The sequence below is a fragment of the Diceros bicornis genome, chromosome 25 (assembly GCF_020826845.1).
Source record: "Diceros bicornis minor isolate mBicDic1 chromosome 25, mDicBic1.mat.cur, whole genome shotgun sequence".
In the NCBI taxonomy this organism is placed as follows: Eukaryota; Metazoa; Chordata; class Mammalia; order Perissodactyla; family Rhinocerotidae; genus Diceros; species Diceros bicornis.
Window position 1 is genome coordinate 649,914 of NC_080764.1, and position 144,179 is coordinate 794,092.

Sequence of the window (144,179 nt, forward strand, 5' to 3'; positions counted from 1 at the left end):
AAGGCCCGTTGGGGCCTGTCTCGGCACCAGAAGGGCGAGATGGGGCTCCTCAGGTTGGGGCCCTGGGGCCAGACCTCAGACTCCTGTCAACAGCCCAAGGGGAGGGCCACCATCTGCGTGAGCTTTGAAGGCCTCCAGGCTGGGCTGCAGCCGCCACCTCTCTGGGCTCTGGACCACATCCCTCCCCCACTGTCTGGCGGAACGTGTGGGGTCCTAGGACCACCCTTTTCTCTGTTCTCTGCTCTAGCCACCCAACGGGTCTGTGCAGTCCTGGCCTCTGCTTTGCCCCTCCACCGCTGCCCCCAGGAACGCCCTGCCTTGTGTGGTCTACCCCAGGGGCTACCCACCACCTCCCTGGCAGTGCCTGGCCTTCTCAGCCCAGGAGCAACACAGAAAAGCGGAAACGACGTAACCTGCTACTTTCCCAGGAGGTCTGGACGTGGGTGCTGGTGTCTACGGCTACTGCAGGTTTGCCCGGTGGGCACCAGTACACACCGGGCCTCCCAGATACTGTCCCCAGGCACCCGGACGCACTACGCCTTCCACCCAGCTCACCGGCTCTCTTTTGATGCTCCTGTGAGGCAAGAGCAGGAGCCGCCGCCGCTCACCAGGTGAGGAGAGGGCGGCGTGGACACCTGACCTGGGCCGTGATCCCAGCGGCTCTTTGGGCAGGAACGGGTTCCAGGGTCCCAGGACACGGGCCCTCTCCCTTATCATCCCCCTGGCAGCTGCCTCCCCATGGTGGGGTGGGGAGGGGGACTTCTCTTCCAGTCCCACTCTTTCCAGGAAGCGGGTCACGGAGACAGGACCACAGTGGAAGCCCACACTGGGTGTCTCTAGAGAAGCTTCTGGAAACCTGCCAAGGCCTGGAGGCTGCCCCAGGACACTCACCAACCCCTCTCCACTGTGTGTGGGGCCCTCAGTGCCTCCAGCTGACACCCAGGTGGAGCCTGTGCCCGAGGCGGGGTCCTGCTCACTCCCTCTGGGGCTTGGACGCCAAAAGCACCGTGGAACTGGCGCCCTTATCCTTTGCCCCGTCTCCCGCCCCACAGTCCAGCCTGGGTGTAAAAGCTCCACCTGGCAGGTCCTGCCTGTTGGAACCTCTCTGGTGCCTTGTTGAGTGTGTCCAGGACCTGATTCCACCGCTGGACAGCTCCTCGCCGTGCAGCTGTGGCCCCAGCCCTGGGCCTGGCTGAGCCAATGGAGGCCGAGCAGCTGCAGATAGGCACGCAGCCCCTTCTCCATCTTGGACGGCTCTGGAGCGGGGTCCACCCCAGCCCCACTCCCTCCCTTCACTCAAACAGGCCAACGTCCTACGCCTTGCTGCTTCTGTGACATGCTCCCCGACTCGCCTTCTACTGGCTTCCTCTGAGACTTTGCCAGGTGGGGCGATCCGGCAACAGGTACCTACTGGGATAGTCCAAGCACAAGGCCAAGAATGAGCAATTCTCGAAGCACCAAGACCAGAATCCTTGCACATCCTGACAAACTACCAGCTCTGTTTCTGAGTCCAGGCCTTCCATCACCAGCTGACCCACAATAGCTATTTCTGGGGTGTCTGCAATCAGGAGAGCCCAAATTCTCAGGCATAGGGGCCAGCGTGAGGGCCAGGTTGGGTCATTGGGCTCTGCTTACCCAGCTCTAAACCAGGAAGATGGTATTTCCAGCGTTCACAGCAGCTGACTGAGGGAGAGAACCCTGATTCCTGGGTGGGCCTCCCATCAGTGCCCCAGGGAGCAGGGATGCCCATGGCAGCCAGTCACCGGGTGCACTGGGGTCGTGGGGCGGCCTCGGGGCCCCCGGTGCGGACACCCCCTGCCTCATGCCTCCCTGCCACACCCTGGCCCTCAGTGAGACCCACAGGCAGGTCTGCACAGCTGTCTGCAGCCTCTGCACTTCCCTGCGAGCCTGAGTTGAATGACGACCACAGGTGAAGGGTCACTCTCTGGTGTGAATTCAGCCAGGCTGTTGGTTTTAGGTTTGTGGCTGGACTTGCAGAGGGGCCTGGACAGAAGCCCAGCAGCAGGAAGGCGCTCAGGCTCCACATGCTCCTGGTTCCCTCTCCCTACTGCTGCGTGCGCAGCTCCTCCATCCTGCCTGCCACCACGCTCCTCCTCTTCCTCTGCTGCACCCACAGCACTGGCCTGGGGGTGGACCGGCCTTTGCATGAGCCTAGGGGCGGAGGGCAGCAGCCACACAGAGGAGCTCCAGGCCGGCGCAGCGCCCAGAGGCCCCAGCTTGGTTTGATGCCGTTGTTACTGTCCAGAAGTTCTCGATATTCTCACCTTAAGCATGTTTTGTGCCTAAAGTCTGCTGCCCCATGATGCCGCAAGCACACAATCCCCATGGGCCCATGGAGGGTCCTGACAAGCCACTTGGTTGGACCCTGGCTGCTCCTGCAGGGCAGTCATCCCTGAGGCTCATGGAAGGGGAGAAGGGTCTGGCATCCACCATCCATCCTCTTGCTGCTTGAATAGTGTGAGGAGTGTGGGACACGAGACCCTGCACCCACATCCCCTTCCTGTGGTGTCTGCACCTGGGCCAAATTGCGTGGCCAGAGTGGCCACATGCGGGCTTCCACTGCGACAACCCTGGGACCGGCCCCTTCACAAGAGGCAGGTCAGCGTGTGAGGCTGCCTCATGCAGAGGGGCCTGCGTAGGGCAGGCATGGTCGCAGCCAGGCCGTGAGGCACAAAGCCCCCGTGTTCCCCGAGGCCCAGTCCCTGGGTCCCCTCCCCATGAGGACACGCTCTGAGACCAGACGGTGTTAGGCTGTCTTGATGGCTCTGGTCAGTCACACCAGCTTCCCAGTGTCTCCTACACCGAGCCCCCTGGGTGGCCGTCGGGAATTCCAGCGTGCAGGGCATTTTCCTGTCAGGTCACACCCAGTCCCAAACTGCTGCCTTTGCCTGGCTTATTCACAAGCACCAAGGACTCTAAAACCACCGTGGGGTGCAGCTCACAGGACACTGCCCCATCAAAGCCGGAAGCCAAAGCGGGAAAAAGACTCGAATATCCTGCCTGAGTGCTCCACCAGGGCCAGGCAGGCCCGGGAGACAGCAGGGCCAGTCCCCATGGACCCTGGGAGGGAGCATAGGGTCTTCTGGGACCTTTAAGTATGTGAATACCCCAGAATACCCTCTTTGTGCCTGCACACGTGGGGGGTGTGCCTGGGACCTGGGGCTCCAGAGGGAGGGGCGCTGCAGGATCCATCGCAGGGCAAGCGCAGGTCTCCACCTGCCCACAAACAGCTGGCTCTACAACGGTGCATGCGCCTTCCTGAACCGTGAAGAGGGGCAACTTTTCAAGTGCTGCCATCCCGATAGCAGTGTCCCCTAAAGTGGACGTAAGTGCCCACGAGAGCCCCGTGCTTGGGGGGTGAGGAGGCCCGGCCCTGGAGCCTGCGCCAGCCTCTGGCTGCACATTTCCAGGTCCTGCTGCTGCACAGGAGGGCTGAGCAAGGCCCTTATCGCCCTGGCCACCAGCCCCCTGCCACGTGTGACTCCTCAGGCTTCCTCCTGGAGCGCCTGCCCTCAGCGCCTGGGGGCTCTGCTTGGGCCTCTATGCACAGCCCCCTCAGCCCTCCATCCCAGCTGCCTTCCTGGAGGAAGCAGTCAGGGGCTCTAAACACAAGTGCCGGCAGGGACCTCAGCAAAGAGCAGTGCAGCCTGTGGCACTTGAAATGCTTCAGTCTCAACAGTGCTTCCAAAAGCTGTGTCTTCTTGCTGGGCACCCTGCCTGTGTGCAGGTGGGTTGGGCTGGGGGTCTCGAGCCTCAGTGTCCCAGGTCTGTCCCTTGTTGCATGGACAGTAAGCGCATCCGTGTGGTTGTCTCCCAGCCTGGGGCTTGGACCTGCCTCCTGCACAGACTGCTGCCGTCTCCCCCAGGCTCTGCCTTCCATGCTGCAGACAGCGCAGGACTCACGGGAGCCTGCAGCTGCTGCCTTGCTGCCATGCCTGAACTCCAGCCCCTCTGTGGCAACTCCCTGCCTCAATGAGACCCACGGCCAGCGATTCACAGACGTGCGTCTAAGGCAGCCTTACTGGACACCTGGGGGTGGGTCCCAAGCCTGGTGCTGTTCACAGAGGAACACTTTCAGCCTTCCCTAGAAACAGCTCCCTGAGGATCTGCATGGACAGGTCAGCTCTTGGCCAGAGGGGACAGGTGGGGGGTGGGACACAGGCGGACCCCACCTCTGCCTGGCTGGCACGTCCCCAGGCAGAGCCCCCAGGCTTTGCACAGCTGGCACATGAAGTGAACACTGGCTCAAGGACCTGGAGAGGAGAGCCCAGCACAGCAGGGGTCAGAGGCCACGCAAAAGCATAACTGTCCCCCAACATGAGGCGCAAGTTGAGATGGAAAGAAACGTGGGGTGTCCCACTACAGCGTTTATTTTGGTGACGGGTTATAGTAACTACCCAGTGGCAGGAAGGGGCTGGCATGCAGAGCTGATGGCAGCATGAGCGGGCTCCGTCAGACCCAGTGGCCCCCACACTCATGGCCTAGGCTGTGAGACAAGGCAGGCCACGGGCCACAGTGCAGGGACAGCAGCTCCTCAGGGTGTGGTGCCTGGCTTCAATGGCCATCCCTTATCAACAGGGGGCTCCGGATGCAGTCCCCTCTGGTCCCTTGGGTCCTGGCTCTGCTGGGCAGGGAAGGGCAGGCTGTGCCTAGCCACAGCTGCAGATGAGGAAACGTGAGGGGCCGGTGAGTCGGGCTCCCCACAGTGGCTCAGGATTGCGCTTGGAGACCACCAGAGGGGGCTGGGAGCTGTGCCCTCTCCCCAGTGTGGTTTTTACAAGGGGCACTTATGTTTACCTATGTAAAACTGTGCAAGGGAAGGGTGATGCCAACCCTAAACAACACCCCAGGACCGGGCACTGCAGCCCACGAGGCAGGCAGCCGGGAGGGGAACTGGGTGAGGCGGGGCGGGAGGGAGGGGCAGGGCGGGGGCCCATCCTTCAGGGACACAAAAGAAGACCTTACTTTTCCAGGGACTGCAGCTCAGGAGGTAGGTTGCATCCTGTGTAAACACCGTTTGTGATGCTGTATTCCAGCAAAGCCCCAAAACAGGGATCCTGTTGAAACACAAAGGAGCCTGGCCTTAAACTCAGAAGAGGGCTGGGCTGCCTCCTGCTCCACAGCGTCCAGTGGGACCCTCCCCGCCACCCCCTCCTCAGGTGACACAGCCCGCAAGGTGGCAGCTCACTCTGACAAGAATGTAAGGATTTCCCAGTACAATCAGCAAGGCTTTGGGTCTGGTGATGGCAACATTAAATCTTTTTGAGTTGGACAAGAAGCCCAAAAAATATCTATCATCTTCAAAACTATCTTCATTTGACCGTACCTAAAAAATGCAAAGACGAATAAAAATTGTATCTTAAATTTCTTTGGCATGGAAAAAAACTCTTGACATATAAAAGCTTTTAGAAACATTAAACATCAGTGTGACCCCATTTTTGGTTCAAAAAAAATAAAAGCAGCTGGGAAGCGGCGGGGGTGGGGGGAGCGGCAGAGAGCAGACCTTGCTGCCTCTCTGTCCACACACAGGAGACCCTCCAAACACTAAGCCACTCTCTCTGGGTGTAGGGTTTTGGTGCGTGTCTGGTGGGGCGGGCACCCTCCTCTGAGGCCCTCCCCCCCACTTCCTTCTTTGCTCCCACACTCTGTCCCTCCTTCTCTGACACAATGGCCACTTCTTCCTGGATCCCTTCTCTTTACTTTTCTGTCTGCCGATCTCAGGGTTTTTTGAAAAAGAACTCCCTACAATTACTGCTTGAGACGACGCCTGGGGCATGGAGAGTCTCCATCCTGCACTCGCTTCTCTCGGCGTTATTGACCAGCCTCTGTCTCTTCCTGTCCGAATGTGCCCAGAACCCAACCACCACCAGTGACCTCAGAAGCACTGTCGCCCACTGGACCCAGGAATACCTACAGTGGAGATGATGATAACCAAACATTCCTGCCCTTGAAACTCCTCTACCGAGCCAACCTTTACATCCGTCAGATCAACATTTCTCAAAAGAATTTTGATTTTCTCCACCTTTGAAGCAGATAAAAAGGAAGATTAAAGATAAAATTTCACAAATTTGACCATTTCTTTACATATTACAGCATAAGCGAATATTAGCTAATGTGCAATATTGTTTTCCAATTCTAAATCATATTTCATCAAATCTAAGTTGGTAAGAGCCCAAATCCTGATTCCAGATCGAGTCCACTAGGGCAAGGGGTGGGTCCTCAGGAGTGCTGCCTCCCGTGGAGATCTCCCCTCTCCCCACCCGTGCACAGCAAGGATAGGGAAATGATGTGCAAAGAAGTGAGAAGACACGCACTGCTTTGAGTGAGAAGGACGTCTCCGTGGGGACAGCGCTGGGACTCCCAGTGGGGCGGGCTCCAGAGTGCCTCATGGGGCCCAGGGAACAGAGAGCCCCTCTGGGGATCCCACACCCCAGGAGCCTGAGCCGTTGCGACAAAAGCAGCCTGGCAATGGGCTGTGCGTAGCATGTGGCGACAGTAACAGGAAGCTAGGGGGAAGATGAACTTTGTGAAAAGTGACAACAAGCCAACAGGAGGACGGCCAGCTCCTGAGGGAATGGGGATGAGATCCTCTACACAGGACTCCAGGTGAAGTGTGCCCAAGGTCTCTGGAGACAAGGCAAGAACAGGTCATGGTGCTACAAACAAAAACCAACTTGAAATCTTGGAAAAAAGAAAACTCAGTAGTGGGGAACGGCTCAGCTCCTCCCAGGAGGCGGCCTGGGAGTGGGAGGCCTGCACCCAGGGAAGGTTCCCAGAGGATGCCGGACAGATGGGTCAGACAGACAGAGGGAGGGGCTCAGAGACCGAGGGCAGACTGAGAGGCTGGACACGTCCACCAGCAGTTCCAGAGCAGGCAGGGGACACCCGTCCACACCAGTCACGAGGCCTCAGCAGGGGAGAGAAATCACACCCAGACATTTTGTGGCAAAACTATACAACACCAAGAATAAAGGGAAAATATTAAAACTATGAAAAAAAGGACATTACTTAAAAACAAAGCCAGGCAGAGAGTAGATTTCTCAGCACAGTACATACTACAACAAAATGGGGGTAAAGTTTCCAAAGAACTGGGGCAAACAGCTGAACCAAAATTCATAAGTGAGGTGGTTAAATAAATATTTGCTACTCATAGGCCTTTGCTGAAGTAACTACTAAAAGACAAACCTCAGAAGAAACACAAACCCAGAACAACTAAGTAGGATGTCAGAAACAAAACCAAAACCCAAAACAGTTAAGACACGTTGATAAACTGCTACTAAGAAAAATATGTTTTGAAAAAAGGTGGAATTCCTAAAATTCACAGGAAAGAGCACAAAGCTAAGACTCAGGAGGGCGGGTAGGAAGATGTGCTTCGTAGGACTCACTCCCAGATGCCAACTCGCCACCAAGCTCCTGTGACTACTCTGTGTGGTCCTGGGACAGAGGCGGCCCCCGAAGATGCGCACGAGAAGCTGGTGTGTGGCAGGCAAGGCAACACATGCCACTCAGATACCATTCACTAAACTGATTATGCACAATGGAAAATAAACTCAGATCCCTTACCCCAATCCACACTCAGAAACAAATCCAGGTGGGTCGAAGATGTAACAGTGAGAAGCAGACACTTAAAAGTCTCAGAAGAAAAGTGGGAAACACTTCATGACAACAGGACATGGAAGGACTTCTCAGACACAAAGAGCACGAACCATAAGGAAGTTACTGAGACACGCTCTGTGTATCTGACGACATTGAAAGTAGAAACATACAGAGCCAGCCCTGATGGCCTAATGGGTGAAGTCTGGCATGCTCCGCTTCCGCAGCCCAGGTTTGGTTCCTGGGCACTGAACCACACTCCTCGTCTATCAGTAGCCATGCTGTGGCAGTGACCCACATAGAAGAACCAGAAGAATTTGCAACTGTACACGGCTGTGTGCTGGGGCCTTGAGGGGGAAAAAAGAAACAAGGAGGAAGATTGGCAACAGATGTTAGCTCGGGGCAAATCTTCTCCTGCAAAAAAATAAATAAACAAAAAATAGAAACATATACATAAGGGAAACAATCAACAAAGACAAATGCCCAGCAGAGATGCTGTACACAAGACACACAACTACCAAGGACCTGTGATCTAGAATGTATACTGAAAACTACAAACCGTTGAGAACAAAACACGCCTGAGGTCAATTTACAGTGGGCTCTAGATTTGAACAGGCAATTTAAGGAAGACATGAAGAAATGGCCAATGAACAGGAAGATTCTCAAGACCCTGACAACTCAGGGTAATCCCACAACACCCTCACTCCCCGTTTTAGGGGACCCCAGCTGCAGGGTATAGACTGTGAGCAGCCTAGCTGCGCCCTGCCCGCAGGCATGAGGAGGTGTTCATGGCAACGAGACATGGGAGAGCCCTGCAAGCCCACCACAGGGGAGCAGATGGACACTGTGCGACGATGGGGAGGCCAAGGAGCTCGCAGCAAGAATGTGTGGCCCCACCGGACTTGCTGCCCTCACAACCCAGGGGAGAGGACATTCTCACGCCCAGTGACAGATGAGCAAAGAGAGGCGGGCTCACTCAACATGCCCAGGCCGTGGGTCACTTGCCGGAGAGAGCACGTGCTCTCCCCAGGCTCACGGGACACCAGTGCAAGAGCAGTGAGCTGTGGAGATGACTCCAGAGGGACTTGGGGCCACTTGACAAGCTTGTTTCCACCTTCCTCTGTGGCCTCCTCAAACAAAAAAGCATGAAACAAGCTCGTTCGAGCAGGTCCACACCTGTTTCCGGTAGGGCGTGATCACACCGATGTCACCGGCAGACACCTGGCTCGAGGCGCTCCTGGCCAGCAGGCAGCAGTAGCGCATGACCTGGACAGCTTCAGCCGGGTTGAACCACGAGGGGCTTCTCCCTTCCCGAGCTTCGCTGCCCTGAGTTAGGAGACAGAGAAGGGCACGTCCATCACAAAACGTCATGTACTCAAAAAACGCTCGCTCAGGGCCTACGAACAAGGAGCAGACGGAGGCGCTGGGGAACAGAGCATGAACAAGACAGAAGCAAGCCCTGCTCTCGTGCAGAACTCACATTCCAGCAGGGCAGACTAACGTTAAGTAATCAGGACAATCATCCCAGCTGCAGCAAGCGCAGGAAGGAGAAGGACTGGCTAGGCGAGGCTGTGATCTGAGGGACTGTCCACACGGGAGTCGCAGGTCAGCAAGGCTCACACCAACTGACACGTGTGCAGGAGCTACTGGGCAAAGGCAGCTGCATGTGAGGGAGGGCACGTGGGGCCCCACTGCAGAAGCACCCGAGTGTGCTAAAAAAAGTAAAGAAGGCCAATGTGGCCAAAGCAGACTGCACGGCCAGCTGTGGTCAGTCCAGGAGGCCACAGCAGGGCCCTGCCATAGGCCAGGGAGTCTGACTCAGGCTCCATTCCCTCCCCACTCGCTCTCTCAGCCAGTCAGCAAAGAGGACATGCAGATGGCCCACAAGCGCACGAAAAGGCCCGCAACGTCACCCGCCATGAGGGAAACGCCAATCAACCCACAAGATTCCACCTCACACCCACCAGGACGGCTATTATCAAAAAAACAGAAAGTAACGAGCGTTGGCGAGGGTATGGAGAAAGTGCACTCTTGTGCACTGCTGGTGGGATTGTAAAATGGTAGAACTGCCGTGGAAAACAGTATGTCGGTTCCTCAAAATATTAAACATAAAATTATCATACGGTCCAGCAATTCCACTTGAGTCTATACCCAAAAGAAGTGAATGCAGGGACCCAGATAAATATTCATACACTCACGTTCACAGCAGTATTATTTGCAATAACCAAAAGGTGACAACAACCCAAGTGTCCATCAACAAATGAATGGATAAACAAAATGTGGTATTATCCATACAGTGGAATATTATTCAGCCTTCAAAAGGAAGGAAATTCTGGGGCTGGCCTGGTGGCATACTGATTAAGTTCGTGTGCTCTGCTTTGGCGGCCCAGGGTTCACGGGTTCGGATCCTGGGCATGGACCTACTCACCACTTATCAAGCCATGCTGTGGCAGGTGTCCCACATATAAAGTAGAGGAAGATGGGCACAGGCCAATCTTCCTCAGAAAAAAGAGGAGGACTAGCAATAGATGTTAGCTCAGGGCTAATCTTCCTCACTGAAAAAAAAAAAAGGAAATTCTGACATGCCACAACATGGATGAACCTTGAAAATATTATGCTGAGTGAAATAAGCCAGTCACAAAAGGGCAAATACTGATTATTCCACTTCTATGACGTCCTAGAGTTGTTAAATCCATAGAGACAGAAGGTAGATGGTGGGTGCCAGGGTGTGGGGGAGGGGGATGGGGAGTTAGAGTGTAATGGAGATAGAGTTTCAGTTTGGGAAGATGAAAATGTTCTAAAGATGGGTTACAAAACAATCTGAATATATTTAACACTACTGAACTGTACACTTAAAATGGCTAACACAGCATATTTAATGTTAATGTGTATTTTACCACAATCAAAAAAGAGTGAACACCAGATAAAGCAATAAGGTATTAATTTTCAGAATGTGTTTTACGCTGTTGTTAAGCCACATGAAATTTATCCCTTAGATTTATAATAAATGATTAAGATAACTAAAAAAAGATTAATGGGATGGAAGCTCATAGTAGAACTTCTAAACTGAAGAGAAAAAACATTCAATGAATATCAACTGAACAGCTACAAAAGATAAGGAAAAGGAGGAAACAACAACAAGTAACAAAGGTCAAGATGAAGGAACAGTTAAATAACTACAGGTTGGGCTGATTTATCTCATCAAAAGCACAGACCCAGGGCCGGCCCCATGGCTTAGCGGTTAAGTGCGCGCGCTCCGCTACTGGCGGCCCGGGATCGGATCCTGGGCGTGCACCAACGCACCCCTTCTCCGGCCATGCTGAGGCAGCGTCCCACATACAGCAAGTAGAAGGATGTGCCACTATGACGTACACCCATCTACTGGGGCTTTGGGGAGAAAAAGGGTTAAAAAAAGGAAGAAGATTGGCAATAGATGTTAGCTCAGGGCCACTTTTCCTCAGCAAAAAAGAGGAGGATAGGCATGGATATCAGCTCAGGGCTGATCTTCCTCACAAAAAAAAAAAAAAGCACAGACCCTCAAATTGGATTAAATATAAAAACTAGCTGCTTCTAAGAAATACACCTAAAGTAAAATGATAAAGAAAGAATGAAAAGAGATACTAGATAATAAGAAAAAAGGAGTGGCAATATTAATATTATTGTAAGGTGGAATTTAAAGCTAAAAACTCGATATTACATAGTGAGGAAGATAAAACAATCATAAACTTCTACACACAAAACAACACAGCAGTTAAATACATAAGGCAAGAACTATTAGAAATTCAAAGAGAATTTGATAAAAAAATATTATTATGTGAGACTTCACTCTTCTCCCACTAGTGGGACTACCTAGTAGACAAAATCCAAGTGAAGACACAGAAGAGCTAAATAACAAACTCCATCAACTTATTCAAAAAATGCATTTGGAACTTACATCCCCCAAATACAGCATATAAGTTTTTTTGGTATGTCTTTAGAACATTTACCAAAACTGATACCTATTTGGCCACAAAATCTTAAAAGCGGAGAGTTTATAGGCCACAGTTCTTGATCAGAACCTAATAAAATTAGAAATAAAAAAGAGGTGACCAAAACTTTCTTAGCCATTTGGAAACTAAGAAAAGTACTTTTCTATCACCCTTGGACCAAAAAAGAAACTAGAGAAAGTCACAAGTATCTAGAAAGCCATGGAGAAGGGGACCCTTGGAAGACACACATGGAGAAGCACGGCAGCACCTGAGGGATGCCGCTGTCACCAGTGCCTCCCTGCTAAGAGGACAAAGAGGACAGGAACCAAGTGCTCATCTTGTGGGAATTAAATGAAACAAATAAAGATAAATAAGTTAGTAAGAAAGAATGATTCAAGATAAAGCTGAAATTAATGAAGCAGAAAACTAACAGGCTAAGTACAAAGCCGGCTTTTCAATCAGACCAGAGGTTGGTACCTCTTGCCTGTAAAGGGCCAGACAGTCAATATCTTAGGTTTGAACTCTGCTATCGTCCTAGCAAAAAGAAGCCAGAGACAAGCCACCTGCCACTGCAGCACAGGCTCCCAACTCTGCTTCTTTAGGAGGACAAGACTACAGCTACCTCCTGGGGCTCATCCCCCCCCCACAGTGTCCCTGCAGCTTGTTCTACTGAGCTCTCTCTGCTGGGACGCGCTGGGCACGGGGACAGAGCAGTGAGTCAGACAGAGGGCCTCCTGGAGTTTCCTCCGGGGAACGGCCGCCCGCCAAGAATCGAGAGTCAAGGGAAAGCTGTGTCGAAAGGGTATGCGCTGGGGAGGGTGTCTGAAACTGCATCCCAGGGACTGGAGTGCGCCTGTGGGAGCCAAGGGCGAGTAACGGCCAGGCCCGGCCAGCAATCCTGCGGCCAGTTAACTACTGGTGATAAAACCCTTTTTTCTCAAATGGTGGGAGGGGACCATGTTCTCTGCAACCCAGCCTGAGAGGTCTCACCTACATTTAACCCTCAGGGCCCTCCAAAAGCGCTCACGAAATCCATTGATGTTTCCGGACTCTGTTCTTTTCACACTGTGCACTTGTATTTACTACAGCTCTTATAGTATGTTATCCAGTGGGCTTTGCATCTCATTTTTCTTCTACAAAACTTTTTTACATATTTACAACTTCACTCCGTACTCAGTTTCTCATGAAAGAGCCCAATGTGACTTTTACGTAGACTGCATTAAATACATGGATTAATTTATGCAGAACTGATCCCTTTACAACACCGGTCTCTGTTTGTAGACGTTGGGGGCCTGTCTTAGTTCACGTGCTTAGGCTAAACCTTCTGACTCTTTCGGCAGCGATCATGCTTCCTTCTCTGTAGGTCCCCACTCTACATGGGTCAGAGGGATCTTTGAACCCGAGATACACTTTCTAACTTGTTTTTTCTGACACACAGGGAAGCCTGTGAGGACAGGCAGAGCTGGGGAAAACTGCTCCCAGGAGGGCAACAGCGCACAAGACTGGGAGAACGCACCAGCCAGCAGGGGACTCATGCTGAGTGGACCACATTGTGAGTCCACCCTCTCCTGGAACTCGCTCCCATCCACGGTGGGCACCCCACAGCCACAGCTGTACACACAACTCCACTTTCTTCCAGCCTCTTCTGACAGAGCAGGCCAATCTGGAGGCCTCAGGCAGCAGGTGCTGTCATGGGAAGGCAGGCGGGCTCCAGAGAGGAGAGGGGCGGGCACCCTGGCACCAGCTTGCCCCATCCTGGAGTCTGCACAGCCCCGAATCTGGATGAGAACTTGGGGGAGTTAATGTAAAACCTGACTTCTGGTTCTAACAACCAAATTCCCAGCATAAACACTCGCATTTTAGTGAACACTTGTCACTTTCTGGCTACTGAGCGTCTAACTCCCCCTGCGGGAGGTAGGGGGAGTTAACTAACACCCCGTAGCCAGTGAGGCCGCGGTGAGAGGGAAGGCTCTGGCCCCAGGTCGGTTCTCTCACTTGGCAATGATGCACAGGATGGCGGTTACCCTTCGTGGGGCGGCAGGAGCTTCCTGTTGCCCAGCTTCCCGCGATTCAGCTTGCTCGTTTCCCCAGCCTTCCCATCAATCCTGTGAGCTCGTCAATACGCCTCCTACAAACTCCTTTAGGATGCTCCCCCTTCCATCCCACTCTGGGCCGGCATCCTCCCGAGCCCTTTCTGTGTGTCATCACCTGAGCGGCTGGATGGGCAGAAGCCCCTCCCACTGCTTTTACTCTGCGGGACCAGCACGCGTCTGCCCCACCACAGGCACTTGGCAAATGCTTTGTCAGTGGCTGAATTAATCAAAGCACATGCACTGAGCACGCGTACACACCACGATGAGCACTGGGGATCACTCAGCTACTCAAAGACTGAGCCACTTGTCCTGTGCCATGTTGAGGTCAGTGACGGGTACACGACTCACCCTCACACCGTGAAAGATGAGGGGGAAGCCTTTCTTTGGTAACTTCTCCCAGCCCAGCAAGGAGGTCACCACCTTGGGATCTGCACAGACTTCAAGCTCCTTGTGGTAGAACAGTCTGGATGGCAGCGCCAGCAGAGCTGAGTGAGATCTGTAGTTCTTCACGAGCTTCGTAACCTGCCAGGAGAGAGCAGGCAGCAAGCCCAAGGCCAAAGTCAGCGAGAGACGCTTCTGTCAGAGGGAAAGACAGCCCAGACTCACCCCAAGTCACACGGCGGGGCAGCCCTCCCTGCCTCTGCCTGCACCTCCTGGCCTGTCACCTGCACCTGAGTAGGAAGTGCTCTGGCACCTCAGACAATTCTCTTACTAGACAAGGGGAACGTCAGGAAAAGAAAAGAGAACAAGGCCTCTGGGACCATCACCTGGGTCTGGACAGCTGAGGAGTCTGCTGCAGGCTAGTCACACGTCTGCCTGCAGCCCTGTAATCTGGATGCACTGTCCTGCAACCCTGGCCTTTAGACAAAGCAGGAGGCCTGTCTCAGCTCAGCTGCAGGCAGCTACGGGCTCCTGGGCCCCAAGGCCAGGGTGGCTAAGGGCACAGCTGGTGCACTGGACTGCATATCCCCCCGAGCCACAGGCAGCCCCTCAAGGGCCAGGCTGGGACCTTTGAGAGCTGCTGGAGGTGAAGTCGCCAGCATATGGAACAGGAACAACTTTACTTTCTGCCTCCAACTGACCTGGGAAGCTCATTCCCTGAGCGTAGTCTTCCCTTGTTCCCGGGTGACAATGCCCGTAGGCCTCAGGAGTTTCCTGCTGACTCAAGGTAACAAACTTCAGCTCAGTAATTACAACGTGTACAGCTTCCAAGACGCTAATCAAAACCCCAGACTCTATCTAGCATCACAGCCTCTCCCTTCACCCAAGCCAGGCCCGTGTTAGCCTGGACATCTGCGTGCGAACAGGGGGAGAGGTGTGCTCGGCTCCCAGGGGCTTGCTGTGGTTCCAGGCCTGGGGAGAAGGAAGGAGGGTGCAGCGCACTCAGGCTGACAGGCTCTGCTGCCCTCTGCTGGGCACCTAGGCCGCAGGCTGAGGCACCTGGCTGACAGAGGCTGGCGGGCAGCACTGTCTGTCCGACAGCTGCCACATTACTCCACCCTTGTCTCATGGCCCCCTCCCCAAAGCCACTGGCAGGCTCCAGGGAGATGGACACTTGGTGGGCAGACATGCATCTCCCACAGGCAGGAGAGCCCTTCATTTCCCTGTCTGGGCCTAGCACAAGTCCACAGCTGGCTCTGGCTCGTCATCAGAGCCTCCTAATGACCCCTCACTGTAGCTCCTCCGACCGCGGGCACCTCTCTTGCAGGTAGCCCCTAGTGAGGCAGTCCTCAGCCTGAAGACCACACTGTCCCCAGCCCCACTCTCTTCCCACATGCCCTCTCTGCTCCACTCTCTTGTGCTCTCTATTCTCCAGGGGGGAAGGGGCCCAGGGGCTGACTACCTGGCTTAGGTTTCAGGCTATTTCCCTGAAAACCTGCCCATGATCCACATCTCATTTTCTGTTTAATGTTCACATTCAGACGGGAATCTCTCCTTGTTTCTGTACTGTAGGAGCTCAGAGAATGATGCTACTTGGCTGACCTTAATGAGGGACCCCAGAGACCCAAGGTTCCCCAGCTCCAGTGTGCTGGGAGCCCCTCTGAAGTGATCTGAGGTCGCCTGAGAACCCAGAATCTGCACCTTAACCAGGACCTCAGGAGACCACAGGAGACACTGCCTTTCTTCCAAGTAAAGTTACAAAGTTCCTTTCTGTTTTCCCACACTAACATGGATTTAGACTCTCTTGCTATGCTTGGCCCCACAGAACCTCGGCCAAAAGCCTTACACCGCCTGGGATCTCTGATCCTCAGGAGATGCTATGAAGCAAATTTCTGAGTTTCTGGGACAGAGAAGCTCGTCCAGGTGCCTTAAGTCCACTCTGGGGGGTAGGAGAGGAGCGTGCGAGCTGTTCGGGCCTCCTCTCCAGGTGCGGCTTGGGGACACAGGGAGGTGAGCTGAGAGTAGCACAGAGGCTGTGGGGACTCTGGCGGGCACTTACCTGCTCCTCTGTGAGGCACCCTCTGCTTGACTCCAACTCTGCTGTCACCTTATGGGGGAAACGTAACACCACGTGGAGTCTGGGCTTACCAGCAAGGGGTTGTAGGCGCCACAGGCCCCAAAAGCGTTTTCATCTCTCCTATACACTGGTCGGGACATCAGTCTTTCCAACATAGAAACGTTCAGCCCATAGGCCATGGCAAGTCTGGACTTGATGACCGGTCCGAGCTGCATGGGGTCTCCAGCAAGGACAATCTGTAGCACACAACAGGCACCCACTGGCACCCACACCAGTGCAGGGGGAGAGGTGACGACAGTCACACGTAGACTCACAGCCCCAAATGGGTGAGTGTCGGGGATCGTGAGAGAGCCACAGGCCAGCCTCCGGCCCTTTGACTGGCTGAACAAGGGTCCGTGAGTGCAGCCACATGGCTGGAACTGTCCCCCCACCCCAGCACGCAAAACGACGATGGCTTGGACAAGGACAGTGGAAATGGAAAAACCAAACAGGCTGGAGACACAAGCTCCCTCACGGGGCAGTCCTTCCACCGGCTCCTTGACCTGGCAGCCTTGTCCCTGTCTTCTGGAAGTCTCTGCTGTTCCATCTTTCTCCCTAATGCTGCCTCTTGTCCCTCCCGCCCTGGTGGCTCCCTAGACCTGGACTCAGCTGCCTGGCAAGGCAGCCTGCCAGGGGCCACGTCCTAGCTGGGCTAAGCCTGCTCCTCCGTCTCTGTGATTGAGATAGGAGGAGGTGGCCCTCCTTGAGTGAGTGTGTAGAATGGAGGCGGAGGCAGGGGGGAGTTCAACACGACCCCACGTCACTACTACGGATGAGTAGTGGAGGAAGCAGCGGGTGTGACGAGGAAAACGGCCAAGACTCAGCCTAGGACAACTGGGGTTAGAGGGGCCAAGGCAGTCAGCAGAAGGGAGCAGAATGGTCAGATCCAGGCTGGTAAGCCAGGGCAATGCCTTGATCTCCTTACCCAGCAATACAGTCACGGAGAGCAGGGGCCAGAGGTGCTGACCTCACCCTGTGCTCTGCACCCACAACAGTTCTTAGCATCTGTTTAATAAGTGAATGAATGAAATCAAAGCAGCCCTCTCCCCTAGTCCAAAAGGAATGAAGTGTATGACAACACAGCCCGTGTCTTCACGGTGCCCGAGTCCTCAGGGCTCCCCCGAGCCCATCACCCTGCCACTGTCCTGTGCAGACAGAGCGCCTCCCACTGCAGGAAGACAGGACGACAACAACACACACAGCAAACAGGCCTCACCTGGCCACTGACGTCTGAAATCAGCCCCAGAGGAATAATGCATTCTGGCTCACTCGCCTGTCCTGCTTCGTCCACAAATACGTGTGTAAAGTGTCCGACTCTAGAGCCAAAGATGTCCTAAATGGTCATTTCTATCAGTGTCCTAGCAACCAACACCACACAGCCGCACAGCCATGTCTGCACTGCGGGCGCCACCTGGTCAGGAATAACCAGGGGCCACAGGCCTATCAGGAGACCTAAATGAGCTCCTGTCAGCCCTGGGACTCTGTACACAATGTATGTGTTTGTTTAAAAAGAGTCAGAGGGAAAACAAGCGAGAGGCAGGAATGAACAAAGTATTGAGAGCTTACCACGGCAGATCAGCCACACGAAGTCCACGTCAGAGCACGTGCTCCTTACGCCTGTGTCTGCCGTTGGCAACTGACAACACACCCCGGCGTGAGAAGGCATGGGCTGGAGTCCTGGCTCTACCACTTACCAGCTGTGACCCTGGGCACTCATGTCCCTTCTCTGTGCCTCAGTTTCCCTGATGTGGCTGATGTGAGGTCAGGGTGAGCTGTTCAAGGTGGGGTGCTGGGGCTATGCTCCCACACGGCAACTGCTGCCCTCACCTCCTTCTGCCTCGTGATGCACCCTTACCAGCCTGCTCTCAGCCAGGGCACCACTCTGACCCTCCACGCCAACGGGAGCCCAGGGGACAGTACTGCGTGTGTGCTCTGGGCCCCGGGCAGCCTTCACCTCGGCCGGCTGAAGGGCAGCCACCGCCCCACAGTAATGCCTGAGGGACTCCGTGCCTAAAGCTGCAGAGCCACTGCTGACAAGACAAACCCTGGGCCGAGCCTGAGCCGGGACCCCGGCATTAGAGACCCACTGGGCCCTGCTCCTACTGTGGTCCAGTGAAGCGGTGCTGGCCCCTCACCTTTCTCCTTCCACTGGTAGTCAGTTTACATCTTTAAACACGGGCCTGAGTTCGTAAATCTCAAGCTGTCAGTTCCACAAATGACACCCACTGATACCTCTCTACGAAAGAGGAGGAAATCAGCACACTTTCATTTTTCTATCTCATGTCCCAATTTCTGCCGAAAAAATTTAACATTATGTATCTTTTTTAGAATACAAGCACGTAAGTATTCAATTCTGTATTAACTATAGTTATTTAGTTATTTCTAACAGACTGCATCGTTCCTTGTTCACACCTTCTAAGCTTCCTAAAGCCCTGGCACTGGCACCCCCACCCACACGCGTGGTGGTCCTGCCACCTCTGTTTGCTGACCTGTTCCTGTCACTGTCGCCTTGGCACCTCCCGTTCCTCCAGCAAATCAAGCTCCTTCCTGCTTTGGGCTGGTCCTGGGCTTCTCCCCAGCCGGGCACGCTACCTCCTTCTTCATCCTCTGCCCCCTCGGGAAAGCTTTGGGTCCCACTCATCTTTGGGGTCTCAGTGCAAACATCACCTCCCTGGAAAAGCCCTCCCTGGCCGTCCACGCCCCACCCCCAGCCCAGTTTCTGGCACTCTGTGCTGATGGCCTCCCTTTAAGCATCAGCTCCAAGAGGATGCAGACTTTTATACACGTGGGTCTCTACGCCCTAAACTATGTCCAGTGCTTACCTCACTCCTATTTGGTAAAAGAGCCCTGCGCTGCTGCATGTCGTAATTATTATCCGGAAGCGTGAGGCTTTCCAGATGTCTTCTCCATCTTTGCAATATGGTTTGATGGCATCAATGATTGTCTGAAGGGAGGGAGTGGAGCCAGTTTATTTTCCAAATTATTAAGCTTTTTTTTTTTTTGCTGAGGAAGATTAGCCCTGAGCTAACGTCTGTGACAATCTTCTTCTATTTTGTATGTGGGTCGCCACCACAGCATGGCTGCTGACGAGTGGTGTAGGTCTGTGGCCAGGATCCAAACCCGCGATCCCGGGTGGCCGAAGTGGAGTGCACCAAACTTAACCACCATACCATGGGGCCAGCACCTAAGCATTTCTTTAAATTGAACATAATCACAAAGATGAAAGGAATTCCAAAGGATAACCCTGTCCTGTTGCCACTTCTCAGTTATGACTCAGGAATGGTTTAACATGTTTTTTTTTTTTTTTTTGTGAGGAAGATCAGCCCTGAGCTAACATCCATGCTAATCCTCCTCTTTTTTTTTTTTTTTGCTGAGGAAGACCAGCTCTGAGCTAACATCTATTGCCAATCCTCCTCCTTTTTTTCCCCAAAGCCCCAGTAGATAGTTGTATGTCATAGTTGCACATCCTTCTAGTTGCTGTATGTGGGACACGGCCTCAGCATGGCCGGAGAAGCGGTGCGTCGGTGCACACCAGGGATCCGAACCCAGGCCACCAGCAGCGGAGCGCGAGCACTTAACCTGCTAAGCCACGGGGCCGGCCCTAACATGTTTTCTTAAATCAAAATATTTTATATCCATATCAATTTAGTCCGTGTTTTATGGACTCTAGAGCCAGGAACATAACATATAATCCTGCAGAGCCTTTTTTATGTATTTTGTAGGTTCAATTTCTTTTGTTTAGCAATACTTCATTCTGTAAGCAAACCAGGAACTTTTAATTTTCCTAAAGGGTTACTTAAAGCCAAACCAATAAAACAGAACCAAAAAGAAACAATACATTTGGGGATCAAATAAAAGAGCAGCATCAGCATTTAATAAAGCTGAGCATGGGGGCTGGCCTGGTGGCGGAGAGGTTAAGTTTGCGTGCTATGCTTCAGTGGCCCAGGGTTCGCAGGTTTGAATCCTGGGCGGGCACCAACGCACTGCTTGTCAAGCCATGCCGTGGTGACGTCCCACCCAAAGTACAGGAAGATGGGCATGGATGTCAGCCCAGGGCCAACCTTCCTCAGCAAAAAGAGGAGGATTGGCAGATGTTAGTTCAGGGCCAATCTTCCTCACCAAAAAAAAAAACCCAAAAAAACCCAAACCAAAAATGCTGAGCAGGCCCAATTCATAAAGGAAGCATGAGAATGTAATTAAATATTCAAGAATAAAACTCATTTAATCACTCATTTAATCATTTAATCACAGTGACGGCCCAAGTGAGACCCATTTCTCAGTCCTGGCTCTCCGACAGCTCACCTCCTCGAACCTGCAGGTGGCGTTCACGCGGACCATGGCACCAGGCCGCAGCATCTGGCTCTCGTGCAGCCGCAAACACACGAGGTCGGCGGCGCTGTTGGAGGGCGCACAGACCAAAATCCGACTGTCTGGCAAAGTGTAGTACATCTTCATCCAGGACACAAAAGAGACAAAGGATGATGAACGTCAACCCGTCAAGTGCAAACGTGGAGTGGTGAGTCTGACACGCAAGTGCTCACCATGCAGACTCAGCCACACGGGCTCACATCAATCCCTCATGTGCCTGAGACACGGCCCAATGACACACGGTGACGGTTCTGCCCATTGCACAACGTGCCCACAAGACTGGAGAGCAGGTGCGGGTTCTCTGAGCTCTCCGAGATCCCATCCTTCCAGAGCAGAAGCCCAGTCAGATTAATTCCCACATGCCTGGCTCGTAGTACAGTGCTGGCTGGGCACTTGGACACGTTTGCTAATCTGAATCCTGAATGATGCAGAAATACTAAACACATACTATCTCCACAAACTCAATTTTAGATACAAATGGAGACACTAGAAACTTCTGCAGAATGGTGGCTTTAGCTACTGAAAAGGAAACTAATTTTCTGCAGCAAAATTTCCTGATGTGATTGAATGGTTTACTATTCCCAAAATGAAAGAGATTCCTTTCTAAACTTGTAAGTAATAAGCTTTTAAAATCCTACATACTCACATAAATAATATAAAACAAACATAGTTAAATATGAAATAACTGGAATTTTTCAAGCTCTTTCCAACCTTCTGCTTCTACAATTTACACTAAGGCTTCCTGACAACATGGACACAGCACAGAGCTATGTTCACTGTTGACTGTGCCGTGGTCTGTCGTTACCTGTAAAACAGCCTCTATTATCGTCACTGTCTTCCCAGTTCCAGGAGGTCCGAAAAGAATATATGGGAGTGGGCGGCAGTCGCCACTCAGAATTCTTCTAACTGCTAACTTCTGGTTTTCATTGAGCACTGGATTGAAAAATTCGTTCTCTCCCACTTCAGGGATCTGAATTTCATTTACTGTATTCAAAGTGGAAAAACAGTGTTAGGCAGAGGTCTAATAACTTTGACAGCTGGAGAACACATCAGCACCGGCCGCCATGGAGGCTACAATACAATCCAAGTCAGGTAGGGAAGCCCTTCTGCACAACCACCAGTGAGACAGTCCCTCTAATAACCTGTCTGAGCTTCATTAGGCAGTCAGGAAAACGAACTTAGCATTCTGAGAGCAGAAACACAGGCCATTCAATTCACTCTTCCACTTTACATATGGACTATCACCCAAGATGTCAGAGACACCATCTTAAAAAGGTCGACAAGAGTAGTCCATAATCAGGAAAGTCTTAAAGTATCGAACCTAAAACATCAAGTCTCTGCTTGGTTTTCAGTCAAGACAAAGAGCGTTCATCTCTCTAGTTACACAACTGTCAGAGACCACACGCTTCTCCTTCACAGGAGAGCGAACTCCTCAAGGGGCCTATCTTCCAGGCACCAGTCACCATGCTGCCCTCACAATACGCACCCAGACTGCTTGTCTCTGCGGCCAGAGCCGCTGGCCCTGGGATGTCCTGGGCACCAACCCGCCTCTCCTTTGTTGCATGTTTAGTTTGGTCCTTCACGTCTTTCCTAGTCTAGAAATAATCATACAGAAAAACAGCTTAAAAATAAAGCTTTGTGTTTACATGGGCTTAAAGAGTAAACATATACATCTATCAACGTTCCACTTGTTTTATCTATTTAATAGCTCTTGGCAAGGATCATAGATTATATCCTTTAAAACAATGAAAATACAGAATATCTGATAAAAATCTGCTAAAAAGGTTTATGTTTCTTTTTTTTTTCCCCTTTTTCTCCCCAAAGCCCCAGTGGATAGTTGTATGTCACAGTTGCACATCTTCTAGTTGCTATATGTGGGATGCCGCCTCAGCACGGCCGGACAAATGGTGCGTCGGTGCGCGCCCGGGATCCGAACCCGGGCCCCCAGTAGTGGAGCATGTGCACTTAACCGCTAAGCCACGGGATCAGCCCCTATGTTTCTTTCTTGAGTTCCCTTTTAAAAATAAACTAAATTTTGGGCCCGCCCCATGTCTTAGTGGTTAAGTGCACGCGCTCCACTACTGGGGGCCCGGGTTCGGATCCCGGGCGCGCACCGACGCACCGCTTGTCCGGCCGTGCTGAGGCGGCATCCCACATACAGCAACTAGAAGGATGTGCAACTGTGACATACAACTATCCACTGGGGCTTTGGGGAAAAAAAAAAAGGAGGAAGATTGGCAATAGATGTTAGCTCAGAGCCGGTCTTCCTCAGCAAAAAGAGGAGGATTAGCATGGACGCTAACTCAGGGCTGATCTTCCTCACAAAAAAATAAAATAAAAATAAAAATAAAAATAAAAATAAAATAAATAAAATAAAATAAAATAAAATAAAATAAAAATAAACTAAATTTTGTGATGATGACACCAAAACAAAGATTACATTTCATCTGACTAAAGTGTGTATTTTCTTCCTGCGTCCTTCCTGCTAACCTTGCTCACCTACAAGGGAGAACCCGCAGTGGCTGAAGGCAAGTCCAGGACCCTCGCTCCCCCAAGAACCAACTCCAGGCAGGACCCTCCCCCAGTGATGTGAAGAAGCCTTCCCTGTGAGAGCCCAGTGAGAACTCTGCTCTAAGAAGAATCTCACATACCTTTCAGGTAATGCAGAACGATGGCATTGCTTCTTTGTCAACGGCACAAGAATTGCTTTTGTATGTTTCTTTAAACATAAAGTGAATCTGTCCTGGACCAATAGAGCTGTTTTTCCAAATTTCTCCTGTTACAAACAGCTCTGCACATATATCCTTGTGCAATCACGTGATTACTTTCATAGCATAAATTCTAGAAGGGAAATTGCTACACTAAAAGTTTCACATTAAAAATTTTATATATACCGCCAAATTTTAGTCCCGAAGGTCATAGCAATTTACCCTCCTCCTGCTGTATGAGTTTTGCAGAGTACACTGAGGTATGCACATTCACAGTGTATAATTTGACAAGTCTGGGCATATGTATACACAAGTGACACCATTACCACAATCAAAGAGGTAAACACGTCTATTAAGCCCAGAAGTTCCCGCACGCCCCTTTGCAGTCGCTCCCTCCTGCTATCACACAGACTGGCTTACATTTTCTGGAATGTTACATAAATGGAATCTTGCAGTATTCTCTTTTTTGGTCTGACACCTTTCACAAGTGTAACGAACTGTTTTGAGGTCCATCTATGTTGTTGTGTATATCAACAGTTTACTCCTTTTCACTGCTGAGTAGTATTCCATTTTAAGAACAGACTACAATGTGTTAATCTATTCAACTGCGGGTGGACACTGGGCTGTTTCCAGTTTTTCACTATTACAAATAAAACCGCTATGAACATTCACGCCTGAGTCTTTGTGTGGACATACGTTTTCCTCTCTCTGGGGTAAACAGCTAGCAGTGAAAGGGCTGGGTCAGATGGCAGGCATATGCTCAGCTTTCTGAAGGAGCTCTTTTCCAAAGCAGCTGCACCATTTTGCATTCCCACCAGCCTGCATGAGGTTCCAGCCGCTCCACAGGCTCATAACCCTTGGAGTGGTCAGTCTTTTCAATTCTGGCCATTCTAATAAGTCTGCAGTGGTATCTCACTGTAGTTTTGATTTGTGTTTCCCTAACAACTAATGTTGCTGAGCATCTTTTCATGTATTTATTGACCATCTGTATATATTCTTTGGTAAAGTATCTGTCCAAGTCTCCTTCATTTTTAAAATTGAGGGTTTATTATTGAATTTGTAGAGTTCTTTAATATATATTCTCAATACCAGTCCTTTACCAGATATGTGATTTGCAATCATTTTCAGTCTGTCATTTGTCTTTTCATTGTCTTAACAAGGTCTTCTGAACAGGAAAATATTTAATTTGAGTTCAAAGTTATCAATTTTTTCTTTACAGGTCACACTCCTAGCATCACATCTAAAACGCCTTTGCCTAGCCTAAGGATATGAAGATTTTCTCCTACATTGTTTTCTAGAAGTTTTATAGTGTTAGGCTTTATATTTAGGACTACGAACATTTTGAGTTAACTTTTGTAAATGCTGCGAGGTATGGATCCAGGTACACATTTTTGCATATGATATTCAACTGTCCCAGCACCATTTGTTAAAAAGACTATTTTTTCTCCACTCTACCTGCCACTGTACCTTTGCAGAAAATCAGTTGTCCAAATACGTGTGGGTCTATTTCTAGGCTTTCTATTTTGTTCCACTGATACATCTGTTTATCCTGATGACATAAGCACACTGTCTGGATTACTATAACTTTGTAATACAACTCAAGATCAGGCAATGTGAGTTCTTTGAGTTTGTTGTTCTTTCTCGGTTGTTTTCACAACTCTAAGTCCTTTTCATGTCCATATGAATTTCAGAATCAGCTTGTTAATTTCTACAAAAAGTCTGTTGAGATTTTGACTCAAACAGCACTGAATTTATAGATAATTTGGGGAGAACAGGCATCTTAACAATGCTAAGTCTTCTGACCCATGAACGCTGTGTATCTTTCCATTTTTTAGGTCTTCTGTTAATTTGTCTCATCAATATTTTATGGTTTTCAGTGTACAATCTTGGGCATCTTTTGTCAGATTTATCCCTAATATTTAAAACATTTGGATACTATTTTAAATGGCATTAAAAAATTCAGTTGAGTATTTATTGCTAGTAGTATATATACAAACAATTTACTTTTGTATAGAGACCTTCCTATCCTGCAAGTGTGGTAACCCCTTATTAGTTCTAACAGCTGCACCTAAGAGTCCATCCGATTTTCTATGTGATATGGACGCCTTTCATTCTTCTTGCCAGGAACCTGCAACAATGCCCTGTTGAACACAAGCGGCAGGAGCAGACATGCCCCGATCCTGATCTTGGGGAAAGAGCCCTAGTCACTCACCAAGTAGGTATTGTGTAGGGAAAGGAAGTTCCCTGCGATCTCTATAGTTTGCTGAGCGAGTTTTGATCAGGAATAGATGTTGGATTTTGTCAGATGTCTTTTCTGTATCTACAGAGATGGTGATAAATATGATGAACTCCCTTGATTGACTGTGGCATGCTAAACCAGCTTCTTATTCCTAGGATGAACCTTCATGGTCTCTCTCATACATATAAATATACACACATAAGTGAGTTCTCCAGAGAAGCAGAACCAATAGGATATGTGTAAATCTGTATAAAGACATCGATTATAAGAAAGTGGCTCATGTGACTACTGAGGCTGAAAAGCCCAAGACCTGCTGTGGGCGCTGAAGACCCAGGACGGCCGACGTCTCAAGTCCAAAGGCAGGAGAAGACCGATGTCCCAACTCGAGGGAGTCAGGTAGGAGGAGTTCCCTCTTACTCAGCCTGTTCTTTTCAGGCCTCCAGTGGACTGGACAAGGCCCACCCACACTGGGAGGGCAATCTGCTTTACTCGGTCCACCAATCCAAATGCTCACTTCATTTAGAATCAGCCTCACAGACACACCCAGATATAATGTTTAATCAAATGTCTGGGCACCTCATGGCCCAGTCAAGTTGACACACAAAACTGACCACCACAGTAAGATTCCTATAACTTTTAAAAAATATCTGTAGATTCTATAATGATGTCACCTCTCTCCTTCCTGATACTGGTAATTTGTCTTTCCTCTTTTTCCCTGATCAGTCTTGGCTTGAGGTCTAGCAATTTTATTGATCTTCTCAAAGAATCAGCTTTTGGGTTCACTGATTTCTCTATTGTTTCTGTTTCCTATTTCATTGATTTCTACTCTAATATTAGTTTATTATTTTCTTTCTTTAGTTTGGGTTCCATTTATTCTTCTTTTTCTACTTTTCTAAGGAGGAAGCTGAGGTCATCCATTTGAAACTTTTATTCTTTTTTAATTCAGGCATTTAGTGCTATAAGATATGTGGGGATTTTCCAGAGATCTTTATGTTACTGATTTCTAATTTAATTCCATTATGGTTAGAGAAGATATTCTGTATGACTTTAATCCTCTTAAATTTGAGACTTGTTTTACGGCCCCAGATAAGGTTTCCCTTGGTGAATGTTCCGTGTCCACTTCTAAACAAAGTGGAGGTACTCAGCTCCTGTTGGGTGAAGTCCTAAAAAAGTCCTCCAGGCCACGCTGGTCGACTTGGGTGCTGGTGCCCACCACGCCTGCACACATCTCTGCCTTCTTTTTCTATCACTGAGAGAGGAGCACTGACATCTCTGACTGTCCTGAGCAATCTATTTCTCTTTGTAGTTACATCAGTTTCTGTTTCCTGTATTTTGAAGCTGTTATTAGGTACATAAGCATGTAGGGTTGTTACACATTCCTCAAGTCCCTTCTTTATTATTATGACAGAATCTTCTTCACCCTGGTTAGCTTTGCTCCTAAACCTACTTTGTCTGACATGAATATAGCCATTCCATCTTTCTTTTGATGGTATCTTTTTCCATCCTTTACTTTTAACTTGTGTCTTTATATTTAAAATGAGTTTCTTACAGGCAGCATATAGTCGGGTCTTTCTTTTTTATCCAACCTGACAGTCTCTATCTCTTAACTGCAGTGTTTAGAACACGTACATTTAATGGGATTATTGATATGGTTGGATTTAAATATATCACCTTGGTATTTGTTTTCTATGTGTCTCAGCTGTTCTAAGTCCACAGAGATCTCGATACCCCTCTCTCAGTAAGTGACCGGACAAGTGGGCCAACGATCAGGAAGGTGATAGTGGACTTGAACATGTGTCCCTCTTTTTCTGCCTACTTTCAGTTATTTTATTTTTTTACTGATGTCATAATAGTTTATAACATTGTGAAATTTCAGGTGTACACCATTATTTGTCATTTACCATATATATGTGCCCCATTACACCTTATGCCCACCCCCCAACCCCCTTCCCCTCTGGTAACCACTAATCTATTCTCTTTGCCCATGTATTTGTTTATTTTTCACATATGAGTGAAATCATATGTCTCTTTGAAATGTTGATTTCAAGTTCTTTGGATAAATACCCAGTAGTGGAATAGCTGGGTCATACGGTATTTTGATTTTTAGTTTTTTGACAAAACTTCATACTGTTTTCCATAGAGGCTGCACCAGTTTGCATTCCCACCAGCAGTGTATGAGGGTTCCCCTTTCCCCACATCCTCTGCAACATTTGTTGTTTTTTGCCTTGGTAATTATAACCATTCTAACCAGTGTAAGGTGATATCTTAGTGTAGTATTGACTTGCATTTCCCTGATGATTAGTGATGCTGAACATCTTTTCATGTGCCTGTTGGCCATCTGTATATCTTCTTTGGAAAACTGCCTGTTCATATCCTCTGCCCATTTTTTGATCACGTTGTTTTTTTTGTTGTTGAGTTGTAGGAGTTCTTTATATATTTTGGAGATTAGCTCCTTGTTGGATATATGATTTGCAAATATTTTCTCCCAGTTGGTGGGTTGTCTTTTTGTTTTGTTCATGGTTTCCTTTACCTTGCAGAAGCTCTTTAGTCTGATGAAGTCCCATTTGTTATTTTTTCTTTTGTTTCCCTTGCCTGAGTAGACACGGTATCTGAAAAGATCCTTCTAAGACCAATGTCAAAGAGTGTACTGCCTTTATTTTCTTCTGGGAGTTTTACGGTTTCACGTCTTACCTTGAAGTCTTTGATCCATCCTGAATTAACTTTTGTGTGTGGTGGAAGATGGTGGTCTACCTTCATTCTTTTGCATGTGGCTGTCTAGTTTTCCCAACACCATTTATTAAAGAGACTTTCCTTTCTCCATTGCATGTTCTAAGCTCCTCTGCCAAAGATTAGCTGTCCGTATATGTGTGGTTTTATTTCAAGGCTTTCAATTCTGTTTCATTGATCTGTGTGTCTGTTTTTGTACCAGTACCATGCTGTTTTTTTTCCTGTGTGTGAGGAGATCAGCCCCAAGCTAACATCTGCCAATCCTCCTCTTTTTTTGCTGAGGAAAACTGGCCCTGGGCTAATATTTGTGCCCATCTTCCTCCACTTTACACGGGACACCGCCACAGCATGGCTTGCCAAGCGGTGCGTCGGTGCGCGCCTGGGATCCGAACCAGGGAACCCTGGGCTGCCGCAGTGGAGTGCGCACACTTAACCGCTTGCGCCACCGGGCCGGCCCTGTTTGTTTTCCCCCCCAGGAAGATTGGCCCTGTGCTAACATCTGTTGCCAATCTTCCTTTTTGTTTTTTCTTTTTCTCCCCAAAGCCCCAGTACATAGTTGTATATCATAGTTGTAGAGTTGTAGCTCTTCTATGTGGAATGCCACCTCAGCATGGCTTGATGAGCAGTGAGTAGGTCCATGCCCAGGATCCAAACTGGCAAACTCTGGGCCACCGAAGCAGAATGTGCAAACTTAACCGCTACGCCAGCGGGCCTGCCCCTACCATGCGGTTTTGATTACTTTATCTTTGTAGAATATTTTGAAGTCAGGGATTGTGATGTCTCCAGCTTTGTTCTTTTTTCTCAGGACTGCTTTAGCTATTTGGGGTCTTCTGCTGCCCCATATGAATTTTAGGATTCTTTGTTCTATTTCTGTGAAGAATGTCATTGGGATTCTGATCAGGATTGCATTGAATCTGTAGATTGCTTTAAGTAGTATGGACAATTTAACGATATTTATTCTTCCAATCCATGTGCATGGAATATCATTCCATTTCTTTATGTCACCATCAATTTCTTTCAATAATGTCTTATAGTTTTCATTGTATCGGTCTTTCACCACCTTGGTTAAATTTATTCCTAGGTATTTTACTCTTTTTGTTGCGACTGTAAATGGGAATGTATTCTTGAGTTCTCTTTCTGTTAGTTCATTATTAGAGTACAGAAATGCAACTGATTTTTCTAAGTTGATTTTGTACTCTGCAACTCTGCTGTAGTTGTTGATTATTTCTAATAGTTTTCCAAGGGATTCTTTAAGATTTTCTATATATAAAATCATATAGACTGTAAACAGTGAGAGTTTCACTTCCTCTGTGCCAATCTGGATACCTTTTATTTCTTTTTTTTTGTGAGGACGAGCAGCCCTGAGCTAACACCCGATGCCAATCCTCCTCTTTTTGCTGAGGAAGATTGGCCCTGGGCTAACATACGTGCCCATCATCCTCTACTTTATATGCCACAGCATGGCTTGACAAGTGGTGCGTCGGTGCACGCCCAGGAACCAAACCAGCGAACCCTCAGGCCACTGAAGCGGAGCGTGAGCACTTAACCGCTGTGCCACCGGGCCAGCCACCCTTTCTATTTATTTTTCTTGTCTAATTGCTCTGGCCAAAACTTCCAGTACTATGTTGAATAAATGGCGAGAGTGGGCACCCTTGTCTTATTCCTGGTCTCAGAAGAATGGTTTCCAGTTTTTCCCCATTGAGTATGACGTTGGCTGTGGGTTAGGCATATACGGCCTTTTATTATGTTGAGGTATTTTCCTTCTATACCCATTTTGTTGAGTTTTTATCATAAATGGATGTTGGATCTTGCCAAATGCTTTCTCAGCGTCTACTGAGATGATCATGTGGTTTTTACTCCTCATTGTGTTGATGTGATGTATCACACTGATTGATTTGCGGATGTTGAACCATCCCTGTGTCCCTGGTATAAATCCCACTTGATCATAGTGTATGATCCTTTTGATGTATTGCTGTATTTGGTTTGCCAATATTTTGTTGAGGATTTTTGCATCTATGTCCATCAGCAATATTGGCCTGTAGTTTTCCTTCTTCGTGTTGTCCTCGTTGGGCTTTGGGATCAGGGTGATGCAGGCCTTGTAGAATGTGTTAGGAAGTGTTCCATCTTCTTCAATTTTCTGGAATAGTTTGAGGAGGACAGGTATTAAATCTTCTTTGAATGTTTGGTAGAATTCTCCAGAGAAGCCATCTGGTCCTGGACTTTTACTTTTTGGGATTTTTTTTTTTTTTTTTTTTTTTTTGTGAGGAGATCAGCCCTGTGCTAACATCTGCCAATCCTCCTCTTTTTTTTGCTGAGGAAGACGGCCCTGGGCTAACATCTGTGCCCATCTTCCTCCACTTTATATGGGACGCCGCCACAGCATGGCTTGCCAAGCAGTGCGTTGGTGCGCGCCCGGGATCCGAACCAGCGAACCCCGGGCCGCCGCAGCAGAGCGCGCGCACCTAACCGCTTGCGCCACGGGGCCAGCCCCTATGGGAGGTTTTTGATTACTGTTTCAACCTCTTTACTTGTGACTGGTCTATTCAGATTCTCTATTTCTTCTTGATTCAGTTTTGGGGGGCTGTATGAATCTAAGAATTTATCCATTTCTTCTAGATTGCCCAATTTGTTGGCATATAGTTTTTCATAGTATTCTCTTATAATCCTTTGTATTTCTCTGTTATCTGTTGTAATTTCTCCTCTTTCATTTCTAACTTTATTTGAGCCATCTCTCTTTTCTTCTTAGTGAGTCGGGCTAAGAGTCTGACAATTTTATCTTCTCAAAGAACCAGCTCTTAGTTTCACTGATCCTTTCTACGTTTTTTTTGTTGTTGTTGTTTCAATTTCATTTATTTCTGCTCTAATTTTTATTATTTCTCTCCTTCTGCTGACTCTGGGCTTTATTTGTTCTTCTTTTTCTAGTTCTGTTAGGTATAGCGTAAGATAGCTTATTTCAGATTTTTCTTGTTTGATAAGGTGGGCCTGTATTGCTATGAACTTCCCTCTTAGGACTGCTTTTGCTGCATCCCATAAGAGTTGGTATGTTGTATTTTCATTTGTCTCTAGATATTCTTCGATTTCTCCTTTAATTTCTTCAATGATCCATTGGTTGTTCAGTAGCATGTCGTTTAGTCTCCACTTCTTTGTCGCTTTCCCAGTTTTTTTCTCATAGCTGATTTCCAGTTTCATGGCATTATGGTCTGAAAAGATGCTTGTTACAATTTCAATCTTCTTAAATTTATTGAGGCTTGCTTCGTTTCCCAACATATAGTCTATGCTTGAGAATGTTCCATGCGCGCTTGAGAAGAATGTGTAGTCAGCTGTTTTTGGATGAAGTGCTCTGTATATGTCTACTAGGTCCATCTTGTCCAGTTTTTCATTTAACTTCACTGTTTCCTTATTGACTTTTTCTCTGGATGATCTAGCCATTGGTGTAAGTGAGGTATTAAGATTCCCTACTATTACTGTGTTGTTGTTAGTATCTCCTTTAAGGTTTGTCAATAGTTGCTTTACATACTTTGGTGCTCCTATGTTGGGTGTGTACATACTTATAATTGATATATCTTCTTGGTGGAGTGTCCCTTTTATCATTATATATTGCCCTTCTTGAAGTCTACTTTGCCTGATATGAGTATGGCAACACCTGCTTTCTTTTGTTTGCCATTAGCTTGGAGTATTGTCTTCCATCCTTTCACTGAGCCTGTGCTTGTCTTTAGAGTTGAGATGTTTTTCCTGGAGGCAGCATATTTTTGGGTCTTGATTTTTAATCCATCCTGCCACTCTGTATCTTTTGATTGGAGAGTTCAATCCATTTACATTTAGGGTAATTACTGATATATGAGGGCTTAATGTTGCTGTTTTGTCACTTATTTTCAGGTTCTTTTGCATTTCCTTTGTTTCTTGTCCCATTTGTTTCGGACTGCCAATTCAGTTTGGTTGTTCTGTCTTATGACTCTTCTAGTTTTCTCTTTATCATATGTGATTTCGTTTTGATTATTTGTTTAGTGGTTACCTTGAGGTTTGCATAAAAAATCTTGTGTATGAGATATTCCATTATCTGATGGCCTCCTATTTCCTTATACTAAGTCAATTCAATCTCTTTCCTCTTCCCCTTCTAAGTCATTCTTGTTACAACTTATTCTATCTTGTGTTGTGGGTGTGTGTTTACAGTGATGAGGTTATATTTATTTTTGGTGATTTCCTTCCTTTGATCTTTGATTTTGGTATTTAAATGGTTGCTAACCTATTCCGGTAAAGATCTACTATTTTTCTGATCTTGCCTACCTATTTTTCTCCTTGTTCCAAGCTTTGTATTCCCTTTCTCTTCTTTTTTTCAGGCCTGAGGGCCTCCTTGAGTATTTCTTGTAGTGGGGGTCTCATGGCCATGAACTCCCTTAGCTTTTGTTTATCTGGGAAAGTTACTATTTCTCCATCATATTTGAAGGATATTTTTGCTGGATAGAGTATTCTTGGCTGAAACTTTTTGTCTTCCAAAATTTTGAATATATCATTCCAGTCTCTTCTAGCCTGTAAAGTTTCTGTTGAGAAATCCGCTGAGAGCCTGATGGGAGTTCCTTTGTACGTTATTTTTTGTTTTTGTCTAGCTGCCCTTAATATTGTTTCTTTGTCATTGACTCTGGTTAGCCTTACCACTATATGCCGTGGAGTGGGCCTTTGCCTGTTGATGTATTTAGGCGACCTATTGACTTCACTTACTGGTATTTCCTGCTCCTTCCCTAGATTCGGGAAGTTCTCAGCTATTATTTCCTTGAATAGGCTCTCTGTTCCTTTTTCCCTCTCTTCTCCCTCAGGAATACCTATAATTCTTATGTTACATTTCCTAATAGAGTCGGATATTTCTCGGAGACTTTCTTCACTTCTTTTTAGTCTTAGTTCTCTCTCCTTCTCCATCTGGAGCATATCTGTATTCCTATCCTCTATAATGCTAATTCTTTCCTCCATATTGTCAGCTCTGTTCTTTAAAGATTCCAGATTGTCCTTTATCTCCTCCATTGTGTTCTTCATCTCCATCAGCACTGATTGGTTTTTCTTTATGATTTCAATCTCTTCTGTGAAGAAACTCCTTATCTCGTTGAATTGTTTGTTGGTGTTACCTTGTATTTCGTTGAGTTTTTTTAATGATAGCCATTTTGAAATCTCTGTCATTCAGGTTATGGATTTCTGTGCCTTCAGGGTTGGTTTCTGGATGGTTGTCATTTTCCTTCTGGTCTGGGGATTTCATGTACCTTTGCGTTGTGGTTCCTGTATTCACTTTGTTTTTCCTCACCCTGGAAGTATGTGGTTGCAGTTTTCACCAGCCGCCACTGTGTGGTGGTTCAAGGCTGTGTAATCTGAGCCCCCTGTGCTCTGCCCCAGCTGCTCGCTGGGATCAGTCGGGCCACTGTCTGGTCTGGTCGGCTGAGCTGCAGTGTTGGGCATGTGAGGAGGTGTGGGGGGCTCTGTCTCTTGCCCGCTGGGTCCCTGGTATGAGAGGCTTCTGGCTCACCCCTCGTTATCCGCTCTCCTGGAGTGCTCAGATGTTGATGGCACCCCTGCAGCAGTTCTGAGTCCTCTGTGTGGGAGTTTCCTACTGTCTGAGAGAGCTCGAAGAGCTATGGTTTCCCTGCAGAGAGCTGCCCCTCCCCCCTCTCTGGGAGCTGCATGGACCCGGGTCGCTGATCTGATGGGAAGGGAGAGGATTTCTCTTTACCTCTCCCCACTTCCTCTGGGGGCCCCAGCACGTCTACTCTCAGATGTGCAGCAGGGTGGATCTTTCCTATCTTCCTTTTTGCTGTCTAGGAATCCACTGTTGGTCTGTGACTGTCCCTTTTGTTGTATCTTATTGGGGGAAGAGTTTACGGGAAAGCTCACTCTGCCATGATGCTGATGTCACTCTCCAGTTAACCATTTTTTGATTCTCTTTTATCTCCTTTGTTGGTCTATTAGTTATAACTTTTTGTATTGTTATTTTAGTCGTTGCTCTAGGGTTTATAGTACATATCCTTGATCACAGTCTACTTCAAGCAAATTATACTACTTCACATACAGTATAAGAAACTTACAATAATATTCTCTTCTCCCATCCCTTGTGCTATTATTGTATATTTTAGATCTATATATGTTACAATACATTGTTACAATATATGTCCACAATACATTGCTACATTGTTATTACTTCAGCTTTAAAAAGTCAATTATCTTTTTTTAAAATTTAAAAAATTTTATTGTGACAGCCACATGCAAAAGAATGAAAGTAGACCATTATATTACACCATACACAAAAATTAACTCAAAACAGATTAAAGACTTGAATGTAAAAACCTGAAACCATAAAACTCCTAGAAGAAAATACAGGCAGTACGCACTTTGACATCAGTCTTAGCAGCATCTTTTTGCATACCATGTCTACTCAGGAAAGGGGAACAAAAGAAAAAATAAACAAATGGGACTATATCAGATTAAAAAACTTCTGTACAGCAAAGGAAACCATCAACAAAACCCACCAACTGGGAGAAAATCTTTGCAAATCACATATCTGACAAGGCATTAACGTCCAAAACATATAAAGAACTCACACAAATCAACAATAAAAAAATGAACAACCCGATCAAAAAATGGGCAGAGGATATGAACATTTTTCCAAAGAAGATAGATGGATGGCCAACAGGCACATGAAAAGATGTTCAACATCACTAATTATTAGGGAAAAACAAATCAAAATTACAATAAGATATCACCTCACACCCATCAGAATGGCTATAATTAACAAGACAGGAAACAACAAGTGTTGGAGAGGATGTGGAGAAAAGGGAACCCTCATACATCGCTGGTGGGAATGCAAACTGGTGCAGCCACTATGGAAAACAGTATGGAGATTTCTCAAAAAATTAGAAATAGATATACGATATGATCCAGCAATTCCACTATTGGGAGTCTATCCAAAGAACGTGAAACCAACAATCCAAAGAGGCTTATGCACCCCTGTGTTCATTGCAGCATTCTTCACAATAGCCAAGAAGTGGAAGCAACCCAAGTGCCCATCAGCAAATGAATGGACAAAGAAAAAAGATATATACTCACACACACAATGGAATATTACTAAGCCATAGAAAAGACAAAATTGTGCCATTTGCGACAACATGGATAGACCTTGAGGGTATTATCCTAAGTGAAATAAGTCAGAGGGACAAAGCCAAATACTATCTGATTTCACCCATATGTAGAAGATAAACACATAAATAAGGAGAACAGACTAGTGGTTACCAGAGGAGGAGCAGGTGGGGGGAGGACAAAAAGGGTAAAGGGGCACATATATATGGTGATGGATTAAAAACTAGACTACTGGTGAACACGATGCAGTCTATAAAGAAACTGAAATAGTGTGATGTATACCTGAAATTTACACAATGTTTTAAGCCAATAAGACCTCAATAAAAAAAATTTTATTGTGGTAAGAACACTTAACATGAGATCTTCCCTCATAAATCTTTGAGGATACAATACAGTATTTATTAACTACAGGAACAACGCTGTACAGTTGATCTTTAGAACTTACTCATTTTGCATAATCGAGACATGATGCCAATTGATTACCAGCCCTCCATTCCCCTTCAGCCCCTGGAACCAGCATTCTACTCTGACCCTACAAGTCTGATGGTTTTAGGTCTCTCCTCTGAGAGGAATTATGCAGCACTTGTCTTCTGTGACTGGTTTATTATTTGGCATAATGTCCTCCAGGTTCATCCATGCTTTAAAAGTCATTTATCTTTTTAAAACAGGTTAAGAGAGACAAAGAAGGGAAATATATAATGATAAAAGGGACACTCCACCAAGAAGACATATCACTTATAAATATATATGCACCCAACATAGGAGCACCAATGTACATAAAGCAACTATTAACAAACCTAAAAGGAGACATTAACAACACAGTAACAGTAGGGGATCCTAATACCCCACTTACCATCAATGGATAGATCATCCAGACAAAAAGTCAATAAAGAAATAGTGGACTTAAATGAAAAACTGGATGAGATGGACCTAGTAGACATATACAGAGCACTCCATCCAAAAACAGCTGACTACACATTCTTCTCAAGCGCACATGGAACATTCTCAAGCATAGACCATATGTTGGGAAACAAAGCAAGCCTCAATAAACATAAGAAGATTGAAATCATAACAAGCATATTTTCAGACCATAATGCTATGAAACTGGAAATCAACCACAAAAAAAAAAAACTGGGAAAGTGACAAAAATGTGGAGATTAAATAACATGGTACTGAACAACCAATGGATCATTGACGAAATTAAAGGAGAAATCAAAAACTATCTGGAAACAAACGAAAATGAAAATATGCCATACCAAACCATATGGGATGCAGCAAAAGCGGTCCTGAGAGGGGAAACTCATAGCGATACAAGCCCACCTTAACAAACAAGAAAAAGCCCAAATAAGCAACCTTAAATTACACCTAACAGAACTAGAAAAAGAAGAACAAACAAAGCCCAAAGTCAGCAGAAGGAGAGAAATAATAAAAATCAGAGCAGAAATAAATGAAATTGAGACAAAAAAAAACAGTAGAAATGATTCATGAAACAAAGAGTTGGTTCTTTGAGAAGATAAACAAAATCGACAAACCGTTAGCCAGGCTTACTAAGAAAAAAAGAGAAAAGACTCAAGTAAATAAAATTAGAAATCTTTGAAAGAGGAGAAATTACAATGGATACCATGGAAATATAAAGGATTATAAGAGAATACTATGAGAAATTATATGCCAACAAACTGGACAACCTAGAAGAAATGGATAAATTCTTAGACTCATACAACCTCCCAAAACTGAACCAAGAAGAAATGGAGAATCTGAATAGACCAATCACAAGTAAAGAGATTGAAATAGTAATCAAAAGCCTCCCAAAAAATAAAAGTCCAGGACCAGATGGCTTCTCTGGTGAATTTTACCAAACAGTCAAAGAAGATTTAACACCCATCCTTCTCAAACTATTCCAAAGAATAGAGGAAGATGGAACACTTCCTAAATCATTCTACGAGGCCAACATCACCTTGATACCAAAGCCAGACAAAGACAATACAAAGAAGGAAAACTACAGGCCAGTATCGCTGATGAACATAGATGCAAAAATCCTCAACAAAATATTGGCAAACTGAATACAGCAATACATTAAAAAGATCATACACCATGATCAAGTGGGATTCATACCAGGGACGCAGGGATGGTTCAACATCCGCAAATCAATCAACGTGATACATCACATCAACAAAACAAAGAATAAAAACCACATGGTCATCTCAATAGACGCAGAGAAGGCATTTGACAAGATACAACATCCATTTATGACAAAAACTCTCAACAAAATGGGTATAGAAGAAAAGTACCTCAACATAATAAAGGCTATTTATGACAAACCCACAGCCAACATCATACTCAATGGGGAAAGACTGAAAGCCATTCCTCTGAGAACAGGAACAAGGCAGGGCTGCCCACTCTCACCACTCCTATTCAACATAGTACTGGAAGTTTTGGCCAGAGCAATTAGGTAAGAAAAAGGAGTAAAAGGAATCCAAATAGGCAACGAAGAAGTGAAAATCTCACGATTTGCAGATGACATGATTTTATATATAAAAAACCATAAAGAATCCCTTGGAAAACTATTAGAAATAATCAACAACTACAGCAGGGTACAAAATCAATCTACAAAAATCAGTTGCATTTCTGTATGCTAATAACGAACTAACAGAAAGAGAGCTCAAAAAGATAATACCATATACAATTGCATCAAAAAGAATAAAATATCTAGGAATAAATCTTACCAAGGAGGTGAAAGACCTATACAATGAAAACTACAAGACATTATTGAAAGAAATTGATGACGACGTAAAGAAATGGAAAGACATCCCATGCACATGGATTGGAACAATAAACATAGGGCTGGTCCCATGGCTTAGCGGTTAAGTGCGCGCACTCCGCTACTGGCAGCCCGGGTTCAGATCCTGGGCGCGCACCGACGCACCGCTTGTCCGGCCATGCTGAGGCTGCGTCCCACATACAGCAACTAGAAGGATGTGCAGCTATGACATACAACTATCTACTGGGGCTTTGGGGGAAAAATAAAAAAAAAATTATAAAAAAAAAATAAACATAGTTAAAATGTCTATATTACCTAAAGCAATCTATAGATTCAATGCAATCCCAATCAGAATCCCAATGACATTCTTCACGGAAATAGAAAAAAGAACACTAAAATTCATATGGGGCAACAAAAGACCCTGAATAGCCAAAGCAATCCTAAGAAAAAAGAACAAAGCTGGAGGCATCACAATCCCTGACTTCAAAACATACTACCAAAGCAATAGTCATCAAAACAGCGTGATACTGGTACAAAAACAGGCACAGATCAATGGAACAGAATTGAAAGCCCAGAAATAAAACCACACATATACAGACAGCTAATTTTTGACAAAGGAGCTAAGAACATACAATGGAGAAAGGAAAGTCCCTTCAATAAATGGTGTTGGGAAAACTAGACAGCCACATGCAAAAGAATGAAAGTGGACCATCTGCTATTGCCATTCATAAAAACTAACTCAAAATGGATCAAAGACCTGAAGGTGAGACCTGAAACTATAAAACTCATAGAATAGAAAATATAGGCAACACACTAGTTGACATTGGTCATAAAGGAATCTTTTCGGATGACATGCCTACCCAGTGTAGGGAAACTAAAGAAAAAATAAGCAAGTGGGACTTTATCAGATTAAAGAGCTTCTACAAGACAAAGGGAAACCAGAATCAAGATGAACAGACAATTTCACCAGCTGGGAGAAAATATTTGCAAAACATACATCTGAAAAGGGGTTGATCTCCACAATATATAAAGAACTCACACAACTGAACAACAAAAAAACAAACAACCTGATCAAAAAATTGGCAGAGGAAATGAACAGACACCTCTCCAAAGAAGATATACAGATGGCCAATAGGCACATGAAAAGATGTTCAACATCACTAATCATCAGGGAAATGCAAATCAAAACAACACTAAGATATCACCTCATGCCCGTTAGAATGGCTATAACCACCAAGACAAAAAACAACAAATATTGGAGAGGATGTGGAGAAACAGGAACCCTCATACACAGCTGGTGGGAATGCAAACTGGTGCAGCCTCTATGGAAAACAGTATGGAGATTCCTCAAAGAATTAAAAATAGAGATGCCCTATGATCCAGCTATCCCACTACTGGGAATCTATCCAATGAACCGGAAATCAACAATCCAAAGAGGCTTATGCACCCCTATGTTCATTGCAGCATTATTCACTATAGCCAAGACATGGAAGCAACCTCAGTGTCCCTCGACTGATGACTGGATCAAGAAGATGTGGTACATATATACACAATGGAATACTACTCAGCCATAAAAAAAGACAAAATCGTCCCATTTGCAACAACATGGATGGGCCTGAGGGTATTATGTTAAGTGAAGTAAGCCAGAAAGAGAAAGACAAACACTGTATGATCTCACTCATATCTGGAAGATAAACCAACACATGGACAGAGAAAACTGTATTGTGGTTACCTGGGGCAGAGGGGGTGGGGGGTGGGCACAAGGGGTGAAGGGAGTCATATATATGGTGATGGACAAACAAAAATGTACAACCCAAAACTTCACAATGTTATAAACTATTAAAACATCAATAGGGCCGGACCCGTGGCTTAGCGGTTAAGTGCGTGTGCTCCGCTAGTGGCGGCCCGGGTTCGGATCCCGGGCGCGCACCGACGCACCGCTTGTCTGGCCATGCTGAGGCTGCGTCCCACATACAGCAACTAGAAGGATGTGCAACTATGACACACAACTATCTACTGGGGCTTTGGGGCAAAAAAGGAGGAGGATTGGCAATAGATGTTAGCTCAGAGCTGGTCTTTCTCAGCAAAAAGAGGAGGCTTAACACGGATGTTAGCTCAGGGCTGATCTTCTTCACACACACGCAAAAAATCAATAAAAAACAGTCATTTATTTTTTAAAGAGATTTTCTTAAAAATGAGAAACTCTTTAAACATATCCAGATGTTTATCATTTTGGTCCTTTCCATGACTTTGTGGGGACCCTCATTTCCCTCTGGCATCATTTCCTTATGTCTACAGGACCACTATTTCTAGTAGTGTGGGTCTGCTGGTGACTAATTCTATCTTGAAGCTTTTGTCTGAAGAAGTTTTTGTTTCATCTTCCTTTTGGAAAAGTGCTCACTGGGCACAGAACTCTAGGGTGAGTTTTCCCTTCAGCACTTTGAAGATGTCCTTCCAGTGTCTCCCAGCTTACACTGTTTTCAGTGAGAAGTCTGCTCTAGTTCTGATTTCTGAACCTCTGCATACAATGGAACTTTCTGTTTTTAAGATTTGCTTTTTAGTGACTTTCAGGAATTTAACTATCATGTGCCTTGGTGCGTATTTCTTGTACTTAGGGTCTGTTGAGGTTCCTGAATCTGCAGGTTTATAGTTTTCATCAAATTAGGAAAATTTCTGCTCAATATTTTTTGAAATACTCCCCCGCCCTGCTCTCTGGGACGCCAACCCCTTGTAGGTGAGGCTGCCCAAAGTTGTCCCACAGCTCAGTGATGCTCTGTTGTTTTTTTTTTTGTGAGGAGATCAGCCCTGTGCTAACATCTGCCAATCCTCCTCTTTTTTTTTGGTGAGGAAGACTGGCCCTGGGCTAACATCTGTGCCCATCTCCCTCCACTTTATGTGGGATGCCGCCACAGCACGGCTTGTCAAGCAGTGCGTCGGTGCACGCCTGGGATCCGAACTGGCAAACCCCGGGCCACTGCAGCGGAGCGCACGCACTTAACCGCTTGTGCCACCGGGCCGGCCCCCTGATGCTCTGTTTTTAAAACATACCTTTTTTTAAGAGCAGTTTTAGGTTTTTTGTTTTTAAAGATTCTTTTTATTCTGTTTCATTTCACATAGTTTCTGTCATTGTGTCTCCAAGTTCACTAATCCTTTCACTGTAGTGTCTAGTCTGCTGTTAATTCTATTTTTCATCTTAGACATTGAGTTTTTCACCTCTAGAAGATAAATTTGTGTCTTTTCTTTCACGTCTCCACTGACCATGCTCACGTCCTCCTCTCCCTTCTTGAGCATCTGGAATCTAGTTATAACTGTTTTAATGTCTGTGTATGCTAATTCTACCACTGTGTTATTTTCGGGGTTGGTTTCCATTGACTGAAATTTCTTATTATGGGTTATGTTTTTCAGTTTATTTTTTGATTACATACCAGACATTGTGATTTTTACACCTTGATGGTGCTGGATATGTTTATATTCCTAGAACTATCTTTGATCTTTGTTGTGGGATACGGCTAATCACCTGGAGAGAGCTGGACATGTCTGAGGCTTGCGCTCTCACCTTGTCAGTCTGGGTGGGAGGGGCCTACGTTCCAGGGTTAGACTTGCCTCATTCCTCAGGCAACACCCTCTGAGGACTCTGCCTGAGGACCTGTGAATTATGAGGTCTTCCTTCTCTGGCTGTGGGAACTCAGGATTCTTCCCTCTGCTCTCTCCAGGGGTTTTTTCCCAGACTCAGGTCTTTTCCTTAAAAGTGAGCACCGTGGGTCCTCAGCTGAAAAATCAAGGGAGGCCCTCTGCAGACCCTGCAAGCTTATGCTCTGTCCTGCCTTCCCCACCAGTACTGCACCCTGTGCACTCCATCCATCTTGTCCTACACTGCCAGGTGCTGTCTCCTCCACTCAGGAGACCACTGGGCTCCCCCATTCTGCTCCCTGGCCTGCAAACTCTCTGAGGGCTGTAAGCTGGGGCCATCACAGGGTACCTCATTTGTCTCCTCCCTCTCAGGAATCACTGTCCTATGACATCTGATGCTCAATATCTGAAACTGCTGTTTCACGCATCTTGTCTGGTTTTTAGTTACGTAAACTGGGAAGGTAAATCTGGTCCCTGTAATTCCATTGTGGTCGATGTGTGAAATGCTGTTGAGCTTATCTGCAACCTAGCTAATCCATAAAAAGATAATGTTCTGCATTTAAAAGTATTAAGATTCAGCCCCTCAGGAACATGACCCCCCTCAACAGCCACACCTTCCTCACCCGGCACCCACGGTCAGCATCACAGACCCTCCCTGAGACTCAGGCAGTGGGAGGACCAGTAAATGAGGTGACCACAGAGTTTTGCAGATGACACTGCATCTGTGTCCAGTGAAGACCCCTTTCTACTTTCAGAACAAAACAGACATCAGATATGAAATACACAGATTTTAACGGAAACCTTTTGCTGTTTCCTTTACAGATTTTTCTGTAATTGTGAAGGCATTCCAAAACTATCATTTTTGCATTTTTGAAGAGGGGCTATAAAATGGTAAGAGGGTTTGTAAATATTACACATAATTTAAAAATCTGAATTATTATAAATTTAAAACATGCTCAAAAAAGCAAATTCCAACAGCACAGAATTATAGGTTACAAGCTCCAGCACGGCATGGAGGATTTTTCTTGTTACTGTAAACACAACAATAAGTAAAACCATTTCTATTTTACTTATGAAAATATACCGAGAGCCTAGGACAATACCTGGCACATAATAGGCACTATGTTACTATTTATGGAGTGACTGGATTGTATAAGCAAAAAATAAAATGCCTTTGCGACATTCACGAAGATGACAAATGTTAACAACTTGCTGGGTGTGTATCCTTCCAGATATTTTCTATGCTTATATAATCATATAAATGTGCCTGAGTGTACACAAAAAAAACAATTTTTAAACCAAACTATAAGATCACACAAACAGATCTGTGTCTTACTTTACCCCACCCTCTATACTATATCTTAGCCCTACAGATAAATGTATATAAATTTTACACTCAGTCTATTTCATGAATATTTTAGGTTTATTTTAACTGTGATTTTGGGTTATTTGTGAAATACACTCCTCTAATCCTCTAGTCAATTGAAGAGCTAATACATTATCTATTTAAATATATCAAAGTCATCAAAGCAATACCTTGATGGTGGACTGTCTATCGTTTTTGGTGTCTTGTGCATGGTTCCAATTCCCGGTCACTTGGGGACACTGTAAAATGATTTCTTCTGGAAACAACACTTTTAACACAAGAAAAGGTAAGAAGGTAGACATTACTGAAAAGCTTAAAAAAGAGGAATAGAGGAAACCTAACTGCGTATAGCAATCCTGAAGAAACTTATGTCTATGCACCCCTTTCCCTCTGGCCCTGTCACAGTTACAGCATAACACCAGTACTGCATACTCTGGAACAAAGATATTTGTCTATTTTTAATTACAAAAATGAATTATATTAAGAAGGGAAAGGCAGAGTGCAATGACTTTATTTTCAATAATCTAAGCATGCTATTTTTACATAGTTGAAATAGTAAGAAAACACTAAAATCCCCAATAGAAAGAAAAACATTGGATATCACATAGTTTTACTTCTAATATGATTGAAGAGACTGTTTTACACAAAATTTTACATAAAGCCTATAAAAATACCTTGGGAAGATGTAATACTATCATTCCACAAAAATCATACCTTTCACACCTAAGCGGATGACTTGTTCAAGTGCAAAGTGACACCGTCTGCTTGTGGTCCTACCAGAAAAAAAAACAACACAAAATAACTCACTTCAAGCTTAGAAATATTAAAGCTCATACAGGTCACAGAAATTGATGATATTCTCTCTGAGTCAATAAGCTAATGTAACCTTCACAAAATACTTATGAAAAGACTGTCCTGGAGTCAGAGCTTCCACAGTCCTCACAGGCACCACCGGGAGGGAGGCCTAGAAGACTGAGGGGTCACTCTACTGTCTGCGTCCACACAACACATTACATCATGAGGAGTTCATAGAAAAACTTTAAACAGAAATTTCCCACACATCAGGCTAACAGGGACTCCTCCCTTCCTGAGAATATTTCTGTTTTAATGCACAAAGTGGACAAATAGGGGAAAAAAAAAAAATAAAGTCTATGAATTGTTAGGGACATACTAATACCACTGCATCAGGAGGAAAGTAATTTTGATTGTAAAGATTCACTCCCTTGAAATTCACTGAAAACAACTGTTAGAAGATAAAGTGAGGCATGTTAAAAATCATAAGATAGACAGTATTTGATCAAAAATTGATTTGAATTGGGCAGCATCCCATCGAGCAGATGGAAAGGAGCCCCAAGGAGCTGTACAAAACGAAGGGCTTTTATAGGCAGAAGGCAGGGGGAACAAAGAGGTCACACCAGACAAAACAGCGGGTTGGTTACTGCAAGGTTATTTCCTTCAGGGGACGGCAGGTCCATCAGGCAGTTACCTGACTAGTGTTGACCCGGTGATTCCCGATTAATGGGTTTTAAGATTCCATTTCTGGGACAGCGGAAACTGTAATTAAGTCTCGGTTTGGTGACATGGGGCTTAGCATAAGCGACTCCCTTGCGGGCCTGTTGTCTTCTTTTTTAACACAACAGAAAGAATAAAAAATGGAAAATAAAACTCCACCTTCACTAAGACAAGATGACCAAAGCTCCAAAGCATAAAGAGAAGAATGTCTGTTCAATAAAGATATCTGGCCCCAAGCAAGCAAACGTACAAGAGCTGATTTACACCGTCTCAGAACTCAAGTCACACACAGATTTCTGGAAAATTCAGACTTGGGCACCTGAAGGACCAACGGACTGTTTCTCACCTGGGTCACCAGGTGCAGGGCAGATGCTCCAAGGTCATCGTCAGGACCCATTTCCACAGCACGGAATCCTGGGTGGGATGTGTGTGTGAAATCGGAAGCAACTGAGTGCACAAGCCCATCCCTCAAAGAACCTCCCCTGAGGGGTCCCTGGCATGGAGGCCCCTGGCAGCCCCACTCTGTCCCTCCAACAGAATCTTCAACAAGCAGTTGTATGGGGTACAATAAACTCCAGCCAAGAAGAGTAACAACCAGAAAAGAACCATCCTAGGACTTAGCAAAATTGACTCTTAAGAAAGAAAAAAAAAAAATGAAGCAGATCAATTAAAGAGGAAGAAACTGAGACAGGACTTAAAACTCGTCCCCTTCCAGTGAGAGGTTTTCACACCTCTCTGCATGGATAATCTGATGCCATCTAGCCTCTTTTCAAGAGAAAGGAGGAAAGCTTTCAATATGTTTTCAAAGTTACCATAACAAAGACTCCAATATGTGACGAAGATGGTGCCAAGCAAACGAGATAACCTTATCAACCTACAGATCACCACCTGACCTCCAAATAGCATGAGAAACACCAATAAAATATTACCCAACAAATCTCAGAAGCACATTAAAGGAGGAATTCACTAAAATAAAAAAAAAAAATCATGTTTTTCATACTGGGTATACGAGAAATGTTTGATATAAAGTTATATAGTTGAAATACTTCATCTTATGAACAGGCTGAAGAAAAAAAAAAACATCTCAAGAAATGCCAAAAAGGCAATGAGTATGAGAGCTTAAAATAGAAGTCGACAAATAATTCTTTAATGTGATTAATCCAAAGAATGATACTGGCTCAAGACAAGGTTGACATAAGGGAAGCCATATTGTAGAAAAGAAAAACTCTGTTGTAACTTTGAACGACCTCCAACAAACTAACCCAGCTGGATATGCACCCTCCAGGAGGTCAACTGCTCTGTAGATTTTATGACCCCTGCTTGCCCATGTACCTCCCAGCTGCGATAAGATGATAACTTTGTTTTTTTGAGTTCCTTAGGAATGTAATGACCCCCGAACAGAGAATCTATGCTGATAGCCATCATCAGTGAAAACTGAAAGATCTAGTGTGGCACTCCCAGTCTGTACCACCAGAAGATCAATATTCCTAACCCCCTCCCCAATAACCCAATGGCCTATATAACTGCTGTAAGATTTTGTGCCCCCTTAAGATGGTTCTTTTGGACGTGAGTAGGCCATGTTTCCTCTTGCTAGCAAGATGTAATAAAAAGTCCTTTTTCTCCTACCACCTTGCCTCTTGACTATTGGCATGTCTTGCGGCGAGCAGAAGGCCCCACGTTGGGTGGTAACAAGGACAGTAAAACACTAAATGGGAAAATACTAGAGGTATTAGCACTAAATTACAAAACAAGACAAAGACATAAAGGGCTGGAGAACCATGAGAAAAAAATAAAACAGATAGGGTGGGAACTAACATAACAATAAACAAGAATTCCAGAGGAGGACAAAGAAGAGAAAGAAAAGAATAAATAAAAGAAAATTTTCCTAAGTACAAACTGTCGTTCAAGAGGAGATTCCTGGGGCCAGCCCCGTGGCGCAGCGGTTAAGTGCGTGCACTCCACTGCTGGCGGCCCGGGTTCGGATCCCGGGCGCGCACTGACGCACCGCTTGTCAGGCCATGCTGCGGCGGCATCCCACATAAAGTGGAGGAAGATGGGCACGGATGTTAGCCCAGGGCCAATCTTCCTCAGCAAAAAGAGGAGGATTGACAATGGATGTTAGCTCAGGGCTAATCTTCCTCACAAAAAAAAAAAAGAGGAGACTCCACATTGTAATGATGCCAGTTCTCCTTATATTTTAACACCACTGTACAAAGATGTAAGAATATTCATTGCTTCACCGGTTGTAATAGCAAAAAACTGGGAACCTAAATGTCCAGCAACAGGAAATTGGCTAAGTAACTTATGTCTTTCAATAGGATAACATTCACCCAGCACTAAACACCCTAAACTACAATCACCCAGCACTAAATTACAAAAGAAGAAAAGCATCAAATCAATGACTTCAACGGAATTCCACCAGTAGAAACTAGAAAAAGAGCAAATGGAACCCAAAGTAAACAGAAGAAAGGAAATAATAAAGATCAGAGCAAAAATCAATGAAATAGAAAACAGAAAAACACTCGAGAATATCAATGAAGGCCCAAGTTGAATCCTTGATAAGGTCAACAAAATTGACAGACCTCTAGCCAGACTGATGAAGGGGAGAAAGAGAAGACACATATCACTAGTACCAGGATGAGAGAGGTGATACAGATTCTACAAGTATCGAAAGAATAATAAAATAAATAATTTCATGCAAGTAGATTAGACAACTTGAAGGAAATACACAAATTCCTTAAAAGACACGTCCTATCAAAGCTCACTCAACAAGAAATTGATAACCTAAATGGTTCTTTACCTATTAAACAAATTGAATTTGTAGTCAGAAAGCTTCCCACAAAGAAAACTCCAGACCTAGAAGGCTTTGCTGGTAAATTCTACCAAACATTTAAGGAAGAAGTAATACCCATTCTATACAAACTGTCCCAGAAAACGGAAGAGGAGGGGATGCCTCTCAACTTACTGTGAGGTCAGCATTTCCCTGATACCAAAATCAGAAAAAGATAATTCGAGAAACTACAGACCAATATACCTCATGAACACAGATGCAACAATTAATAAAATTTTGGAAAATCAGATCTAACAATATATAAAAGGAAATGACATCATGGCCAGTGGGGTTTATTCCAAGAATGCAAAGTTGATTTTACATTAGAAAACCAATCAACGTAACTGAAAATCTTTTTTTTTTTTTTGTGAGGAAGATTAGCCCTGAGCTAACTTCTGTTGCCAATCCTCCTCTTTTTGCGGAGGAAGATTGGCCCTGGGCTAACATCCGTGCCCATCTTCCTCTACTTTATATGGGACGCTGCCACAGCATGGCTTGACAAGCATTATGTAGGTCCGCTCTGGGATCTGAACCTGTGAACTCCGGGCCGCCAAAGCGGAGCGTGAGAACTTAACCACTGTGCCACCAGGCGGGCCCCTGATAATCTTAATAGACATGATCATCTCAATAGACACAGAAAAAGCACTGACAAAATCCCATATCCATTTCTGATTAAAAACTCTCAGCACACTAGGAATCTATCTCCTCAACCTGACAGAGGGTCGCACTGTACTAAATGATTTAAGACTGAATGCTATACCCCTAAGACTAGGAAACAAGGCAAGGACACTGCTTCTTGCCACTTCTATTAGCACTGTGCTAGAGGCTCTAGCCACTCTGTAAGGCAAGAGAAACAAACAAAATGTATCCAGATAAGAAAGGAAGCAGTAAAACTGTCTTTATTTGAATACATGATTGTATAGGTAGAAAATTCTATGCGATCTGTAAAAAGCTACTAGGACTATGAAGTGAGTTTAGCAAGCTCAAAGGATACAAGATTAATATACAGAAATCAATCGCATTTATAAATACTAGCTACAAGGAACTGGAAATTTAAGTTAAAATTACCACTTACAAGAGCATTAAAAATTTTTTCTTTTTTTTTTTGGTGAGGAAGAGTGTCCCTGAGCTAACATCTATTGCCAATCTTCCTCTTTTTGCTTGAGGAAGATTATCCTTGAGCTAACATCTGTGCCAATCTTCCTCTATTTTGTATGCGGCATGCCACCACAGCATGGCTTGATGAGCAGTGTGTAGGTCCGTGCCTGAGATCTGAACCCACGAACCCTCGGCCACCAAATTGGAATGCACTAACTTAACCACTATGTCACCGGGCCAGCCCACAGCATTAACATTTTTAAAGACAAATTTCTTGTGGATAAATTCGACAAAAGATACGCAGAACCTGTACGGTGAAAAGTATAAAACGTTGCTACAAAGAAATGAAAAAAGACCTCACTAGATGGAGAGATATATCACTTTCAAGGGTTGGAAGACTCAATATTAAGATGTCTGGCCGGCCCCGTGGCTTGGCAGATGAGTGCGGGTGCTCCGCTGCTGGCGGCCCGGGTTCGGATCCCGGGCGAGCACTGAGGCACCGCTTCTCCGGCCATGTTGGGGCCAAGTCCCACGTACAGCAACTAGAAGGATGTGCAGCTATGACATACAACTTATCTACTGGGGCTTTGGGGGGAAAAAAATAAATAAATAAAAAAAATCTAAAAAAAAAAAAAAAAGATGTCAATTCTCCCTTAAATGAACCTAAAGATTCAGTGTAATCTCAATCAAAATCTCAACAGGATTTTTATAGAAATCGACCGGCTGATTCTAAAATCTGTACAGAAATACCAAAGACCCAGAATAGCCACAACTCTACAAAAAAGGGACAAAGTGGAGGCTTTACACCACCTGGTTTCAAGACTCATCATAAGGGCACAGTAATAAAGACTGCGTGGTATTGGTTTCAAGACAGACAAACAGACCAATGGAACAGAATGGAGATTTTAGAAAAAGATCCACACATATAAAGCCAATTGGTTTTCAAAAAAAGAACAAGGTAGTTCACTGGAGAAACGACAGTCTTTTCAACCAATGGTGCTGGGACAGCTGGATATCCCTCCCCCAGATCAATTTCTATCCATATCTTGCATCATTTGTAAAAATTAACTCAAAATAGATCATAGCCCTAAATGTAAAACTTAAAGCTGCAAAATTTCTAGAAGAAAACATAGGAGAAAATCTTTGTGATCTTGAGTTAGGGAGATTTCTTAAAAGTGTCACCAAAAGCATGATCCATGAAAGAAGAAAAATCAGTAAATTTGAACTCCATGAAAATTAATTTCTGCTCTTCAAAGGCACTAGTAAAAACAACGAAAATATAAGCCACAGTCTGGGAAAATACCCGCAAAAAAAAAATACCCAATAAAAAACTTGTATTGAGAATATATAAACACCTCTGCAAACTCAATAATAATAGTCATGTGTCACTTAACGACAGGAACGCTTTCTGAGAAGCGTGTTGTCAGGCAATTTCATCATTGCGTGAACACCACAGAGCGTACTTACACAAACCTGGATGGTATAACCTACTATACACCTAGGCTGCGTGGTACCAATCTTAGGAGACCACCGCCATAAATGCAGTCCATTGCTGACCAAAACGTCGCAGCGCGTGACTATAAAACAATAAAAAATGTGAACTGAAGACTAACAGGCACTTCAACAAAGAATGTGTGCGAATGGCAAATATGCACATGAAAAAATGCTCAACATCATTAGTCATTAGATAAATGCAAATTAAAATCACAATGAGATACCACTACACACCTATGAGAATGGTTAAAATTAAAAAGACTGACCATACCAAGGGCTGTGAGCATGTAGAACAACTGGAACCTCATATATGCTCGTGGGAATGCAAAATGGTACAGCTCCTTTACAAAAGAGTTTGGCAGTTTCTTAAAAAGTTAAGTGCGGGGGCTGGCCCATTGGCGTAGTGGTTAAGTTTGTGTGCTCCGCTTTGGCAGCCCCGGGGTTCGCAGGTTCAAATCCCGGGCACAGACCAAAGCACCACTCATCAAGCCATGCTGTGGCGGTGTCCCACATACAAAATAGAGGAAGATGGGCACAGATGTTAGTTCAGAACCAATCTTCCTCACACACATACACACAAAAAGTTAAGTGTGCACCTACCATAGGACCAAGCCATTGCACTGCCAGGCATTTACCCAAGAGAAATGAAAACATATGTCTATACAAAGACTTGTACACAAATGTTCACAGCAGTTTTATTTGTAACGGCCAAAATCTGCAAACAACCTAATATCCATCAACAAGTGAGAGGATAAATAAATTGTGGTATACTCATAATGGAATACTACTCAGCCATAAAAAGGAATGAACTCACGCAACAGCAAGGCCGAATCTCAAAATAATTACACTAAGCGAAAGATGTTAGGCAAAAAGGAGTGGGTCTTGTATGTTTCCACTTACGTAAAATTCTACAAAACGCAAATTAGTCTATAGTGATAGAAAGCACTGTCTTGGGATGGGGAGTGGCAGGGGTGGAGAAGGAATAACAAAGGGGCACAAGGAAACATTTAGGGTGATGGATATGCTCATTCTCTTGATTGTGGAGTTGGCTGCATGCGGGTATACTGCAAAACCATCAAACTGTATACTTTAAATAGGTATAGTATATTGTATGTCCATTATATCTTAGTAAACCTGTTTTTTGAAAAAGGAAAAATATGTACAGGAACTAAGCAAGTACAATTAAAGCGCAGCCTATCTGCCCTATCCAGAGCGCCCTGTCCCTCAGCTCTGTTCAACCTGCTGCACTGTGGTACTGCCCGATCTTTTAATTTTTCAAAACAGGTGGGGAATATAAATTTTTAAAAATGTGGACTCTCCTGATTCTGAGTAATTTAATTCAAACAATTAAAAAACTTATGTGGGGCAAGCAAAACCTCTGCGTGGCAAATGTGGCCGATGGGCCTCTCGCTGGTGGTGGCTTGCCCCACCCCAAAAATGTGCAAATGTGCCCCAAGGCCTCTCATTTCCTTGAACACTCCCCCTTGTTACCCACTATCCTCCTCAAGATGTGGATCCACTGCATACCACATCCAATTCGAAAATCACTGAATCGAACATCCTGCCCTCTACCTTAGCTTCCTGTCTTTCCAACACTCTGGGTCAAGAAACCCTCCAGTGTTCCTCAACTACATGGCACCCAAGCCCATTGATCCTTTGGTTTCTTCCTGTTCCTTTCTCTCCTTGCTCAACCCTCATTACCATCCTGCACATCCGTCTACGTCCTTCAGTTGGTTCACTCTTGCACCATTTGCATTAAACGTTTCCTTTCTTCTCCCCTCCCCCAAACTCGATCCACATTCTCTTTCTCTTTGAACATCCTTGCCTCATGTTCTAGAGCAGCAAGTCACTAGAAATTTCCATTTACAAATCAGCTCAAATCTCGTTTATACGACTCCCACGATGGAGGACTGCCTCACCACCATGCTCTGGAGCCCACCTCCTCATGCACTCACTCAGTCTGTCACCCCTTCCTCTTCCCAGGTACCAAGCCTATCTCATTGGCTTCGCACATGCTAGTTTCCCATTTTAAACAGCAAAAAGAAAAAGTCTCCTCCCTGGATCTCATAAATCCCTTCAGTTATCCATCTTTCTCCATCCTGCCTTCTCTACTTTCATAGCCAAACAATCTTAAAAAGGAACCAACTGCACTTCTCCATTTCTCCATAACCCTTTCACCCTCATCACGTTTCAATCTGGCTGTAGCCCAAATGCTGAAAGATGTCTTAACAACACATGAAAAGCACTAATATAAAAAAACTCTGATAAATTTGACTATCTTAAAATTAGCGCTGTTACTCAAAGATACTTTTTTATACTTTGAAAAAAGTGAAAAGTAACAAACCTAGAAGTGTTATCTGTAACACATATATCTAAGAATAGTCTAGCATAAAGAATATAGAAAGATTAACAAAATAAAGGCCATATATGACAAACCCACAGCTAACATCATACTCTACAGAGAAACACTGAAAGCTATCCCTCTAAGAACAGGAACCAGACAAGGGTGCCCACTCTCACCACTCTTATTTATCTTATCTCACCACTCTCACCATAGTATTGGAAGTCCTAGCCAGAGCAATCAGGCAAGAAAAAGAAATAAAAGATACACAAATTGGAAAGGAAGAAGTGCAACTGTCACTATTCGCAGATGACATGATTTTATATATAGAAAACCCTAAAGAATCCACCAAAAAACTTAGAAATAATTAACAAATACAGTAAATTTGCAGGATACAAAATCAACATACAAAAATCAGTTGGTTTCTATACACTAATAACAAAGTAGCAGAAAGAGAAATTAAGAATGCAATCCCATTTACAATTGCAACAAAAAGAATAAAATACCTAGGAATAAATTTAACCAAAGAGGTGAAAGACTTGTACACTGAAAACTATTAAACATTGCTGAAACAAACTGAAAACGACATAAAGAAATGGAAAGGTATTCCATGCTCTTGGATTGGAAGTATTAACAGAGTTAAAACGTCCATACTTCCTAAAGCCATCTAGATTCAATGCAATCCCTATCATATCAAAGTTCCAACAACATTTTTCACAGAAACAGAATAAAGAATCCTAAAATTTATATGGAACAACACAAGACCCTGAATAGCCAAAGCAATCCTGAGAAAAAAGAACGAAGCTGGAGGTATCACACTCCCTGACTTCAAAATATACTAAAAAGCTATAGTAATCAAAACAACATGGTACTGGCAGAAAAACAGACACACAGGTCAATGGAACAGAATCAAGATCCCAGAAATAAACCCACACATCTGTGGACAGCTAATTTTCAACAAGGGAGCCAAGAACATACAATGGAGAAAGGAAAGTCTCCTCAATAAATGGTGTTGGGAAAACTGGACAGCCACATGCAAAAGAATGAAAGTAGACCATTATCTTACACCATACACAAAAATTAACTCAAAATGTATCTACACAAAAATTAACTCAAAATTTATTAAAGACTTGAATGTTCAAGACGTGAAACCATAAATCTTCTAGAAGAAAACATAGGCAGTACACTCTTCGACACTGATCTTAGCAGCATATTTTCCGCTAAGATTGTTTTTAACAAACAAATGGGACTACATCAAACTAAAAAGATTCAGCACAGCAAAGGAAACCATTAACAAAATGAAAAGACAACCTAACAAATGGGAGAAGATATTTGCAAACCATATATCTGATAAGGGGTTAACATTCAAATATATAAAGAACTCATACATCTCAACAACAAAAAAACTAACAACCCAATTAAAAAGTGGGCAAAAGATCTGAACAGACATTTTTCCAAAGAAGATACACAGATGGCCAACGGGCACATGAAAAGATGTTCAACATCACTAATTACTAGGGAAATGCAAATCAAAACTATAACGAGATATCACTTCACGCCCGTCAGAATGGCTATAAAGAACAAGAGAAGAAATAACAAGTGTTGGAGAAGATGTGGAGAGAAGGGAACTCTCATACACTGCTGGTGGGAGTGCAAACTGGGGCAGCTACTATGGAAAACAGTATGAAGGTTCCTCAAAAAATTAAGAATAGAACTACCATACGATCCAGCTATTCCACTGCTGGGTATTTATCCAAAGAACATGAAAACACGAATGTGGAAAGACATATGCACTCCTGTGTTCATTGCAGCGTTATGTACAATAGCCAAGACTGGGAAGCAACCTAAGTGCCCATCAAGGGACAAATGGATAACGAAGGTATGGTATATATACACAATGGAATACTACTCAGCCATAAGAAACAATGAAATCCAGCCATTTGTGACAACATGGATGGACTGTCACGGTATTATGCTAAGTGAAATAAGTCAGAGGGACAAAGTCAAATACCGTATGACCTCACTCATAAATAGAAGATAACAACAACAAACAAACATAGAGACAGAGATTGGATTGGTGGTTACCAGAGGGGAAGGGGAGAGGGAGGGGGGCTAAAGGGGTGACTGGGCACATGTGTATGGTGATGCATGGTAATTAGTCTTTGGGTGGTGAACATGATGTAATCTACACAGAAACTGAAATATAATCATGTACACCTGAAATTTATATAGTGTTATAAACCAATGTTACCTAGATAAAAAAAATTAAAAAAAAAAAGAATATAGAAAGACTCCTACAAATAATAAGTCACATTATTCAATAAAAGACATGAGCAAGCATTTCGCAGATGAAGAAATCTTATGTCGAATAAACATGGAGCTTCTCAGCCTTACAAGAAGTCAGAGAAAAGGACATCAAGACCATAGCGAGATGGATCACATGCCTAGCAGATAGCGCAAATTTAGATATTTAACAAAATCAGGCTTTGGGAGGGTGCGGATCAACAGGTTATTACAGACGTTGGTACTGGAGTCACTGATGCCACCACCTGTAAAGCTGAAACATTAACATCCCCCAACCCAAATCCTACTCCGCAGTGCACAGCCACGAAAACACAGCGCTGGTGCACGAGGAGGTGGACGAGTGTTCACAGCAGCAACAAGCAAACAGAACAGGTGACAGTGCAAACGCCCACTGGCAGGAGAACAGAGAGGAGTCCTCACACAGCGGGGCACAAACAGTGGTGAAGACGGGCAAGCACTCACCACATGGAGAAATTCCAGTAACAGGACATTGGTGAACAGTGCAGAGACTGCAGGTCACGAGTTCAAAACAATTCAAACTACAGAACAGTCTTCCTGGGTGTGTACACAGACACACAAATGATTTTTTGAAAAAGCAAGGGTGAGATAAACCCAAAATCCCAGTCAATGGTGGAGGGCTCAGTGGAGGATGGGGAGGGGACAGCAGGGTGGTGAGGTCACAGTGCTCATGACATGACAAATGATGAGTAACATAAAGGAGGGAGTGGACTCATGGTGGCAGTGTGTCATGAACCCATGACTCGGTGTACTGAAGGTCCAAAATGGAATGAACACGTGATGTCTGCAACTTTAGATGTCAAAAAATGTCTGGTAATAAAGCTGCAATCAGGAGGCATGCGAAAGGGCGCATGGAGCCCACTCACAACCTCTCAGTATAAACACGGCGATGGCTCACCCCCTACACCACCTAGACGTCAAGGGATAGACGGAAGAGGAGAGACTACCACCCATCAGGAAGAGTCACGAAGAGCATTACCTACTATATGTAAATTCCACATCCATAGGTTCAAAGTTATACGCTTGTTCAAATTCTGTGTTAAGTTTGAGAGTTACATCTTCTTCATGAATCTAAAAAAGAAACAAACAATTTAATTTCCATACTTTATACCTGATTTCTGGGGACAATCTTCTATCCGTATCTAGTAACACATGAAACATTCATGCTACCGATTTGAACTAAAATTCAGTATCTTAAATCCATGCAAAAATAATCAAAAAGGGTTAAATCTTTGTGTTGTTACATTATCCAAACAGAAGGACCTGGTCCATGTGCCCACCCCCACCAGCACACTTACTGAGCTTCTCCTCCCTGGCCACGCTCTCCACCTGGGCTCTGCAAGTACTAGGTGTGCAACACAGGCCACGCCTCCAAAGGCAAACAAACAATTATAAGTGTAGCAAGATGTACCTGCCACAATAGTGCCTCCATAAAAAGGTCGTTCCAAGACCTCCCCTTCCAGCAGTAGAGGAAACCAGATGTTCTGGGACCCTCCAGCCAAAGCTAGATCCTGCATACAATTCCCAGACAGGCGGGAAGGAAGGGAAATTTCTGAGGCAAAACAGGAAGGAAAATCTGAGAGCTGAAAGAGAGCTCAAACCAAATAAGGGAGTACCAGGCCACGTGGCTTTCCAAGGGCTGGGTGGAAGCTGCAACTCGAGTCAACTCTGGTGTGGACACTGGCCTGCACCGTGACATCAGCAGGGACTTGGATGGTGCAACTGCACCCATCAGCAGTGCCCCCTTGCTCTCACAGAAGCTAACATCATCCCCTGAAAAGCAGAGCAAGCCAGCACGGGTCCTCAGGTCTCCCAGAGATTAAGATAAACAAAAATGAATCCATAATCAAAGGTGGCCAAACACACAGGGAAACAAAGCACCAAGAGGGAGGGTCAACACAAAAAGCCATCATCAGATTCAGGCCCCAAGGACATCATATACTGGCACTGTCATTTACAGAAACTTGAAAAGCTATGTATGAAATTAAAAGAAAAACCAGAAAGACAAAGGAAGCATAAGATAAGACAAAAAATGACAGGGCAGCTTTAATGAATCAAACAGAGCATTGAGAAATGAAAACTATGCTTATTGAGATCACGAAGCGGAATGGGAGGAAATGACCATGTTTGTTCTCAGGCATGTGCTCCTGGCAGACAGGGTGGCCCCTCTGTGGAGGTGGCCATGGTGGCAGGAGTCAGCGCTGGGCTCTGCCTCAGGAGCCTTCTGTCCCCATGGCTCCCAGGACTACCATCCCTGGTGAGTGCACAACTTGCCAGTAGCAGAGTGGCCCCACTCTGGAATGTCCCCAACACCCGGTGCCAGGGTGACTATACTGGGCCACTGGTCATGGAAGACAGCGATTTGAGGTCAACGGAATTACCGCTCATTCTAGACGCGTCTCCTCGGCCCACCACACTCAGCCAGCCACACCACATAGGGGCTCTCCTGAGGGCCTTCTGTACCATCACGTATCCCACACCACTGCACTGGCCAAGAAATTAAATTATAGAGAACCAAGTAAAGCAATGGGCTGAGACCTGTAGAACTTACTAACTTTACCATGAATTCCATCACTCAGAAGCAGCTGACTTTATGAAGTCTAAACTCCTCAGCTACAAGCACCAGCCTCTGTGATCTGCTTACCACCCTCTGAAGGGACCTGCCGTGCCCTTTTTGGCTACCCAAATTCTTTGTGTCTCTTAAGAGTATCTCAGATGCCACTTCCTCCTCTTCTCAAGCAGATTAATAAATCTCTCCTGCAAATAGTATCATTTAAGTCAGTCCTCTCGTTGTCTTCGGTGGAGAACCACCCGACTGCCTCACACCATCTCCGCTCACCTTCCTCAGCAAGGACAGAGCACAGCCTCACACCTGTGCAATCCACCAGTGCTGGACTAGCTGTTACGTCTCTGAACCGCCCCCAGCTTCCATCTTCTAGGAAAAGATCACATTCTATGAACTGAACCCCAGTACGGGCCCCGTATTTAGGTGCAGAATGCAGCAGACATGGCAGCAAAGGTCAGATGTCACCTCTTCTTTGAATCCTCTCCAGACTCTTCTAGCTCCTGCAACCCTTCCTCCCTCTAGAGTCAGGGCTTTGGCACTCTTTTACTTTTCTACGCTGGGTAGCGTGTGGGCTTCATTTTTCCCTTCACACAGACTCTGGCATCGATCCCAGCGCCATGCTTGGTACAGAAGCAGTGAAGAACCAGCTGAAGCAGCACAGACCACACACATAGAACCACCTGAGCACCAGGAGTTAGGTAAGCCAATAAAACCTTCTTCACCAACTTTTAGAGCTGTAAACTTTTGAGTGTATTTTTCCTTCTGTGGCTATCCTCTTCTGGAATACACTCAGAATGCCCAAATGTAACTAAATGCAAGCACCATGCCTTACATGTGATATACTTAAAAGGTAAATACATTTTACATGGTTGAAAATGATAGGATTTCTTTAGATACTAAATCCTCTTTATGCCTCAAATTTACTTAAATATTCACTTTATCCTCCAATTTTCCAAAATACTGTCAGTGCCCAAGAAAGCTGTGGCAGGAAGTTTACCTCTCCGGCTGGTCTGAGGGCTAGTCCAACATGAACTGACTACAGGTGGCTGCTCACCTCAATCACGTAGCCAATGTATTCGATGACATGTCCATTGTACTCTTGAGTTTTTAAAATCAGTTTATCACCTAGTTAAAAATATATTACCACATGTAAAACTACATAATCACAAAATTCTGCTGCTGTACTATAAAATCAAACTTTGAACAAGTGTAATAAAACAAAAACATTACTAGGATAAACTGCTTAAAAATAACATCAGTGTGACAAAAGAGAGATGCTGGATGTACTCAAGTTGCTGACCAAGTTTTACATGAATTTCTAACCCAAAGCAAAGAAAACCAGGTAACATGATTGTGGTGTTACAGTTACAAACGTTCCTTCCTCGACTGTGCTTCATTGTCTGCTGGTTCAGCTAGTAAAACACGACACGTAACACACTCACCTGCATACAGAGAAGGCCTACTTTCAGCTAATCCTGGGACCTCCAGAACAAGAAAATCTCCATTTCTTTTCAAGGTGACCCCACTCATATTATATTCTTTCAATTCTGTTTCTGCATGAATCTCCTCAAGCCAGAGCAAAGTTGAAAACTTCTCCTTGTAGTTTGACATCTTCAAAAGCTGAAAAAAACCCCCCCAACAAGTTGATGAGAGCAGAGTAACACATCAAATACACCCAAGTCCAGGAAATAAGCAGCTCTGGGGTTGGTAAGTCCAAGCTGCTGAAACTCAACAGGCAGATCAAACAACGGCTTTCAAACAATGACTACCAGGCAGCACAGGGCAGTGACCCTGAGACTGGGGAAACTGTCTAAGTGAGCCCTATAACTGCCCCAGCAGCTGCCTAGACAGGGTTCCCAGGCCCAGAACAGGGAAGAACGCAGGGGAGCCATGTGGACTCTGCACTGAGGAGATGAAGCTAGGGGCTGCAGGTGGCCGAGTGCCGGGAAAACAGCAGCACACAGAGGTCTAGAGAGCTTCAGATGGTCCCCTCTGAGCCGTCAGTTGAGCACTGGCCAGAGTGTGAGAGAGTGCTGAGTGTGAGAAACCACGCTAGGCCAGGAGACCTGTAAAATGGGATCAGAGCAGGGTTCCTCAGCCTCAGCACCACTGACACCTGGGCTGGACTGTTCCCTGGGGTGGGGCCCGACCTGTGCATTGTAGGGTATTTAGCAGCACCCCTGGCCTCTACCCACCAGATGCTACTAGTACCTCAATCATGACAACAAAAAACGTCTCCTGGGGGGTAAAATGTCACCCGTTGAGAATGACTAGACTAGAGGGAATGATTCCCAGAGCTCACACAGGGCTGAGAACAGTGTGGGTCCCCACAGCCTAGAAGGAAAGGCCTGTAATGAAGGGGCACTGGAGAGAGTACTCAGAACGGTATTAGCCCCAAATTAATTCTACTCTGGTGCCACCCAATAAAGCTTTAAGCCAGGCTTAAAAGTATCCAACTGTTTCTAAATAACTTAACTGCATCCCAGAATGAAGCTCAAAAATATTTTCAGGAATAGATAAATATCTAAAACCCAGCAAGGTAAAATCCAGAACGTCTGGCATCCAAAGAAAGATTACCAGGCATGCGAAGAAGCAGAAACTACTACCCACAGTGAGGAGAAAACCTATCAACAGAACCAGAACTGACACTTGTGACAGAATTAGTAGACAAAGACATTATAAATTTAAGGAAAACTATAAGCCTACATATCCAAGAAGCTCAAAGAACCCCAAGCCAAAAAACGTGAGGAAAACTATACCAAGGCACACTGTAAATTCAATTTCTTAAAACTAATGGTACAGAGAAAATCTTAAAAGCAGCTAGAAAAAAATGTACATCACGTGTGAAAGTACAAAGGTGCGAAGGAAAGCAGCTGTGTCATGAGAAATACAGCAGGTGGACTGGAGGACAGCCGAGCGGCATCTCTAAAGTTTCAGCCTAGAATTCAAGACTGGCAAAAATCGCTTTCAAAAATGAAAGTGAAATAAAACCGTTTGCAGACATACAAATGCTGCAAGAACCAACCACTTGCAGACGAGTATCACAGGAGGTGTGCAAGCCCTTCAGCAGGAGAGGGACCCACAGCAGGCTGGGTCCACGTGGAGCTCCAGGAAAGGTGATGATGCAGTGAGTGTAAAAGATTTATCTTTTAAATGCCTCTAAAATATAACTGATTATATAAAGTAAAAAGAATAAAATGCATTACGGAGTTCAAAACATATGTAGATGTCAAATTTACAACATTAGCAAAAGGTCAAGAGGAAAGAATGGGGAGGCAGCACCCGAAGCTCCCACTCTGTGCAGAAAGTGCCAGGGTGTCACTGCAGACTGTGATGAGTGGACAGTGCTGTCCTGTGCTGTCCAAAACAGCCACTCTCCACATGCAGGTGCGTACACGGAAATTAATTCAGATTGAACAGAATTAAAGATTCAGTTCCTCAGTGGCACGAGCCACAGCGCAAACACTCAATAGCTACCTGTGGCCAGTGGCTCCCACGTCCGAGAGCACAGATGAAGAACATTTCTACCACAGCAGAAAGTTCTACTGCACGGGGCTATTAGAAACCCTAGACACACAGCTGTACACACACTACAAAAGGAGAGTTAGCCAACAAAGGAGATACGGAATCACAAAAATGGCAGAAAAAGAGGAGAAAGAAAACAATGAACAAATAGAGAGCAAACAGCCAGACGGCAGATTTAAACCTCACACAGAATGTAAGTCGTCTAAACACCACAAGTAAAAGGCAGACTGTCAGATGGATAAAACAGCCAGACCCAACTAGCTGCTTCCCATAAGAAATCCATTTTAAAGACAAAGATACAACTAGATGACAAGTCAAAGACTGGGAAAGGATGCCCTGAGTAGCACCGATCACAGCAAGCTGCAGGAGCTGCATGAACATCACACAAAGTGGATTCTAGGGCCGGCCCCGTGGCTTAGCGGTTAAGTGCGTGCGCTTCGCTACTGGCGGCCCGGGTTCAGATCCTGGGTGCGCACTGACACACCGCTTCTCCGGCCATGCTGAGGCCGCGTCCCACATACAGCAACTAGAAGGATATGCAACTATGACATACAACTATCTACTGGGGCTTTGGGGAAAAAAAAAAAAGGAGGAGGATTGGCAATAGATGTTAGCTCAGAGCCAGTCTTCCTCAGCAAAAAAAGAGGAGGATTAGCATGGATGTTAACTCAGGGCTGATCTTCCTCACACACACAAAAAGTGGATTCTAGAGCCAGAACACCACCAGGGACAAAGCAAGACATTTCACACTGACAAAAGGGTTAATTAATCAAGACAACATAATAACCATAGATGTTTATGCAACTAATTACAGAACTTCAATGTAAGAAGCAAAGACTGATGGACCTGAAAGGAGAAACAAACATATATTTATAGTCAGAGAATTAAACTTCTCTCTCAATAATTTATAGAACAAGCACATAGAAATCAATAAGGGTACAGAAGACTTCAACAACACTACCAACCAACTTGCCCTGACAGCTATAGAATAACCTGCCAAACTGCAGCAGAATTACATTCAAGTGTACAAGGAATATTTACCAAAATAGACCATATTTTGGACTGTGAAACAAACAGTCAATAAATGTAAAAGAGTTCAGTCGTATAAACTATGTTCTCTGACCGCAATGGAATTAAATAAGAAATCAACAGAAAAATTTCTGGAAAAAAATCTCAATATTTGGAAACTAAATAACACACTTTTAAATACTCTATGGGTCAATTAAGAAATCAAAAAGAAAATTAGAAGATATTTTGAACTAAATGAGAACAACACAACCAAGTGAAATTTGTGGGATGCAGCTAAATATTATTTAGAGGAAAATTTATAGCACTAAAAAAACCTATGTTAGAAAAGAAGAAAGATCTCAAATCAATGATTTTAAGCTCCCTCTTTTAAAAAGTAGGAAAAAGAGCAAATGAAACCAAGCAAGTAAAAGAAAGAAAATAATAAAGATCAGAGCGGGTATCAATGAAAAAGAAAACAGAAAAAGAGAGGAAAATCAAAGAAACCAGAAGCTGGTTCTTTGAGAAGATTAATAAAAATTTATAAACCTGTAGCCAGATTGATCAGGAAAAAAGAAAGACAGATGAATTACCAATATCATAAAAAACTTAATGCAAATAAATTACAACTTAGGTGGAGCAGATAAACTCCTTCAAGGATAAAAATCACCACGGCTCACTCCAAAGAGAGAGAATGACCTGGCCCCTGTGGCTATCAAAGAAACTGAATTTCTAAGGAAACATCTTCTCATGAGGAAAACTCCAGAGCCAGAAAGCCTCACTGGAAAATTCCATCTGAAATTTAAGGAAGAAACACCACCATTCTGACAAACTCTTGGGAGCACTCCCCAACCACTCTACGAGGTGAGCATGTGCTGGCTTCAACCCCAGACCAGGGAACTCAGACCAGCATCCCTCACGAACACAGATGCAGAAACCCAAACAAAGGTCTGGCAAATCAAATCCAATTCTTCGTGTTTGTGCATATTTATACATATATATGTCTACAAACACACACATGCATGAGCGACAGCACCATCACCACATGGAGTTTATCAGAGGAATGGAAGGTTGGTGTAACATCTGAAAATCAATCAATGGAATTCACCTCATTAACAGACCAAGAAAGAAAAACCACATGATCTTCTCGATAGAGGCAGAAAGAGCATTTGAAACTCACCTCAGACCAGCCATTCTGAAGTACACATGTCGGTGCCATTCTGAAGTACACATGTCGGTGCCTTTAGCACACTCACAAGCTATACAACCCCTTACCCAGTGAGCATTTTCCCCCTTCCCTCCTTCCTGCAGACCCTGGCAACCGCCAACCCGCACTCGGCCTCTATGGACATTTCATGTGAGTGGAATCCCACAACATGTGACTGTGTGTCTGTCTTCTCCCACTCAGCACCCACAGGCGAGCTGAGAAACAAGCTGGGATATATTCACATGACGACCACACAGCAATGAAGTCACTGTCTTCATCGTGGTGATGCTGTATACATGTGTCAAAACTCTGATCCAAGTGTGCACCTGAAATCGATGCAGTTCACTGGACGTCAACTGTGCCTCACTAAAGCTGAGGCAAGTGCAGCACCTCGTGGGTTATTACCGAGATGACACAAGTTACAAAAGCAGACGTACTCTGGACTCTTAAACCACACAGTAGTTTTTTATGATTAACGCCATCAACATTATTATTACTGCTGAACAGGAACACGCTTCCTTCTGGTAACTACCATATTCATGAGGAAAGTCCCTTCCAGCAGGCAGGCAAGCGTTAAACGAAAGCTGTGGATGCACAGACTTAACATGATGTTCACAGAAGCTGCATCTGCACCAGCATCAATTACTTGGCCTTAGAGCTCTTCCCTAACTTATTTTTAAGGCTAGTTTGCTGCCATGGCCTTAGTTCAGGTCCTAAAATCATTACGACTGTTGCACCGACTTCCTAACAGGTTTCCCTGCTTTGATTTTGCAGCCCGCCCCCCGCTCCATCCTCTATACTCTGGTCCTTCCCAGGTGGTCCTGCCAACAACTAGGCAATGCAGAGCTGCCCACGCCCTTCTCTGTGCCTTGGCATGTCACTCCGCAGTAAGCTGTATGCTCCCCCCGCTTCAAGAATGCCAGCAAGTCCCCTTGGGGAGGGGGTATCTCCTGCCTGTGCCTACCACACAGTGTGGCATTGAGGGAGCTTCTATCACCCACCCTACCAAGGGGCCCAGAGCTCCACAGACAGGAAGGGCTCCATTGTTTCCACAGCCGGGCGAGCTCCTCCGGCTCAAGGACAACCACTCCACAGTGCAAGACCCTCCCCCGCCAGCTTTCTCCCAAACCTTCTCTCCTCTCTACACAACTCCCCACCTCTCCTCTCTACAGGCTCATGCCCTCAGCCCATAAACAGGCTTGAGACTTGTTCATCCTCGACAAAAGCTCTGACGAACCCATGCCTCCTTTCAGTCACTGTCCACTCTCTTCCCTCCTTTTTACTGGACGCCGCACATGCCCAGGCCCCACTTTGTTCAACTGCTCCTCAGCCAAAGGACCCTGAAACCCTACGGAAGATGCCTGCTGGAGATCGGGCAGCACTCTCCCCTCCAACTGCCAAATGGAGCAGCCTTTTCTTCCCCTGGACTTCGCTTAGATGTGCACACATGTGTGTGCTGACCTCTCTCAGTGCCGCCCCTGCCCTTGCCCTTGCGCCTCCTCCCCGCCAGTGGTCCCACCCTTCTCCTGGCTTCAGCCACCACCTGGAAGAGCGGGTAGGCTCAGACAAGGCCTCCTCCAAAGAGCCACACATGAGAGGATGTGCCTTGCAAAGGCAGCAGCTGCGTCAGGCCTGGTGGTGAGCCTGGCACCCTCGTCTTCTCCCAAGCACTTGCCTGTGCAGCTAGAGGTCTTTCCACAGATGTCCTGTCTCTTCCCGGTTCCTCCTCTCAGAGGAAGCTCCTATCTATTTTTAGTTGCTGAGCATTTTAACGTGAAAGGACAGCTGTTAGGAAGCTAGGCCCCCAGTTCTAGCAGACAGAGGCATCCCACCCTTGTGTCCCCAGCCCCCGAAAGCCCCAGTGCACGAGTCAGTAAGGCCCTGAGGATGTCACCTCCTGGGACATTACTCACACGTCATCTCCAAAGGAATACAGCCATTGCAACTGCCAGCTCCCTGTGGTAAAGACAGCCAGGATGAGGTCTGAACCTGTGAAGGGGTCACCCTGATCCTGTCAGAAAACAACCCCAGGGTGGTGAAGGGTCCATATTTCACATCAGACCCTCTGCCTACCTCTGCAAGCAACGGCTGAAAGGTCAGTATGTCAATTTTTTGTTCCACACATTTTTTAAGTCTATCTGGTATTGGATAGTGTGGAAGAAAACTTGGAAGTTGTCGTCTTGAGTTCCTTAAAAAAGAAATTCACAAGTTAAGAGCAATTCTTAGTCATGCAGGCATTTTATACTTAGACACCCTGTCCTACTTTAGAAGACTAAAGTTCATTTAGTCACCAAAAATACTGATGTATGAACTGTTGGCTCAAGTCAGTAGTTTGCAAGCTTTTACTTTAGCTTTGGGATCCTTTCTCCCAACAAGCTCCCACAGGGTCCTCCCATCTCCAATAAGAGAGGAGAGCAGAGCTGCTTTCCCTGTGACAGGAGAATACGTCCCCAAAGCCCAGGAACCTCTTGGAACCAGTGAGTTTGAAAAAAAACTGTTTTTAATCTTCCAAATAGTGCAACTCTTACTGCTATATTTTTAGTAACGACGCGAATATTAGAAACTATGCCCCTACTACTGTGGAAAAACACGTTTGGTAAAGGCTGCTCTGTCTGGGTCCTGCCTTCCTATTTTTCAGCCTGTAATGTCTCTGGGGAAATTCGGTTTCACTCTCAAGCTCCTGCCTTTCCCTAGAAAGGGCTGTTAGCAGGAGTGAACACAATTCTGCCACCAGAATTCGGACTTGCCCACGGCAAGTCCAAAACAACAACAGAAATGACAGGAAAGGAAAAAGTTGGGAGAAGAGAATCCAGGAAAGAGCAGAGACGTTCAAGTGTCAGAGTGAGGTAGAGTACACCCTCCATTCCGAGTCTGTCCCTGACTTCAGTGGAGAGAGGCGTCAGGCACTGCCGACCAGTGTCACTCACGTCTAACGCGTGCTCTAAGTTTGCATCTGAGTAGAGAGGAGAGAAGTGTATTGCCCAGTCTCCTTGGTCCACTAACGGTCACCTGACGTGTGGGCCCCTTTAGCTCAGCTCGAAACAAGAGGGCTGATGAGAGAGAAGCTCTGTGACAGAAATGCTCTGGGAAACTCCAGGGCTACCACCAGTAGCACCAGGTAGGCCATCCTCCCCGCTGGGAAACAGGGACATCTTCTCCCTGCAGATTTGCAGCAAGAGCTGGATGAGAGTGCACACAGATGTGGAGTGTATGTGGAAAGCAGAGGGCATTCAACATATGACAGCAAAGTATTAATTACTAACAGGAAGACTACACACACGTTCAGGTAAGTGGCCTAAACAGCCCATCTTATTCCCACACCGCCTCAAAAGACACGCTGAGTTAACAGAACATGTCTGCCCACAGCTTAGGATGGCTGCAAACTCAGCTGAGAAGGTCCTGGACAAGGAGGGTCCTCAGCAGACTGGCTAAGTGAACACATGAACACAATGTTCTGGGAAAGGAGCAAAGACAGAGCAGGACAGGCAGGATGTATTGGAAGCCCTGCTGGACAAGTGGGGAGCAGGCAGGTGTAGACCCTGGGTTCCAAGGGTGCCCGAGCCAACCAGGACAGGCACTTTGGGTCACTAACTTGACGACAGGAAGCAAATGTCTCTTGTTTTAGAGACAACCCCGTACAGTGACAATGCATTAATATTCAAAGGTAAATAGCTAACAGGGGATTAAAATACTTGTGGTTTTTGGTCTATTTCACTTCTCAAGTTAAGCCAAATTATAACCAGAAAGTTGCTCAGTATTCCGTTAAATAACAACTGGGGGTTCTTAACAGCTCTTGTAATTAAAACCCAGCCATCTGGGACTCTCCACTCCCCGCAGGCCACGGTAACTTCCAGCTCCCGTGTTGTAGGTTCCATCCCCAGAGTACGCCCCTTTACATGACCAACGACTGTTACTACTTATTGATCACTATCGACTGCTCTGTGCCAGAAATGGAACACTTTACATACCTTATCTCATTTAATCCTCACAACCCCATGAGGGAGGGACTATCACTTTACAAGTGAGACTAAGGCTTTATTAATACTCACTTTACAAATGAGAAAGGTTAAGAAACTGGCCCAAGGTCACACAGCTTCCTGGTGGCAGTGCTGGGAGTCAAACAACGGTCTAACTCCAGAGGTCAACAGCCAAAAGACACTCCTCTCTGCTAACAGATCTTTTTCCTTCAGTTTGCAAATTCATAGAAGTCTATAATACCTTATCTTAAATTGTTACTGGCAAGATGTGATTTGAAATTCAGGATTTTCCAATACTGGAAAAGCAGTACCTATCGCCCCAGGGCTTGTGGGCAGCACCTGAGCTAAACTCATCAGTGACTGCAGCTGAGGGGTGAGCATTCACGTCACACAGGATAAAGTCATCAAATACCCTCACATTCCTATAGGTCAGATTTTTTTGGCACTAAACTCAACAAACAAACAAACAAACAAAAACTGCTTTTCAGAGCTTTTGAGTTTCATAACTACAGATGAGAAAATGTGAACCTGCAGCACTTTCTTGAAGCTACACCCCAACTAAAGTCTGAGTGGTCCCCAAGTCCCTCAGCCACATGTCACTAGCAGATTACATGTTGTTTTTTCTTAAATTCATTCTTCAAAGGTGCCACATCTTCAAATGGGCTTCAAGTAGCCAAGCAACCTGGCTGTCCCAAACACAAGCCACGCTCAGGTGCTATGAACAGCTCACAATGCCACGTCAGCCACACCTCACTGACACCATGCTGACCCGTGCCTCTGGGTGCCCGTGTGGGACAGGAGATGTCTCCGGGGACGGACTGGGCTGTCAGGAACATGAGAGGTGGCAGGAGCCAAGGGCAAGGATCAAATCGCACCTGCTCTGAGAAAGTCACCCTGAGAGGCGCTGGGGAGGAGTGAGGGCCTGGGGGCGTCATAGCCCCCCACCCTGTCCTCACATTGCTGACTGCCGCCTCTGGGCTCTCCTCAGAGGAATGTTAAGAGTTGTGTGAAAACACACCCCTTGCCCCAAGCACAGTGATGACAGGCAGCTCGCAACCCAGCTGCACCCCCTTTATCCTGTCTGCCCGCCTCTCTTGAACACTCGTCTCTCACACGCCGAGCACGCACTCTGGGTCACACTCTCGTCCTCTCTACCCACAGTACCTTTTCTGTGTGGTCACCACAACTGTTGTTCTGGTGGAAGCTAATGCTTGGGAACTTTTAGACTTTCTCCATGAAAACGGTTCTTGGACAGCTATTAGCGACTCCTCCCCACTTACGACATTCACTTCAAGGACTCGCCCGATTATGAAACTAGAGAAGCAAAGCAGAAGGAGCTCCTTGCAGCGGCCGGAATTCCTTGAAAAAACAATACGTGACTTAGTTTTAGTCATAAATAAGACAGGCAGATTCCACGTAATTTCCCCTTGTACACTTAAGGAAAGTCACAGAGTTACCAACCACAGCCATCCCTAGTTTTTAATAATTCTTTTTACAGAGAAAAGATTTTCTAAAATAAGCAATGTAATATTTTCCTGATATAAAACCAAGCCCTTGAAGTACTCTTTTCTGTAATTCTCAAACTTGGGAATAAGAAGAACATCTTCAGTGTTCTCAGGTTTAAATCAGAATTGTGTAAGGTGACCAGAAATACACTGTCTTTGACTTTGCCGCCTGCCCTGTCTCCTGCTGCTGCTGTCACTGAAGTTGCCCTGCGCTCACCGTGCCTCTTAACCTGTTTCATTACAGTGCCTGCACCACATACCACTGACAGCAGGGCTGCTGTTTGCTTATCTGTCACCCATGGTTCGATGTCGGTGGGCCCGGAGCGAGGTGGTGATTTAATCAGATTCGCATTTTTAAAAAGATTCAGAATTAGCAAATGTAGATGACTGATGCGAGAGGGAAGGCGGCCTGCAGCCAAAATGCTCAGCTGACAGGTGAGGTGACCAGTGGGCCAGGCTGGGGAGTTCTGGACACAGGGAAGGAGGTGGGAAGAGGAAAAGGACCCATGAGGGCTCAGGTGGCCAACCAGGTGCAGCCAGGGAAGTGAGCCTGCTAGCTGCCTGGGGGGAGGTGGAGGGAGCACGAGGGAAGGCGTGTGGAGGAGCAGCCAAGAGGCTTAGAGTGGGATGCTTCCAACAGGGTGGGGGCAGCTTGTCAGGCTTAAGGTAGCCATCACCTCAGGTGAGTGCAAGTCCTTTTCTCCACCAATACTTTTTCTTACCATTTTGTCCCAGCAAAGCAGTTACGAATGCCTTTTATAACACTCTACCCAGAAATACCATATATGAGCCCTAAAAAGACAAATGTACAAATGCCCCCAAAGGAAACTCACTCCAAATTCTTCAGCCACCTACTTTGCATCACATACGATCACAACCAGGGTTCTGCCACCTGGAGGGATGAGCTCGCCAGCTTCTGTCACCTGCCTCCTTGATAAACTCTTTTCTTCTCCTCCATTTTCTCCTTTACAGGAACAGTCATCTGATAGATGAAATTTAGATCCAAAATTAGACCAAAAGGCAAACTGTTTTTGATGGCAGTAGTATGCTAGTGGAAGGGAATGCTCACACACACACTCACACAGGCACGCACACAAAAACAATGGCCAAAGCATCAAACAGTGCACACTGCAGTAAAAAAGGAAGGGGCGAGAACTAAGAAGGGTCCATGTCACTGGGAGAAGAGTCACTACACCTCGGCCATAGCTGGAAGACGCCCTGGCAGGCTTTCCCGATTTAGAAATACTTGATGGAAACGGCAGGTCTAAAGCCCTTCTGGGTATCTGTGAAGCTATTTTTGTCCCTCTCCCTAGCCTCGAAACATCAGAGAAGGGTCTAGAACCAAAGAGCTCGCGGCGTAAATTGCCACAGTGGCTGCAGTGTTCTGGCCACTCCTCCTCTGCTTAGGACCCCTCAAGTGGCAGCTGCACCATCACCCAGACCTGACTGGGCTCACAGGTGGCGAGGCCCTGGTGTCCGAGTTAATGCAGCAACGGCTGACATCTACCTGGAGAGGCTTCTCTGCTGTTCACCAAACCGCTCTCCACCGTCTGACAGGTGTTGTTTTTTCTGTAGCTATCTGATGAGTTAATATTTTCATCTGAAAAATTCTTCTCCTTCTCAGGAACAGAAACAAGAGATACCACCGGGCACACCTGGGCTTTATCCAGCATTTGAAATCTGAATTGTTTCGCTTTATCCCAGCCAGCCAGTTTGCAGCTGACTAAGTTTTGAGGAACATCTCCTTTATTCCTGGAAAAAGAGAATTAGCCTTGAATACAGACAGGATTTCTAAAGCTAAAACGTTCAGTTACCATAAAACGCACAGTTCAATCTAACTAGTGAATGGTGATCTCAAATACCTTTATGAATATAAGTACAAAGGATACTTTGGGATACAAAATTTCGAAAAGATTTTCATAAAGGAAAAAATAAATGGGCAAAGTTGGTTCTACAGAAACTCTTAAATCACAGTTTAAAATCCATTAACATAATTTTAAGTGGCAAACTTACTCTATCCAGATCACCATATTTTTACTTCCTCCTTCTTTTAGAGTTCCAAAATTTGTCATCCTCGTGACTTCAATATCACCTTTGTTTTTCAATAAAAGGGCTCCACAGGACTCATCAGCAGCCTCTTCACCGGCAGCCTCTTCACCGGCAGAGGACTCTCTGGAGAAAGCACCCACAGAACAGCGTCACTGCGGCAGGGGTGCATCCCGAAGCACCACTCTTTCACCTGCCACTCTCCTTCCAGATGCCACCAGCTGCAGCACAAGCTGCGACACAAGGGATAAAAAGTCAACCCCAAAGAGGTGACCATGAAACTACACAGAGTTTCTACAACACTTAGGGTTTTGGAGAAGGACAGCAAATCATCTTGAAGAAGAGAATGACAAATCCAGTACAATCTGGAGAAGAGGAGGTGACAGAGTGGTGACATCTCAAAGGAGCTCCTGATTCTGAGAATACAACACGAACCCATTTCCACCAGCAGCAGCGTGTTCCAGGGATGCGGGGGGAGGGAGCTCCCCTCCCCTCGTCACCAGGGGAAAGAGGTATTCAGTCTCCTCTTCAGGTGCCTCCGGCTGCCTCCTGGCCGCCCCCTCCAGGCTGCCGGGAGGGAGGGGAGGCAACTTGGGGCTTTGCCCCAGAGACCAAGGTAAGCTTTCATTTGGAAAAAGTTTTGTTGCTTTAAAGTATTTGAAAACAATTAAATGAGTTCATCTCTTCTGAAAATGAGACGATTTTACCCTCCCCTCAGAATGGACCCGTTTATGTCCCTTTATTTAGCGAAGCACAGGCCTTCTTCTCACGGCTCACCCACGGTGCTCCTTCTGGAGGTAAATCTGGTGTCACGCCCTCCCCTGAGCCAGCCTGCAGCTCCTCCACATTTCCGGCCCCTGTCCACAACTCCGTGACTTTCTCAACCACACCAGCGACCCCTTCTCAGCCAGCTCCTGCTCCTTCCAAACTCGCCTCCCCTCCCACCTCCCATTCTCTTCCTTTCTCTCCTCCTCCACGGGGGCCCACACAACAGCCGCCACTCACTCCCCTCCAACGCCTCTCAGAGCTCCCTCAATCCTGCCTCTGCCCTCACCCCAGACCTGGGCAGGCCGTGGGAGCAGCAGCGGAAGCAGAGTCTCAGTTCCCGCAGACAGCTGACCACATCTGCTAAGAGATGGGTTCAGGAATCTGAAAAAAGAAGGAAGTCAACTGCCTCGGGGAAGTGGATGGGGAAGACGCCGGAAGCCTGGGTCTGGAGGAGAGCAGCTCCACTTTGCGTACATTATTGGCGCCGTCTTTCCGACATTCGAGTAGGCGGCCAGACAGTGGGTCTGAGAGGAGGGCAGTGGCCCCCACACAGGGGGCTAAAGCTGTGGAGTATGGACCAGCTGCTGTGGAAACCGGCACACACAGAGCAGGCTCCCTCTTGCTGACCTAGCTGCCTCACTCGTGTCAGGACGCCTGAGTGGGGATGAAGCACATAAACTCTGAGGGCAGAAATGGGGGTCTTCTTTGTCCAAAGCTGTACTCCTGTGGCTACAACAGTGCTTGGCACGCAGATAGCACTCACTGAGTGATCTGCTGGAAGGATGGACGGGATGGGATGTTCGTCTTCATTACAAACTCAGGAAACAAGAACTGACTGCTCACTAACTCACCCCTAAACCCTCATTCTGACGAAGGGGTTATGAGGGAATTCTGAGTTCAAAGGAGTTGGGGCTGGCTCACAGTCACTGTCCAATAACAAAGGAGAGAATACTTCCCTTGCTACATGAGGAAGACAAGGGAGAAGCCTCGGGAAGTGTATCCCGGCTTAGAGTCACCCCTCCCCAAGGATAAGCAACACCATCTCCCCACTGGACCGACTGCCCTGACTCACATCCGCACAGGGGCCGGAGTCCACTGCAGCCCAGGGGCCACTTGAGGAGGCTCCTCAGGAGCTGACCACCCACAGCCAGGGAGCCCACTGGTCATGCCCCCATACACTCCATTCAACAGACACCGGTCCACACCACTGTGAGCCACCACTCCTCTGGAAAACATCATAAACGAGTAAGTCGTAGAATATGTTGAAAGGTAAGTGCTGGTAAAAACAAAACAGACTGGGCAACAAGGATCAAGAACTAGAGCAAATTCTGTCATTCAATGACCACACTGGCCCTGAGGCCTAAGATGGCAACTACTTTCTCTGTGATGTCAGGGGCCGGTATGGCCGCCATCCCACAACCCTCCAGGCTCACAATCAGGAGCCAGCTAACTGCAGAGTCTTTTTCAAGTCTTTCTGGCCTGAAGGGAAGAGTCAGGGAGTGCTTCCTGAAAGTGGGCCCAAGTGACTCCAACCCTAATGTGGGAAGGGGCCTCCGGCTTTGGCTTTGGCCCCAGGGTTTCAGGTTGCCAACCCTCAGTAAGATCCCAGACCTGGCAGGAACCTGACAGCCCTATTCAGATACAGGCAGGAGCTGCTCCACTTATGAGGTACAGAGGCTGAGCCCGCGCAATGGGGCTGAAACAACTCCTGTGCCTCCTGGGGTGGTGAGAGGGTGTGGGCGACATGTCTCGCTTCACTGTCCCACAGAAAGGCCTGAGTCATTCTCCAAAAGGGAAGCAGGGCCCAGGAGGCAGAGCTCACCGTATCCTTCCCCCCAAGCTCCACCCCTCACATGCTGCCCCAGCCTGGAGCTAGGTAGTCTGTCCTCTTGAACCTCGGCTACTCGTCGTAAAGCAAGGGGAGCAGACAGAACCGCACACATCCCGCCCGCAGTTCAGACACCGAGACAGAGCCAGGTGCTCCATACGCAGCAGGAAACAGACACAAACTGCTTCCCGCACAGAGCTTCCTTCCAGTGAGGAGAGTAGGTGATCAACAGAGTAATTAAGGGACCGTACGGAAAGCTCGCTGGAGACAAGCTCTAAAGAGGAAAAGCAGGCAGAGGGGGAACGGGAGGCAGGCAGGGCTGCTGTTTACACTGAGAGCTCAGGAAAGGCCCATCCTGCCATATAAACACGCATGGGGTGGTGGTGGGGGTCACCGGGGCTCAGAAGGAAGAACACAGACACAGGAAACTCAATAACTTTAAGAATCTACCATGTCCAAAGTGTTCTAAAAAATGCCAACGTGTGAAAGAAGAACAAAAGATTAAAAAAATCCACCAAAATATGAAAATCACCAATATAAGATTAAGGATTAAGAAGGAATCTTTAACCTGCCCTTCAATCAACCACAAAGACCGCTCAAAACCCTCCAGAAGGTACTCTCTTTCTTACCACCCAGCTCAGGATTTGGACAGTCTATTATTTTGGCTTATTAAAGTAACTCTCAAAATACACTTAAATCGGGCCTTTCCGGTCCCAGAGAAGCAAGCTGTGTCCTCATTACCGCCTTTTCACTGGGGTCATACAGAGGGCTCTCCAGATGTAGCATGACTGGCTGCTCTCCACCACCACGGCGCTGACCAGGTCATATCTTCGAGGCACGTATCCTTCTGGAAGTTTCAGAGAGTCCAAGGTGAAAAAGATACTGTCGTCTATCACCCCATTCCTTCCACAGAGGCTAGAAATGCAGACCTGCAAGCACAGCAATGTTTAAACACGCACCATACAAGGGGTCCACCTCTCTGAACCAGCCCAACCCAGATGACCCCCAGAAACACCTGCTGAGCTGTTTGGCAACAACTCACTGCGCCCCACTACAGACACTTAAAACCGAATCTTGGGGGAATGGGGACCCTGCTGTCAGAGGAGAAGCAATGCCCTGAAGATTACACTATGGGTAGGGACTGAGCCAAGGCTGGGACAGCAACGATAGGTGGAGTGCGAGGGTGTGAGGTGTCCGGTGGTCCCTTCCCTGCTTCTCCGACTCGCCCAGCGCACACCTCCACCTCCACCTTGTGCAAACTCAATTCCCTCCTCAGTTCCAGGCTCCACTCCCTGAACCACGGCAGCTTTTACAAGCAAGCTCAAATCCTACATCCCACTCCACTCCCTCCCGACAATTAGAACATTTTAACACTTGCACGTAAACTACGTAACTTACAACTTAATTATGCGAGGACACCAGGCTGGTCTCTAGTGACCTCCTTACGGAAACACAGCATTCTCAGTAAGAGAACAGGCTCCTCTTTGGCCCAGACTCAAGCTTATTCATCTAGACTTCCTAACGTACCCAGGAGAATACAGGAACCCAGGGATGTATGAGGGTCAGCACCTACCCTGTCCACACGCTTGTACCTCAGCGGCTTCACGGAGATGGCCTCGCTGCTCCACGTGCCCGGCCGCATCCAGTACTCAGCCTCCACCCAGTCTCCCTTGCAGGGCCGGAAACCTCCAAGGCAGGGGAAACCACATGCGTTACTCGGTAACGTTAACACAAAAGTGTACAATTCACTCTGAAGTTATGATACGCTGAAGGCATTTCTGCTCTATCTGAGACACATGTGAACAGTTAAGAAAAGGTGCTCTCGGGCCTGCCCCGTGGCTTAGCGGTTAAGTGCGTGCACTCCACTACTGGCGGCCCAGGTTCGGATCCCAGGTGCGCACTGACACACCGCTTCTCTGGCCATGCTGAGGCCGCATCCCACATACAGCAACTAGAAGGATGTGCAACTATGACATACAACTATCTACTGGGGCTTTGGGGAAAAAAAAAGGAGGAGGATTGGCAATAGATGTTAGCTCAGAGCCAGTCTTCTTCAGCAAAAAAACAAAAAAAGAGGAGGATTAGCATGGATGTTAGCTCAGGACTGATCGTCCTCACAAAAAAAAAGAAAAGGTGTTCTCTTTTCCTGTTAGAAATGAGTTTATCACCCTTAATTCTCTTCTAGAGGTACTCCGGTTGAATGGAGCAGCGCATGCTCCAGACCAACCTTCTTTCCCCAGCCTTGCAGGGCAAGGGCAGGGAACCTGCAACCAGGGTGGTCATACACCTGGTCTGCGCAGAGTCTCAGAATCCCACCTGGTTTCAAATGTTTCCCGTATTTTTGGTTAAAAAAACAAACATTATTAACAACTGCAACAAAACAGGCTGAATGACAGACCTCTGTCTTATACTTCTAGCTTCCAGGTGTGGGTGCATGCGTGGTGGACAGTGTCACTAACCTGGGGGCACTTCTCTCTCTGCCACCTCTTCCAGACACAGTGTGAGTACCTCTCCCTGTCAGGGACACACAGGGTGCTCGATGACACAAGGAAGTGCACTCAGACCTGAGGGCTAGGCAGCTTAGGTGGGGGAGCACTCAGTGCTCCCACCAGCCCCCTAGTGTGCCAGACAGCTGTGCTGTCGCCTGTGCCATGGCCTACAGGATGCAAGGGGCTGTTGGACTGACACTGGCTGGGAAATTGCTGGTTGAGTAACACGAAGTGGCTGAGCTGTCCTGACACAAAACAGGGAGAGAGTAACCTGAACAGGTTTGCTACGGTGCATCGTATAAAGCTACAACTAATTATAATGTTTTTGTTATTTTGCAATAAACACTTTTGGCAACAATAAGCTCAAAAAACAAAAGCGCATAACTGCATACTGAGTTTGTTTCTCAAGAAAACTGGTGATGGACACATAGCCCAAACATCTGCTGACATCTACTATTCAATGGAGGGGCCACGGTGACACCACTGGCGGTTTGAAACCAGAAGAGAGAAACCTACTGAAGCATCAGCTTCAAGGTCAGCTGGTATTTTAAGACGACAGTGCCCAGAAACACAATTTAACAAGCTATAGAAAGACATTTATATGTAGTCTTTTTTTTTTTTAAAAAAAAGACTTCATTTATCAAATAATTGTTTGACATAACTTTCCTAATTTTTTATTCCAAATTTTCCTAGACACACATGAAAAGTGAAGTAACAGCTACTAATGTTAGTTGTACAAACAGTTACTTTAAAGAGAAAAACAGTGAAACAAATCCAAATAAGAGTTTGAGTTTTTCCTATCAGAATCATGGAATCAAAGTAAAGATTCTGGAAGATCATTCTGTTGAAGGAGAAATACCTAACATTATTGTGAATGCTACTGTAAATTCAATTTAAGAACCCAACACTGGAGATAAAATGGTTTTTACAATGATAACATGCATATAAGTTCTGATGGAATAAAGCACCATAATAAAAATAATACCCCATCACACTGAGAAACCTGTGGGGCAGGAACGTCCTTGAAACTGACTTCGGCGCACACACCCGACTGCCTCTACATGCACTCCGCTGTCCGACCAGCTGGAACACAAGCTGCAGCCATCAGAGTCGAGAGCATCTACAGACACGTAGAGGGAACCAGAGTACAAAACCACTGGGGCCTGGCAGCCCTTGTTCTCTCTGCTGCCCCACCTTCTAAATTTTACACACATTTGAACCTCTGAAGAAGCACTTTGTAAAACAACCCTACAACGGTGAGACCGCTAAATTTTGGTTATATTTTGTTCAAAATCAGTTGGAAATCTTTAATCAAAGTATTCGTTAAATGTGGAGCCCAAAATTTCCAGCTTTTGAAGCCTTTGTGAATTGCAGTTATTGAAAATACAGCTTGTAAACAGAAAGACAGTGACAGTGATCTCCACAAAAGCAACGGAAGAAAGCAGCATGAGACCCCAGGAGCGCACGTGGCGTACACGGTTTAATGCTGAAATCCGCGCACGTGGCGTACACGGTTTAATGCTGAAATCCTACGATTGGACCTGACACTATTCTGACTCGTGTTAAGTCTGTCAATGAAGCCCTTACTTTTAATTGGATAAACTGTATTTCATAATGGAATGAGTGAAACTGACAAGGCCTACAAATTTACAGCATCCATATTTGGAGTAACATTCAAAAAAATCACAGAGACAACTTATTTGACAAGTTTCAGTTTACGAAAATATTTGAATACCTTTGTACTCATATACGCAAAAAAGCAGTACCTGTGAAGACCCTTGGGCTGAAATGGTTATACATTTCAATAGAAAAATCCCAGACTTGTGAATATCTTACATTTAGCAGAATTTGCTCTGGGCTTATTAATATTTCCTCAATTAAAAATATTACAGCCTAGAGGGAGACCCAGTCAAACGTGTCTACAATTTCAAATTCATCAACCATAAGATGCAGTTTTGAAGAAGACTCCCTCCCATTGTTTGGAAAAATGAAATTAAGATCATATTGAAAAGTGTACATTCTTCAGAACAATACCAGGAACATGGTATTAAGGATGCTAAGAAATTAAAGTATGTCAATATGTACTGACAATATAATGACTGAATAATCAACATTAAATGGTTTTAATATCCTTTAATGTACCCAGGTATTATTTTTTTTCTAGAAAGAATTTGTTTTGCAAATAGTTTCTAAATACTACTACTTCAAAGGTCCACCAAGATAATAAAGTCAATCTGTTAGTCTATATACAAATATTTCAAAAATGACTTAATTTTACTTAGTTTTAACACCCCTTTTCACTTCTCAACTGTGCACCAGTTTGCACACTAAATTATCTGGTCATCCTGGCTATGGCTCTGGCCATGGGAGAGGAACAAAGCCACCATCAGGGCATGAGGCGGGGACACCGAGCCCAAACGCGCTCCCCTCCCTCTCACCAATCTGCTGGTGCTTTCCATGGGCTAATCCCAAACAGAAGCTAGAGGGCAAGGCCAGGGTCCATACAGCGCAGGCCCGGGGGCAGAGTGGGGTGGATCTGGAAAGGCACCAGAGACTGTCCAGTTGTGCAGGACAAAGAGCTCCGGCCTTGGAAGAGCTGGTGTTGGAGGCCTGTGATGCTACCCAGAAAGGAGGAAGCAGGTGTTGGGCAGAGGCTTTCAGAGCGACAATCTGAGGACCTCAGGGATGTGGGCAGATGAAAACAGGTCCCTGGAGTTGTCACCGACTAGGTGCCTCGAGCAACTCAAAGGTGGGTTTGGAAGCAATTAACTGTTTTCCAAGTTGTTTCTTTTCCTTTTGTATGTTAAGAAGATATAACCACCAGCCATCCTGAAACTGACCAAGGCTCACCACAAGAGCTATGCCCATGACCTTTGCCTTATTTATTTTTTATTGATGTTTCAATAGTTTATAACATTTTGAAATTTTGGGTTGTACATTGTTGTTTGTCCATCACCATATATACGTCTCCCTTCACCCCTTGTGCCCACCCCCCCACCCCCATTGCCCCTGGTAACCACAATACAGTTTTCTCTGTCCATAAGCTGGTTTCTATTCCACATGAGTGAGATCATACAGTGTTTGTCTTTCTCTTTCTGGCCTACTTCACTTAACATAATACCCTCCAGACCCATCCATGTTGTTGCAAATGGGATGATTTTGTCTTTTTTATGGCTGAGTAGTATTCCATTGTGTGTATATGTGTGTGTGTATATATATATATATATATACCACATCTTCTTGATCCAATCATCAGTCGAGGGACACTGAGGTTGCTTCCATGTCTTGGCTATAATGAATAATGCTGCAATGAACATAGGGGTGCACAAGCCTCTTTGGATTGTTGATTTCAGGTTCGTTGGATAGAGTCCCAGTAGTGGGATAGCTGGATCATAAGGTATTTCTCTTTTTAATTTTTTGAGGAATCTCCATACTGTTTTCCATAGCGGCTGCACCAGTTTGCATTCCCACTAGCTGTGTATGAGGGTTCCTGTTTCTCCACATCCTCTCCAACATTTGTTGTTTTTTGTCTTGGTGGTTATAACCATTCTAACGGGCGTGAGGTGATATCTTAGTGTTGTTTTGATTTGCATTTCCCTGATGGTTAGTGATGTTGAACATCTTTTCATGTGCCTATTGGCCATCTGTATATCTTCTTTGCAGAAGTGTCTGTTCATTTCCTCTGCCCATTTTTTGATCGGGTTGTTTGTTTTTTTGTTGTTCAGTTGTGTGAATTCTTTATATACTATGAAGATTAACCCCTTGTCAGATATATGTTTTGCAAATATTTTCTCCCAGCTGGTGGGCTGTCTGTTCATCTTGATTCTGGGTTCGTTTGTCTTGTAGAAGCTCTTTAATCTGCTTATTTTTTCTTTAGTTTCCCTAGTCTTGGTAGGCATGTCAGCTGAAAAGATTCCTTTATGACCAACGTCAAATAGTGTGTTGCCTATATTTTCTTCTATGAGTTTTAGAGTTTCAGGTCTCACCTTTAGGTCTTCGATCCATTTTGAGTTAATTTTTGTGAATGCCTTTGCCTTATTTTTAATGCAAAGATCTCTCCAGGAGGAGCTCAGGCCTCATTATGTGGAAGCATGTTCTCCAACTGAGCCTGTGTAAGTGAATACCTGCCTCTCCCTTCTGAATATTCATTCCCCAACCAAATAAAAGTTCCTGCTTCCCTTTGTCCAGAGAAGCCATGACTTTGGAAATGATTCCTCATGGCCTCCTATTTGCTGCAAACACACTTTACTTTGTGAGACAACTTCCACTGGTGTAGTCTTTAACTCACCAGGAGGCAAGCCCACTTGGTTCGGTAACAGAGTGGGTGCACTGGTCACTAAAGAGGCATCCTGACACAGGGCAGGGCCCCCTGGACTAAGTGTGGCGTTGGGTTCTTTGCCCCAGTGGAAGGTCTCAGGAAGAATCCGTGGGACTTCCTCTTCATCTCACAAGCGGGTGCACAAACCAGTTTAATGTGAAAATAAAGATATACCTTGACTGTGACCCAGGCTGGGAGCTTAGGCCACACTGGATACACAGGACATGCATGTGCTAGGGGTTGTCCAGCACTTACCCTGGAAATAAAGAGGAAAGAAGCAGACTGCCGCACACACAGACTTCAGACCCCATTCCTTAGACCTGTGGTTCCTACCCAGGGCCATTCTGCCCTGCCAGGGGCACCGTGGCAGTGTCTGTAGACATTCTAGGTTGTCACAACTGTGGGGTGGGAGTGAGGGTGGCTACTAGCATCTAGTGGGTAGAGGCCAGAGATGCTGCTAAACATCCTACAATTCACAGGGCAGCCCCCATGACAGAGAGCAACTCAGCCTCAAATGTCACAGTGCTGAGCATGGGAATGCCTACCTAAGGTTGAACATCCAATTCCATTTACGCGCCTTGGTCAAAACGGTTAAGGGTTTATTGGATATTCATGTGTAAAACAGCTTGAGTCCTGCTACTGATATTAAGAATGCCCACGAGTGCTACCTGTGGGCCTAAATCTCAAATATCTCATCCACAGAACTGGACTGATGGCCACCACCGTCTCTGCTGTCCAAGTTCAAGGGGACCTGGTGATCCTGAGATCTCACCTCCCACCTTCACACTCTTCAGTATTCACAGGCACATGCTTCTCCCTAGAGACACCCCTTCCTGAAACAGTCAGCACTTGCTCACCTCCCATGCTGCAAGTATACCGTTCATCTCTGGCACCCGACTGAGCCGGAACCTCACCAAGGTTACCTGGGAGGGTTGTGGTTACGGCAAATTCTGTGCTTCACCCGGACCCTCCTCCTAGAGCCCTCGGCCTGCTGTGCACTTAAAGAGGCTGGGCTGCACCCCGTACTAGAGGAAACCCAAGCCTGTCCACCCCCGTCCTACCACACCTTGTGTAGTTCCTGCAGAGCAGAAGACACTGTGTGCGCCTGCCCTTCCCCCTGTTAGAGCGAGTTCTACAGAACAGTGCCTGGCCGGCAGTGAGGCACTCCAACATCTGTTGAATGAATATCAAGGAAACAGTACATTCTGACTCTCCCTCAAGTAAATGAAAAATTTAGCTTAGTTCTTCCTTTTCTCACCTTCACATCAGAGGCTAGCAAGGCAGCCTGCTGCCTGTGTTTGCAGACAAAGTCTGACGGAGACTCAGCCACGCCCTTTCACTCAGGCACCCTCTTTGGCTGTGTTCACACTGCTTCTGTCCCAGAGACCATGCCCTTTTCAGAAGAGGTCTGCTGATCTTGGTTTTAGAGGCCCATTATTATCTTTTCTCACACTGTATTTTCTCTTTCAAGAATGTTCTCTCTACTACGATGGTCAGGTTCTGCGATTATGTTAACAGCAGCTGTTCAGACATCGCTGAGCCTGACTCTCAGCTGAGAGGACTTGACCATGCTAGGAAATCCCTCCACCTGCGCTTCAGGCACCAGTCCTCAGGGTGAGCCTTCTCTTCGGTACCTCCCCACAATATCCACAGCATGAACCATGTTCCAGTCTGGGAGTGACTGCCTGTTGGCATGGTTACAGGGACCTAGGGATTGCCTTTGGAACTGAACAATTGAGGATCAATTTTTCCAGAATTCAAAGTTTCTCTGACAGAACAGCGACTTTAAATATCCTGTTTAAATCCCAGATAGCCGCCTGTCAATGTCATTCTGGGGACTCCCGGGGTTAGTAATCAAGGTCAGACCCCAGGCTTTCACATCCAAGAAAGGCAGAGCAGCAAGATGCCCGGTGGACTGGGCTAATCGCCCTCCTGCACCCAGGCTGCCTAGCAGCCAAGGTGGAAAAGAATTTCTGCTCCTGGTCCTCTCTCAACATGCAGCCCGGCCCGGTGTGCGGCTAGAATTCAGCTCAGAAAGCACCTCCCCAGTCAATTTTTCCAATTGCTGCCTGATTACCAAGTATGTGCAGGTCTGTTTCTCTCAGGAGGAAGAGCGAGGTCTCACTCATCTTGGTCACTCATTGCCTAGGTCCCTACCCACCAAGGTAGACAGCAAGCACACAATAAATAGTTGTTGAATGAAACTCAATAAATGGCACCGACAAATTATTTCTTTAGGCATAAAAACAAAATCTTAGATCAGCTGGAAACAAATGCAATTAAATGGATATATACTTTTGGAAAGGTACAAGGTTATCCCCAAGTCCTATTTTAAAACATTTGAAGTACTTTAAAAACAAGAGTACTTCTATATATCTGTAACACTGTTGACTTAGATCACTAACAATAATTATGTGAAAGGAGCAATTACCCAGAAATTAGTGACTGCATTCAACAAGTGAACACAAAACAAATGACAGCACGTTTGCCCAACACTACAGAGCCTCTGCTTGGAGCCAGCACCTGGAGAAGGCATTCTGGTCCCAAAGCTTTCTCCACAAAGCATGCCCAAACCTGACCTTCAATGTGACCTGTGACCTGGCCTGTGACCATCTCAGATCTACTCACACAAAACGAAAAACACACAAAGCCTAATTTAAATGTGAAGTAGAAACTGTCTAGCCTACCTTCACAAACACTCTCCATAGAGAAGTATGTGGTCTGATTGATGTAGCCAGCCCCTTCCGTCAAGGAGGTCACGCAGCCAATCAGCACTCGGGGGCTGGAGCCTGACAGCCCTCGGCTGGAGTTTCTGCTGTCGTCTTCCCATTTATCAGAGACAGCGTCCACCTGCAAGACAGACAAACTGCTGTCTGAACCATAATAAGAGGATGACAAGAAAAGCAAACTACAGGCCAGTACCCCTTACGAATACAGATGCAAAAATCCTCAACAAAATACTAGCAAACCAAGTTCAGCAATGTATTAAAAGGATTATACATCATGACCAAGGAGGGTTTATCCCAGAATGCAAACGTGGTTCAACACATGAAAATCAATCACTATAATACACCACATTGGTAGAAGGAAGGAAAAAACACAACCATCTCAGCTGATGCAGAAAAAGCATTTGACAAAACTCAACACCCTTTCACAATAGAAATGCTCAGCCAACTAGGACTAGAAGGGAACCTCCTCACATGATAAAGGCCATGTATGAAAAACCCACAGCTGACATCACGCTCAATGGTGAAAGACAAAGCTTTTTCCCGAAGAGCAGGAACAAGGCAAGGATGCCTCTTTTTGCCACTTCTGTTCAAAATAGTACTGGAAGTCCCAGCCAGAGCAATTAGGCGAGAAAACAAAATAAAAGGTATTCAAATTGGAAAGAAAGTAGAATGACCTCTGTCTGCAGATGGGCACGATCTTACACGCAGAAACCACTAAACATTCCATAAAAATTTGTTAGAGCTGGGGCTGGCCCAGTGGCATAGTGGTTGGGTTTGCATGCTCCGCTTCAGTGGCCTGGGGTTTGCAGATTCAGATCCCGGGCACAGATCTATGTACCGCTCATAGGACACACTGTGGTGGCATCCCACATACAAAATAGAGGAAGATGGGCACAGATGTTAGCTCAAGGCTAATCTTCCTCAGCAAAAAGAGGAGGACTGGCAGTGGATGTTAGGTCAGAGCCAGTCTTCCTCACAAAAAACTGTTCCAGTTAATAAAGGAGTTAAACAAAGCTGCAGCATACAAATCAACATACAAAAATCAGTTCTACTTCTATACACTTGCAATGAACAATCCAAAAAAGGAAATTCAGAAAAAAATCCCACTTACAGTAGCATCAAAAAGAATGAAACACTTAGGAATAAATTTAACTAAGGAGGTGGAAGACTTGTATGCTGAAAACTACAAAATGTGGCTGAAAGAAGTTAAAGACAATAAACGGAAAGACATCTGTGTTCATGAATTGGAAGACTTAATACTGTTAAGATGTCAATACTGTCCAAAGTGATTTACAGATTCAACACAATCCCTCTCAAAATCCCAATTACGTGTTTTGCAGAAATAGGAAAATCCATCCTAAAATTCAAATGGAATCTCAAGGGACCCTGAATAACCAAAAAAATCTTCAAAAAGAACAAAGTTAGAAAAATTACACTTCTTGATTTCACAACTTACTACAAAGCTCCAGTAATCGAAAGAGTGTGGTACCGGCATAAAGACAGATGTAAGACCAATGAGACAGAATACAGAGCCCAGAAATAAACCCTCATATATGTGGTCAATTGATTTTCAACACAGGTGCCAAGACCATTCAATGGGGAAAGGGTTTTCCCCATTGTGCAGTCTTCTCAAAAAATGGTGGTGGGAAAACTGGATATCAACACGCAAAAGAAGAAGTCAAACCCTTACCAACACCATATTCAAAAATTAACTCAAAATGGATCAAAGACTTAAATTTAAGAGCTAGAATTATAAAACTCTTAGAAAAAAGCATAGGTGACAATCTTCATGATCTTGGATTAGTCAATGATTTTGTGTGTGTGTGTCTGTGTGTGAGGAAGATCAGCCCTGAGCTAACATCCATCGCCAGTCCTCCTCCTTTTGCTGAGGAAGACTGGCCCTGGGCTAACATCCGTGCTCATCTTCCTCTACTTTATATGGGACGCCACCACAGCACGGCTTGATAAGCAGTGCATGGGTCCATGCCCAGGATCCGAACTTGCCAACCCAGGGCTGCTGAAGCAGAGTGCACAAACTTAACCACTATGCCACCAGGCTGTCCCCAGTCAACGACTTTTTAAGTGTGACATTAAAAGCACAGGTAACTAAAGAAAGGATAAACTGGACTTCATCAAAATTTAAAACTTCTCTGCATCAAAGGATACTATCAAGAAAAAGTAAAAAGACAATTCACAGAATGGGAGGAAAATATTTGTAAATCATATATCTGATTAAGAGATTCATATCCAGAATATATAAAGAACTTCTATAACTCAATTAAAAAAAAGATCCCAATTAAAAAATGGGCAAAGAACTTGAACAGACATTTCTCCAAAGAAGATATATAAACGACCTATAAACACATGAAAAGATGCTCAACTTCATTAATTATTATAGAAATGTAAATCAAAACCACAATAAGATACCACTTCACATCCACTAGGATGGCTACTGTCAATAAAACGGAAAATAACTGGTGCTGGTGGGGATATAGAGAAACTGGAATCCTTGTGCATTGCTGCTGGGAATGTAGCCACTATGGAAAAATTTGGCAGTTCCTCAAAAAGCTAAACATAGAATAATCATATGACCCCACAATTCCACTCCAAAGTATATACCCAAAAGAACTGAAAACAGGGACTCAAAAAGATACTCATTCATAGCAGCATTATTCACAACAGCCAAAAGACAGAAACAACTCGTGTCCATCAACAAATGAGTGGAGAACAAAATGTAGTGAATACATACAACTGAATGTTATTCAGCCATAGAAAGGAATGAAGTTCTGATACATGTTACGTGGATAAACTTTGAAAATATTATGCTAGGTCCAGTAAGACACACAAGCACAAGTAGTGTATAATTCCCTTATATGAGATGCCAAGGAGAGTCAAATTCACAGAGACAGAAAGCAGAACAGCGAACTACTGTTTAACGGGTAACAGAGTTTGTATTTTGGATGATGAAAAAGTTTTGAAAATAGATAGTGGTGATGGGTGCACAACAATGTGAATGTACTTAATGCCACTTAATTGTACACTTAAAAATGGTTAAAATGGTAAATTTTATGTTGTATATTTTACCACCACCACCACATGCACAGAAATACAGAGGGCAGTGTAAACGAGCCGAGTGCATCTCTCTCGTGATGGAGGTCGTAAACGCTATCTAGTGTCGGTAAATGGAGCAGGGGTGAGCACACTGCACAAGTGATTCAAGCATCTACCAGAGGAGCTGAAAGCAGAAAGCAAGGCAGGCACTAGGCCTGAGGAACACAGGTGCAGGTGGAGGGCATGGAGAGGGCCTACTTTCCATTCTGCAGCAACCTAGGCCAGAGAAATCTAAAAGGACTCTCTGTGACAACAGAAATATTTTATGTTTGTGCTGCCCAATTTGGTAACTGCAAGCTACAGTTAGTATTTGAAATGTGGCTAGTGAAACCGAAGAATTTTAAATTTTATTTACTTTTAATAAATTTAAATAGCCACAAATGGCTGGTAGCTACCACACAGAACAATGCAATTTCGGAATTTGATTTTTATTTGTATTGTTTTTAAAATTTGATGAAAGATGATATTAAGCCATCTTAATATTATGCCATCTTAATGGCATTACTAACTGTAATAGTAATAAGGTATATCTCGACCATTTTAAAAAGTAGTTGAGCTTAATAAGTTTGCAAACTACCAAATTACATAACAAAAATCAATAGCTTTCTTATATAGGAAGAAAAAGATTAATTTGAAAATACAAAGTAAAACTATATGATAATGGAATGAAAACATTAAAATTCTTGGAAATAAACTTAACAAGAAATTTGCAGAACCTAAATGAAGAAAACAATTATTACACTGTGGAAAGAACATAAAGGAAGGCTTAAATAAAGGGACAGACATAATTGGTGGCTGGAGGAAACTTGATATGATCCACATGTCACTGAGCCTAAATGGATCCACAAACTCTGCTGTCCAAAGCGAGTCTAAGCCGGGGAGAGAAACAACAGAAGGACTCGAAGTTTCGTCCAGAAGGAGTGGAGAGCCCATAGAATTCACCCACAAGAAGAGTAGGAGGGAAACCTGCCTACCATCACAGACGCAACTGCGCCACCAAGGCCCACGCGCCGGCATCAGGACCGACAGGGTCCAGACGGGTTCCCATGTGCATGGGGTGCCAGTGCACGATAAAGGGACCTCCTCTACCAGTCGTCCCTCCTCAGCGGGACAACTCACTAGCTCCTGGGAAAGGAATGTCTGGTTCCTTCTTTCAGTCTGTACACCAAATAAATTCCAGGAAGATTAACAATTTAAATGTGAATAAACAAAATTTCAGAGGAAAACTTGAGTGCATATTTGTAATAGGAAGTGGAATAAGCCTCTCCAAGGATTCTTACAGAACTCAAAAGCCACATGGAAAAAAGAGACACGTTTAACCACATAAAATAAAACCTCAGAAAACAAAGTCAAAAGACGATCTTGGCAGAAATTTTGCAACTTTCCTATAATAATTTTCCTTAAAAAGTTCTAATTTCCCCAATATAGAAACTTAAAAAAAAAAAGTTGAACTCAACAACAAAAATAAATGGACAAAGGACACAAAAATAATTCAGAAAAAAATGTGAATAATTAATCTACTTTAAGGCTTAAGTGCAAGTCAAAATTATGAGATCACTTTTCACTTATTACATTGGCAAAGATTTCAAAAATTAATAATATCCACATCCTTGCCAACACTGGCTAACAGGCGGTCTCTCATCCTGTTCCTGAAAATATAAATTAGTATGATGTTATCTGAGAATAATTTGATGGTAATCATTAAAATGTTAATGTGCATACCCTTTTAATAACAATTCTACTTCCAAGAATTTATAGTACAAAAATACTATTTTTAAATGAAAAAAGTTGCTGAATAATAGGGTTCAGTAATTACCTTTGCTAATTGGATAACAAAAGGTCCAATGATTATCATTTTTAACAATATTTTTTTAAATGATCAGAAGAATAGATATAGAAATGTTAAGTGTTCTTCTCCATGGCATAAAATTATAGGCAAGCTTTACTTTATGAATTATAAATTTCTATGACATTTGAATGATTTACAATGACCACCACTGATGTTTTAAAACAGAAACCTTTATAACAAAAGCACCCCTGCACAGGTACATTCCACTCTCTCTCGCCAAGTTATCTGAGAGGTTAACTAAGCAGGAGGACAGCAGTGGGAAGCCCCGTGGTGAAGAGAGACTTCCCAAATGAACTCAGGCCTTACCCTGATGGCTTTCAATCCATTCGACACTTTATTTTCTTCCACAACTGCAATAACTTCCTGTCCAACATTCAGAAGCACGTTGCTAGTCACAACCTCATTGGAAAAGTAGATCAAATCATTGATCATGCCATAATCACCGCAGTACCTTGTCACAACTCCCTGGACGGTTTTCAACTTGGTGTCACCTGAGATGGGCAAACAAAGAGGTTATGTTGACCCTAATGAAGCCCAGAGAGAGGTTGACTACAGGAGCATCCATCGGGGTAGGAGCCATACAGCTGGAGAACACTCCAGGGGAGTGGAGCATTCAGAAAGTAGGGTTTGTGAGGCAGACTGCCCAGCTTCCCCTAAGGGGCACAGGTGGTGGACTCGGTGGGGAGAGCTCTGACTCCAGAGCCAGACTGCCTGGGTATGAATCCCAGCTCCTCTACTGCCGTTTGTGTAACTCTGAGCTAGGTCTTTGGCCACTCTGTACCTGTTCTCATCTGTAAGATGGAGAGACAGCCACTACCGAGAGAGCTGTCTGAGGGTTATGTGACAGAACGCGTGCAATGCACAGACCTCCGCGTGGCTGGCGCAGGCAAGGGTGCAGGTGTAAACTGTTGTTAGCTTCAGAGCAGCATCTAGGGAGTCCTTACTATGGGTTATCACTACCATCATCTTTCATCATTGATGATGACAGTGTCTGGGTGTCAGGAGATTCTGTATTGTCTCACCAAAGAGGCACTAGAACAGATCCCGGGCTTGGGGAGTCAGTCTAGCCTGGGAACAAGGCATGTCCTCACCCTCTCAGTGACCCTCCCCACTACTGCCCGAGAACCCTGCTCCGGCCAGCGTTCTCTGAGTCCTCCCTGCACAGTCTGCTGGACCTCAGACACACGAGGAACCCGGGGTGCTCAGGTCCCGCACTGCCCAGAAGCTTCCTGACGCATGGATCCGGAGCTCAGGCTGTGCTGAAAGCCCGTACTTTACAGAGGAGACCCAGATAGGTGCAGCGACGCGCTGGGAACCAAGTCGGTTACATGAGCATCAGCAACCCTGCACACAGAGGGCCTTCAGCACGAAACTCCAATTCGGACGCTTCTGGCTTCTCTCATGGAGATTCCATCTTTTGCGAGGTCAGAGAAAGGAACTAGAGAGTCAGTACTCTGCATTCAATTCTCACAGAGGAGGAGGAGCTGGGAGAAAACGCAGGAACCTTGGGGGAAGCGACCGAGCAAGGTGAGGGCCAGAGTCAGAAGAGCCCCGGACGTGAGGAGGACGGGGTGGAGGAGGGAGCAGCGGCTTGCACGGGGCTCTCCAGGGACTGAGACAGCGGGGCGGCCTTCTCCAGTCTCCTGAGCCCACAGTGCAGGGGCACTGGCGGCGTCCTGCCCCCCACACCAGACAGCGCGGACACCGCAGGAGCGGCCCAGAGGGACGGAGACCCACGGCCCCAACCGCGCACAACCCGCTGGGTCGTCGGGGGCGGGGGGACGGTCACGGAAGAGCCGCGCCTGCCTTCCGGGGTGGAACCCCCAAAGACGTTCACGGGACGCTCGCGCGCCAGGAACAGCCATTTCACTGCAACCCACGCGAGCGCGACCCCAGGACGGCACCACGGCCCGGACAGCCCGGTGGACGCCCGCACGGCCGGCGTCGCCCTCAAGCCCCGCAGCAGCGCGCGGGGACCCAGGTCCCCCCCCCCCCCACACACACAGGTGGCCGCGCGGGGACCCGCCCACCCCACGAGGCACCTTCCGCGAGCTCGGGCCCCGGGGTCCCGGTCTCCTCCCTCGGGCCGTCCGCCCTCCTCCAGAAGAAGGCCACCAGGCTGGCCGCGAGGCGAAGCATTGCCGAGGCTCCGGCCTCAGCACCAGCGCCGCTCCGCCGCCCTCCGCCAATGGGTCGTCGTGCCCGCGCCTGCGCCTGTGCCCCGTCGAGCTTGGCCAATGGGGTCGTGACGCCCGCGCCTGCGCCTGTGCCCCGTCGAGCTTGGCCAATGGGGTTGCCGCGCGCGCGCTGGGACCGTTAGCAGTCAGTGGTTGGCCATTGGCGGGCGGTAGAGCGCCCGCAAGCGAGGCGACGCCGTGCCTAGCGCGCGTGGCATCGTGCTGGTGGGCGGGGCTCCGTGTGGGTGGGCCATCTTGGGGGAAGGGGTAGGACTGTGTGCTGTCAGGGTAGGCTTTGGCAGGTGTTCTTGCTCAAGTTGAGGAAGTCCCCGCTTTCCCCGTTTTTCTGAGTTCTTACGCCTGGGTGTGGAATTTTCTCAAATGCTCGTTCTGCGTCTATTGAAGTGACTGTGTCGTTTTTCTGTTTTAGCCTGTTAATAGGATTGAACTGCGTTGATTGCTTTTTAATGTCGAATCACCCCTGCCTTCCTGGGAAAACTCACTTGGTCGCGGTTTATTATCCTCTTTGTGTCTTGCCTGATCCAACTTGGTGATGTTTGGACAAGGGTTGAGGTCGTTGCTCCTTGCTCATGAGGGATATTTGGTCCTTGTAATTTTCTCTCCTGTTTTTTTTTTTTTTTTGACTGTCTGGTTTTGGTATCAGTCTAACGCTGGCCTCATGAAATGAGAATATTCCTTCTTCCTATGTCGGAAAGACTGTAGGATCGATATGACTCATTCTTTATGTGTTTGGTAGCATTCCAGTGAACTCATGTGGGCCTGGAGTTTTCTTTGTGGCAAGATTTTAAATTACAAAGTCAGCTTCCGCATTAGCTTTAGGGCTATTCAAGTTACCAGTGTAGTATTGAGTAAACTTCGGTAATTTCTATCTTTTAAAGGATTTGTCCATTTCATCCGAGGTGTCCAATTATTGGCATAAAATTGTTCACAGTATTTCCTTACTATCCTTTTAATGTCTGTGTGACCTATAGTGGTGAACCATCTTTCATTCCTGATATTGGTAATTGACATCTTCCCTCTTGTTTTTCTTCATCAGTCTAGCTAAAGGTTTGTCAATTTTATGGCTCTTTTCAAAAAACCGCCTCTTGATTTTTCATTATTGATTTCATTGATTTTTCTCTATTCTTTATTATTTTCTGTCTTCTACATTTTTTTAATTTGTGCTTTTCTAACTTCCTAAGGCAAAAAGTTAGGTAATGAATTTTAGAACTTTATTTTTTTATTATTTATTTATTTATTGCCAAAAAAGAGTCCCTTTAGCTAACATCTGATGAAAATCTTCCTCTATTTTTTTATTGGTGTCATAAAGGTTTATAACCTTGTGAAATTTTTGTTGTGCATTATTGTTTGTCCGTCACCATATAAATATGTCCCTTCTCCCCTTGTGCCCAGCCCCCAACACCCTTTGCCCTGGTGACCACTAAACTGTTCTCTCTGTCCATATGTCAGTTTATCTTCCACATATGAGAGAGGTCATACAGTGTTTGTCTTTCTCTGTCTGGCTTATATCACCTAACGTAATACCCTCCAGATCCATCCATGATGTTGCAAATGGGACGATTTTGTCTTTTTTTATGGCTGAATATATACAATATTCCATTGTATATATATACCACATCTTTATCCAGTCATCAGTTGAGGGACACTTGGGTTGCTTCCACTTCTTGGCTATAGTGAATTAATGCTGCAGTGAACATAGGGGTGCATAAGTCTCTTTGAATTGTTGATTTCAAGTTCTTTAGATAAATACCCAGTAGTGGGATAGCTGGATCATAAGGTATTTCTATTTTTAATTTTTTGAGACTCTCCATACTGTTTTCCATAGAGGCTGCACCAGTGTGCATTCTCACCAGCAGTGAATTAGGGTTCCTGTTTCTCTACAACCTCTCCAACATTTGTTATTTTTTGTCTTGGTGATTATAGCCATTCTAACAGGTGTAAGATGATATCTTAGTGTACTTTGATTTGCATTTCCCTGATGATTAGTGATGTTGAACATCTTTTCATGTGCCTATTGGCCATCTGTATATCTTCCTTGGAAAAATGTCTGTTCATATCCTCTGCCCATTTTTTGATCGTGTTGTTTTTTTGTTGTTCAGTTGTGTGAATTCTTTATATATTATGGAGATTAACCCCTTGTTGGATATATGATTTGCAAATACTTTTTCCCATCTGGTGGGTTGTCTTCTCATTTTGATTCTGGTTTCCTTTGCCTTGCAGAAGCTCCTTAGTCTGATGAAGTCCTACTTGTTTATTTCTTCTTTTGTTTCCTTGTCCGAGTAGACATGGAATTCGAAAAGAGCCCTCTATGACCAAAGTCAAAGAGTGTACTGCCTATGTTTTCTTCCAGGAGTTTTATAATTTCAGGTTTTATCTTCAAGTCTTTGATCCATTTTGAGTTAATTTTTGTGTATGGCATTCCTTTGCATGTGGCTGTCCAGTTTTCCCAGCACCATTTATTGAAGAGACTTCCCTTTCTCCGTTGTATGTTCTTAGCTCCTTTGTGGAAGATTAGCTGTCCCTAGATGTGTGGTTTTATTTCCGGGCTTTCAATTCTGTTCCATTAATCTCTGTGTCTGTTTTTTTCTGCCAGTGCCATGGTGTTTTGATTACTATTGCTTTGTAGTATGTTTTTAAGTCAGGGATTGTGATGCCTCCAGCTTTGTTCTTTTTTCTCAGGATTGCTTTAGGTATTTGGGGTATTTTGTTGCCCCATAGGAATTTTAGGATTCTTTGTTCTATTTCCGTGAAGAATGTCATGGGGATTCTGATTGGGATTGCATTGGATCTATAGATTGCTTTAGGTGGTCTGGACATTTTAACTATGTTATTCTGCCAGTCCATGTGCGTGGGATATCTTTCCATTTCTTTACATCATCATCGATTTCTTTCAATAATGTCTTGTAGTTTTCATTGTATAGGTCTTTCACCACCTTGGTTAAATTTATTCCTAGATATTTTACTCTTTTTGTTGTGATTGTAAATGGGAATGTATTCTTGAGTTCTCTTTCTGTTAGTTCATTATTAGAGTATAGAAATGCAACTGATTTTTGTAAGTTGATTTTGTACCCTGCAACTCTGCTGTAGTTGTTGATTATTTCTAATAGTATTCCAATGGATCCTTTAGGGTTTTCTATATATAAAATCATGTCATCTGCAAGCAGCGAGAGTTTTGGTTCTTTGTCACCTATTTGGATACCTTTTATTTCTTTTTCTTGCCTGATTGCTCTGGCCAAAACCTCCAGTACTGTGTTGAATAAGAGTGGTGAGAGTGGGCACCCTTCTTTTGTTCCTGTTCTCAGAGGAATGGCTTTCGGTTTTTCCCCATTGAGTATGATGTTGGCTGTGGTTTATCATATATGGCCTTTATTATGTTGAAGTACTTTCCTCTATACCCATTTTGTTGAGAGTTTTTATCATAAATGGATGCTGAATCTTGTCAAATGCTTTCTCTTCGGCTATTGAGATGATCCTGTGGTTTTTAGTCCTTGTTCTGTTAATGGTATTGATTTGCCGATGTTGAACCATCCCTGTGTCCCTGGTATAAATCACTTGATCATGATGTATGATGTTTTTAATGTATCACTGTATTCAGTTTGCCAATATTTTGTTGAGGACTTTTGCCTCTATGTTCATCAGGGATATTGGTCTGTAATTTTCCTTCTTTGTGTTGTCCTTGTAGGGCTTCGGTATCAGGGTGATGTTGGCCTCATAGAATGTGTTGGGAAGTGTTCCATCTTCCTCTATTTTTTGGAATAGTTTGATAAGGATAGGTATTAAATCTTCTTTGAATGTTTGGTAAAATTCTCCAGAGAAGCCATCTGGTGCTGGACTTTTATTGTTTGGGAGGCTTTTGATTACTCTTTCAATCTCTTTACTTGTGATTGGTCTATTCAGAGTCTCTCTTTCTTCTTGATTCAGGTTTGGGAGTTTGTATGAGTCTAAGAATTTATCCGTTTCTTCTAGATTGTCCAATTTGTTGGCATATAGTTTTCATAGTATTCGCTTATAATCCTCTGTATTTCTGTGGTGTCTGTTGTAATGTTTCCTCTTTCATTTCTAATTTTATTTATTTGAGGCTTGTCTCTTTTCCTTAGTGAGTCTGGCTAAGGGTTTGTCAATTTTGTTTATCTTCTCAAAGAACCAGCTCTTTGTTTCATTGATCCTTTCTACTGTTTTTTTGGTTTCAATTTCATTTATTTCTGCTCTAATTTTTATTATTTCTCTCCTTCTGCTGACTTTGGGGTTTGTCTGTTCTTTTTTTTCTAATTCTATTAGGTGTAATCTAAGCTTGCTTATTTGGAATTTTTCTTGTTTGTTAAGGTGGGCCTGTATTGCTATGAGTTTTCCTCTCAGGACTGTTTTTGCTTCATCTCATATGAGTTGGTATGGTGTATTTTCATTTTCATTTGTCTCCAGATGTGATCTGATTTCTCCTTTAATTTCTTCAATGACCCATTGGTTGTTCAGTAGCATGTTGTTTAGTCTCCACATCTTTGTCACTTTCCCAGTTTTTTTCTTGTAGTTGATTTCTAGTTCCATAGCATTATGGTCAGAACAGATGCTTGTTATGATTTCAATCTTCTTAAACTTATAGAGGCTTGCCTTGTTTCCCAACATATGATCTATTCTTGAGAATGTTCCATGTGCACCTGAGAAGAATGTGTAATCTGCTGTGTTTGGATGGAGTGCTCTATATATATCTGTTAAGTCCATCTCATCTCGTTTTTCATTTAAGTCCACTATTTCCTTATTGACTTTCTATCTGGATGATCTATCCATTGATGTAAGTGAGGTGTTAAGATCCCCTACTTCTATTGTGTTGTTGTTAATTTCTCCTTTTAGATTTTTTAATAGTTGCTTTATGGAGTTTGGTGCTCCTGTGTTGGGTGCATATATATTTATAATTGATATGTCTTCTTGGTGGAGTGTCCCTTTTATCATTATATATTGCCCCTCCTTGTCTCTCATTACCTGTTTTATCTTGAAGTATACTTTGTCTGATATAAGTATGGCAACACCTGCTTTCTTTTGTTTGCCGTTAGCTTGGAGTATTGTCTTCCATCCTTTCACTCTGAGCCTATGTTTGTCTTTAGAGCTATGATGTGTTTCCTGGAGGCAGCATATTGTTGGATCATGTTTTTTAATCCATTCTGCCACTCTGTGTCTTTTGATTGGAGAATTCAATCCATGTACATTTAGACTGATTATTGATATACGAGGGCTTAATGTTGCCATTTTATTGCTCATTTTCTGGTTCTTTTGCATTTCCTTTGTTTCTCGTCCTGTGTGTTTTGGACTACCAATTCAGTTTGGTAGTTTTGTATGATGGTTTTCTTAGTTTTCTCTTTATTTATCGTATGTATCACTGTTCTGATTATTTGTTTAGTGGTTACCATGAGGTTTGTATAAAACATCTCGTAGATGAGGTAGTCCATTTTCTGATGGCCTCTTATTTCCTTAGACTAAGCCAATTCCATCCCTTTCCTCTTCCCCTTCTAATTTATTATTGTCACAGCTTATTCCATCTTGTGTTGTGAGCTTGTGTTTGAAGTGATGAGGTTATATTATTTTTGGTGTTTTCCTTCCCTTAATTTTTGATATTATAATTAAGTGTTTGCTAACCTATTCTGATAGAGAGCTGCAATTTTTCTGATTTTTACTATCTGTTTTTCTCCTTGCTCAAAGTTTTGTATCCCCTTTCTCTTTTTTTCTTTTAAGGCATGAGGGCCTTCTTGAGCATTTCTTGTAGTGGGGGTCTTGTGGCAATGAACTCTCTTAGCTTTTGTTTACCTGGATAGTTATTATTTCTCCATCACATCTGAAGGATATTTTCGCTGGATAGAGTATTCTTGGCTGAAAGTTTTTGTCTTTCAGAATTTTGAATGTATCATTCCACTCTCTCCTAACCTGTAAAGTTTCTACTGAGAAATTGGAATTCCTTTGTGTGTTATTTTTGTTTTTGTCTTGCTTCCCTTAATATTTTTTCTTTATCATTGACTTTTGCCCGGTTTACTACTATATGCCTTGGAGAGGGTCTTTTCACGTTGATATATTTAGGAGATCTATTGATTTCATTCACTGATATTTCCAGCCCCTTCCCCAGGTTCGAGAAGTTCTCAGCTATTTTTTCTTTGAACAAGCTCTCTGCTCCTTTTTCCCTCTCTTCTCCCTCTGGAATACCTATAATCCTTATGTTGCATTTCCTAATAGAGTTGGATATTTCTTGGAGAATTTATTCATTTCTTTTTAGTCTTACTTCTCTCTCCTCCTCCAACTGGAGCATTTCTGCATTCCTATCCTCAATATTGCTAATTATTTCCTCCATTTTGTCAGCTCTGTTCTTTAAAGATTCTAGATTTTTCTTTATCTCCTCCATTGTCTTTTTCATCTCCAACATTTCTGATTGATTTGTCTTTATAGTTTCAATCTCTTTTGTGAAGAAGTTCCTGATTTCACTGAATTGTTGATCTGTATTTTTTTGTAGTTTGTTGAGCTTTTTTATGATAGCTATTTTGAACTCTGTCATTTAGGTTATAAAGTTCTCTGCCTTCAGGATTTATTTCTGGGTGCTTGTCATTTTCTTTCTGGTCTGGAGATTTAATATATTTTTGCTTACTGCTCAAGGGCATAGGCTTATTTTTCCTCATTCTGAAAATATTGGTTGCAGCTTCCACCTGCCACCACTAGGTGGGGGTCAAGAGCTGTGTATTCTCAGCCTGCCACTATACGTGGGCCCTGTGGCTGACCAGCTGTGCTGGTGCTCCTGTCGGGGGGAGGGGTCTTTCTTTCACCTACCTGATCCCAGGGGCTTCTTGTTCTTCTCTCACTATCTGCTCTCCTGGGGTGCTAGCTTGATGAAGGCACCCCCACAACAGTTCAGTCACCTCTGAACTTGGAGAGTGATGGTTTTCCCTTGGAGGGCTGCCCCTCCTCCCCCCTCAGAGAGCCACGAGGTCCCAGTCCTAGAGTCGCTGTTGTTGGGGAAGGAGAGGAGTTCCCTTCCACTTCCTCTGGGGGTTCCAGCACCTCCACCTTCAGATGTAAGGCTGCGTGGGTCTCTCAGACGTCTTTTTTGTTGTGTGAATGTCCTCTGTTGGCATACAAATGTCCTTTTTGTTGTATCTTGGGGGGGAGAGTCTAAGGGGGAAGGCTCACTCCGCCATGATGCTGATGCCTCTCTCCAGTCTCTTCCTCTAATTTGTATATGGTCACCACCACAGCATGGCTGCTGGTGAGTGGTGTAGGTCCATGCCTGGGAACTGAACCTGCAAACCCAGGCTGCTGAAGCAGAGCACACCGAACTTAACCACTAGGCCACTGGACGGGCCCTAGAACTTTTTTTTTAATTTATTTTTTTGGTGAGGAATATTGGCCTTGAGCTAACATCTGTGCCAATTTTCCTCTATTTTATATGTGGTTCACCACCACAGCGTAGCTGATGAGTGGTGTAGGTCCGTGCCTGGGATCCAAACCTGTGAACCTAGGCTGCTGAAGCAGAGCATGCCAAACTTAACCACCAGGCCACGGGGCCAGCCCAAGAACTTTATTTTTTATTTTTTTGTGAGGAAGATCGGCCCTGAGCTAACATCTGCCAATCCTCCTCTTTTTGCTGAGGAAGACTGGCCGTGGGCTAACATCCATGCCCATCTTCCTCCACTTTATATGGGACACCGCCACAGCATGGCTTGCCAAGCAGTGCGTCAGTGCGTGCCCGGGGATCCGAACGGTGAACCTCAGGCCACCGCAGCAGAGCATGCGCACTTAACCGCTTGCACCACTGGGCCAGCCCCGCAAGAACTTTATTTTTAATATAAACATGTAAAGCTATAAATTTCTCCAAGCTCTGATTAGCTGCATCCTACAAAATTTGACTTGTATTTTCATTTCATTCAGTTTCTAATTCCCTTTGTGATGTCTTCTTTGACCCATGGGATTTTTTTTTTTTTAAAAGGTATGTTGTTTAATTTTTGAATATTTGGGGATTTTCCAGATATTTTTCTGTTAATGAGTTCTAATTTAATTTTGTCACGGTCAGAGAATAAAATCTGGATGAGTTCAGTCTTTTAAAATTTATTGCGGTTTTCCTCCCTACATATAGTCTCTTTTCATGAATGTTCCATGTGTGGTTGGAAACAATGGGTATCCTGCTGTTGTTGGCTGGGGGTCCAATTTAGTTTTGACTGGCATGTTTTTATTCTACTGGGTCAGATCTGTCAGTCGAACTGACAGCCTGAGCCTCACCTGTCCGTAGATGCGCAGGATAGTTATTATTCCTTCTTGAGAGAGATGGGAGACACTCACCCCTTAAATATTCATGGAGCACTGCTCGTCCTCATCTTGGGCTCATAGTTGGGGAATATTCGTGGGAACGGGAAAGGTCTCAGGGATTTATTGGGTAGGTGGGAAGAGAAAGCCTTGGAAACAAGAGCATGAGACACGGGGGCTGGGAACCTCAGTTGGGCTTCCTGCCAGGGGCACAGAGGAGAGGCACCTGAGCAGGAGTGATGTGAGTGGGAGTTTCCGTTTCACAGGACTGTCCCTTGTGTCGTCAGCCCGAGCCTCTCCCTTGGATTCTGGACTCTTCAACTCAGCTTTTCACAGACCCACGTGGACGTCCAACAGACATCTCAGCCTCATCATCAGAGTGAACCTCCCACCGCTCGCTCCGCACCCGCCTCGCCCCCGTCTTCTCCATCTCCAGTGTGGTGGGTCCACCCTTCCATCACCTGAGCTGCTGAGCCTCTCAGCCACATCGCTCTGACTGCAGATCATGTTGGCTCTTCCAAATCTACCCAGAATCTGGCCCGTTATCACCAGCTCCATCGTGCCACCTCAATCCAGCCAGCGCCTGCTCTTCCCTGCTGCCCCTCAGCCTGTCCACACAGTGGCTGGTTGCTCCTCTGCCTAGAACCCTCCAGCGGGTCCGCCTCAGAGTCAAAGCTGAGGTTGTCTCCACGCCCACAGGCACTTCATATCTAGATGTCTCCCCTGCTCCTTAGCCTTGTGCCCCACATCCTCCAGCCTGGCCACCTTGGGGCCTTTGCACCTGCCGCACCTCTGCTTCAGCTCTCTGTGAGACCTCCCTCCTTGCCTTCTGCACATCTTTGCTCAAACGCCTCCTTCTCAGTGAGGCCTGCTCCCAGCCCCCAGCAGCAACCCCATTTCCCTTCCCTGACGTGTTCCATCAGAGAGAAAGTCGTGTGTCACCGCAGAGCACACTAGTGTATTCATCTTGTGGGCTCCTATCCCCCATTTGAACATAAACTCCATGTGGGAAGGACCGTGGCGGTGCCGTTCACTCCGTGAATGCTTGCTGAACGGTGCGTAATGTTGAAGCATGGGTGGGACCTCGGCAGGCAGAAAAGGGAGGAAGGCAGTTTGGGAACAGTGGTTTGTTTGAAGATAGTACGAAAGAACAGGACTTGTTCTGGAAACTAGTATTGCCAGCAGAAACAAGGAGGCACGTCTCAAGTGACTATTTAGGACTGTGGGACTCGAAGAGTTTGTTCCAGTCTCTGACTCAAGGCAGCTTGTTTGTATTTCTTAGTAGAGAACAACTTTTGAAAGGCACAGAATTGTGAAATCTACTTAACATTTTTCTTCAAACAAAAAGAAACACCAAGGGTTTAATCCAGTCGGACCAATTCCTACTAATTCTGTTTCTTACTTTAAAAGACAGCCAATAAAGAAGTTTGGGAAGTTTTTCAATCTGTTCAAAATCCCTTTCTGACTTCACAGGTTATAGTTTGTGAAAATTAACTCTGATCCTTCTTGCTCAGTTGAAAAACTAAGACAAAGAGTGTCCCGTAATTCGAAACCGATGGTTCTGCTCAGGCTCTGTGCGGCTGTGGTCCCGGCAGCTGGCTTTTTGGAACGCTTTGCTGTGAGCCGTTTTACGGTTCCTGTGTGCACAAAGAATCTGTCACTGCAACTGTCAGGGCGCCAGTATTTCTGGGTGAAGAACATTCCCATCCTTTTTCTCTGCTCAGTGAGCAGAAATAAAGCCTGCAGCGAACCACAGAGGCTACCCACAGGAACCGCGGGGTCAGAATTCCAAGCAGTTCAAGGGCCACGCCAGCCTAGTTGAGGCACAAGTGTGTATGTGACCTCGTGAAGGAGGTCTTCCTCGTACGATAGCAGAGGATGGAAAAAGGCTGCTTGAAAGGGTGTATAACAAGGTCTTCGAATACAGTTGTTTCATGAACAGAGTGCCCGGCACTCTGGCCTGCCAGAGTTCTGTGCTTGGTGGATTCTCTTAGGTACACTTCTTTCTTGCGTGACGCCCGCCCCAGCACCCACAACCTCGCTGTCGGGAGGAACTGAGAAGGCCCTTCACTCGCAGTGGAGTCGCGACAGGCCCCAGCAATGCTCTGAGCTGGCGGCTACACAGCCACACAGCGCTTTGCAGGGTGGCTCGCTTCATCTCATTGACATTCAGGGAGCGGTTCCCCTCCCCTGGCGTAAGTGCAGTTTTGCTGGGCTTTTGTCCTGTCCATGAATAGTTCTTGCTGGAAGCCCAAGGCAGGATGACTCGGTAACGGGGGCCCCTCACCCGGAGACTGGCTCCCACCACAGAAGCCGCTCGGAGGTAAGCTCGCAGACGTTAGACCAGTAAGTGTGTGTGTATTTTGCGATCTCTTGTTTGGTTACCACCTTGAGCAATTGAACGTGCTCCGAGTAACCAGCACACCCTGGGACACGTAAACGGAGCTGCTGATGGAAGGGAAAGCTGGAACACACTGGAAGAGCTGGATCAATGAGGCGCTTAAAGCCGCAGATCCCCCCAGGTGTTCAGGTCACTGAGAAAGTGATTGCATTCACTTGTAGAATTAAGTGCTTATTTTCTTCTTCCAATTTACAGCACTTAAGTATCGATGATATTTCTTTTATTGAAAACAACTTGAAAACAAGTGTTTATTGAAAACAACTTTTTAATTAGAGTTTTTTGAGAGTGATTGAAAATTAATGGTAATTTTATTACAAACAAACAAGTGACAGAAGAGGTGACTGCGGGCTCCCAGCACAGCCGTCAGGTGGGCGCTAACATCGTGTCTGGCCCCTGAGCGCCATGACGCGGGAGGAGCAGTGCAGGGAGGAACTTGGCTACGACCGGCTGCCCACCCTGGAGCGGGGAAGGCTGGACTCAGGGAGCTACACCCCGGACGCCAAGCCTAACGACCTGCAGCTGTCATCAAGGCTGCCCCCGTGCTTCAGTCACAAGACGTGGGTCTTCTCTGTGTTGATGGGGGTGAGTAGCTCCATGCCAGGACCACGGAGGCATCATCCCCACCCCCCACCCCCGTCCTCTATGCGGTGTCCCCGGCCCTGGGTGTTGTGGGAAAGAGCAGCTCCCGGTCACTCCTGTTTCTGGAGAGCCTCGTCGGCGCTGATGGGCTTATTTTGCTTGAGTTCTCTGAATTATTTTCCTGAATTCACGAATATCTATTGCACTAGTGCCGCTGGCCTCCAGGCTGTGGCTGCTCTGTGTCCCACCAGGGTTGGGACAGCACAGGGCCCGCGCTGATCATCTCCTGGGTCGTGCATCGTGCCAGGGCGGCCTCCAGGACCCTTGACAGCTGGGGGCTCTGGAGTCGCCCCGCAGAGATGGGGAGGAGGGCTGCGTTCTCAAGGCAGGCGTCTGGCAGAGGGAACCGTGGGATGGGCTCCCAAAGAGGGAGGCTGGGGCCAGGGAGAGGAGCAGGCCGAGGGGCTGGAGGGACAGGGCCAGCAGAGAGCTGGGGGGCAGGCCTGGGGGGACCAAACATTTGAGGGGACTTTCCTGGGGTCCCTGGAGTCCTGAGCATGCATGGTTGCCTGGGGATGGGCCATTGGATGTGACTTTCTGCGGGCAGGACCCCAGGGCTTCTCATGGCCCAGGCTGAGAACCGGGATCCTGGCCAAGACCTCATCCCTCCCCGAGCCCTGGCTTCCCGGGCTGCCCCCGCAGCACCCCCAGTGGTCCTGCCTGCCCTCCTCCCCAGCTGTGACCCCATCCCATGGAGACTGGAGCCTCTACCCTCCCTCCTGCTCCTGGGGGTGGCCAGTCAACCTCCTCTAGGTCCGGGGCCCTCGGCTCTGTGCAGCGCCCCCAGCAGCCTGCGGCCACAGTGCCCGATCCTGCCTGTCCCCTCCTTGCTTTGGTGTGCGCTGTGGTCTCTTCTGCCCCCTAGGCCCTCAGGCCCCAGGGCTCCCACCACAGCGGGGAGTGCACAGCCCCCTGCCTGGACCCAGGGTCCAAGTGACCTTTTAACATTGACCTCTTCTTCATGGCCTCACCCTCTGCTGTGAGTTTCCGTCTCCCGAGCCTTGCCTGAGGCCTGGGCGCCCCTTGCCACCAGGAAACCCTGGAGCCTGCAACCCCTGATTTGGCGGTCATTTTCCAGCTGTCCGCTGGGATCAGCTTCTACAGGGGGAGCAGGAGGGAGTTGTTTGCCAGGCTCTGTGCCTGGACCTGGGGATGGGGATCCTGGGGCCCCTGAAATTGCACATGTTGGGGTGAGAGAGTTATCTGGGGAGAGGTGCCATTTCTTGCTTTAAATTTTGACAGAACTCCCTTCTTCTCTCCCCCAAGTAAGTGTTGAGGCCCATAGTCTGACACTGGGACAAGGGTGGGCTGTGGCCATCCTTCTGGGAGGAGTCAGGTCTGGCGGGACCCAGGGGAGGATGTTGGCGTTGTCCAGACAGTGAAGTTGCAGTCAGAGGGTTAGGTGTTCCACTGTCTGATCTTCGGACACGACTGCGTTGTCACCTGGACTGTGCTGCTGTCCTGCAGAGCTGCCTGCTTGTGACCTCGGGGTTTTCGCTCTACCTGGGAAACGTGTTTCCTTCTGAAATGGATTACTTACGTTGTGCTGCAGGCTCGGTAAGCAGTGCCCCTCTTTCAGGACCAAAGTTCACGGTTGTGCCTTTGAGCTTTTGCTCTGAGATTTACCCGTTGCTGTCACTTGCTCCTCATTCATGTGATTTTAGCTTCAAATAGGATTTATTACTTTTGAAAATGATTGAGGAAGCGTGTCTGAGTCTCACCCCATAGACTTCTGGCAAGAAAGGGCCCTTTGATCTCTCACACCAGCTGCAGCTGTCCTGTAAGCTGGCAGCGAACCCGCCCTGTGGTCTGGGAGCTGCACTCCCCACCTTCTGGACTCATAGAGTGCCAAGGCCTGGAGCCACTGGTCCTCCCAGGAGAGGCAATGAGTGACCCAGCCAGCTGAGCACAGAGCCTGCCCCTGGGGTCTTGTGGGGGCCTCTCACCCGCCTGCTCTCCGGCTCCTGTCTCCTTCACTTTGCCCTCACCCCCACGTTGCCGGCCTCTGCTCCCTTAGGACAAAGTTCCTTGAGAGAACTTGACCCACCCCCTGCCCTTCTTTCCAGAAACTTCTAGGTGGCCTTTGTCCTCACCACTGGAGCAGCCCTTGTTGGGGGGCTCGCAGTGGCCTCTGACCTCTGACCCAGTTGGGTCTCAGGCAACGCCGACCTAGGCCAGATGTCCCAGCAAAATCCTCAGTAGAGCCTTTCATCCTCAGGTGACGTGCTGGGGAGCCAGGTCACGTGGTCCCACTGGCTCCTCCTCGGCCCTCGGTGGCCCAGCCCGTAGAGCCCCCCTCCAGCCACTGCCCTGCATCCTGTGGGCTCTACCCTCCCCGCCCCCCGGCTCGTGCTGCTCCTACTGCGAGCAGGGTCTGCAGGGGTTGGTTGTCCGCAGGAGCAACACCTGGCATGGCCCTTAAGGCCCGAGTTGGTCCGCCTCTGTTCACCTCCCCTCTGCCCTGACCCCCATGCTTGCCCTCTGCCTCGTCCCTGCTCTTGTGGGGGTTGCAATGGGGGACCTCCGACAAGAACCCCCAGGGGCCCTGGACCCTGAACATTTCTGCTTCCTTCATACACAGATGCTTTTCCCTTTTTGGGTCATTCTTAAGCTAAGACAAACCCTGATCTCGTGCAATAGGAGGTTACGTTCCGGCTTCCAAGTGCGTCCAGCTAGAATAGTTCTCGTTGTCGAACATCTTTCTCATTTCATCAGAAAAATGAAAACTTTTTCCAGCGTAAATTATTTTGAAATACCTGAGAACCTTTCATCATTGAGCAAAGCCCCTGCGTCCGGTGGACAGGCAGCACCTGTTTTGCTGATATGTCTTGGGTCCTTCTGGAAGCTTCAGCATTGCAGTGCATTATTTTCAGGACACAGTTGTGACTAGCAGGGGCGCTCAGGCGATGAGCCATCAGCTCACTGAGCTCTGGTGTCTTTTCAGTGCATTCCCTCTGCAATTGTGAGCTTTGCTGTTTCGAGGAAAACCATCAACTCGGTGAGTCAGCCTTCTGTCCCAGCTCTGTAGACGTGGGGGCCGCTGTGCAGTTCACGGGCTGTGGAAGAAACCCTGATGGAAGGATGCACTGGGGAGCAGGCTCAGGCCCTCTGCGGGGCTGACGGGACGTGTGTGCACGTGTGTGCATGTGTGCGCGTGTACGTGTGCGCACACACGTGCACACACACGTGCAGGGATGGCACATGCTTCCACCACCCACAGCAGCTCTGTGCTCCCCACTGTGGGGCCTCCCGTGTCCTCCCACCCTCTGCCCCCACGAGGTGGTGGAGGCTTGAGCTCACAGGGCACCCATCCAGCTAATTCTTACGTGTCCCAATCTTTGGGATTTTTTCATTAATGAACTGGAATTTGGTTTAATGTTACCTTTATTCTTTAGTTATGTGAAGGAGAATAAACCCCTCCTGTCTTGTTTTCCAGATTCCCAACTTTCAGATATTGTTTGTTTCCACGTTTGCTGTCACCACGACGTGTTTAATCTGGTTTGGATGCAAACTTGTCCTGAACCCATCAGCAATAGACGTGAGTCACGGGGAAGTGAGGCGGGTCCCCCATGCTGTCCTGTTTTCTCTGGGACGTGTCTTCCTGCTGACGCGGGTGCCAGGCTGCTGGCCCACCGAGGCTCTGCCCACCATGTGGGCACGTGGTTGGTGTCAGTGAGCACGGTCTGTTGGGCTGGAAATGTGCAGTCATTACAGTAAATGTGTACCACAGCTCTGGAGTTTGGCAAATTTTGAGAATTATATTTATGCTTCTGAAGAAAAGGATTGTCTTTATTTAACTTTTTCATTGATTCCAGCAGACAGATTTATTGATAATATTTTTAATATCTCTTTCACAATAGTTCTTAAAAATTAACAGTGACATAATAATGTATTTCATCAAATCTGTGATGCTGTTGATCATAAGCACACTTACTTTATGTACCACTAAGAAAAACAGAAGAGCCTTGTCATTTAAATTATGATGCCCAAAGAGAACTCACAGGAAACAAGGACCTGATCAGAGACACCTCAAAAAAATCTGCTTTGTGAGACGTTGAACGCACTTTGCTTAAGATCAGGAAAGGGTTGAGGCGGCCCCAAGGAAGTCTTAGCCAGGCTTACAAGGCACCAACAGTGAACAGACACGGGCAGATCTGAGAGGAACAGCATCCTGCCACTGTCTGAAGGTGGGATGGTTTCCACTCACCTGACATCAGAATTTCTAAGTGTGTGGAGTAAGGTTGCTGGATGTGAAAATCAGTGTAAAACACTTGTTTGTGCCAGCAACAGAAAGTTGTTAGAATGTAATTTAAATATAGATATCATTTTATGGAAATAAACATACAAAGTTCCTGAGAATAAATGTAACACAGGGTCTGCAAAGCTGTTTTGTGGAAATTCGTGAAGCCTCACTGAGAACGACAGTCAGGAAATCTGCCCAGTGGAGGTGGGAGCGCCTCTCCAGTGGGTCCAGAGTAGGTGGGCCTACGGGCAGGACCCGGCAGGTTTAGGGAGTGACCGAGGAAGGGCCAGGGCAGGGAGCCCCTTGAAGAACAGGTTGGGGGCTCACCCCCCCCAACCAGGAGTTATCATACAGGGGAGCCACCTCTGGATCAGGTTGGCCCGAGCGTGGGTGCAGACCCGGGAGAAACTGTGCACGTGTGACCAGGAAGTGTGGGTCCCAGCAGCACTCTTTGTCGTCGGAAAAACCCCAAACCAAAGCAGATCATCCAGGGTCCGTTCCCTGGGACGGTGCCTCCAACGTACACAGAATGGATAAATAAATTGTGAAAGATCATGACACCATATGCTGCACAGCTTTCTACCAAAGGGTGACCCGTGGGCCAGCGGTGTCGCCTCAGCTGCAGCTCGTACCTGAGAACCTCCGCCCTACCCAGGCCACTGTGCCAGAATCCGCAGTTACCCAGTCCTCACATGGCTCCTGCCACATCGAAGGTGAGCCACGCTGCACTGTTTGCTGCATTGAGGACGCAGGGCCCTGACACCTGAACCCTACAGAAGAACCTCAGGCCCCTCACGTTGGGACACTAGTGTCAAGAACAGAAGACACACACACACGTACCATGAAGTGGGAGGCAGCACCCAGGAAAGGCCCATGTGAGCGGATGGGAGGTGGGCTACCCCCTACCCGTCCTACCTGCTCAGCCCGGGAGTGGGATCCTCCCAGGCTCTGCACTGGGGGCGCTGTCCCCTGTTGGGAGGCCTTTAGGGGGTACCGCGTTCTCACTTCCCCTTGGCGGTAGAGCTCCTCTGTTTTCTGTGTTTCCACCCGTGCTTGTGGATCTGCCTGTCCCACTGAGGCTGCACCACTTGCACCACTAACGCTGCTCGGGGCCTACGGTGGGCCCTGCCGTCTCCCCAGCATCCTTCAGGGATGGATCTGGACTGATCGTCTCCCGGGCTCCACTGCCACAAATGGTGCCGACGTGGACACGTTTCTTTGGGACACGTTTCATGAATTGTACCCGGATTTAATTTGACAGAGAACACAGTTCGGTGCACGCCCTCGCTACCAGCTTGAGGCTTTGGGTCCCATAGCCTCCCCTGGCGTTATCGACTTGCTACCGTTTACCGGTCAGATGACTGTGGTGTGGCTACTTGTTCTTTTAGCTTACATTCTCTGATCACTGACACTTCCGAGCACCTCTTCTGCTCTTTCCTTCCTGGGCCTCCTTCCTGGTCACCTGCCTGGCCACGTCCTCGGCTTGGCTGTAAACCAGGTTGTCTTTTGCTGGTTGAGTTGCAGGACTGGGTTCCTATCTCTGCGGCTGCTCGTGGTTTGTCTGTGACAAGGCAACACCGCGCTGTGGGGCAACTGCGCGTAGTGCATCCTGATGTCTTGTGGGGGGCGCCCGCTCCACTCTGCTCTCCCCCAGAGTTCACCTCTCTTACTTCAGGTATATTTTAGGACAAGTTCATTGAGCTCCCCAAAAAATGCAGCTGGACCTTCATTATGATTATTGTAAGTTTATAGATTAATTTTGTGACTTGACATCTTTATGATGTTGTCATCCTCTCTGGGAGCATAGGCTGTCCTTCCATTTCTTCAGATCATCTTGCAAGTCCTTTCTCAGGCCATCAATGTTTTGTGTATTCTTGGCTAAGTGATCCCTAGGTAATTTACAGATTTTGTTGCTACTAAGAATGGTGTCTTATTTTTTAAATTATATATTCAGATTGATTTTTGTTAGTGCAGAGAGAGGCTACTGATTTAAATTTTTTCTTTATTTCGAAATATTTTGAGATTCAAAAGAATTTGCACAAATAGCATGGAGAGTGTCTGTGTATCCCTCATCCCGCAGCCCCCAGTGACGGCGTCTTACATGGTCAGAGTAGTTGTCAAAAACAGGAAATTGGCGCTGGTACTACCCATCAACTCAGGTACATACCTTATTCAGATGTATCGGTTTTTAGAAATGGATTTTTATAAGTTGATTTTGTGCCTGGAAACTTTGCTGAACTCTCTTATTCTCATAGGTTTTCTGTGGGTCATGTTGGTTTTTCTATAGGTGACCATGTCCTCTGCAAATAATGACAGTTTAAGTGTTCCCCTCTCAGTCTTCACCTCTGACTTCTTTTTCTTTCTTTATGGCTATGGCCGGGATCTTCAGCAAATGTGGCAAACGGGCGATGTGAGCATCTCTGTCTTCCTCCTGATTTTATATGGATTGTATATCAAGAGTCCCTGTTAGATTGTTGTGTATCTTTCACCAGTTAAAGTGTTTTCTTCAAGTCCTGGTTTGCTGAGTTTTTCATTTTAAAACTATAAAGATGTGTTGAACTTTAATAGTTGTTTTGTTTTTGCATATATTGAGATGATCTTTCCTCATTTAGTTTATTAAATTGATAGATTTTTGTGGTGCTGAGGCTTTCTTTTCTGGGATAAACCTTACCTGATCACAGTGGTATTATTTTCAATATTCTGATGGGCTGACTAGCTGGTATTGTGCTTAGGGTTTCTGCACCAGGGTTCCTGAGTTAATTAGACCCGTATTTCCTTCCGGTTTTGGAATCAAGGTTATACTGGCCTCATGAAATGAACTAGGCAGCTCTTTTCTCTTTTCTGTGTTTAGGAATAACCTGATATGATAAGAATGCACTGTTTCTTGGAAGTTTGGTCAAACTCACCTGTAATATCATCTCCATCTGGGGCTGGGGTGAGGGGAGATCTTCATGGTTAGTATTAAAGTTTTCTGTTTCTTTTTGTGTCAAGTTTTGGCTTTTATATTTTTATCAAAAATGTATCCATAACATCCAGGTATTTAAAATTATTAGCATATAGTTGTTCATAATATTGCTCACTATTTTTAACTCATGCCAGATATTTCTCCTTTTCATTCTAAAATTTAGTTTTATTTTCAGTGTATCTGTCTTATTAAGATGTTCAAGGGCCAGCTTGTGCTTGAACCTCCTTCAGTTTTGGGGTTGTCATTCTCCGCTTTATTGGTTTCTGTTATTTTCTTCGTCCTTGTGTCTTTGGGGTCACCTTTGGTCTCTGTGTGACTTTATGAGCTGGAGGCCCAGTTACTCGACCTCAGCCCCCCCATGTCCTGATAGGTGTGTCTGGCTGCATAGTTCCCTCTTTGCGCTGTGCTAGTGTGTCCTGGATCTGACACGTGGCGTTTTCATTGGGTTTGCAGATTTCCCCTTGCCCCTCCGGACCCTATTCCCACCCACTGCCTCCCGTCTGTGTCTAGGAGGTGGCTGTGTGGGCTGGTCCACTGGGTGCCTCGCCCTCTGGCCTCCATGGGGTTCAGCCTGAGGGAGATACAGATGGGACATTCCAGAGAGGTTGGGGTATTAGTTCCCCTGGCCCTGAGCCCTCTGGGATGTGGTTGGACAGGGGCTGGTCCTCTGCTGAGGCCACAGCCCCGCTCGCAGGCCTCCTGCAGCTGCCCATATGGGCTCTGTGACCACTCCCTCCCCACTCTGGCCGCTGTGGATGCCATGTCCCTTGTAAGTGTCCCTTCACCCCACCCAGACTTTTGTGAGTCACCCTCTCATTAAACTTTCTCCACTCCTTCCTCTTGGGTCTCCATCTGCTTCTTCCCAGGACCCTGAGGAAACGGAAACGTGGGATTATTTTTAAAAGTCATCCATTTATTATTGAGTTCTAATATTATTATGTTATGGGCAGAATGCACAATCTATAGTGTACTGATTCTTTGGAATTTACCGAGGCTTGTTTTGTGGCCTAATGGATGGTCAGTTTTTGTTAATGTTCCACAAATGCTATAAAAGAATGAACATTTTGTTTTATTTTGCATGTAGGGTTCTGTAGATCAAACTTATTAATTGCATTTGCTTTTAAATGTGAGTATTATTATTATTCAGGTTTAGTGAGGCCAACAGATCAGGAGACGACTGCCATTGAAAGGACAGTTTGTGACTCACAGTTCCCAGGAGGGGGCATACCATGCCTGGGGGAGCACACGGGGAAGCACCAGGCTGGTCAGGGGGCAGAGGGGAGGGGAATGTGGGCAGGAGCCTCTCCTGTGGATTGCGCAGGAAAGAATGGGTGGGGCAGGGTGAGCAGGCTTAGGACTGGCTCCTTTGACCATTTCAGGGCTCCGGGCACCTGACCCTGGGTGCTGAGGGCAGGTGAGGGGACCCCGGTGCAGGAGCCCCACAGAGGAGGGAGTGGGTGGGGCTCTGGGCCGGCTGGTTTGTACCTCATACAGTTAGATGGACTTTTTCAGCGTACAGCTCTATGACTGTTGACACGGGTACAGATTCACGTAACTGCTGGCACGTCGGAACACGAAATAGTTCCATTGCCCCACAGCCCCGGTGTCTTCAGTTTGGGACAGTTACACATAGAGCTGCTAGAAACGTGCACAGATTTTGGTGTGAATGTAAGTTTTCATCTCGTTAGAGTAGATACCCAGGAGGGGCAAACCACCAAGGAACGTTTAGATCAGGGTCAGCAGACTGCAGCCCAAGGGCCAAATGCAGCCCTCAAGCTAAGGATGGTTCAAACAAACAAACAAACAAACAGAAAAAGGACACGCATAAGTCAGGGCGGTGTGTGGGACACGCCTGGCGCCTTGGACAGAAGTTGCCCAGAGCTCTGCAAAGGCCTCTAAGCCTGTCCGTGGACTTGTCCACGTTCACTGGATAAAAGTGGGGAAAGTGGTTTCACAGACACGTGTGCTCTCCTTTGGCAGATAAATTTCAATCTGATTCTGCTCCTTCTGCTGGAGCTTTTGATGGCGGCCACGGTGATCATCTCCGCCCGGTCCAGCGAGGCGCTCTGCAAGCAGAAGGTAGGTCCCGCTCTGTGCCACGCAGTGGACACAGCAGACGCCGCTGCACACTGGCTGGCTCACGCCCCTGCAGGCAGGGCAGGCGCCCAGGACACTTGCCCGCCCGGGTGGGTCAGGCTGCTGAAGGGCATCCAGGCAGCCCCAGCTCTGTGGGTCCTGTGGAGGCTGATGGCCTGTCCCGGGAAGGCAGAGATGAAGACGCAGCACCCTCTGTCCCACCAGTGTGATTCTGATCAAGCTGCCTCCCCACCGGAGAATCACACGGAGAGACCAAGTCTGCTAAAAATACCCCCAGTAAACTGGGATTGCAGCAATTAAACACGTTTTCTTGTGCAAGGAAAATGTCTGTGTCTGAACTTCTGCTCTCAAGCCTGAAGATGCACTAGCAACTTCCAGACGCTCGTATTTCGGAACATCACTCGAGCGACACAGCCAGCCTGCGCGGAGGGGCTGGACGGTGCGCGTGCCCACCCAGCAGCATATTCAAAGTCACTGTGTCGCATTGTTGCTTGTGACATTTTTTTTTAGGGTTCCATCTCAGATAGTGCCAACATTCTGTATGACGTGACATTTCCTGCTCGGGTCCTGAAATCCTATTCAGTAAGAAAATCTTTCCTTCTCCTTCTCCTTCTTATTTTATTTTGTTTGGGGGAGGTACATGGTATGTTTGGTATAGGCGTACGTGCTAACACGCACTGTCCTGACTGACACCTGCTGTCCCCGAGGAACTCTTCCTCTCGTCCCCTTTCGCTTTCAAAAGTATCCTGGTTTGGAGGATACATTATATGGCCATCTTCTCTTGTTAACTGCGTTTAAGTCTTTTACACCTTTTCCAATTTTTTTTTTTAGTCTACTTGTTCTATTACTGAAAGGTCTGTGGAAAACCTCTCACTCTGAGTGTGAGATTTCTCTTTGTAGATTTTTGGAGCCCGTTTTTAGTTACATACAAGTTTAGAATTGCTTCCCGGTGAATTTCCTTCTTTTTTGCATCATCACGTGGCAACTTTCTATCTTTAGTAATGATACATTTAGCCATAAAATCTGTATGGATTGGTTTAATTTAAGTACATTGATTATCTTTTGGTTAATATTTGCCCCGTGTACCTTTCTCCCTATTACTTTCGACTTTTCTTGTGCTTACATTTTGGTATGTGTCAATAAACGTCATATAACTGTATTTTATGTTTTATCTCATCCGTCGGTCTCTCTGTCCTTTGAATTACTGATCACTGTTTCCTGACACATTTGTGTTTATTTTTGCCGTCATTGGTTTCTATTTTCTACGTGTTTTCACGCCCTACCTGCCTTCCTTTGAACTGGCGGGAGCTCCTTCCTTCCTTTTCCCACTGATTTTGGGTTGGAGCCGGTGCATTTGTCGGTATTCCGTTGGAGGGTACCCACAACGTTTCGACACAGGCGCGTCACTTACCCTCCCACCCTGCCTGCCACGTTCACTGACACCTTCGGGGTGGGGACTCTGGGGAGCCCATGCCACCTCCCCAGGTGAAACGGCTCCGCCATCTACCCCTCCAGGTCATCGAGGTGATTGCCGGTGTCTCCGCCGTCCTGGGAGGGGTCATCGCCCTGAACGTGGATGACACCGTCTCAGGCCCACATCACTCGGTGACCTTCTTTTGGATCTTAGTGGCTGTGAGTACATCCTGGGTGGCCCTCGTCCGTTGTGGCTGGCCAGGCCTCGTGGTTACCTGCCGCAGCCCTGGGCTACTCTCATCAAGCCGGTCGTGGCCGGTCTTTGAGCTCAATTTTGGTGGATTTCGGGCAAGAAAGCAGCTGGGAGCGAAGAAGGTGGGAGAGTGAGCGCTGGTGGGTGGGGTGGAGGAATTTGGGAATTAAGGATTAAGTGAGTCAGTGGGTTAACTACTATATATTAACTGCTATTGTTATTTTATATTTTTGGTATTTTCTCCTGAAAAATACTTATTTTTATTATTTTATATAATTTTATAATATATAGCATTTACATTGTTTTATAATATAATGTATTTTATAAGATGTGATATGTTTATATCATTTTCCATTAAAAGCTACTACAGTAAACAGGTAGTACAGCATCTAGGTCAGGTAAGTACTTAATACACAGTTTCTGTGTTACATATGGTCCTTTCATCATTTTATAAGTGATTCTAAATTTATAATTAATTACTTACATAATTTAATGTTGTTTAATGTTTAACTGGAAAGCAGCCTGTGGAACGCACGGCCCTGAGACCACAGCCCGGCACCTCCCGGTCTGGTCTGTGGCCTCGGCTGGGTTGGGGCTCCTCGTGTCTGTCCCTCGTGGGACAGTTTAGATTGACCCCTGCACCCCCGAAAATCCACAGGTCATGTGACACACCGAGAAACCATGTCCACCTACGCTTGTGCTTCTGGATGTTGTCACCACACGGCCACTGAGCAGTGTCACTGTGTCACGTGGTGATGCCCGCAGGAGGGGCCTGGTTTGTCTACACCGTGTCCAGCTGTGCTCCTGTCACCTTGCAGGAGTGAACGGGATGCAGTAGGCATCCTCGGCCTCGTCCATGTGCTCCTCTTCCTGCAGCTGCTGCAAGGGCACAGGCTTAGCCCTGATCACTTGCCTTTTAACCACACGTTCAGCCGTGAGAAGGCCGAGGGACTGATTCTGGGCTGGAGCAGTCCACGGTGGATGCTGGGACTGGACTCCTGCTGTGTTCTGGGGGTCCCAGCCATGCCCTGGGGTGCCCATGTCAGAACTCACTGAGCCCCGGACCCGATGGCTCGAGGGGCCCTCCGAGGACAACAGTCCAGGGAGAGAGCGGCAGGGCAGGGCGTGGGGTGGAGCCACTCACCTGTGCATGGCCGAGTGTGACTGACAGAGGAGGAGGCACATCTGCGTGTCCAGCCTTGGCGGTGACACAGAAGCACCTGGAACAACGTCCTCGGTTATTGAGGACGGAGACCAAACGCTGCCTGAAAGTTGCTAACGAAAGACACTCGTCCCACAGCAGCGACCTCGGTGTTTCCTGCATGTCTGCACAACCATCTCCCCCAGACCCTCCTCCTCCCGGGCCCCTCTCTCAGCAGAGGCCCCTCCATCCCTTCCGGCCAGCCACCGGCCTCTTCCTCTCCCTCACGCCCCATGCCACACCTGACCAAGTGCTACCCTGTCCTCCTGGCCATCCCTAAATCCACCCACCACTCCCACAGCTGGGAGGAGGGGGAAGGATGCAGGTGGGGTTTTCCTTGGTGGGGAGTGAGCCAGCTCCACCTGCCCCCATCTGGGTCAGTGGCCAGTGGGAGAGGCCAAGGGCATGGACAGGGAGCCAGGCAGGGGTCCAGGGCTCGGGGGCCTGGCTGAGAGCCTGTCCCTGCAGCCTTCCCACCCCCATGGCCCAGTTTCCTGCCTCTCCAGGGCAGGGGGCTGGAGCAGCCACGCTGGATTGAACAAACACACTTGTGCCCTCCCCTTGGCTCGTTGGAACCACTCCAGTCGCTTCCTCACTGGCTGCTCCACATCCACCACCCCCTCCTCTGCCCCTGCTCCTGCTTGTAACCAGAAAGCCCTGCTGGAAACACCAGCCTCAGGAGAGGCCCCTGCATTGACATATCAGCCTCCGCACACCACCTCAGAGGGAGCCGACTCCTGGCCCAGGCCCACTCACCTCTGCAGCCACCTCCATACCTTCTCCCGGCCACATACTCTGCCCTTGTGCAGGCTCCACTGCTCCTCCCACCCCAGGGCCCTTGCACGTGCTGCTCTCTACACCGTCCTTGGTCTGCTTCTCTCTTCAGTCCTCCCCCTGCTGCCCAGAATCTCACTGCCCTGAGCCTACCTCTGTCCCACTCACCTTCTCTCCAGAGCTGCTAACGAATGCAGACGCCTCCCAGTGTCCAGGGGTCTGAGACCCCTTCCCACCTCCGGGAGGAGTCTGCTGCTGCCCAGGGCGTGGCATTTCCTTTTCCTTTGTGGGTGTGTGGACAGGTGACGAGAGCTTGGACTCACTGGGGTCACAGGCTTAGCGGGCTGTGCCAGGCTGGGCAGCCGAGGGTGCTGGGCGCCTGGAGCCTGGAGGGTGAGGGAGGGTGAGGGAGGGTGGGCACAGCACCCAGACATTTCGAAGAGGACTCATCTTCTCACCATGCTCCCTCTGCCCAAATTGTGTGGAACTAAATCAAGCTCCTTATAATAAGTGGAAAAAGGCATTTATTGATTACGAAGGGGCAGGGGTGCCAGTCACCAAAGACCCCACTTAACCCAGTGGTCAGTCAGCGTGGTGGGTGGGGCGCCTCCCGGTGTCCTGGGAGGCACGTGTCTCCTGGGTCTGATCACGAGGAAACACCAGACCAACCCACACTGAGGCCAGTCTGCAGCCAGCTGGTGCTCACTCCAGAAATGAGAGGGTCAGGGCCATCTCCCCATCAAGGAGACCAGCAAACACGACAATGAAACGCGAAGCGTGATGGCTGATGGGACCCTGAACCAGGAACAGGAAACACCACGACCAGGACATTGTCAGGACAAACTGGAGGACACGGATTCTAGGCTGGATATTGCGGTTGAATCTGTGTTAAGTTTCCCCAGCATGGGACTGAACTGACATGGCACGGGAGAACGCCCTCGTCTCAGCACACGCACAGTGTTTGGGGCGGGCGTCCCGCTATCCCAGAGAGCAGGTGTGCCGACATGTCTACAATCGGTGACCGGCTCTTGCAGCTTCTTTTCAGAGTTGAGTTGAGTTGCAGTCGAGGAACAGAGAGTATACGAGCCTCGGAGAGGCCGCCCTGCTTCCTTCCCACTGCCTGTCCCAGCCCGGCCCCACACCCAGCAGGCTGCCCGCTCCCTTGGGAGGAGGATGGCTCCCATCAAGACGGGAGAGCGTGTTGGGAATTGGACTCTGGAACTGTCACCTCTGAAGCTTTTCTTTTTTCTTTTTTCTTAGTGTTTTCCAAGTGCCATTGCGAGCCATGTGACAGCGGAGTGTCCCAGCAAGTGTCTGGTAGGTGATGCCCCGTCCCCGGGAACCAGGGACCCACTGAGCGGTGCCAGCGCCGGTGCCCTGCGTGTGACGAGGCGCCCACAATGGCGGGCACCGGGCTGCAGGGCTGCCAGGCTGGGCAGGGGCGGGCTGAGCATCCAGGGGTCGGGGGAGGCCTGAGGAGGCCTTGCGACTTCCCAGGGCTGGACTGTCTGTGGAAACAGACAGAAACGAGCATGCTTGGTGTGCAAGTCAGGAGAAATTCCTGTGACTCAGCAAAGCAGGGAGGAGGAGCCGCAGCCTCTGGCTGCACCCTGGGTCTTGTCAGGTGGTAGCTGTTTGATAGCGACCATCACTAGATTAGGCCCAAATGCCCTGCGGCATGAGTGTCCACACTTGTGTGATGCACGGCCAGAGACTTCGGGCTGTGTGGCCTCTGAGACCATCTAGGCCATACTCTGCGATGTGGGGAGAAGGTTAAAACAACAGATTTTAGGACAGCGGGAGGAGGCCATTGATTCCTAAGTGTTATTTTTTCAACATGGAGTGGAGAATTGTGCATAAAGTGAGAAAACTCACGTGACACAGTGGTGTGCTTTGAATTAATGAGCAAACTGAGCTGCATGCTGAACCCAGACACACACATTCACACACTCACCTCGGGGTGGGTGGTGAGCAGCATCCTCTGTCCACGGGGTGGCTCCTGGAGCCCGTGGGCCGGCTGCAATGTGCGCCTCTCTGCTCTCCGTCAGGTGGAGGTGCTGATCGCCATCTGCAGCCTCGCGTCCCCGCTGCTGTTCACAGCCTCCGGATATCTGTCGTCCAGCATAATGAGAACCATGGAGATCTTTAAGGAGTACCCACCGGCCATCAGGGTGTGTGCTGTTCCACTTTACTGTAAAGCTTTGCAGAGACATGGGGCTGATGTGCCATTCGCGCTCATCTGAGGGGAGGCGCCAGGACGGGTGCCCCCCTGGCCCGAGCTGCTTTGCACATGGTCCGACCTGCGTGGAGCTGGTTCTGCGCACAGTGTGAGGCTTTTCTGGTGGACACTCAGGTGTCAGGGCACCGTTCTCGGATGCCCCTTTGTCCCCCTGGCCTGCAGGGCCAGCTCTGCTCCCAGCCCCGTTCCGTTCGGGCTGCGTCTGTTTTTCCAGCTTTGGGCCGTTCTGCCCAGTCTCCCTGTAGCCCTGGCGCTCACCCAGACACCCCTTCCTCACAGGTACCCTGGCTTCTCTTGCCCTCTCCTCTTCCATTCACGTTTTAGGATCCATCGTTTGTCAAGTTTCATGAGAGACCCTTTTGGAATTTCTATTGAAAATCCATAGGTTTATGGATCAATTTGGGGGGAATTGAGAGCCTTTCTGGGTGTGCACGTGCCTCTAACCAGGACTTCCCTAGAGCCTTCTGCTGACATGTCACCTTCTCCCCGCACGCTCAGGCATACCTTGCTGGGTGATTTTTTAGACACCTTGCGTTGTTTCTAGTACCAATGGTATGTTCCCCCAAATGTTTATAATGAGAAATTTCAAATAGAGAAGTTAGAATAGTCTGGTAACCCCCGAGATTTTCCAGTGGTGTGGGCATTGCTCTTACACCCGTGTGTTTACACTGACGGGAGGCAGAGTGCACACACGCACAGCGTTGTTCGGAAGTGCCTGAAAGCAAGTGGAACTGTTTGACCACATGACCACCTTTAAATACTTCGGCATTTCTAAGAGTAAGGACAGTCTCCTACACACCCACAGTCCCACTGTCACACCTAAGATGGCTAAAATTGCCCCATGTACCTCATTCAGTTTCCAGGGATCATCCCAAGAGCGTGCTTCGTGGGCTGAAGTTTTCAGAGCAGGACCCAGCCGAGGTCACACTTGCACTTTGGCCTCTTTTGGTTCAGGACTCACCTTTCCCCGTGACGCTAACTTTTAGGCCAGTTGTCTGGGAGATGGTCCCACCTGTGGATCTATTTCCTGTGGCGTCTTCGAGAGTGAGTTCAGCAGCACGTGGTGTCACGTTCTGCCTAGTTCGGTGGTGGCTGCCAGAGTGCCCCCCGGGAGGCATGCGCTTCCTCTGGGGTAGGCCGGGCACCAGTGTAGATGCCCCTGTCACCTGTGGGTTGGCACTGATGGCTGGTCCTTGCCTGAGTTGTTTTCACACCGAGGAGTCAACAGGGTGGTCCTGGGCCTCACTCCCGCTTCCTGTGCGAGCTGGCACGCTGTGTGACAACAGTGCTCCTGTCCCTTGGAGCACCACGAGGGACTCACGGGTTGTCATGATTTGCTGCAGCTGTTGTTCTCTGACGCTCAAGTTGACCCGGGTGTGGCCGGAGGGAGCACACTCCAGCTCCGTGCCCCTGTACAACCCCGTCAGCCTCTCCTTGCAGACACCCCGTCCTGCCCCTGCCCCGGCCGCACCCTGGGCCCCTCGGAGGGGACGGCACATGGGAATCCAGATCTGGGGGCTCCGTGTGTTCACTCCTTCTGGGATGTCATTGCTTCTAAGCCCTTTCAGTGGACAGAACCGAGAAATATATATATATGTGTGTATATATATATATACACTCAAAAATCCTGAATTTATGTTGGTATTTCCAATTCAGATTTCACATTTCAGGGGTTTTTTCCTTAACTTCCATTATTTTATATCTGCATCCTTTTCTCTTACTCCAAAAATCTTGTTTCCTGATAATATTGAATATAGTTACTACTTTACCTTACAAGACACACAGAACTTTCACAGTTACGAGACCAGGATCACTGACAGTGGCACACCACTGAGTGAGCTGACCGCTCCCATATCCCCCTCAGGAGGCCAGTCACCCGCCAAGTGAACAGTCCCCTCTGCGTGGCCGTGCTGTTGATCTGACACACAGTCAAGTTTAACGGTTTCTGTTCACATTCAGTTTCAGGGTTTGATGCTTTTTTCCTTTCTAATAGCATTTTTGAATGCATAAAACTTTCACATGGTTCAAAAGTCAAACCGTCCCACTGCATTCTCAGAGGAGGTGTGGCCGTCCCCAGCCCCCGCTACTCTCACGGGCGCTGTGCGTGTTTTCCTTGTCCTTGCTTTCTTACAGAACAGCTCCCACACTCTAGTCACCGCTCTGTGTCTTGCTTTTTTCTTTTTTAGACTTGATAGTCTGTCCTGGCGTTCCCTCAGGACCCAGAGGGATCGGGGCTCTCTGTGTCCTTTCATCGCACACGCACACGCAGACGTGGCCCAGCCGCCTGACCCGGCCCCGGTGATGGCAGTGGGGTCACTCCCAGCCGTCCGCTGTGGGAACGGCTCCTCTTGGTTTGAGTCTGTGCGTCTCTAGGACAATTAGCTGGGAGAGGGCAGAGGCTTCTGTGGTTTTGTCAGATCTCCACAAATTCCTCTCAGGGGCCCCTTTTCCTGTTTCTCCACGGCCCTCACGCAGGGTTGTCACCCTGAGTCTCGTAACACAGGTGCGTGTGTAATGCACATGTCTCTGAACACGAGTGGTGGTGATGAGCTTCTACTCTGCCAGACGGCGTTTGGGTGTCTTCTCCAGGAAACCCTGGGGGTGTCTTCTGCCCATTTTCTGGGGAGCTTTGGGAACTCTGCTAACATTAGGAAGACCAGTCCGCTCTCTGTACAGAAAATGCAAATAGTGGGCTCAGCTTGGCAGTTGTTCCTTTTGCTTATCGTGATTTTTGTCATGTGGAAGTATTTTTGTTTTTATGTAAATATATCAATATTTTCCTTTATTCCTTCTGGATTTAAGTCATAATTAGAAAGGCTGGTACTTGTGTTTCCAGCTGGAGTTTATCCTGGAGCTTGGCATAAGGAATGGACCCAGTTTGATCTTTTCTCAGATGGCTCTTCAGTGGTTCAAACACCATTTATTAAAAGCCCATCTTCTCCTCAGTCATTTGAGACACTGCCTTTACCACGTGCTGAGCTCTGTCTGGGTGTGGGTCTCTTTCTGCCTTAGCCTTCTCCTCCACCAGCCAGTCGTGTGCCATGTGCCCTGTTCTGATTACGGAAGCTCCACGGCAGGCTTCACCAGCTGATGGGCAGATGCTCAGCGACTCAGGCTCTGCCCTGCAGGGGTGGGTACCTGGCCTATGATGCTTGTTTGTTTTCCTCTGTGAATTTTAGAGTCAACCTGCCTGGTGCCAGACAGCACGATGTTGCTATTTTTATTATTGGACTCACTGTTAAAGTTAATATAACTTGAGGAGAGTTGTTATTCTGTTTCTTTTTTTTTTTTTGACAGTGATATTGTATGGGTGTTGGGTTCTTTTTTTGTGTTAACATTTAGTTGCTTTGTATTTTGGAGGCTGGAAGGCCATCGGTGCAGGGTGGGGAGGGGCGGGGTGTTTTGGGGGTGTCTCTGCAGCCCGCTGTCTCTGCAGCCCGCTGGGTCCATTTCCTCCGGCCCAACAGGACTCTTTGCTTGCCCGAGACACCTCCTCCTGCCCCCCCATTGCTCCGTCTGGTCCGGGGCACTCCTCAGCCCCCTCCTTCCAGCAGCCTCCAGCCTGACCTGAGACCAATCCATTGACGGCGCCTGTGTCCTGGGACCCCGGGATCTGGTCCCTCTTCCTCCTCTGGCTCAGGGCCCTCCAGGGCAGAATCTGCCAATCTCGAGAGCGTATTTCCTGCTTACACATAACCGGTCACTTCCGTCCCATACAGGCACCCTTGGTGTGACCACGAGGGGTTTTATGGGCTCCCTTGTTGACCTATGTGGTTGCTGGGGGGCGTGGGAAACTTGACCGTAAGCGGCCAGGACTATCCACAGGGCTTGGCCGCCTGTGGGTCGTTTTTGTGCCTGTTAAACCCAGGCCAGCAGAACTTCTAGCAGAACTGATTTCCTCATTCTCATTCACTGGGACAGAATGATCACTGCTTGGGTTAGTGAAATAATAGGACACAGTGGGGCTGGAAGGGCCCAGGAGTGAACGTACCTGAAACTGTTAGACACGGACTTGCTCAAGGGCTTGAATTCTACACTCTGGAAGCTGGATGCCAACGGGCCACGGGCACAGGGAAGCTGTTTGCATTGTCTCCTTGGCTGGAGCAGGGCCTCTCCCACGCAGCGGGGTCCCAGGCGGCCGAGAACCAGGATGGGGGAGGTGGGGCTGGCGCTGCTCACGCACCTTGTTTCTGCCGCCAGCAATCCTACGACGTGCTCCTGCTGCTCCTGATGCTGGAGCTGCTGCTGCAGGCGAGCCTCAACACAGGCACCGTCATCCAGTGCGTGAGCTTCAAGGTGGGTACATCCTGGGACACCACGCAGACCAGCCAGCAAGAGCGCCCAGCAGGGGAGGTGAGTGGCCTCCGAGGCGGTGACCTCCCTGTCTGGTGGGACGGCCCACCAGGGCCCCGTGCAAAGTGACAACCCACTCTTGCTGACTTCTTTCAAGACCTGTTGTGTCACTTTGTTGTTTTTTTTTTTTTTTTGTGAGGAAGATCAGCCCTGAGCTAACATCCATGCTAATCCTCCTCTTTTTGCTGAGGAAGACCGGCTCTAAGCTAACATCTATTGCCAATCCTCCTCCTTTTTTTCCCTAAAGCCCCAGTAGATAGTTGTATGTCATAGTTACACATCCTTCTAGTTGCTGTACGTGGGACGCGGCCTCAGCACGGCCGGAGAAGCGGTGCGTCGGTGCGCGCCCGGGATCCGAACCTGGGCCGCCAGTAGCGGAGCACACGCACTTAACCGCTAAGCCACGGGGCTGGCCCTCACTTTGTATTTTTTAAAACACCACGGAAAAATCTTGAAGAAGTAAAATATGTAATACGTTTTTTTAAGCCAGCTAGGCAAACACAAATTCATTCCTGAAAAAACATTATGGACTGAACGCTTTCAGTTTTACTCTTAAAAGTGTAGAAGAGAACTTTGCAAGGATCCGAACGGGTCACAGAGGTCCCTTTCCTGGCCCCTCTTGGGGACGTGGCTCTGCTGGGAAGGGGGCACCCACCAGGCTCCCTACAGATGTGGCATCAATGACCTCTGGCCAGCAGGCTCTAGGAGGGGTTACACTAGCCCCTCTGCCAGGCTCAAGGCCGCCTGGACAGTACTCTGCTCAGGTCCTGCCTCTCGTCCCACCACAGCTAAAAGGCTGGGGGGGTCAGCGTCTCCTTCAGGTGCACAATGCCCCGTGTACCTGAGAGGCTGCTGCAGGGCCCTCCAGGGCCGCCCGCGGTGGATTGGACACTCCTCCGCCCCTTACGGTCTCACATCCTGCCCTCCTGCGCTCTGCATGACACCTGCTCGCATCCTGGAACACGCCTGGCGCTGCTGGCCGCTGCCAGGGCTGCTCCCCGCTCTTCCTGGGGGACACACTCTCGCCACCAGGCCCCTTCCTAGTGACCCTGCCATTCCCCGTGCTTCCTAGTGCTGTTCCCTTCATTGTTCTTCTCAGACGGTGTCGTTTTCACCTGTTGTGGTCTGTCTCCGGCGGGATGGCTTTGTCCCGGCCCACGTGAAATCACCCGGTTCTGTGTAGGGATATCAGGTGTGGAATCAGGTGCATGAGTCCCCCTACCGGGCTCCAGGACTGCTGGGTCCAGGGGCTGAGGGGGCAGGCCCAGCAGCTTCCTCGAGCGCCCTCCTTCCCCGGTCAGGTCCCCGACCAACTACTGCCTTCATACCTTCCAGGCCAGGTCAGACCCTTCTCTGTGGGGCGTCCGTCCCCTGCCCTAAGGAAGGGCTTGGAGGTCCTCACCCACCCCTACCCATTTATCCCCGCACTGTGGTGTCTGTCATTCCCACAGTTGGTGACTATTTATCTATTGAGCACCTATTATATGCAGACGCTTGCTCTGCCGGTGCTGGGATGCAGCCCCACCTGCAGAGAGCCAGTGGGAAGAGTAGGTGGGGGTTCCACCCAAGCCCCCGCCTCCTCGGCTGTGAGGCCAACACCCACCAATGGCAGCCCCGCCCGCCCCCCCCCCCCCAGCCCACGTCCTGTTCCTGCGGAGGACTGAGGACAGAGGATGGAGGACAGGCGCAGACGAGGTGTGGAACGTGGGCAGAGGCCCCCGCACCTGTGAGAGCCTGAAGGAGCAGAGGCCCCCTTCTCTCCTCCGTCTCTCCTCCCCGAGGTCTGGGCCTTCTCTCCCTTCTTTCACAGCTGAGAAAAGCTCTCAGATTAACAGAGCCTCCCTCCCTGCCCTCCTGCGCATGGCTGGCCAGGGAGAAGTAACACTTTGCCTGTCTTGGTCGCAGGTGGCCAGAAGCCCCCTGAAGGAGTTTGACAAGGAGAAAGCCTGGAGAGCCGTCGTGGTGCAAATGGCCCAGTGACGTGGGAGGGGAGCCCGAGGAGCAGGCCGGCCTGGCCCCAGTGCTGAGCTGCAGAAGTATCCCCGAGCCCCTCCTTTCTAACTTGCCTTCCCCTTGTGAGGGTGGGCGGGCTGTAGGTGGTTTTCACTTGTTACCTAGTTTAATTTTGAAATGGGCAAATGTTGACCATTTGTGCTTGTCGGTCGGTCAGTTCAGTGCTCCCAAGGCGGCCTGACTGCATGAGCCCAGGCCCCCAGGTGCGGAAGGGGCTCAGGGTAGAGCTGGACTGTCCAGGCACTGCTGTTCAGGCAAACCACAGGTCTCTGGGTTTCCTGTCCACTCTATGGCCGGCTGCCTGTATCTGCGCCTCCCCCATCTCACCCCCATCTCATCTGCCCTGCTCACTTTTTTGAGCACCTACTGTGTGCAGCCAGTATACACCCTGTGCTCAGCCCCGTGTGGATCTCACTCATTTTAGCGTTTCTCTTCCGAGACATGCTCAGATGAGGGAGTCCAGCCTGCCGAGCGTCGTTTCCTTGACAAGCAGCCCCCACACCCAACACACTGCTCTGCCCCCATCAATCCACTGTCCCACAGCTGTCCTCTCTTCTTACTTAAGCCCAGTTATTCCAGAAGGACCCCATCTGCTCAGTGGCGCTGGTCCCTGTCCGCGTGCCCTGCATGGCATGTGGAGACCCAGCTCAGCAGCGGCTCAGTCTGCATGTGTCCCGAGGTTCCCAGCTCCTGAGCCCGTTGTCAACACCCACACTGAAATGGACCCCTGTCCACTGTGACAGCTCAGTGTTCTTTGGCTGGGGCTGCATCTTAGGCTTTGAAAACCAACTGGGCCATATCGCAGTGTCTCCATGGCCTTGGGACCCGGGCAAGGCTGGGCCCTCCCTCCTGCTGCATTGGCTCTGCTCCCACTCCCATTACCTCGCTCAGAAGGCATGAATCCTCACGGCCCCGGGGCCTTTCCCAGCCCTCCCCATCTCCTAACAAGCAGGTACCTTGATCCTCACTCACATGAGATCTAGCCCAGGCCGGGCGTCTCTTCCATCTGCCGCTGCCCCTGCCAGACTGCAGGGGCAGTTTGGGTGTGAGAATAACACTTGTTTTGATTAAAATAACAGCCAAGAATTAGTTTGTGTGCCATCTCCCTGTCACTGAGTACACCTGGAATCTTCTAGAAGAACTGTTAGCTGAGCAGGGCTAATAAATCCCCACCTTGTACAAGTAGAAGTGTTCATTGTTTCAGGACTTGTTTTCAGCAGTACTTTCATCACTGTGGTTCTGTTTCTTTTCCTCCAGTAGAAGGAGGTAAGCAGCACTGGGCTGGAAGATGCTGACTTTGCTCTTTACTAAGCAGAGGTCCATTACTGTTGCCCCGGGAGATGAGGGCTGGCCAGTGTAGACCTGGCGAGGGGGTTCCAGGGTCCTCCCTGGTTTCTCACTTCTGAGCAGGAGTCACTGGCTGCCATGGTATCCTCACAGCGTTCATGACAAGTTGGGTCATTATTTTCAATCAAACGGGAGGAATGCCGGTAAGACACCTGAAAGGAGGGGTGCCAGCCAAGGAACCGTTGCCAGAGCCCTGGCCGGCTGCCCTGAGAGTGCTCTGTGAAGGGGCAGGGCCAGCCCCTCTGCTGTCTTCGGCAGCTGCAGAAAGCAAGGACAGAGCCAGGGGCCAGGCGGCAAATGCCTTAGCCACGTCCCCAGACAAGCGGGTGCACGGGAGGTGGCTCTCCACACACACACAGACCCCACCCAGCCGCAGCCTGCCAGTCCCCTTCCACAGCTCCAGGAGGAGGCCAGGTGGGACCTGCCCCACAGCCTGGGACGGGAGCCACGGGGACAGGGCAGGCAGTGTGGATGCCTTCTTGGGGGTCCAGAAAGTCTGAGTCTTAGAGCCACAATTAGGTGCCCCGGGGGCTTAATACTGGCTTGTACTTTATTATTTTAGAGAGAGCTTGAAAACTCCAGACAAATGTTGTTTAAAAAATTTGTAATTCTGTCTCTGTCGATTTACATTTTTGTTTGATATTGTTTAGTGCTTCCTGAACAATAAATGCTAACATGTAAACATGGCCCGAGGCCTATTTAATTTTGGGTCTCCCAGGTGTCTCCTTGCTCAGGTCCTGAAGAGGCAGAGCACAGGAGGGCGGGTGGAGGTGAGGGCCACCTTTTAATTTATTTACGATTTACGTAAGCTCTGAGGCCAGTCTGGAGGTGGCATCTGGTGAGAGCCCAGTGGCTTTCCTCGGGTGAATACGGGAAGGGGGCATGAAGGATCCGTCCCCACCCAGGGGAACAGCCCACCTACAGTCTCCACAGCCCCTTCAAGGGGGGAACAGAACCGCACTTATGGGCTATCTTGGGAAGTTAAATGCAAAATAAAGATGACATCTAGGTTTCGGAAAGTTACTGGAGAGCCAAGGCACCGATGAGGCCGGTGGGTCTTCCCTCCACAAAGTTGCTGGACTGAGAGGCGGCGACCAAGAAGGCAGCCAAGGGCGGGAGGAGTGGGGGGCGTCTGGGTGGCGGGGGACCTAGATGCGCTCGGGACAAGCGGCGGCGGCGCGGGCCCCACGAGTCACCATGGGGATACGAGGCCGCCCCGAGTTCTCTGTGGGACAGACAGCTGCCCCGGCCACCCGGACCGCCCCAGCCGGTAGCCCCCAGCCCTGCATCCGCACGCGCGGACTGTGCGCGCCGTCTCCGCCCCCCGAGCCCGGCGCGGGGGTGGGGGGGCGCCGGGAGTGAGGGTCGGAGGGAGGCCCGGGGTGGCGCGCGGAGGCGGGCCAGGAAGGTGGCGGGCGGAGCCTGCCCAGCGCCCGGGGCTGGTCACTGGGGGTCCGGTTGTGACCCTCGGGTCTTTATGACTTGGGGGCTCTGACTGTAAGGGCGGGTCTGTGTGACTCCGACAGCCGGGCGCCGGACAGGACCACGGGACCCCGGGCGCAGGCGGGGCGGCCACTCCTCCCCGCGGACACCATGGCCCGAGCGTTCCCGCGCCCCGGTCCCCGTCCCCGCGCCAGCCACGGCCGCGCCTCGGACCCCAGCCCCGGCCCGAGCCCCGAACCCGGCTCTGGCCCCAGCCCGAGCGCTACCGACTGCGGTCCGTCGGGGCCCGCGCCCCCCGTGCGCCCCCGCCGCCGCTCCCAGCGACCCCCGCCGCCCGCGCGCCCGCGCAGCCCCACGCCCCGCGCCGCCCGCCCGCACCCCCCGCGTCTCCCGCGCCCCCGGGCGGCACCAGGCGCCGCGCGGCCCCGGCCCGTTGCCCCGGGCAACCGCAGGACACAAGGCGGCGCGGCAGGGGGCGGGGGCGCGGTGCGCGCCTCGGGGCCGGTCCCGGGTGAGCACGGATCCCACCTCCCCTCGCAACCCTACCTGTGCCCCCTGCGGATCCCAGATGGGACCCCAGGCCCCGCCCCGCCCGCCCCGGGATTCTAGTCCACTCCCCTCGGAACCCCAGACCTTCACCCAACCCCAGACTTGCCCAACCCTCCAACTCTTACACCCCCATCCCTGACCCGCCCTCCCACTCCCCTTGGGACTCCAGGCTTGCCTACCTTCCTTATGTCCTTGGAACCCCAGATCTCCTCCTTTTTGGAACCCCATACCTGCCCCCCCAACCCCAGCCCTGCCCCGAGCTCCAGGCCTCCCGGCTACCCCAGACTTTCCCACCCCTACTCCTGCAACCCCAGACCTGCCCCAACTGCCCTTCCATCCTAGACCTGCGCCCTATCCCAGATCCGCCCCGACCCCAGATCTGCCTGGACCAGGCTTCAGAACCTGGACACAGCCCTAGCCTGCCCTGGATCCCTAGACCTGCCCCCGACGGGGCAGCTCCCGCTTGGTCCATCACTGATGCCCCTCCCTGCAGGGGCCCAAGCGGCCGGAGGGAGGAAGGGCAAGCTGCCGGGGGCCGGCATGGAGCCGGGCGAGAGGAAGAGGCTCTCATCTGCCTCGTCGGAAGGAGACCAGAGAGAAGAAAACAGTAAGCATTGTCCTCCCCGCCCAGGCGAGCCCTAGCGTCAGGGCTGCCCTTCTCGCTGCCATTGGGTTATTAAGCGGACTGGGTGGCCGAATTGGTCAGAGCGCGCAGAGCTCGGGCGCGCGCGTCTCACCAAGGCCGGCTGGTTCGGGTGTTTACGTGCAAATCAGGTGGAGGTCTGCTTTTGGTTTCTCCGTTCCCTTCCGTACTATCCTGTTTTAATTCCAGTAGCTGCATAACAAGTTTTAATATTTCCTAGTGTAAGTCTTCTGACTGTTCTTCAAGATTTGTTAGGTTTTCTTGGACTTTTGCGTTGCCATATAAATGTTAGAATCAAAGTGTTAATTTAACCCCCTTGTCCCCCACCCCCCAAATCCTGCTGGGATTTTAATTTTGATTACAATCAATCTATAGATCAATTTGGAAACGTAAGAATTTACATCTTAGCATCTTGTCTTCCAGCCCATGAACATTTAGTTCTTTAATTCTCCTCAGCACTGTTTTGTAGTTTTCAGTGTAGAGCTATGCAAGACCTCTTTTGTTAGATTTACTCCTGGATAGATAATGTTTTTTAAAGATGCTGTAGATGACATTTTTGAGTTTCATTTTCTAACTGTTTCTAGTGCATAGAAATACAATTGATTTTAGTATACAGACTTGGTATTTGGTGACCTTGTTAAATACATTTACTAATTCTTTTTTTGTGTGTGTGTGTGTGAGGAAGATCAGCCCTGAGCTAACATCCATGCCAATCCTCCTCTTTTTGCTGAGGAAGATCGGACCTGAACTAATGTCTATTGCCAATCCTCCTCCTTTTTTTCCCCTTTTTCTCCCCCAAGTCCCAGTAGATAGTTGTATGTCATAGTTGCACATCCTTCTAGTGCTGTATGTGGGATGCCGCCTCAGCACGGCTGGACAAGCGGTGCGTTGGTGTGTGCCCGGGAGCCGAACCACTGCTAAGCCAGGGGGCTGGCCCCACATTTACTAATTCTAATGGCTCGTAGATTCATTTAGATTTGTTACATACACCATCATCACCTGCACATCTTTTCAATCTTTAAAGACCTTTTATTTCCTTTTCTTGGATAATTGCATTGGCTAGTACTTTCAGTGTAATGTTGAATAGAAGTGGTATAAAGCACATCTTTATTTGTTTCCAAGCTGAGGGGGAAGGTGCTCAATAATTCACCATGATGTACGATGTTGCTATAAGCTTTAAAGGAGATTCTCTTTTATTCCTGGTTTACTGAGAGTTTTAAATGAAAACTTATTACATTTTATCACATGTTTTGTTCCATATCTATTGAGATGATAATATATATTTTTTCCTTTAGTCTATTAAAGTGATGAATTATGCTGATGGATTTTCAAATATTAAACCAACTTTGTATTCCTGGAATAAACCCCACCTGGTGATGTTGTATTGTCTTATATGTCACCAGATTTGATTTACAAATGTTTTAAGATTTTTGTGTCTATTTTTATGAGTGAGATTGGCCTGTATTATTCTTTTCCTTGTAATCCTTGTTAGATTTTGATGTTAAATGTATGGCCTCCTAAAAAGAGTTGAAAAGAGTCTCCTACTTCCCTGTTCAATGAAAATGTTTATGTAGGTATTTTTTTTCCACTTAAATGTTTAGAAACATTGACCTGTGAAGCCATTTAGACCTGGAGTTTTCATTGTGGGAAACATTTTAATTGTAGAGTTAATTTCTTTAACAGAAATAAGCCCATCTGGATTTTCTGTTTCTTTTTTGTCAGTTTTGATAAGCTGTGTTTTTCAAGGAAAATGTTCGTTTCATTTGAACTGTCAAATTATTGGCATGTGGATGTTCATAATACCTTACTATCATTTTAATATCTGTGCAATCGATAACAATGTCTTTTTCATTCTTGATATTGGTAATTCGTGTTTTCCCTTTTCTCTTAATCTAGTTATCAATTTAATCTAGGTTTATCAATTAAAAAAAATTGTTTCAAAGATCCAACGATTGGTTTTGTTAGTTTTCTCTGTGGTATACTTGTTTTTACTTAGTTGAATTCTGCTCTTATCTTTATTATTTTCTGTCTTCTACTTTTTTTTTTTAAAGATTTTACTTATTTATTTATTTTCCCCCCAAAGCCCCAGTAGATAGTTGTATGTCATAGCTGCACATCCTTCTAGTTGCTGTATGTGGGACACAGCCTCAGCATGGCCGGAGAAGCAGTGCGTCGGTGCGCACCCAGGATCCGAACCCCAGCTGCCAGCAGCGGAGTGCACGGACTTAACCGCTAAGCCACGGGGCCGGCCCATCTGTCTTCTACTTTCTTTTTGTTTGATTGTTGTTCTCTTTCTAGCCTCTTGGGATGATAGATTAGATAATTTTCAATTAGTTTTCTTTTCTAATATATGCATTTAAATCTATAAATTTCCCTCTAATCACTATGTTAGCTACATTGTAGTGCTTTTGTATGTCATATATTCATTATCATTCAATTCAAATAATTTTAAATTTTCCATTTGTTTTCTCCTTTGATCCATGTTTTATTTTATTTTATTATTTATTTTTATTTTTATTTTATTTTATTTATTTATTTTTGAATTTTTTGTTTATTGCAGTAACATTGGTTTATAACATTGTATAAATTTCAGGTGTACATCATTATACTTCTATTTCTGCATAGATTACATCATGTTCACCACCCAAATACTAATTACAACCCATCACCACACACATGTGCAGAATTATGCCTTTCGCCCTCCTCCCTCCCCGCTTCCCCTCTGGTAACCACCAATCCAATCTCTGTCTCTATGTGTTTGTTGTTGTTATTATCTACTACTTAATGAGGGACATCATACGGTATTTGACCTTCTCCCTCTGAGTTATTTCACTTTGCATAATACCCTCAATGTCCATCCAGGTTGTCACAAATGGCTGGATTTCATCGTTTCTTATGGCTGAGTAGTATTCCATTGTGTATATATACCACATCTTCTTTATCCATTCGTCCCTTGATGGGCACTTAGGTTGCTTCCAAGTCTTGGCTATTGTGAATAATGCTGCAATGAACACAGGGGTGCGTGTATCTTTATGCATTGGTGTTTTCAAGTTCTTTGGATACATACCTAGCAGTGGAATAGCTGGATCATATGGTAGTTCTATCCTTAATTTTTTGAGGAATCTCCATACTGTTTTCCATAGTGGCTGCACCAGTTTGCACTCCCACTAGCAGTGTATGAGAATTCCCTTCTCTCCACATCCTCTTCAACACATGTTGTTTCCTGTCTTGTTCATTATAGCCATTCTGACGAGCGTGAGGTGATATCTCATTGTAGTTTTGATTTACATTTCCCTGATAGTTAATGATTTTGAACATCTTTTCATGTGCCTGTTGGCCATCTGTATATCTTCTTTGGAGAAATGTCTGTTCAGGTCTTTTGCCCATTTTTTAATTGGGTTGTTAGTTTTTTTGTTGTTGAGATGCATGAGTTCTTTATATATTTTGGAGATTAAGCCCTTATCAGATGTATGGTTTGCAAATATCTTCTCCCAGTTGTTAGGTTGTCTTTTTGTTTTGTTGATGGTTTCCTTTGCTGTGCAGAAGGTTTTTAGTTTGATATAGTCCCATTTATTTATTTTTTCTATTGTTTCTCTTGTCCGGTCAGACATGGTGCTTGAAAATATGTAGCTAAGACCAATGTCAAAGAGCGTACTGCCTATGTTTTCTTCTAGAAGTTTCATAGTTTCAGGTCTTACGTTCAAGTCTTTAATCCATTTTGAGTTAATTTTTGTATATTGTGTAAGGTAAGGGTCTACTTTCATTTTTTTGCATGAGGCTGTCCAGTTTTCCCAACACCATTTGTTAAAGAGACTTTTTCTCTATTGTATGTTCTTGGCTCCTTTGTCGAAGATTAGCTGTCCATAGATGTATGGGTTTATTTCTGGGCTTTCGATTCTATTCCACTGATCTGTGTGTCTGTTTTTGTGCTGGTACCATGCTGTTTTGGTTACTATAGTTTTGTAGTATATTTTGAAATCAGGGAGTGTGATACCTCCAGCTTTGTTCTTTTTTCTCAGGATTCCTTTAGCTATTTGGGGTCTTTTGTTGTTCCATATAAATTTTAGGATTCTTTGTTCTATTTCTGTGAAAAATATTGTTGGCACTTTGATAGGGATTGCATTGAATCTATAGATTGCTTTAGGAAGTATGGACATCTTAACTATGTTAATTCTTCCAATCCAAGAGCATGGACTATCTTTCCATTTCTTTGTGTCGTCTTCAATTTCTTTCAGCAATGTTTTATAGTTTTTGGTGTACAGATCTTTCACCTCTTTGGTTAAATTTATTCCGAGGTATTTTATTCTTTTTGTTGCAATTGTAAATGGGATTGTATTCTTAATTTCTCTTTCTGCTACTTCATTATTAGTGTATAGAAATGCAACTGATTTTTGTATGTTGATTTTGTATCCTGCAACTTTACCATATTCGTTTATTACTTCTAAAAGTTTTTTGGTGGATTCTTTAGGGTTTTCTATATATAAAATCATGGCTTCTGCAAATAGTGAGAGTTTCACTTCTTCCTTTCTAATTTGGATCCCTTTTATTTCTTTTTCTTGCCTGATTGCTCTGGCTAGGACTTCCAGTACTATGTTAAATAGAAGTGGTGAGAGTGGGCATCCTTGTCTGGTTCTTGTTCTTAGAGGGATAGCTTTCAGTTTTTCACCATTGAGGATGGTATTAGGTGTGGGTTTGTCATATATGGCCTTTATTATGTTGAGGTACTTTCCTTCTATACCCATTTTATTCAGAGTTTTTATCATAAATGGATACTGTATCTTGTCAAATGCTTTCTCTGCATCTATTGAGATGATCATGTGATTTTTATTCTTCATTTTATTAATGTGGTGTATTACATTGATTGATTTGCGAATGTTGAACCATCCCTGCATACCTGGAATAAATCCCACTTGATCATGGTGTATAATCTTTTTAACGTATTGTTGTATGCGATTTGCTAGTATTTTGTTGAGGATTTTTGCATCGATGTTCATCAGTGATATTGGCCTGTAATTTTCTTTTTTTGTGTGTTGTCCTTGTCTGGCTTTGGTATCAGGGCAATGTTGGCTTCGTAGAATGAGTTAGGAAGCTTCCCCTCCTCTTCAGTTTTTTGGAAGAGTTTGAGAAGGATAGGTATTAAGTGTTCTTTGAATGTTTGGTAGAATTCACCAGGGAAGCCGTCTGGTCCTGGACTTTTATTTTGGGGGAGGTTTTTGATTACTGTTTCGATCTCCTTACTGGTGATTGGTCTATTCAAATTCTCTATTTCTTCTTGATCCAGTTTTGGAAGGTTGTATGATTCTAAGAATTTATCCATTTCTTCCAGATTGTCAAATTTGTTGGCATATAGCTTTTCATAGTATTCTCTTATAATCTTTTGTATTTCTGAGGTGTCTGTTGTAATTTCTCCTCTTTCATTTCTGATTTTACTTATTTGAGCCTTCTCTCTTTTTTTCTTGGCTAATCTAGCTAAAAGTTTGTCAATTTTGTTTATCTTTTCAAAGAACCAGCTCTTGGTTTTATTAAATTTTTCTATTTTTTTTAAGTCTCTATTTCATTTATTTCTGCTCTGATTTTTATTATTTCCCTTCTTCTACTGATTTTGGTCTTTGTTTGTTCTTCTTTTTCCAGTTCCTTTAGTTGCATTGTTAGATTGTTTATTTGGGATTTTTCTTGTTTGTTGAAATATGCCTGTATTGCTAGAAACTTCCCTCTTAGAACTGCTTTTGCTGTATCCCATAAATTCTGGCATGTTGTATTTTCATTTTCATTTGTCTCCAGGTCTTTTTTGATTTCTCCTTTGATTTCTTCATTAACCCAATCGTTGTTCAGTAGCATTTTGTTTAATCTCCACGTATTTGTGGCTTTTCTGATTTTCTCCCTATAGTTGATTTCTAGTTTCATACTGTTGTGGTCAGAAAAGATGCTTGGTATTATTTCAATCTTCTTAAATTTATGGAGACTTGTTTTGTGGCCTAATATGTGATCAATCCTGGAGAATGTTCCATGTGCATTTGAAAAGAATGTATATTCTTCAGTTTTTGGATGGAATGCTCTGTATATATCTACTAGGTCCATCTGTTCTAGTGTGTCATTTAAGGCCAATGTTTCCTTATTGATCTTCTGTTTGGATGATCTAACCGTGTAAGTGGAGTGTTAAAGTCCCCTACTATTATTGTGTTACTGTCTATTTCTCTTTGTATGTCTGTTAATAATTGCTTTATGTATTTAGGTGCTCCTACATTGGGTGCGTAGATATTTACAAGTGTTATATCCTCTTGTTGGATTGTTCCCTTGATCATTATGTAGTGCCCTTCTTTGTCTCTTTTTATAGTTTTTGTTTTAAAGTCTATTTTGTCTGATATGAGTATTGCTACCCCAGCTTTCTTTTCATTGCCATTTGCGTGGAGTATCTTTTTCCATCCCTTCACTTTCAGTTTGTGAGTGTCTTTAGGTCTGAAGTGTGTCTCTTGTGTGCAGCATATATATGGGTCTTGTTGTTTTATCCAATCAGCCACCCTATGCGTTTTAATTGGAGCATTTAGTCCATTGACGTTTAAAGTAGCTATTGCTAAGTATATACTTACTGCCATTTTTTAACTTTTTTTTTCTCAGTGTTTTAGTAGTCATCCTCTTTTCCTTTCTCCTTCTATACAGAATTGATGGTCTCTTTGGTTTGACCTCTGTCTGAAAGCTCTACTCTTTAATTCCCTTCCTCCCTCATTTTATGTTTTTGATATCATATCTAACCTCTTTTTTGTGCATTTGTATCCATTACCCTCTTATCATGGAAATAGATCATTTTTCCTATTTGTGGTCTTCTCCTTTCCCGTTAAATCAGTCCCTTTAACATTTCTTGTAGCAGTGGTTTCTTGGTGACAAACTCTTTTAATTTTTGCTTGTCTGGGAAACTTTTGATCTCTCCTTCCATTTTGAATGATAACCTTGCTGGGTAGAGTATTCTTTACTGTAAGTTTTTTCCTTTTAGCACTTTAAATATATCGTACCAGTCTCTTCTAGCCTGTAAGATTTCTGCTGAGAAGTCAGCTGATAGCCTTATGGGGTTTCCTTTGTATGTAACTTGTCTTTCTCTTGCAGCTTTTAGGATTCTCTCTTTATCTTTAATTCTGGACATTTTGATTATGATGTGTCTTGGTGTGGGCCTCTTTGGGTTTATCTTGTTTGGTGCTCTCTGTGCTTCCTGTACCTGGATGTCTGTTTCCTTCCTTAGGTTAGGGAAGTTTTCATCTATTATTTCATCAAATAGAGTCTCTGCCCCTTTGTCTCGCTCTTCTCCTTCTGGGACACCTATAACACGGATATTAGTGCACTTGATGTTGTCCCAGAGGTCCCTTAGATTGTCCTCACTCTTTTTAATTCTTTTTTCTTTTACCTGTTCAGCTTGGGTAATTTCTTCTAGTCTTTTGTCCAGCTCGCAGATCCGTTCTTCTGTATCCTCTACTCTGCTTTTGAGTCCCTCTAGTGAATTTCTCATTTCCAGTATTGTATTCTTCATTTGTGATTGGTTCTTTTTTATATCTTCCATTTCTTTGTTGACATTCTCACTGAGTTCATCTATTCTTCTCCCCACATCAGTGAGCATCCTTAACACTCTTTGTTTGAACTCTCTGTCGGGTAGGTTTCTGTTTCACTTAGTTCCTTTTCTGGGTTTTTGTCCTGTTCCCTTACTTGGAATGTATTCCTTTGCCTCCTCATTTTGCCTCTTTCCCTGTGCTTGTGTCTATGTATTAGGTAGGTCAGCTACGTCTCCTGCTCTTGGAGAGGTGACCTTATATAGTGATGCCTTAGGAGGCCTGCAGTGTGCTTCCCTCAGTTCTCAATGTTCCAGAGGTGACCCATATGTGGGCTACATGTGTCCTTCTGTTGTGGCGTGTTTGCTCTCCCTGTAGGCGCCCAGGGAGGCTGAGTTATGCTCCTGGCCAGCTGTTGTAATGCTCAGCTGCTTGTAGTTGTTGTGGGCCTTTCAGTCTCTTTATCATGTGTGGGAAGCCCCAGCACAGTTGGCTGCAAGTTCTAACACCACATTTGTGTTTCAGTATCTCTTTTAACTGAGTAGGCCCCCAGCATGGCAGGTTGTTAGGCTCAGGGCCTTACAATTGCTGTAAGCCTCCAGCCTTTAGGTCTCTTGTCAGCTGTCTGAGGATTGCAGGTGGGTGGAGCTGGCCTCAGGCACGGGTGTACCCAATTGTTTCAGGCTTTGGAAGGTGGGGCAAACCCCCTATGTGGGTCTTTGAGAAGCACAAGTGTTCTGCAGCTGACGAGCCCTGCCGCCCACAGTTCCACACACACAGTCAACACAGTCCTGCCCTGTGTGCACGCCCTGACCTCCTAAAGTGGACCCGGTCCCCCCATGGCGGGAGCCCCACACACTCCACCACTGCCTCACACTCTCCACCCGCTCCTTGTGCACGCCCTGCCCCACTAAAGTGGGCTCAGTTGCCAGGCTGCAGAGAATCCAGTCACCAATCTATGCCGGCTCACAAGTTGCCTGAAGGCTTGTTGTTGGGTGGGGCCAGTCTCTAGGGTGGGCTGCCTGCCCTGGCTGAGCTGGATTAAATTGGTGCTCCAGTGGGTGGGGCAGACCCTGGGCTAGCAGGCCCCAGGGAGAACTCCAATGGTGTGTGTGTCAGCACGCCCACACCAGGCCACAACAATGGCCGCTGCCAATGTCCCAGTCCCTGGAGAGGTCTCACCTCTCACTGCAATGCACTCAGAGCCTATCAGGTGAGTCTCTTTTCACCAAAGCACTGTGCATCTTTCTTGTAATCGTAGGTTGCTTTCTGAAACGCATGAGTTTGCGCGTGGGCCCTTTAAGAGCCAGTTTTAATTTCTTTGTGAACCAGCTTTTCTGGGGGTACTCCCCAGTGTTTTTGTAGCAGGCAAAGTCAGATATTATTCCACTCATCTTGATTGTGCTGGGTCCACAAGATGCCTACAGTGGGAGTGCTCCCCGGCTCAGGGCCCCCCTCCTCCAGGGAGGGTTGCGTACCTCTGGGCTGCTCCCAGGCCGCCATGAGGCGCTGCAGCTTGTGAAGGCAGCGTTTTTTCTCTCCAGAAAGGAGTTTCTGCCTCTTCCACCTCAATTAGGATTGTCCTTTGTTGCAGGAGTTCCTCTTATCCAGTTTTCAGTTCTCTCTCAGGGGTAATTTTTCCACGAGTAGTTGTAAATTGGCTGTGTTGTGGGAGGCGGTGAGTTCAGAGTCTGCTTATGCCGCCATCTTGACTTCTCTCCCCCATGCTTTATTTTAAAAGTGTGCTGTTTAACTTTTGAACATTTAGGAAAATTTCTAGTTACCTTGTTATGAATTTCTAGTTTAATGCAACAGTTGTCAGAGATTTAATCTGTATTATTTCAATCCTTTGAAATTTGTTGAGACTGTTGGTGGCCTAGCACGTGATCTGTGTTGGAAGATGTGTATGAAAAAAATGTGTGTCTCAAGTCGTGGGACATGTTGTCCATGTGTGTCGTTTAGGTCTAGTCGCTTAATCCTGAAGTTCAAGTCTGCTACATGCTGCTGATTCTTTGTTTGTTTTATCTTTAATTTACTGAGAGAAGCAGGTTAGAATATCCCAATATGATTGTGAATTTTCCATGTCTTTTCTTTTTTCAATTTTGTCAACTTGTGTATTTATATGCCTTGAAGCTCTGTCGTTAAGTATTGTCAATTTAAACAGCAAATTCGCCTGTTATTTTATCCTCAAAATGAGTTTATTCAGGAATAGCCAAAAGAATTGCAATTTGGGATGTGCATGCTATGGGGAACCATAGGCAGATCCAACAAACAGGATGGGAACTGCTTTTATAGAGAAAAAGGCGGAATAAGGAGGGGCTGTTCTAAAGGAAAGTCCATTGGGCCAAAGTGACAGTTCAGAGCAGCAACTTCTGATTGGCTGAGCTGTGGCATTTCTGATTCGCTGAGCTGTGGCGTTTCTCATTGGCTGAGATGCAGTGTTTCCCATTGGCTGAGCTGTGGTGTTTGTCATTGGCTGAGCTGCGGTGTTTGTCATTGGCTGCGCTGTAGCATTTCTGATTGGCTGAGCTGTGGCATTTCTGATTGTCTGAGCTGCAGTGTTTCTCATTGGCTGATGCACTTCTGATTGACAGAGCTGTGGCATTTCTGATTGGCTGGGCTGCAGCATTTCTCATTGGCTGTGCTGTTGCTGGGCAGGGAGGGAAATCTTCCTTGAGTAGTAAATAGTTGTGCCTCCTGAGGAAGATGCAAGTTTGTCTCTTCCTATTTTGAGTAATTGACTGTGTGTGGTGGGGCTGAGAGCTCCCCCTGCAGGCCTTCCCGACTCCAACCTAGTTGAGGTTTCTTTTATTAATTTCCACAGTGTATATACATTTGGAATTTTTTAATCTAACTGACAAACTCATCTTTTTCGTATCATGGAATGTCTCTCTTTTGTCTTTAATAATGATTTTATTAAAATTTTATTAATATTTTCTAAATAAATATTAGTATGTGTCTAAATATTTATGATGTATCTCTAAAAATGACATTTATTACATAACCAAACATTTTTCACACTCAATAAAATGAACAATAATTCCTTAATAAAACTCAATAACCAGAATATATTCATATTCCCCCAAATAACTTTCCTGTTGTTTTGTTCAAATCAGAATCTGGTCAAGGACCACACATTGCATTAGGTTGTTTTGTCTTTTAATCTAGACTAGCCAGTCCTCTTGTCTGGGGTTTTCAAGGTGTTGACTTATTGGTGAGGACGGCCTCTTGTTTCTGGAGAGCCCCACCTGGGGATTCGCCTGGGCACTGCCTCGTGGTGGTGCGTGACCTGTTCCTCTGTTCCCTGCTTGCACCTCGTGGTCTGGAGGTGGGATGCAGAGCCCCATGGCTTCGGGTTAAGTCTTGCCGAGACTCCCTCAGAGGTGGTGCTGTCACCTAATTTTGCCTACGGTGTCTGGCCATCCCATCGTCAGTGCCATGACTGGTCACTGGGCTGGTGCTGGCCAGGCCTGCGTTTCCCGTGGCCACTCTGAAGGGTGGTGCTTTGGCACCTGGCACCTGTCCGAGTCCCCTGCCTCAGGAGGTTCCCTGGAGAATCCTTCTGAGATGGGATTAGGGCACAGGAGGTTGCTTGGAGAGTAATTCTGGATCAGTGCTGGGGTTGTGAAGAACCCAGGCCTGGCCAGGGGACGTGGTCACCACTCCGCTGGGAACCACCCTGGCCACCACAGCTCCCGCAGTGCCCCCCCTCCTCCCGGGGCTCTGCAGCCTTTCTCCGACACTGACGAGCTGATCAGCTGCTCTCTGGAAAAAGAGCTTCCCTCCCCACAGGCCTCCTTGGCCTCAGCGAGGTTCAGATCCTTCCAGAAGTTCTGCTCAGGTGCTATTTCTTCCCCTCAGTTACTGATTTCCAGGGAAGGTGTTGGCATATCCGGCATCTCCCATGGCCTCGGGTGAGCTTTCTCACTCTTGAGAATCTTTCTGACACCTGTACAGTCAGTCGCCATCATATTTTGTGACGCTCTGTGGTCTCCACTTGGCCCTCTCGGCCTCTTCAAGCCGTTTCTCTGTGTTTTTGCTGTCCCCCCAGGTCTTTAAGTGCCCCGCGATGCCCTGAGAGCACCTGGGGCTTCCAGTGTCCCAGACCAGGAATCAAGTCCAGAGAGCTCTGGTCCCCTCCAGTGGGGGCAGGGTGGGGTTTAGAAACCAAAATCTGGGTGCTGGGCGGTCGCTGCCAGGCTGTTTCTGTGCTTCCTAGCCCCCCAAGAGTCTTCAGCCAGAATGGAAATTAAGGTTTATTAAGATATTTCTGTATCTGCTGAGATGGAATTTACAATTTTTCTTTCTTCTCTTCATCTGGTGAATTACAATGCTTGGTTTTCAATCCAGCCTCTGGGTAGCCCAAGCTGGCCGTGACGTGGTGCCCTGTCTGTGTCACTGGTGTCCTTTGCTCATCATTTCCGTCTGATTTTGTCATCCGCGTGTGAGTCCCCATGGGCTGTGATCTTACCTTTTTGTGACATGTCAGGATGGCCCCGCTCTTTCTACTCCCGGGGTGAGTTGTGTGGGATTAGATGCTGGTGGCATTCGCCCATGAAGCCATTAGCCTGGAGTTTTCCTTATGGGAAGGATTTAAAATTCAGATTTAGTTTCTGTATTAGGTAGAGTATTATATATATCTTCTATTTCCTCTTGCATCTGTTTTGGTAATTTGTATTTCTCCAGGAATTTGTCCATTTCGTGTAAATTTCTAATTTATTGCCATAAAAATTCATGATATCCTCTTAGATTTTAAACATCTAAAGAGTTTCCCTGTCCCGTTATTACTTTTTATGCCTTTTCTCTTTTTCATTTGTCCCTCTCACCAGTCGTTCATTAATTCTATCAGACTTAAACCCTGGCTTGGTTAGTCCTCTTTATTAATTTTTAATAATTTCATTCATGTCTTCTCTTTAATAATTTTCTTATAATTTCTTTGGGTTTAAATTTACTGTGTTCTTTCTCGAGTCTTGAGATGGATGCTTAGCGCGCTGTTTTTAGCCTTTCTTATTTTCTAGTATATGCAGCTAAAAGTCTCTATGTAAACACAGCTGCGGCCCACGGGAATTCATAATTGGTATTTTCATTATCATTTAGTTAAGAAATACGCAGTACTTTCCATCGTGACTTCTTCTCTGGCGCATGGGTTGTTCAGAAGTATGTTTGATACTTTGTTCTATTCCTGATTCCTGACTTCACGGCTCTGTGATCAGGGGACAGATCTGTGTGATCACAACCCCTTTGAAATTTGCTGCGACCTTCTCTGTGGTCGGTTTTAGTAAACGTCCCCTGTGTACTGGAATTAAGGTGCCCGGCAGCTGTTGAGTGAGGTGGTCGGCGTGCGTCCGGGACATGCAGTTTTGACTGTCATGTTCATATCCGTGTCCTCACCGATCTTTGTCATCAGTTCCTAAGAGCAGTCTCGTCCTCGGCGTGGCTGTGGCTTTGATTTGCTCTCCTGGTTGTTCTGCTAACCCTGTTTTGTCTGCTCTGAGGCAGAGCTGTTAGCCTATTCATCCCATCCCACACTCTCCTCTGGTTTCTGTCTCTGGAGGTGACTTCCTTGGCTCCAGAACCTCACTCACATGAGTCACTCGGTACGCCCTTGTGCCTGGCTTTGTCAGATGTCTGTACTGTGACTATTTCCTCCAGTCTGTGGTCGACCGTTTCATTTCTTAGCAGACAGAATGTTTCAATTTTGATGCGTCAGATCCACCAGCTCTAACTTGTATGGTTAGTGCTCTTGTGCCATCTCGAGACTCTATATGACCTGAGATTGTAAGTCCTTGTGTGTTTAGCGTCCCCGTTAGGCCTGTGATCCACTTCACATCAACTATGTGTGTTGTCAGGTCGGTCTGTGGTTCACGTTCCCCGTGTGGACGCGTGGCTGTCGTGGCACCTTCCGCCCTGAGTTGCTTTGGTGCTTCAGTCTCAATCAGTTGGCCGTGTGGATGTGGGATCCAGAGTCCATGGGGTGGAGGGGCTGCAGGAGGATCAGGGGTGGGTAGATGGGGGGTCTGCTGCCGGCCTGTCCCACCTGTGATGTTCGTTCGACATCCAGAGACCGTGGGTCCAGGAGGCGTGGGGAGGTTGGGTGGTCTGGGCGGAATACGTGCATTCCAGGGCATCGGCATGGTGGTATTTAAAGCTACCAGACAGGATGAGATGGCCCAGGAAGTGGGCATGGATGGCGACGCAGGGAGGTGTGAGGTCCAGGCCTGGGTACCTCCACCGTTAAGGCGTGAGGAGAGAGAATGGGCCGCAGTGAGGAGGGGGAAGGAGGATCCCAGGGAGGAGGGGCTGCCGGCTGGAGGCCAGGACCCAGGGGAGTGACCATCGGATGGCCTGTGCGTGCGTGACCTTAGCATGAGCCGCGTCTGTGGTGGAGCCCGGCAGACGAGGTGCGGGGAGGAGGGTGTGGAAGGGTGCGGGGTGCGGGGAGGAGGGTTTTAATTTTCATTTGTAGGGTGGATGCTACAACACTTGGTGTGTGCTGAGGGGAGTCTAGTGGCCAGGGTCAGAGAAAGGAGCCGAGAGGGGGCTGGTGGCGGGGAGGCTGGCCCAGGCGGAGGCTGAGGGGGTCGTCGTGTGGCCACACAGCGGATGGGGAGCCCGGTGAGGAGAGAGGGTACCCCAAGGCCAGAGCTGCAGGGGAACATGGGCGGGGGACACAGAAAGGGCGAGGCCAGGGGGTTGCAGCCTGGGGAGGGGGCTGAAGAGACGCAGGAGGAGGGTCTTGGGGTGTGAGCCAAGGCCGGAGGAGGGCTGCATTGGCTGCTCCTGGCTGTGGGCACCCTGAGTCGGCCCCCAGGTCTGCTCAGGACAGAGCAGGTGACAGGTGCATGGGCAGGTGGAAACACTGGTGGAACCCTTGTGATTAGGCCTGGTGTCTCCCCATCCGAATGTTGCTGTGTAGAGCGCTCTCAGGCCTCTTTCCTGTGCCTTGATGTCTGTTTCTCTTTTGCAGAATTAAAACCAGGAACTTCACAAGACTTGACTTCTTCCTCCAAATTAGACAGATACAAAATAGCAAGACAATTAACAGAAAGAGCAATCAAGGTAAATGTTCTTCTGGGCTCGATGGGGAGGGAGTACTTTTTAACAAGAGAAATTTATTTTGGAGTGTGGAGAGTAAAATCCCTCGCCTCTGACACTCCTTGGCCAAGGTTCCCGGGCTGTGGACACCGTGGCTCCTGCCCTGGGCCCCCAGTCCAGGCCTCAGTGGAGGCTTGGACCAGAGTTACTTTGTGTTTCAGCTGTACTTTTGAAATAGGTAGTGCTTTCAGAATTCGAAAAGTGCAGACCCACGAATGCACGCAGTCGGCATGCGGCCCCACCGCGATGCACATCCCAGACGAGGTGTCTGTGTCAGGGACAGACTCAGCAACTCGCACAGCCTCTTGTATCGTTCCCCATGCCCCAGGCCCCTTGGGTGACACCGTGGGCACAGATGCACCTGTGTGTGCAGACGGAGTTTGCGCCACAGGAGGGGAACTCGGAAGTTATGACCCTCGCAGCTCACGTGGGGCAGCGGGCACAGCCACCCTCTTTCCGGGGGTCTGGGGGAGATAAGGGAGGTGCCTGCATTCGTTATATGGGGGCAGACAGCTCCACGTCTGCCGCCCTGAGAACAGGAGAGCCTTTTCTGGGGAGAAGGCTGCATTCTCTATCTTTATCATGCTCGACTGCTGTTGTTCAGAAGGCTGGGACCGTGTGGGAGCAGTGAGAAACCTGACATTAGTGCGTGAGAATGTGCTCATTCCCTTCCCTCTCTTCTGAAGCACAACACGCACAAGGTCCACCAGTCCCCACTGTGGAGCTCGGCTGTGCGGCCGGACGCGCCTGCGGAGAGAAGCACAGCATGTGCAGATGATGTGGTCGGTCACGACGGAGACACGCCATGGCCTCGAGTTGCTTCCGGCCCCCTCTTATTCCCCTCCCCCACCCCAAATCCCGGCACCCCCATGTGCTTTGTGCTTCCTATCGCTGTCCTTGCTGGGATTTCAAGTAGATAGACCCGTACCAGCTCACTAATTTTCAGATTTTCTTCTGAAACCTTAAACCGTATAAACATATAGGGCTACAAGCATCCCTCAAGTACTGCTTTAGCTGCATTTCACAAGCTTTCGTTTGATAGTATTTTTGTTGAGATGCAGTTCAAGGTATTTCCTAATTCATGTCATTGCTTTTCATGGATGTGGGTGACTTAAAAGCATAGTTCTTAATTTCTGTACCTGTGGATTTTTTTCTAGGTTTTTTTGCTGCTGATTTTTTGCTTGACTGCATTGTGGTTGAGGATGTAACCTGTATAATCTTATTCCACTGAAATGTGCCCAGACTGGCTTTACACCTACCATTTTGTTAATTTATGTGAAAGCTGATGTAGATGCTCTATTCCTGCTCATCAGGGTAGAGTTTGTTTTTTGAGTGGTTCAAATCTTCTAGTCTTATTGAATTTTTGTCTGTGTCTTCTGTCGTTTACTGAGGAAAACATGTCAAAATATCCTGTTAAAATTGTGGATTTGTCTACTTTGTAGTTCTGTAAATTTTTGCTTTATATAATTTATAGTCCTCTTAAGAGGTGCATACAGGTGTATCTTTCTGGTGAATTGAACCCTTTTTAAAAATTATGGAATGATTTTCTTTACTTCACTGATGTCAATTTGTCCTAAAGGCTATTTTGTCCTCATTTAGACTCTTTTATTTCCTCCCCATCTGTAGGCGTGTGCTTTTGGTTTTCTCTTGTAAACAGCATAGAGTTAGATTTTTAAAAAATCTGGTCTGCACCCTTCACCTTTTAGCTGGAGTGCTCGTGTGTGATTCTATAACTAACCTACCAGCCTTCGCAGATATTCCGAGTATTCTCTCTCATTTCTCTCACCCGGTTTGTCCTCTCTGCTCTGTTTTCCTCTCATGCCTCTTGTTGACTGATTACTTTTTAAAATTCCGTTTTCCCCTCTCTTATATGTTAGAGATGTTATATTTTGTTTTTATTCTTTTTGTAGTTCCCTTAGGAATTGTTTTCGGCTGAGATCGAAATTAATCAATTTTTCTGAAGTTGTTCAATTTGACTACAATTAAGCAGAGTCTTGAGGACAGCCAAGTGGCCTTGCTGGAGCTGCCTCTGCTGTGAATCAGGCTCATCACATCCCTCTTATCCCCATGCATGGCCCCATTGGGGGGCGAGGGCAGGCTTTGGGACAATTTTCCAAGCAGGAAGAGGCTCAGGGAGGCCCTCTGACCTGCCAGGTCTTGTGTGGGTGCTGGAACTTGGACTCACAGCTTCCAGCCACAGGCACCAGCTTTCTTGGTGTGTGTTCCCGATGTGGGCATGCATGTCCTCCCATTGAGACCTGTTAGCCATCGATGCTGTGTAACAAATCACCTTGAACTTAGCCCATTAATTATCTCACAATTTCTGTGGGTCAGGAGTCCAGGCACAGCCCTGCTGGGTCCTCTGCTCCGGGTCTCTCAAGGCTGAAATGAAGTGTTGGCCGGGCTGGGTCACCCGGAGGCTCGACTGGGGAAGGATCCACTTCCAAACTCCCTCAGCTTGTTGGTAGAATTACTTTCCTTGTGGCTGTAGAACCCGTGGCACCTTGCTTCTTCAAAGCCAGCAGCAGGGGAGAGTCTCTGCTGCTTTGACTCTCTGACTTCAGGGAAGCCTGGACCCGTTTTTGAGGGGTCACCTGGTTAGGTCAGCCCCACCCAAGATATCTGTCTTTTTTTTATTACTTTAAAGTCAACTAGTTAAGGACCCCAGTGAGTTTGAGGCACTTCCTCCTGCTGCCCTGACCCCCTTGCCTGCTCCCACAAACTCATGAGGCCCTAAGCTCACTGCCGACCATGTGCCTGTTTCCTGACTCTGTCCTGCAGCTGCCACTCCCTGTGACCTTGCCCAGGTGAATTGTCCAGGCTGTGTCCTCAGTAGCCTGGCTTCCCCGGGGCTCCAGCATGTTGTTTCCTCTCCTGCCCTTGTCCCTCAGCTGGGGAGGCCGAGGCATACCCCA

The 144,179-nt window shown here is 46.8% G+C and overlaps 3 protein-coding genes across 7 annotated transcripts in view; 2 read left to right on the plus strand and 1 right to left on the minus strand.

Annotated features, from left to right (window-relative positions):
- Positions 1-4,378: 4,378 nt before the first annotated feature.
- Positions 4,379-89,737, minus strand: MOV10L1 (Mov10 like RISC complex RNA helicase 1). The gene is given in 28 exon segments (XM_058568098.1): positions 4,379-4,680; positions 4,987-5,078; positions 5,210-5,347; positions 5,936-6,043; positions 8,791-8,940; positions 14,024-14,197; positions 16,205-16,369; positions 17,389-17,488; positions 18,995-19,116; positions 20,475-20,621; positions 21,346-21,524; positions 22,027-22,135; positions 43,249-43,346; positions 43,793-43,851; positions 55,655-55,746; positions 58,296-58,366; positions 58,684-58,861; positions 65,052-65,166; positions 68,120-68,314; positions 69,316-69,442; positions 69,968-70,212; positions 70,474-70,597; positions 72,918-72,934; positions 73,844-74,031; positions 74,676-74,788; positions 82,597-82,759; positions 87,905-88,089; positions 89,641-89,737. Coding segments are annotated over 28 exon segments (3,561 nt in total). The 3' UTR covers positions 4,379-4,670.
- An 11,130-nt stretch (positions 89,738-100,867) lies between these two features.
- Positions 100,868-122,882, plus strand: MLC1 (modulator of VRAC current 1). Of its 5 annotated transcripts, XM_058568808.1 has the most exons (11): positions 100,868-101,047; positions 102,572-102,661; positions 104,049-104,102; positions 104,541-104,642; positions 110,293-110,391; positions 110,920-110,991; positions 111,925-112,041; positions 115,311-115,367; positions 116,099-116,221; positions 120,490-120,642; positions 122,548-122,882. In XM_058568808.1, the coding sequence occupies exons 1-11, from the start codon at positions 100,868-100,870 to the stop codon at positions 122,620-122,622; spliced, it is 1,122 nt and encodes a 373-aa protein (XP_058424791.1). In that variant the 3' UTR covers positions 122,623-122,882. The 5 variants fall into 5 exon arrangements, with proteins under 5 accessions (XP_058424791.1, XP_058424792.1, XP_058424794.1 ...); XM_058568809.1 differs by lacking the exon at positions 115,311-115,367; XM_058568811.1 differs by lacking the exon at positions 104,541-104,642.
- Positions 122,883-126,359: 3,477 nt separating this feature from the next.
- Positions 126,360-144,179, plus strand: part of TTLL8 (tubulin tyrosine ligase like 8) — a 51,536-nt gene continuing 33,716 nt past the window's right edge. Inside the window, 2 exon segments of the mRNA XM_058568100.1 lie at positions 126,360-126,601; positions 141,137-141,228. Coding sequence (XP_058424083.1) covers positions 126,472-126,601; positions 141,137-141,228 — 222 coding nt within the window. The 5' untranslated portion in view covers positions 126,360-126,471.

Coding starts and splice junctions, on each gene's coding strand:
- MLC1 (XM_058568808.1), top strand. CDS start 100,868: ATGACGCGGGAGGAGCAGTGCAGGGAGGAACTTGGCTACGACCGGCTG. Junction 104,103..104,540: donor CGAGGAAAACCATCAACTCG/GTGAGTCAGCCT, acceptor CTTGTTTTCCAG/ATTCCCAACTTTCAGATATT. Junction 112,042..115,310: donor TCTTTTGGATCTTAGTGGCT/GTGAGTACATCC, acceptor CTTTTTTCTTAG/TGTTTTCCAAGTGCCATTGC.